General features: G+C 40.9%; 3 protein-coding genes across 4 annotated transcripts in view; 2 read left to right on the top strand and 1 right to left on the bottom strand.

Moving 5' to 3' along the window:
* Sntb1 (syntrophin beta 1) overlaps positions 1-45,108 on the top strand; it is a 262,065-nt gene extending 216,957 nt beyond the window's left edge. Inside the window, exons 4-7 of the mRNA XM_032915591.1 lie at positions 12,224-12,363; positions 36,177-36,373; positions 40,787-40,977; positions 43,994-45,108. Of these exons, the coding sequence (XP_032771482.1) occupies positions 12,224-12,363; positions 36,177-36,373; positions 40,787-40,977; positions 43,994-44,086 (621 nt within the window). The 3' untranslated portion in view covers positions 44,087-45,108. The remainder of the gene's footprint in view (positions 1-12,223; positions 12,364-36,176; positions 36,374-40,786; positions 40,978-43,993) is intronic.
* Positions 45,109-54,862: 9,754 nt separating this feature from the next.
* Mtbp (MDM2 binding protein) lies at positions 54,863-121,845 on the bottom strand. Its single transcript, XM_032915586.1, has 22 exons — positions 121,531-121,845; positions 120,688-120,768; positions 116,315-116,388; positions 116,004-116,155; positions 114,436-114,494; positions 112,664-112,808; positions 111,664-111,781; positions 110,074-110,208; positions 108,608-108,702; positions 107,121-107,193; positions 101,329-101,446; positions 91,821-91,994; positions 89,435-89,542; positions 80,352-80,513; positions 74,611-74,728; positions 70,751-70,906; positions 66,584-66,679; positions 62,775-63,041; positions 60,850-61,087; positions 60,517-60,630; positions 55,879-55,944; positions 54,863-55,151 (listed from the first exon to the last, which is right to left on the bottom strand). Exons 1-22 carry the CDS (start codon positions 121,646-121,648, stop codon positions 55,113-55,115), a joined length of 2,706 nt encoding a protein of 901 aa, XP_032771477.1. The 5' UTR covers positions 121,649-121,845; the 3' UTR covers positions 54,863-55,112.
* Positions 121,846-121,899: 54 nt separating this feature from the next.
* Mrpl13 (mitochondrial ribosomal protein L13) lies at positions 121,900-143,600 on the top strand. Of its 2 annotated transcripts, none has more exons than XM_032915573.1 (7): positions 121,900-122,008; positions 123,725-123,848; positions 128,480-128,573; positions 133,909-133,969; positions 137,215-137,301; positions 138,302-138,423; positions 143,355-143,600. In XM_032915573.1, the coding sequence occupies exons 1-7, from the start codon at positions 121,982-121,984 to the stop codon at positions 143,374-143,376; spliced, it is 537 nt and encodes a 178-aa protein (XP_032771464.1). In that variant the 5' UTR covers positions 121,900-121,981; the 3' UTR covers positions 143,377-143,600. The 2 variants fall into 2 exon arrangements, with proteins under 2 accessions (XP_032771464.1, XP_032771469.1); XM_032915578.1 differs by having other exon boundaries at positions 121,939-122,162.
* Positions 143,601-144,179: the final 579 nt, after the last annotated feature.

The following is a 144,179-nucleotide window of genomic DNA, read 5'->3' as shown; positions in this document are numbered from 1 at the left end:
TGAGGAGATTGGTGCTAATCATTTAATAGCTAGCTGTCAGTCTGAGCACAAATCTGTCTCACAGATATATTTTCCTTTGCCTCCATGTTACTTAAATTTTCTTACTACAGGGATTTTTTAATTTTATATAAAAGAAAAAACAATAAGCCTTCAAGCACAGATACCCTAGTTGTTGATATTTTGTCTGTCTTATTTACCATGTTCCTTTTTATAGTTGGAGGTAGCACAGAGGAAAAATCTAAAATAAGACTTGATCACCTTTCATTCCATTCCATTCATTGTTCATCTAACTTGAATGAGTTGCTGACCAAGCTAGTCTGCATGAAGCTTTCTTCCAAAGCTGCTACCCCAATTCCTTCAACCTACAATAACAATAACATTACTTTATACTTAGGTGGGAAAGGGCACTGTGTAAATGTGATTAAGTTTAGGATCCAAAGATATGGAAGGCCACACTGAACTACCTAAGTATCCTTTGGTGGGGCATGAGTGTGTCCGAGTTGAGAGAAAATATGGTGGCAAAGAACACAGGAGGAAATATGGCAGCATGCTGGCTGAGGAGCTGAGCAAGGGGAGAGGCTCTGAAAGCTGTGAAAGTTAGGGAAATTCCCTGAAAAACTTCAAAAGGAGGCCAACATGCCAACACCTTGGCTCTAGGGCTTTAGACTTCCAGAAGCAGAGAACAAGAAAAATAACACAACAATTTCTAAAAATAGTCAAAGTTCATATACAAGCATCCATTTTCCTGCATGCTCTTGAAATATTGGAAAGTTGTAGTGACTTGTGCTTGTGATCCCAGCAGTTGGTAGGCCAAAGCAGTAGAAGCCAGAGTCCAGTAGTCTTCTTACAGCTAGTTGCTGATATCATACCTTGTGATTCCTTGACTAAGAGACTTCATGGCTAACACAGTCTCTGACATGCTGCAGAAGCCAGTGTTTGTATCCAGTACTTCTCTGCCGTGAGCCAAAACTTAACTTCCTGTAGGTACTTAGCTACATAGAAAAGCTTTGCAGTAACAAACTCCCCACTGTGGTTCCTTAGGCTACTCTATCCACAAGTCCTGTGTTGCTCAACTTGTGAGGCGTGCCTTTTGTAAGGCTGCACAGCCCATTCAGCCACACTCAGCTCTCAAAGGGTGTGCGAACATTGGAGCTGGGGTAAACGCCCCAGTAAAGAGCCTGGTGTGCTAAAGTAGCAATACAGCAAACACAAATCAAATTCAGAAGGTTTCTCCTCCCTCAGATAACAAGCCACGATCTGAATATTATTCCGTCTATTTTTTTCAATGAGGAGTAAACATGAGTGACTAATTTTGTCACTCTTCATGTTATAAATAGAGGCAACACTTGAAACTTGTGAGTCATCTACACCTTGGTCTTGAATTACTTTAATCAGATATGAGGCTTAGAAAATAAAGAGCTTTGATTACCAAGAAAGGAATTTAGGAATTTGGACCAAACTGCTGTCTGCTCAGAGTGTAATCCCATGTGCCAAGAAATAAGAAAGAAAGACAGACTGACAGGAAGGTCCCAGGGGAGCATGGTGTGCTGCCTGGTTGCTGTGAGCTGGGTCCTGGGTACTCCAGCCTGCAGGAGGCTGTCCTTCTGTGTTCCCCAGCTGTCTTCTGCCCACAGATTTCTTGATGTTCCCACGGAATTCCTCGTTTACTTCTTGTGGAAGGCAATTTATGATCTGGAAATAGGACAAGTTTTAACTACAAGAGTGCACACCAGTGGCTTTATAGCGCCAAGCTTTTAACCTTGGCTGTGAAATGAGTTTTCAGAGGCATGATTTCTTCTGCTGCTACATGGGGATAATAATAAATGCCTCAAAGCATTGGTAACATCGCATGGTGCTTGCATTTTCACGCTAAGATTGCCGAACATAGAACCACAAACTGGATGGCTTAATGATAGAAACTTGTCTCTCAATTTTAGAAGCAAGAAATCCAAGGTCGAGGTACTAGGGTAATTTTCTTTTAGCACCATGACAAAGATTATGGCGTGTGTTTCTTCGCTAGCTGCTAAGTCACCCTGAGATTGACATCCTTTGGCCTGAAGATGTAGCATCTTGTCAACTTGATGGGTCTAGAATCATACTGGAAACAAATCTCTGGGAATGTCTGTTGGGGAATTTCTAGATTAAGTTAATTGAGATGGGGAAGCCCACACAGAGTGTGAATGGCACAAATCTACGGGCTTAGGTCTAGGACTGAATATAAAGAGGAAAGATAGCTGAGTACCAATGTGCATTGCTGTCTGATTCCTGTCTGAGGACTCAACATGACTGACCAGTCATGGTCCTCTGGCCATGACTTCCTTGCTGTGGTAACTGTATCTCCTCTAACTGTTTGAGATAGATCACTCCTCACCTAAGTCCACTCTTGCCAGGTGTTCTGTCACAGAATTGTAACTAATATGGAGTCCAACCTTGTCCTATAGAAATTCATCCTAACATAATAAATTGCATCCACAAAGGCCCTGTCTCCACAAAGATAACAGTGTGAGCGATACCATTTCAGTTTATGGATTGGGGGAACTGGGCTGATCTTGGCACAGGCTGTCTTATGCAACATCCCCCCCAACCTCCCCACACACACTTCTTACTCTCCCCTGATTAATAGAATTATTTTCCTGCTGTAAACCTTTAAGCCCCCAGCTTTACGTGTCTCAACCCAATAAATGTGCCCAAGTTCTCTCCCAAGCTTCTTCTCTCGATTGCCCTTCTAACTTACTACTGTTTATAGAAGATCCAAAGATTTAACAAATTGCAAACAATCTCACTCTTAGTCCAGTAAGGTCATATAATTCAGGCAGCGCATGGTTTTGAAATTTACTTTTGGAATTTCCTGGGAAAAGAAGGAGCTAAGCAAATGAGTAAACAAGATTAAAAGGAGGTGCTCACAGGTTGAGAAGAATGAGGCATTATTAAGTGATAGAAAGAAAGTATCTTCATGCAAACCATAGGCCTTCATTCTAAACAGCTCACGTTTAAAACTATCCCAAAAAAAAAAAGGTGGTCAGGTGGTCACACCCTGCAGGAGGGCCCAGGATGTTTCCTGGTGGTCCAGGGCTCTGATAGTGGGTAACAAACATGCATTTGACTCTAAACCGGATAGATGCCTCAAGGGTTTTTCAGGGCCGAAACTGAGTGATCTGGGAGAAGTTTTCCAGGGCAGACAAGTGGAGACGCAGAAAACTGAGTCTGCGGGATGAAGAGGATTTTAGGACTATGGAGGTTTCTCTGGAAAAACCAAACTTCTAGTTGCAATCAGGTTGAGTGCACACAAATTGCTCAAAGTGTGGATGACAAAATGGATACACAATAGAACCCGTTTCAGAGCCCTAGCTCATAGCCACGATTTCTCTGAGCGTCAACATGGTGGTTCGGAATAGGATTTAGGATAAAAATAGCAATCCATCCTTTTTCTTTACTCTTGTTTCCAACCTAGATCCATATGAAGTGCTTACTAACAGTAACCCTGTATTAAGACTTCTGACCAGATCCAACATTTTAACTGGCATTTTCTGTATGAAATTTGTGCTCGAGAACAAGATAATTGATTTGAAAGAATTCTCATGATGTCTTAGGAAAGTTTACAAACCATGTGCTAGGTCTCATACATAGCTCTCCTAGGGTGCACACATACCATGGGCCACAGGTTCATCATGAGTCCTTTTAGAACTTGACACCTAAGTGGTATGTCATGTTCCCCTGCTGTGCCTGCCAGAATACTGGGTCTGCAAAGGGAAGTGATGGGCAGGCTAGGATCGGCTCAGTGCATGTTCTCTAGCTGTGCAGTTGCGGAGACTTGAGGGTGCCTACAGACAAGGGCTCCAGACGAGAGTAACTATGCCTATCACTAAAACACATTTGAATATAGTTCATCCATCGGAATAATCAGGCTACTGACACCTCTGTAGCTGAAGGAAATTAATTAGAAGAAGGTGGACAAAGGAACAGAAGGGAGGGAAATAATCTTCCTCCCCATACATAGTAAGTGGCAGCAAGGCTGCCATTCAGTTTCCATTCGGTTTCATGGCTGAGAAAAGCTGGCGGATAACCCTCCTAAACGTAGGATAAGTCACAGTCTCACCAGGAAAATGGGTCTGGGGTATTACTCCGACTTAACCACATATCCTGAACTCACAGGTAGACATGGAAAAAGTCACGGGATCCAATACCATTTCTTTTTGCATGAGAGAACAAGCTAGAATCCCACAGAGTGTGCTGCAGCATTAGTGGCAAACAGATGAGGCAAGCTGTGGAGAGACCAAGTTCTTAGGATTGGCATGGCCCTGGGTAGGGAGTGGCTCGGTAAAAGAGAGCAGACTCTGCTGAGCCCCACAACTCATCTCTCTCTAATGTGACTCAGTGAAAGGAGATTTAAAACCAAGCTGCATGCCTATCTCAATGGACATGTGCTATGCCCTGAGGTTGGTTCCATTACGAAGTCCCACTGAACACAACGTTACCTCTAATAGAGTCACCAAAGGTCCCTGTTAGAGAGTATTAGCATCTGACCTTCACACACTCGGTAAATACAACAGTTCATAAGAAATCAACTCTGCTTGCAAATGTGGAGAGGGAATAAGGAACTCTGAAATGCTTTGGGTTTCGGCCCCTTGATGATGATGGATTCCCTGTCTCTCTTCCACCCTAGGAAGTCTGGGAACAGGGTGCCATGACTCCCAGGGAGTCCAGTGATTTTGTGATTTTGTTTAAACAGTAAACTCGAGTCTTACATCAGTACCCTTCTCTCGGCAATCTTGGGAGAAGCTGCATTTCTCTAAAATATTTTACTACAATATTTAATCATTTAATTTGCAAGGCTTGTTCATGGTTTATGGTAAACTAATGAAACAAAACTACCTAGAATTCCATCCTCGATGGATAATTCTTCGTGTGTATATCTTAGGAAAATGCAAAGTTTATTGTAATGTATTAGTATTTTGAAACTGTTTTTTCCAAACAACAATATCTAATTTTTTTCTTCCTCAAGAGATGACTATACAATGAATTAGTTTATATTTTTAGACTCTGTGTAAATTGAACGATACACCACATATAGTTTATATGTGGCTGGCTTTTACATTGCAAAATTATTTGAATGTATCTATGTTATAGAATTCATGAATAGTTCATTCTTTGATTTTTGTTTGCCCTCTTTCCCCATTATATAGATATATAGCATTATATAGATATATAGCATCTGTTTATGTATTCACCTATTGATAGACATTTGTTTCTGGGAACACAGATATTTAAAATAATGTTAAGGCTGTCCCTATGTATTTCTATGGCATGTTAGTTACTTTTCTCATTTTTGGAACAAAAGATCTGGTGAAAGCCACTGAAGGAAGGGAGTATGTGTTGGCTCACAGCCCATTGTGGTAGAGAAGGCATGGTAACAGGAACTTGAAGCAGCTGCTCAACGTTGTCCATGGGCAGGGTGCAAGGAGTGATGTGTATTGGTAGTACACTTGTTATCTCTTTTTTATTGAGATTTGGATGGTAGCCTATGGGACGGTGGTGTCTTGAGTCCAAATGAGTCTTCTCTCCTCAGTTCTTCTTCTGAAGTTCTTCTTCTCTGAAAATGCTATCGTGCCCAAAGGTATGTCTCCTGGATGATTCTAAATCCATGGTCAAGTTACAGTGAAAATTAAGCATCATGTACAGCCACATATTTTAATTTCTCTTGGCTTCATACAAATGCAAGAAGTAGCTGAGTCAAAATGATATGTGCATGTTGACCTTCAAAGAAATCCCTACACTGTGCATTCCAAACAAATATGAGAATTTCAGTGGCACCACATCTTCATCCACATTTGGTCTGGATAATACTTTCTTATACCTTCTTTTTCTAGTTGCTATGCCTGTCTCCTCTGCCTAGTTTCCTGCATAGACATTTGTATGTGTGTGTGTGTGTGTGTGTGTGTGTGTGTGTGTGTGTGTCATGCATGTACATATGGAGGCCAGAGATCAATGTTGTTATTTTTAGCACTCTCAACCTGAATGTTTTTAGACATCTTTCACTGAACCTGGAGCTCACCAATTAGCTATACTAGATGGCCAGTGAGCTGCAGGACTCCCACTCTGCCTCCCTTGGATGAGGATCACAGATGTAAGCCATCACATCTGTTTGTTACAGTGTGGGGAATCTGAACTCAGCTCCTCAGGTTTGCACAGCAAGTGTTTTAAGTCATCTCCCCATGTCCCTTTCTTTAAAATTTAAGTTGTCCTTTCTGCCTTCCTGTTTTCCTTTCTTTAACTGTGCATGGCTCCTGATTGCTGGATCCTCCATATTGTTTAGCCAGAGCTAGAAGTTGGAGATGTGAGCAGCCTTGCTGAGCACTTTGCCTGTGTCCCATCTGTAACAGTGTCCCTGAAGATGGGACAGGGGTTAATTACCTGGTGTCTGTGAAGCATTCTGAATCTGATAAATGCTGATTATTATTACACTTGTATCTCTTCCTTTGTTCCAAAGAGTTGGCAACCCAAGGGGAAGCAGACGAATCAAGAGTTAGCGAAGATAACCAGCATCTCCAATTTAAAAATTGTCATCAACTTTTCCAGAACTTTCTCCCTTGCTATCAGTCACTGTCCCTACATTTGGATCTTTGTTTCTAAGCTGCCCACGTAGGAAAGAAAGTGCAGCAAGGAGAGATATGGGAGTGCAAGAAATAAGAAGTGCTCGGAAAGTGTATGTTGTCTGACTTGGGCAAGGCCATGTCAAGGACCCCAATGCCTCAGACCTCTAAGAGTGGCTAAACCTTCCCTGGATGACACTCAGAAGATAGTAAAACCTTTGGGTCCAATTGTGATTATTGACAGTGGACATAGGAAATATCCACACAGCTTTCCATCCTCGAACGTTTAAAGCCTGAAGAGTGCTCCCCTACAGAGACGGTGCCTACTGAGGCGAGCTAAACCTGCCTCTTTGCTCAGCTATGCACAGTAACCCTCCCACCTTGTTTATATTTATGTAGTAATCCTGCCTCCCTGTCCAAATGTACATAATAAACACTCTGAGCTCCCTGGGTGCTGTGGCTCCTCACCCGATATCCCAGACCACCCCCTCGCAGCTTTTCTATATTCCCATATGTTTGTCTTTTCCTCATTCACTCACCAGCCTAGTTAGGTCAGTCCCCAGAGCCAAAGCATGGCACGGGGACAACGCAGCACACTCAGCACCCACCCTACCTTTCTCACTTCGTCTTCACAAAGTGTGCGTATAGGGAGGCCATTTCAGCGTCTGAGGGACAAGTTACCTGGCAGTTCAGGACTCTGTTCATACCCCTCAGCTGGGAAGTGGCAGAACAAGATTCTGAAGCAAGTTTTTTGGTTTTTTTTTTTAACTTCAAAGATCATGACCCTGTTCTACTACCGCTGCTTAAAAAGGAAGTAGGAAATGAGTGTTGGGAAGACCGAGTCACATGAGGGATTAAAGAGATCTAAAACAAAGAGGAATCACAAACCAAGAATCCTTGTGGCTTTATAGCAGAGACTTTTAAAGCAAAAGGAACAAATTGAGTTTGGGGCTGGTGAAATGGCTCAGTGGCTAAAGGTGCTTGCTGCCAAGATGGATGAAAGATCTGAGTTCAACCCCTGCATCCTACATTGTGGCAGGAGTGAACCAATTCCCTTAAGTATTGTATGACCTCCAGATCACCACAGGTGTACACACACACACACACACACACACATACACATACACACACACACACACACACATACACACACACACACACACACACACACGAAGGAAAGAGAGAGGGAGGAGGAAGGAGGGAGAAAGGGAGAGAGACAGAGAGACAGAGAGAGATGGGGGGGAGTTTTAAAATGATTGAACTTTGAAGACCATTAACACTAACTCAAACCCACTTTTTCATTGGCCAACGAGGACATCAAGTCAGAAGAGGCATGCAGTCCTTGTTCTAGTCCATCCATATCTTGAATCTGCCACCACTATACTTCTTAATAGCGAATAGTCACTCTAGCTAATACTAAGATTTACTTGCTCGCTGTGCAAGGTACTCTGTGATACCCTCCATGGGTATTATTAGTAATTTCTTTAATCTTAAAGACTGACTTTGTATTAACAGTAGCCACCCTTCTAAGGAAGTAGCCTCAAAAGGTGTTGATAAAAGTGTCATTTTGGAAGAATATTCTGTATATTTCATAGGTGACAAGGTCAGTGTCTTTCAAATGCTATTCCGGGATCAATAGGAACCACTCTCAGGGGTAACAGATAAAGACTTAAAGTTAATGAGGTGTCAGCACCCCACCAGCACACAACTCCACACCAACTGCCTGTGGTTTTTCACAAAGCTCTATTTTATAGTTTAATCTAAACAGGGGACCCAAGTTCACAAAGTTTGCAAACCCTGAACTTGATTTTGGGGACCCATTGGGAATGCGGTCCCAAGAGCTTCATTTGCCACAATTCTCTCTGTTTCCATTTTTTGTTTTCCACCACCCGTCAGTTCTCACCACTCCTCCCATCCTTTGTACCGGTGTGCAAATCTGTCCTCAGATGCTGTGTGGAAGTGAGAATGGCTCTGTTCACCAGGACACCACTTCGGAGGTCCTGCAGGATGGACTGTCTTCCCTTCCCGTGGCCTGTGCTTCTCTGTCTTTATTATAAATGCCACGAGTGCGTCAGAAACTGACAATTACAGCTTCCAAAGCTGGATGCAGGGTGGAGGTGGACAATGCTACAGCTACTACAGACGTGACATCACGCTTTATCCCAGAACTGTTGCATTGACATTGGCCTATGTCTGAGTGCCAGAGAGAATAGATTTCTAGTAGAAGCTGTCACCAGAACAATAGCACAAATACTTGAGTCTAACCAACAAGAACAAAAATAAATAAATAAAATGTGCTTCCAGGGCTTCAGTGTGGGTTTCATAGGGAGATTTTTTTTTTTTTGTCAAAATCCTGCTTTGTTTTGTTTTTCCCTTTCATGGGTATGGTATGTCATACCTATGAGAGAAGCATATTCACTGAAGTATACACACGAGCCCAAGAACATTTCTTCTCCAGTTGCTTTCTACTCTAATAGGCAGAGTGTCTTGATGAACTTGAAGCATGCCAAGAGCCAGCTTGCTCCAGAGATTCCTTGGCTGTGACCTCTGAATTACTGGTAGCATCTATGCCTACCCTACTCCTGTGTTGGCCTAGGGATTAGAACTTAAATTCAGATGCTTGCATAGCAAATGCTTTAGCCACTCTATCCACTATGCCATCTCCCCGACATCCAAAATCCTGTTCTTCCCTATGGTTTTTTCCCTTGCAAAGTCAGTTGTTCTCGTGGGCAGCCTACTGCTCTGAAGAATTTATACAGTATGAAAACAACAGATCTACACACGATGGTGGTGGAAAATAGCCCTTCAGAGTTTTCTTACAGTGTATTTTAAGAGATCACATAGGTAACCTGAATAAACCATCAAGTATGTAGGGCTTTGGAATGGTTCAAACCTATGCATATCACTGGACACATTGCCTGCCGCCATTAATAAATACTTACCGCCCAGGTTCATTCTGAAAACTTCAAATTGTTTCTGAAGAATCATGATTTTTTTTTCATGTTCATATCTAAATGACTGATTTCAGTCAACATTAATGGATCAGAGCTGACTAGGTAGGTAAAATAGCCACACTGGGGGAATCATTTTGTAGTTTCTCCAGTCCTAGTTAATGACCTGGAAAGGTAATTTACTAAGTTTAATGTAGAGGCTGGAAAATTTTATTTCCATCTATTTCCCCAAACCACAACTGAATTGCCTTGAGATGCATAGCTCATTCACCTTGTAGAGTCTGGGACTTCTCCTTCTCGATCTACTTTGATCTTTTGCAGATGTTCTTGCTCTGTTGTAGAAAAGTGGTGCGAAATCAATAAGCTAAAGGTAGATACTTTTGGTGTGCATAAAATACTAAAGGGGGAGGAGATAAACCACCAGGCAGTCATTCACATTCTAGTATAAATAGCTTTACACACAGTAAGGTGGGGCTGCTCTTTAGGAAGCAAGTCTTGGTTTGGAATTGCTGGAAAGCAGCAGTGTATTAAATGCTAAAGAAGAGTTCTTCCAGGGCAGGGAGCTTGGGAAAAGTAGGGGGAAAACATTACATTGATGGTATAAAAGGTATCATTGATTTGTCTTACAATTTCCCCCCAGGAAAGACATTGTCTTCATTTTATTCATTCTATGTCTAAAGCACACATTTTCAACATTGCTTTTAAAAATTAATAGATGCACTACATACAATGTCTCTGTCACCTGTCAGCTGCTAAGCACATCATACTCACTGCCCCCATTTAATCACCTGAGTAGCATCAGGCTACTCATCCAGTACCTCGCTGGTGCTTGCTCTGTGCTGCATTAAGTCTTCTACAGATGTTAACTAGCGAATCTTCACACCGTCCTCTGCTCGGAGGCTGAGCATTTTACACATGCAGAAATTAAAATACAAAAGGAATCAGATGATTGACAGCTAGCAAACTGTGGAGCAGGATTGGTGCTCTGGCTTCCTGGCTGCAGGGTCCACATTGCTCACCTTTGGGAGTATGTGTGTTTCTCAGCATCGGCAGGGAAGCAACAGAAGACCACTCATGAGCACCAGAACTGTCCTCAGGTTACACAGAGAACTTAGAAAAGTCAACCTGAGCTCCACGCTCCACGTTTTCTCTACTTTGGACACTTGATACTACTGTACTGGCCATGGTGCTGGTGGGAAAAGAGGCCACATGCATGTGTCTCCCTCTCTGTGCAGATTTCTCTGTGGTACTTAATGTGACACTGCAGCCAGGCATCATAGTGTAAGTCTGTCATCTTAGCCCGTAAGAGGCTGGAGCAGGAGGAGGCAGCCTAGGTGAAACTCTGTCTCTAGAGAAAAATATAGCAGTATATAGAAATGAAAATGCATTTCAATCAATATGTAAAAATTTATTTTAATATATAGTAATGGTTATATTATATACATATATAGTAATGATTATATATATACATACGATATAGAGTATATATAAATGATAAATTATTAGAATGAAAGGAATGGGCAGACAAGGTGGTTTAGCAGGTTAAGATGGTGACCTCTAAGCCTAACAACATAAATTTGATCTCTAGAACCCACATGGTAGAAGGAAAGAACTGACTCCTGCAAATTGTCCTCCAACCTCCACATGCATGCTAAAGAATGCATGGGGAAAATAAATAAATAAATAAATATGTAATTCATACATACATACTTTTAAAATGCAGAAGAGGAGAAATGAGCGATAATATGAATTGGGCTTATGGTTAGCTTTACTTGTATTCTTAATAGACCTGGAGTGATGGCTTAGGCAAAAATTGTCTGCACTGAGGAACTAACTCTGTCAAAGAGAACCTTTGGCCTAACTTAGAGCAGTGCTTCTTAATCCTTAAGGAGCAAACATATAACCTGTACACCCCAATAAATACACATCTGGATGGGCCTGAGATTCTGCATTCCCAACAAGTTTAATCTGGGTCCCCATGTTTCATGGACAGAAGAGTTTGAGGGACTCAACATTGGGCCAAAAGAATGGCTCACCGTGATCACTGCAGGGCTCAGCCTTGGAAGGGATGCAAAAATGTATCTGGTACCATTACGCAATTGGTGCTCTCTGTCCTGTTCCTGCTTGGTCATCCCGGCCCTTGAGTTAAGTATGTATTCTTCATTGAGTAAGACTGAACAGTCAAGGAAGAAGAGAAATTTTAAAGTCATGCCTAAGTCCCTGGAGGAATTCCAGAGCAAGGCTTAAGCATTGCCTCACACCCCAGTGAGGATACACATGGCTCCCCAGGATATTCTTCAGTGCCTTTGGAAATTTGTTCAAATTTTTCACAATAAATGTGCTCTACTAGAGCAGGAGATGAGAACACTGACTCCCCAAAGCATTTGCCTCCCACTGTGAAATAACAATTCAGCGCTGACTGACAGGTGAGCTGTGCAGCGGCTATGCTACTTCTCAGAGGGACAGACAGCGCATCTAGGGCCCTTGAAACATTAGATATTTTCAATGTTCGGCAATGGCTAGGATCATGCAGGAGTACTTTCTTTCCATTTCAACTACAGAAGCCTGAACTGAATGAAGGGCACTCATTTTGCTCGGCCCTCTGATTGAAGGGGTGCTGATGTCTCTCTTCTGTTCACCCTCTCCTCCAGCTGTATCACAGTTCTCTGCTTTCTGTTTCAGGTACCCGGAGAGAGTGAGAAACAGTGGAAACCAGCCCTGGTTGTTCTGACCGAGAAGGATCTTCTAATCTATGACAGCATGCCTCGGAGGAAAGAGGCCTGGCTCAGCCCGGTACATTCGTACCCACTTCTTGCCACCAGGTAGCTTTGACTGCGGGTTTGGGTGCTGGGTTGTGAGTTTGATGTTGTTTTAATCCACTGTGATTATTTCAACACACTCTAGTGCTGTTTAATGGTATGGCAGGGGCTGAGAGCTCCACAAGCATATAGGTGTACGTATGTAGCCAGGGATGTTACTATCTGTGGTTAAATGCAAGGCTACATTGAGACAAGCAACAAAGTACTCATCTGTTAGCATGGAGGCAGGACATGTGTGTGATGTTCCAGACTGGAACTTTTTCTGGATCTTGGAAATGAGCTAGATTCATATTTCCAGTCTTAGTATCCAAATGAAGTCATCATTCATGGGTCTTCGCTTGCCAGCACAGCAAAGAGGCCGTGAGACTTTTTGGTTTGTGAAGAATTTCCCTAAAGTAAGTTCCTCCTGCTCTGTGTGGTGTTCCTGTGGAAGTGGGAACACCTCCTCTGTCTGTTTCCTGGAGTGTCCACTGTGTACTAGCTGCTTGTATGAATTGCAACTTTTCTTAGACCACCTCACTGGTCTGTGATTTACACACATACACACACACACACACACACACACACACACACACACACACACAAAACAGTACATACAAAGCATATAATTGGGCACAGAGGAACGTTTGCCTCTACAAAACCATCCCACAATCGATGTCATATTGTGTATTCACCACTTTCAGGAAGTTCCTCTTTATTTTGCATGATGGAAACATTGGCCAACACCTACCAGTTTCTTCCTCAGCTCAGCTCCTGGTAGCAGATACTGGACTCTCTATCACCATGAACTTGACAATTTAAACTCTCCATTTAAGTTGAGTCACTCAGCATTCGTCCTTCTGTTTCTGACTTATTTTAGTTAGCTGAACTTTCCTTTTTTTTAACTTTTAAATTTTTTAGTGGTTACTTTATTTATTTACATTTCAAATGTTATCTCCCTTCCCAGTTTCTCCTCTACAAGCACCCTTTCCCCTCCCCCTCCCCCTGCCTCTGTGAGGGTGCTTCCCCACCTACTTACCCACTCCTGCCTCAGTGGCCTAGCGTTCCCCTATCCTGGGTCATCCAAGGGGCTCTCCTCCCAGTGATGCCAGATAAGGCCATCCTCTGCTACATATTCAGATGGATATGGGTCCCTCCATCTTTGGTTGGTAGTTTAGTCCCTGGGAGCTTTGGGTGGTCTGGTTGGTTGATATTGTTGTCTTCCTATGGGGTTGCAAACCCCCTTCAGCTCCTACAGTCCTTGCCCTAACTTCCCCATTCGGGTCTCCACACTCAGTCTAATGGTTGGCTACAAGCATCCACATCTGTATTGGTCCAGCTATGGCAGAGCTTCTCAGAGGACAGCTATCCAGGCTCCTGTCAGTAAGCACTTCTAGAACACACATGGTATGTATTCACTGATAAGTCAAAAAGAAGTTCAGAATACCCACGATACAACTCACAGACTGCATGAAACTCAAGAAGAAAGAAGATCACACCAAAGTGTGAATGCTACAGTACTACTCAGTAGGGGAAAGAGAAGGATAATCTCTGGAAGTAGAGGGAGAGGGGGATCTGGGAGGGAAAGAGGAGGGGGAGGGGAAAAGAGGGTCCAGTTAAGATAGGGAAGGAGATGGGGGAGAAGTACAGAGGGTCAGGAATTTGAAAGGAGGTATGTAGCAGTGGGGAAGGAGGAACTGAGAGTAGCCACTAGAAAGTTCCAGATGCCAGGGACCCAAGAGGTTCCCAGGACCCAACAGGGAAGACTTTAGCCAAAACACCCAACAAAGGGGAGATAGAACCTGTAGTGACCATATTCACTAGATAGGCCCAGCCCCAGCTGAGGAATGAGGCCACCCACCCACTGCAAAAATATTAATCCAGAATTTCTCCTGTCAAAAGGAAATGCAGGGACAAAGAGTAGAGTAGAAGCTGAAGGAAAGGCCATCTAGACACTGCCCCACCAAACCAACTTTCCTTTTTGTAAAACAGAATAACACATATTCATGCACACGCATGAATGCATGTGTGAACACACGTTCTGAGGCTGAGATTACAAGTCTGCGTCTGTATAAGTTCTGGGCTCCTGTATTCTAGCCTACTGACCCTACTGGGTGATGATAGCTTATTAACTTCAGCCCTCTCTCTCACATTTCACTGCCATCTCATCTCCAGTTCTACCTCTCTCCATAGTGCATGCACCACTCCGTTTTTCTATCTATCCTACCTCCTCATCAGACATTTGTTCCTTATAGTGGTGGCTACAGCCCTGGAGGAGGCCATGGCAGAGCACTGAGTGTCTTCTCCAGGCCACAGAAAATGAAATTTTTTAAAATGCTGGTTGAAGGAGTCCTTTCCACTGTTGTTGGGATTATAAAGTGAGGGAGGTAGCCACTATTAAAAACAGTGTAGAGTCTTCCAACGTTTAAAATAAAATTACTGTTTGCCCTAGCAATCTCACTTCTGGCGATGTATTGAAAAGGATTAAACCTGGTATCTCAAAGTGATAGCTATCTTCCATGTTCACTACAGCATAATTGCAATCAGCCATGGCATAAAATACAGTCGGAGTTCATCATAGTTGTGCCCTCTTCCTTAAAGGCCTGCATCCTTAGGAAACAGTGAATTAAAGTTAAACATTGTCTTAAAGTAGCTGAAAATTCCCAGGCCTGGCCTCTGCTTCCTGCCCTTTCTGTGTGTGGTTTATAACAGTGGTCTGTCCTAATCTAATTCTTTCTATGCCACTGTGATTTTTCTTAGAAGTTGGTCATGTAAACGTAATTTTCACCTTCCTGACTTCATCTCTGTCAGTAAGAACCCTCACTTTTCTGTTGGGTGAACTGTTGGACAATGTGGGGAAGGCCCCTTTGGACTTTGGTCTAGCAGACTCATCAGAGTGCACCTAAGCTTTAGGCATCGGTCTTGAGGTAGACACAAGTCCCTAGTCCTAATAACAATTATAATCAAAACTTAGTCACAGGAAAGAGAACCAGAGTCAGTTGAAAAGGCTGTAACAGTAGACAACAATGACAACACTTAACAGAGTTGAAATTCTTCTGAATTCTTGCCCTAGTTCATGGCAGACACCAGCAAAGTTGACTTAAAATAGAAATTTTGCGGCCCCCAGTGAATTTCAAGGAGATTTTCAAGAAAGAAGTGCCATCTCTACATCAATATAAACATAAAAAAAAATGGATTGGATGTTCCATGCTTCAAAATCCTGTTTCCTAAGGATGCAGGCCTTTAAGGAAGAGGACACAACTATGATGAACTCTGACTGTATTTTATGACATGGCAGAATTTAATTCTTAAGGCACAGACCAGCGTTATAAAAGGCTGGAGTAACCATCTTCACATGCTTACACAGTGGTGGGGATATGCCACACTAACTCAAGCTGTCAACCTTCACTATGTGATTTACATCCACAGCACTCAGGTTCACATAACAATGAATTCCTGTAGCTAAAACCAAAGGAAGATTAGTGCATAGACATGGTTCCAATTACTCAGAGAAGAGAATGAGCAGGTGCCTCCCGTAGCAATTGTCAGGAACGAAAGTAGAAATAGAATAGTTTCCAGGTAACTCTTTGGGAGATAAAACTAACTTCAGCTCATTCTCAGGTTCTTCTTCACAGCTTCTGGAAATGATGACCAATGCATTTTCATTCATTCATTCATACATTCATTCAGTCAGTCAGTTGGTCAGTCAGTCATTCCTCAACATACCCATACTTGCCAGAAGTTATAATTAGGGTAAAAGCTAAAGAGGTGAAATAAAGTTCAAGCTCCCAGAAAAAAATATATTGATGGGCACCAACAGCTAAAAAACTATCTATACCAAATATAACAAGAATAAAATGCTGACCACTGCCTGGAGGAGGGGCTGAAGAATAATGGTTGAATTGAAGCTGGAGTGGGAACTCTCCAGAAAATGCTGGTGGGAACCAGAGTAAGGGACAAGGCTTCCCAGGAAGAAGATAAATGCACCCACAGAGCCCTTTGTTTCCTATATAGTATAGTGTAGTGGTGTCAGAGCCCCAGACATGACCTTGCAGATCAAGGAAATGAGAATCAGTAGCTATCCTGGTCAGGTGCCCAACACTTGGCATAAGTCCTTCTCAGAGCTCTTACATCTGTTCCACATGGCTGTGGTACAGTGCCTCCTCCAGATTCAGAACCTAGGGCTCAGAAGGGAAAGGAAAGAGAGCCATATCCTGGAACCAGTAGAGGCCAACTCAGGTTAGCCTGTTCACTATGCTTGTATGCTATCATCAGTCTGAGCACTGGGGACCACTGAGGGTCTTGGGAGGTAGTAACAATCACAGACGTGATCAGAGTAGATATTCTTACCATTGGTATAAAAGTCATAAAGGTCAGGGGTGTGTCTGCTTAGTTAAGACATGACTCTAATTCCATGATGAAGAAAAGAAAAACAAATAGATAAAAATAAAGCCACATTTCTATGAGGGCACAAAGTCTTGAGTTTCTGGTAGGCATAGTTGTTTCTATGAGGTTGCTTTTAACTCTAACATAATGTGACCAATCACAGCAATAATTTGACTTGGTGAATGTCTTAGTTAGGGTCTTATTGCTGTGGACACCAAGACCAATGTAAGTTTTATAAGGGACAACATTTAATTGGGGCTGCCTTACAGGTTCAGAGGTTCAGTCCATTATAATCAAGGCAAGAGCATAGCAGCATCCAGGCAGGCATGGTGCAGAAGGAGCTGAGTTCTACATCTTCACCTGAAGGAAGCCAGAAACAGACTGAGCATCGCCAGGCAGCTAGGAGGAGGGTCTCCAAGCCCACCCCAACAGTGACCCACTTCCTCCAACAAGGCCATACCTTCTAATAGTGCCACTCCCTGGGTCAAGCATATGCAAACCATCACAGTGAACTTGGAAGATCTAGAGAGGCTCACCAGAGGTGGAAGAGAGGACAATGGTTGATGGAAAAGGAAATATTAAATGGGCAATTCTAAGAGGACCAGGAAGGAGGGAGGAGATGAACCAGGAGCCACCAAGGTGAATAGGATATAGATTTGGAGCCTCCACCTGACCCTGCAGAGAACTATTTATTCACCAATATGGCACCCCCTAGCCATTTACTCTTACTTCAGCAAACTGAGAGTAAATAAAACTAAAAGTGTAATTTCTGTCTTACTAAATATATTCAAGCACTCAGTAGCCATATGTAGCTAGTTGTCAAAAGTCAGATTTGACATCAGCGGGTTAACCAAGGCAGGTAGCAAAAAGGAGTATGGCACTCCCAATTGGGGTCATTCTGACAGTGTATGAGCCCAGTGGCAGTGACAACTGGTTAATAGGGTCAATACTACAAGCAGAAGAAAACTTAATTATCTGGTACTAGCAAGACTACCCACCGACAAACTCTGAACTCCTTTAACTCTTAACTGTACATATGTATACACAGACAGACAGATATACATTTAGTAATTAATTCCTGCTGGCAGCCACAGGGAGTTAAGTAAAGTACTAATTATTAGAGTTCCTTTCTCCTTTGTCCTGACTGGCCAGGTAAGAGGCTTTCAGTTTATTAATTCATTGTGTAATAGAGAGAAAAGAAAAGGAAGAAAGAGACACACATAGACATATGCAGACACACATGTTCTGGATGTAGCAGAAATGGCTACAAGTTTTATTGTTGCTTTTAGCTTTTGGTAGCTTTTAGACAAAAAGTTCTCTACATAAGAAAGAATTACCTCATAGATAAAATGTTACACAAAAGGGGAGTTACAGAAAGATGTTAATATTAAGTTCAAAGCAGTGTTTCACTTTATAAGCTCATTATAAGTTCAAAGCATCAGTTTCACATGCCCTCACTTTTTCATAGTGCACACCTGTGGTTTCATCCTTGGATCTGACTTAGAATGAATGTTTTTCCTTGATCATAAATTTGTCCCAAGACTATTTCTTTTTTTAGTATAATTATGAAAGCTCATGTATTCCTTATTATGCAGCCTTTACTTACTATTTTATGAGGAGTGGGCACATTCTACTCTTGATTATAACTTTATTATATCTTTCAAGCAAAGCAACTAAAACCATCTCTTAAAACTTTCTTCCTAAAATTATTTGAATCAAACCAGGAATTGTATAAAATCATTAATTCATCTAGATAGCATTAATTCATAAAAATTATCCTTTGTTGATCAGCAGGAATTCTGTCCAATAAGATGGGCTAAGGCCCAGAAATCATTAGACTATGTAATAGTAACAGGAAAAGACATATCAGCTGCAAGAAGCAATCCTGAGATGGAATCTCTAAGGCCCTTGCCTCTCAGAGCTTACCCATCATAAGCCATGCAAAAATGGTGAGCCACTTCCAGGAAAGTTACCCACTAACCTTGACCTCTCCTAGATGGCTCCTGACAGCTAGTGGCTAATACAATAGACAGCACATGTCCAGAACATTCCCCCAACTACCAAAAATCTCTATTCGTCGGTGTTTCCTGCAACACGAGCACTGTTATGCATACAGTGCCTGACTTGTAATATATCAGCCTCTGACTTTTTGACATTATGATAATGCAAATATTGTACCTTAGTAGAAATAACTCGTGTTCTTTGGTGTCCTATGTTGCTAAGTTATGGTATTAAGTAGGGTAAGTATATTTAGTGGGTTGTGAACTTGATATTTTGGGTGTGTGCTAGGTTTATCAGTATTCAATCCCATCATGAGTTGAGGAGCACCAGTACATTCCTTCAGAATTTGTCTCAACCCTACTCAGTTAGCAAGCTGGCCCTCTTTCAGCAGCTAAAGATGCTGGATAGCTATCATCTTTGAGGTTGTAATGCTGACTGTATAAGCAGGCTCAGTAGCTCCAGGCTCAGGGTCATTGCTAAAGAAACTGACAGCTGACAGATGACCCTTAAAAGCAAGTCTCCAGAAGGAAAAATGGTGGCGCACAGAAAATGGGACATGAAAAACTTCCAGGACAGAATGCCAAAAATGTGTGATTATAGGTTTACAAGTAACAGCCATGCCAAGGAGAGTTTGTGGGCAAATCACATAAAGAAATCTAAAGCCACAAACCTTTATCTGATGTGAGGATGTGTCCCACCCACCTCGGCCAGCAAGGAAGACGCAACACGGTCGGATTCTTCTCAACAGCCTTTATTGCAGGACCACCTTCATTGCTGATACGGGGACCTCGAACGGCAAAAGTGCTCGCCTTATATACACAGCAGGCTGGGGTGATGCTACTTGTCCTCCAGGGATTGGTGGAGCATGAATCGCCTCATTAGCATAGTACCGCCCCGGCCAGATTGACGCCAGGTGCAAACCCGCGCATGCGCAGTACCGTTGTTCACCACAGGTGGGCGCCGGATCACCTCATTATCCTACAGCCGCCCTGGCAAAGGGACAAGCCTGCGCATGCGTGATAAGTCATTTACTACCAGACGGAACTGGATGTCGGCGCCATCTTTGTTTTACCGCGCCGCTCCCTACAAGGATGAAAAAGGAAGACCATTTCAAGTACATATGTGTAGCTGGTTAGAACAGAACACGATATAAAAATATTAGTGTTTACCATTAATCTTAAAGAATAGCCAATGGTATGGCATGCTTCCTCATAATTCATCATCCTCCCAAATAGCATGGGCTAACCAATTGAGCTGAAAAATGAAATTCATTCTGTATATATACAAGACCTACCTACATGTAAGGATAAAGTCCAGGCCATGGGTATTACTCTGAACTCCATCTGGCAGTTGGAAAGATCAGAATATTTGAATGGCTCAGCCATTCAATTGCACCTCATTCCCTCCAGCTAAAAGGCAACTCACTATGTGCTCCTGAGTGGTGGTCTAGAAATGTAAGAGCAAAGGATCTTCAGCTTGGTCTCTCTCCTTCCAGAGCAGTGCCCACCTCCAGGCTAACTAACTTCCCTGTCTCCTGGAAACTTCCCTCATTTGTTAAATGCACTCAGTGGGATGTCTTTGCTCTAAAGCCCATGGGACAATGTGCTTTAGAGAAATGGGTTTTTAATAGATTTTTACCTTGGATACCAGTCACTGCAGGTCATTTATCCTGTTCAGCTTCTCTCCAGAAACTCTATGTGAAGACTTTCATAGACTAGACAATGAAAACAAAGCCCTTTCCCCACCCTATTGAGTCGGAAGATGGTGCCTCCATGCTAATCTATTCAGGGTTTCCAAATTAGCCATGGAAGGAAGGGTTCCCTCCAGCTGTAACTACAGCTGTTCTCTGTTTGCACACAAAGCTGGCCTATGAGGTGGGAGGCTGAGCTGACGCTCTCAGTTTCTTCACAGAATCATTTCTGGAAGTTCTGGGGGTGGGAACTAGAGATAAATTGGATCCCTACTTGTCTATTAGAGGCTCCCCTAGGATGGAAATGTAGACTGCTTCCCTAACCTCTTATTCATCAAGTACATCTTTTGTTACCTCCTGTATCAGATACTTCTTTCTTACTGTGACCAAGTATCAGATAAAAATGGGTTCTTTGGCTCATGGTTTGAGATCATACAGTCTATCACGAGGGTCAAGCATGATGAGAAGAGCATGAGGACTCCCATCACAATACGTCCTTAATTAGGAGCTCTCATGGCAACTTAACTCCTGCACTTTCTATCACTAAATCCCATCTAGTAATGAAAGAAAGTGGGGCCTCTGGTCCCCCTGAGAAGTAAGCACATAGTGTGGATAATATCGGGAAGGTTTCTATTAGTAATGGCAGTCTTCCTTGGCTCTCTATGAACTGATGTGTATCATCTCATCACAGATATAGTTCACCAAGTAGCAAATTCTACAAGCTTACAATTTAGCTCCAAATGCCAGCTTTGTAATCTTAGGCAAGTTTCCTATCTTTTTCCCTCATATTGCTCATCTATAATTAGTGAGGTGCTGTCTACCCCTACCTGATTGGGTTGTGACAATAATTATTGCATCAATGTACACTTCTTAGAGTAAGATTGGCACATGATAAGTGCTCAGATATTATGCTTTAACCCTTTGTCTACATGGTGTTCACAAATACATTGTTACCTTTTTAAAACACTGCAAAGGTGGGACCAACTTAATTTTACAAGTGGGCACCATAGTGTAATCCAAGACATCTTCTAAAGGCTAATTACCAAAATAGTCAAAAGTAAAACTAAGCAAACAAAACATCTCAAAAATAATTTCTTAACCCCTCATATGCAGGTAAAGAAAATGGAGGTGGAGAGGTGGACAGTCAGAGAGGGGAAGGGAATGAGAGAGAGAAACAGGGTTGGGGGTGTGTGATTATGAGCACTTCCCAGGGACACACATGTGATGGCTTAAAGGAAGCCCATTATTTTGCATGCTAACTGGAAATAAATGAATAATGAAATTTTTCTTTAAAAATACTTTCAAAAACCAATTATATTTGCTGGAAGATAGAGGTAAATGGTTTGGCAGACCTGAGTTCAGACTCATAGTAAAGCTTCATTTAAAGTCCACATGACCATGAGGTGGTTACTTCTTTCTGATCTCACTTGTGTGTGAAGAAAAGAAAAGCACGGGTTAATAATGTCTGCCACGGTATGAAAGTGACAATATAATTAAAGTATTAGTCAGTCAAAACAAGATACACATTCAGGGTTTGTTATGTTGAATACATCTTGAATTTTTCTTAGAATTTTGAAATGTGTGTGTGTGTGTGTGTGTGTGTGTGTGTGTGTGTGTGTGTGTGTGTGTGTGTCTGTAATGAGATATTTGAGAGAGGGAGTCCTAACACAGAGAGAAAATTTATTTATGATAAATGTGCATCTTATCCACATAGCCTAAATGGAACTCCATACAACAGTTTTGATGCATGAAACAACTTCATGATCACAATTTGGGATTTCCTACTTTGGTATCATGTCAGTGCTCATGATGTTGAATTTAGAATTTGGGAAACAGAGTGTTCAACTTGCAGTTAGTCTAAGGAAAATTATTAGGAACTCATTCTCCTAGAACTCTAGAGGCTAGAAGTCCAGGGTGAAGGTTCCAGGATCATCATTTCTGATGATGGTCCTCTTGATGATTTAAAACAGATACCTTCCTTCAGGGTCCTTGCATGACCTCCCTTTTTCTACATGTCTGGAGAGAGTGCCAGTTCTTCAGTGTTTCTCCATAGGAGGACACTAATCATGTGGGATTTGGGCCCTATTCTTTATGACTACTGTTACCTGAATCAGTTCCATAGAGGTCCTAATTTAAAATGTGATCAAACTATGGTGGTGAAGATGTTAGCATATGAGCTAAGGATAGTACTCATTCATTCATTCATTTACCACTTTGCTTAGAGCAATGCATTGAAGAGCCTTATTTAATATAATGTCTGGCCCAAGCCACCTGTGAAGCTCCTCCTTTCCCCTTAGCAGTGAGGAGCTTTGTTTTGACTGTCACAGGTGTTGTATTCCCTTACACACAGAGGGTTGACATTGGCTGCACCACAGCCAATATGAAAGGGTTCTCTCTAAATTGAGGTCCTTCTTCACCCACTTTAGAGCTGACTTATTTGGTTAGGTTTTCTTGTTTTGTTGTTTGTGTAAAGTCCAGACATATGTGATTAAATAGATAGATAGATGATAGATAGATAAATAGATAGATAGACATATATATATATATATATCAAATATAAAAGTTTGATTGTTTTTCACAGTAGTGGTACCAGAATTGTGCATACCATATTTTTGGTGTTCATCACCACAGAGAAGTTTACAAGCATCTCTCCTACTTCTCCTACTGACAAGCTTCTGTGGCCTCTCTGGGCTCTGGGAATTCCAGTTTACAAGGAACTTCCTATTTACAAAAGCACACTCAGGACATCTGCAAGCATGGTATAACTTTAGCTATTTTCGCCCCTCTACTTTTTATGAGTCCCTGGGAAAACATATTTTGCTTAGCTAAAGTTTGTTTGAGATTGCTAAATATTTTTCAAAAGGTCCACTTACCCACATGAAGTTGAGTATTGGGATATTATTATTATTATTGTCCTAGTTGCTAAGTCACGTGAGTCTACAGAGAGTGAGGATTAAGGTCACAATTTTTCTAGAATTCTATAGAAGTTTTAATGAAGAAATTTTGCTTGGCCAGTCCCGGTGGTTGATGACTGTTCAGAAACACAAAGCTTGCAAAGAGAACGAGGTTGCTAACATGCATCTCACACTGACTCGTAGGCCTGACAGACAGTGGAGGGCAGGCAGCAGAGGAAATGATGAGTGTGCACTTCTCTACTTTCATGCCACCTGACAGCCAGGAGCATGGGACTTTTGATACCAAGCATGCCGGTGCCTTTGGAATGAACCTGGTTTCTAACCGCTAAAAGTAGTCAAAGCCTCAGGCCAACCTTCACAAATTTAGATTCTATTGCCCCTGGAGAATATGACCCATTGCACTTGTTAAATGTTAAATTAGAAATAGACTATGGTGTTCATACTCAGCCCAGAGGGTATTCTCGCTCTTTGGGAATTTGGGCCTATTCCACAGGCCTGCCCTAGGGTGGCATGATAGCTTTCAAGGCTCTAGTACATAGGTTGTACTCAGACAAATCATCGTGTGAGGTGTACCTCCTCCCCACTGCTATTCCTTCTGGGCCTAGCACTCTCTCTTTGCTTGCTGGCCCCTGCCGTACTGCCTACTAAACTATGAGTTCCTTGGGGCAGTGAGGGGATTTGCCATTTAGCTCAGGTTAGCTTCCAACTCATGATCCCGGCTTTGAAAGTGTTAGTCATCTTTGCCATTAGACAATCCAGGAGTTGAATGAATCTGGAGACTCACTTATAATAAGAACTTGGAGAAATTATCAACATCCAACTTTCTTCATCTGTGTAATGGGACAGTAGCATCTTCCAGTTCCTACACTTATTGCTAAGACTAGTTGAGATTATAAATGTAATTGTGAAGCATAAGAGTAAGACATGCTGGATCAGCAGTTGTGGTGCTCACCTTTAATTCCAGCACTAGGGATGCAGAGGCAGGCTGATCTCTGATTTAGTGGCCAGCCTAGTCTATAGAACAAGTTCTAGAACATCCATAGCTACATGGAGAAATCCTGTCTCAGAAAAACAAAAACAAAACAAAACAAAACAAAGGAGAAAAAAGGAAAGAAAGGAAAAGAAAAGGAATGAGAAACTGTTGGGAACTGAAAATATATCTCAGATGAAAGTGTAAATGGCTAAAAAGTAGGTTGGCCCACAGAAAGAAAACACAATGTTGCATCAAAGATACCTGGTGTCTTAGAATCATTGAGATACAAAGACCAGGGCTAAAAAGTCATTGGCTGCTCTGTAGAGGGCAGAGCATGTGGGAAGGATCACTCATAACACAGTGCCAGCTCTGAATGTGACTGACAAGTCATAATACTGCAGGTAACGTGGCCAATGGGTGGCTTTTTTTTTCTGAGGCCATGCATGTTCAGAAACCAACACTGTAGAAAGAGATGACAGTAGCAGGATTTTTGAAAAACGAAAGTGTGGGAGAGAGAAAACGAGGCACTGTAAGAGCTGTTCGCTCAGGTGGCCATGACCATACATAGTTCATTTCCCCAAGGAGAACAGATCTGATTTTGATTGGCATCACCTTACATTGAGATGTTCTCAAAGATCTCTTTGGAACGTGTCTTCTGTGCAGGCTGTGGCACAAGTTGAACTCATTAAAACAGAGATGGGATAGGAGAATATTAAGAGATGACTGAGAGTTGCATAGGATGTCGTGAAACCTGTAGTTCTAACAGTGCTAGAAAATAAAAGGACAATTAGCTTCAGAGGACAGTTTCCTAAGGCTTTGTTTGAACAATTATAAATGAGACTATCCATCAGGTTTCAAGCCTTGCTTAGCTATGGTGAGGAACACAAAATGAATGAAAGCAACCCACGGATGACCTGAAGTCACTTTACTTTTCCCTTTTTTATTTCCTTCTCTGTATCTGATGTTCTGGAGTTTGCGACCCACCCCCCTTTTTCTGGTATAATAGAAAAAGAATATTCCCTGTGGGTTTATAGAACAAGGTTCAAATTCTAGACTGTAATTATGGGTTTCTGAACATCTAGTTGATTGCACATAGACTTTTTATTTAAGTAAACCTCAAAATACAATGTCCAGAAAGGTATTGTAGAAACAGGTCCATTGATGAAAGCTTCCGTGTGTGGAATATCAGCATCTCACTCTCTGCACTGCCTCTGAAAGCACAGGTCATGGGCTAGTGAGAGAGGAACAGAGGGCACTCAACCATGTCCACTTGGTTAATACCATGAAATAGGCAAGAGTGGGCTCCAAGCTGCCACCCTGGTCATTCCCCTCCATTATTCTCATCTCTGTGGCTAGCCAGAATCGCTCGGTACAGCAAAGTTACTATAAGTTGGGATCCTGAGTGAACTTCCCCACCATATTCAGATAAAAGGAATTTATAAAGTAAAAACCTAGCAACTAATTAGCTATTCCTGGCTGGGGAGGAAGGAAGATGCTAGACCACCATTCGCACCCAACTGTCCTACACTTGTTAATGATTGTATGTTTTTGAGATGTTGGTGGACTGTTGTACCCCACTGGTGTGAACAATGAGTGAAAGTATTTAGGGGTCAATGGAAACTTTAGAGGATCCAAGTGGCTCTTCCTTTCCTTTCCTTCCCTCCTCCTTCTCTCCTGCTCCTTCCTCTATTTTCCCTCCACCTCCTCCCTCCAACCTTTCCTTCCTCTGTCCCCCTCCCCCTCTCTTCTTGGTTTGCATTGTGGCATCTGTTGGGAGATGCTAATTACAGCAATTAAGTAAAATGAGTATGTAATATTGCTTAGCAACACAGTTACCTAATATGTAATTTTCCTAATTTGGCTGAATCCATGTGCTGCAACTGTTGTTGCGTTAATTAAGGATATTAATAATAATATTTGTACATGGAACATTTTATGCAACGTTCTCTAACACCTATCTGGAATTAAATTAGTATAGAAGTATCCCATGTGAGACAGCTTTTTGCTTGCTTGTTTGTTTTCCTCAAAAAGCAGTCAGGCTAGGAGCCATATCTGAGGACTCAGAAATGAATTTGTAGCCTAGTTTATCTCTCATTGACTGAGGGAGAAGCACTTGCCATGGTCTCCTGCAAGAACAAGTATCCTAAAGCAAGTTCCCCTAAATATTAAACAAAAGATTGGACCTGAAAATGTTTTTTATCCTGCAGCTGGTCTAAGTGTCATGTAAACTACACTTGGCCATGTGAAGTAGCCTCTGTGTGTGTGTGTGTGTGTGTGTGTGTGTGTGTGTGTGTGTGTGTGTGTGTGTGTGTGTAGTTGTTTGTGAAGGACAAAGGTGACCATCCAGTGTCTCCTTCATTGTGCTACCCTTAATTTTTCTTTTCTTTTTTTTTGAGACAGTGTCGCTTACTGAGCCCGGATCTCAGGGGTACAACTACAGTGGCTGGCCAGCAAGCCACAGGGATTCTCCTGCCTGCACCTTTCCAGTGGTGGGACTATAAACATGAAACACATTTGACTTTTACATGGGCCCTGGGGCTCCAGCTCAGAAAACCCTGCTTACACAGCAACTGTTTTAATTACCAATAACTGATGACCTGCCCGAGTTTCGGGTTATATGACAATTTTAAAATATCATTTTAAATCTCTCATGGGGACCCATTTTCTCTATATCCCTGTGTAGGGAAACCATATCAATGAATGGAAAATCTTAATGACTTCTAGGTTTTTGGAGAAAAAAAGTTAACTTCTACTTTCCCCCATGCCAAACAAAAAGATAATTTTAATTCCCTCAGTTACCAGCAAGTTCCTACTAAAATCACTAGTTGCTAAAGACAGACTTAAAGGGAAAACACAGGAGTGGCTGTCTGACATCCTTGGAAACTAATTCATTGTCATTACCTTTAGGTCCACACTCCTTTTCAGTGAGGACAAAGCCTAGTACTTTAGAGTGAGGTTTGCTAGTTCTGCTTTGAGTGGTTGAGGGGCTGAGGGCAGGGGAGATGCAGTACAGCTGCTGCCCTTAGCCACAACTTCTTATGCAGGTGGCTGCTTGATCATCTGGTTCTTTCTTTAGCCGTAGACTTGGTAAATATTTACTGAGGTCTACTCTTGCCTAGAACTGTTCTGGATGCTAAGGATACATCAAGGAGTGACCACAGGAACAGTCCAACCTTCTTCTAACTTAACGTTTTAATGATAATGTTGGTGCCCTAGTTAGGGCTACTGTTTCTGTGATGAAACACCATGACCAAAGACACTTGGGAAGAAAAGGATTTACTTCCTTTATACTTCCACAGCACTGTTCATCACTGAAGAAACAGGAACTCAAAGAGGGCAGGATCCTGGAGGCGGGAGCTGCTAAACAGACTATGGAGGGATGCTGCCTACTGCCTTGATCCTCATGGCTTGCTCAGCTTGCATTTTTATAGAACCCAGGACCACCTGCCCAGGAATGGCCCAGACCATTACAGCTATCGGTCACTAATTAAGAAAATGCCCCACAGCTGGATCTTATGGAGACATTTTCTTAATTAATGTTTCCTCCTTTCAGAGTCCTCTAGCTTGGGTCAAGTTGTCATAAAACTAGCCATTACAGTTGGCCACTAGTTTATATTCTGTGCTAACCAAGGCTACATCCAGCATTCACACATCATGTTACTTAATCCTCACATTAGTTAAGATCACTATCCTTAACTCAGGAGGTGAGGAACTGAGCTAAGCAGAGTTTATGAAACTAGCCAGCCAGCAAGTAGTGAATGTAGATGTTCAATCCACGTGGCCAGCTCTCCACTAAGTTTCTTCCTGCCTAAGGCTTCAGTCCCTGTCCCCTTCCCTCACAGTGTTATATTGTCCTATTCAGTTTGCATTGTTCTTGGTGGGTTGCTTACTTATTCCTATTCTAACTAATAAAAATGTAAAGTACTGCAAAGGTTGAGGATTGACTTCCAACCGTGGGAATACACATCTGCATTTTACAAACAAGGAACAAAGTCATCCTTGGGCTGCTCAGTTTCAGAGGAATCGTGGAAATGGTGTCTGAATGGCAGCTGAAAGCCTGTCTCTGGATGCCAGTGTGTTTTCTTGCTGGGTAGAAGAGTTACCTTTTTAGGATGAAGCATTTCCTTGGTTGCTATAGTTTAGTTCCTGTTACAGATAAGAAACAGATGGTCATATTTTTTAAGGATACACAAATAACCTAAAATGTAAAATAATTGAAAGATAAATAGTAGCTATTTCTGGATCCCCCTGAGACTGCAGAACAGGAAAAAGTATCGTTGGGAAGAATCTTGGGAGGAGTATAAAGCGCTGCTCCTGGCAGAATAAGAAAAAACTCAAGCAGAGAGATGTCAGCCCTGCCTTTTCAGTCTCCAAATGATGACTTAATGTCCACTGTCACTTACTGGGCACATGGTTCCCCAAATCTAGCTGTGACAATGTGCTCCCAAGGGTGGTCTACAAATAAGGAGTCCATTGAGACACTTTTTTATTGAATGTTTTATGTATTTACATTCCAAATGTTATCCCCTTTCCTGGTTGCCCCCTCCTGTTCCTCCTCCCCCTGCTTCTTCTATGAAATGCTCCCCCTCACACCCACCTGCTCCCACCTCACCACCCTGGCATTCCCCTATGCTGGGGAAACAAGCCTTCACAGGATCAAGGGCGTCTTCTCCTATTGATGCCAGACAATGCCATCCTCTGCTACATATGCAGCTGGAGCCATGGGTACCCTCCATGTGTACTCTTTGCTTGGTGGTTTAGTCTGGGGATCTGGATGGTTGATGTTGTTCTTCTTATGTTCTTCTTATTGCAAACTTCAGCTCCTTCAGTCCTTTAACTCTTCCACTGGGGTCCCCATGCTCAGTCTGATGGTTAGCTGCAAGTATCCTCATCCGTATCAGTAAGGCTCTGGCAGATCCTCTCAAGAACCATTCTCAAGATTTTAACCCAGAATTGCTCCTGTCTAAAGGAAATACAGGGATAAAGTATGGAGCAGAGACTGAAGGAAAGGCCGTCCAGAGACTGCCCCACCTGGGAGTCCATCCCATATGCAGTCACTATTGCTGATGCCAAGAAGTGCTTGCTGACAGGAGCCTGATATGGACGTCTCCTGAGAAACTCTAATGGGCCCAAATTTTGAAAACATTTCAAAATAGATCAATTGGGTACATGCATGGTTTCCACTGCAAAATTAAACTTGAATTTTAAGAACATTTAGAAAAGCATTCATCTATGCTGGTAATCAATCTCTATCTACCATGTATCAGGAAGAGTATGGAGATCATTGGATCAATGAGGCATTGAAGCTCCTGCTCTGGTGAGCGAGTCTAAGACATGGTGATCATGAAAGAATAGAACTATGACTTGGTAATAATGCCCGGAGAACCAGAGGAGGGGCCTTACCTCAAGAGAGGTATTATATTCACTAGCTGTGAGTCCATTATCAAGACCACTTTGTGGGTTGCGGAGATGGCTCAGTGGGCTGAGTTCAGGTCCTCAGCACCTATGGGAACAGCCAAGCATTGCCTTTCACACACCTATGGTCTCAGCACTGTGATGGACAGAGACAAGACACTCTTGGGAGCTTGCTAGGCAGCTTGTCTAGTTGAAAACACAAGCTCTAGATACCAAGAGACCCTGAATCAATAGAATACCAATGGGGGAAGAAACTCTGCGTCATTCTCTGGCTTTTGGATGTGTACCCACCAAGTACACACAAACACACACAGACACACAAACACACACAGAGAACAATTTTTTTCCCTGAAACATGTTGGCCCAGCAGTTGTCAGTTTTGACACATTAGCAACTGTACTTACCAAATGAATACCTTTTAAGCAACTTCAACCTTGTTGGAAGTATTACATCATCTGAGTTACCAGGGGAAACCATGTATCCTCAGAATGCCTCTCCCTAAATGAGTCAAAATCCAGAGAGTACATTAATGAAATCATAGACTCAGTTGTGTTGGGCTGTTACAGTTCTGGCATGATCCGATCAGTGTAAGGAGCACAGGACTGTCACCTTCATAATTCTGATCACATGGTGGTTTCAGGTCATACAGTGCCATTGGCAGCTCTGCCTGAGTACTGAGTACTGAGAGCCTAAGTACTTAGTACTGAGAGCCTAAGTACTGAGTACTGAGAGCCTTCTGGGGACTTGCTCCTTCTAGGCAAGAATTTGAATCACTTTAAAGCGGGGTGTGACATTTTGAGAAGTGTCACTTCCCGGCTTGCTCTGCAAGCTTTCTTATGTGCAAGTCACTGGTAGCTAGAGATGCAAAGTTGTTACTTCCTTTATCTGTCCATCCCACAAATATCTAAAGATGTCTTTAAAGTGTCATTGTCTTTAGCATTGCTAAAAAGCCTTCCCTCATTTGGAAATTCTTTGAACATCATTTAATTCCACATAAACTTTTCTCTTTTGGGTGAATACAGCCCTCTTTGGAGATCCTGGTGCTCCTAGACTTGGAACTGAATCATGAAATTGTTAAGAGCCCATAGCCCTTCTCTATGTAAGTTCTGAAGTTCTGCTTCAGGATGTGTTTAGTTTGGATGAGTCATGAGACACTAAACAGGATGGTCCAAGGAGACAGAGTGATTCTTCCCCGCTCACCCAACCCTAGCTCACAATCTCCACTATTCATCTATTGGAGAAACATGTTTCCTGAGATGTTACAGAGGCTGGAGCTGAAAAAAGAGAGTGTGAATCAGGATGAGTCAAAGCTCTCTTCTCAAACTTCTTCATCAGGGCTGGATCCATGTTTGTCCTCTTTGCTTCGAGACTTAAGTGGACTGTGTGTAAAGCAGGAATTATGACAAAATAGTGTAGACTGGGTGGGTTAGGAATTCATTTCTTTCTCCGTTGAAAACTAAGATGTTCAAGATCAATCTGTTGTGTGCTTTGTGCAAGCTGTCTCAGCCATCTGCTTGCAGAAGGCTGCCTACATCTGTTCCTTCATGGAACTCACATCATCTGTGCACACAGAGATGTCTAAAGACACTGTGATGCCATTGGATTAAACTCCCACCCCATTACCACAGTGAATTCCTTATAGGAATTACGTCTAAGTATAGTCATATTGGAGGTTAGGCGTTAGTATATGAGTTTGAGGAGGGTGTTCTGTCCATAACTTTTTCAGGATGTATAAATAAATATTGATTACCTGGTGATTAATGAAATCTTCATTGATTGATGGAATGGATAAATTAGCAATTTTTGTTTGGTGTTCAGTTGGAAAGATGGGAGGAGGGACGTGAACTGAGCAGGAAGTTCCTTTGTGGTCCCTCAGAAAATGCCTGCATCCAAGACTGATACTCGTTCAATCTGAGAGCTCAGCTACTTGGCTGTGTCTTTTACCAGGGCCCAGCTGATGGAAAGTAAGGTACTAATGGAAATATAGGTATAGTTTTACATTGTGTGGATAGTTAACCATAGCCTGTATGTTGTTCACCCACATAGACAGTGTAGAGTAAACCCATGCATAAGTAAATGCAGGGGACACAGATAAGAAATTCCATATTCCATCTCTGAATCACCACTAATATTAAATAAGAAACACCGAAAACCCACACATTTGCTCAATTCTACTGGATTCTTTTGTGATGTTAGTCACCTGAAAAATATTGATGATGTGGGGATTTGTTCTGGCATGTGAGTGAACATGATGAGAGAGCACAGTGCTCCTCTTGGAGTTGAGGACTCCATATTTGAGGTGGAGAAACCTGAATTGGTGTTACTACAGGAGGAGCAGCAAAGGTAAGAAGGAGGAACCTGAGAGAGGTGTGTGGGAAGCAAAGAAAGATAAAGGAGCAGGGGTTCTCATCTGTTGGTTTTCCTGACTACTTTATACAATATCAGCATCAGTTGCTGCAGAATTTGAGCTGGGCTGATCTGGTTCACTTGTGAAATTGTGCTGGTTATTTTTTTATTTTTTTTTTCTTTTTTTTTGGAGCTGGGGACCGAACCCAGGGCCTTTGCGCTTGCTAGGCAAGCGCTCTACCACTGAGCTAAATCCCCAACCCCTGTGCTGGTTATCTTGAAGTTCATTAGTTGTTTGTCCCATCAGACACTTAACCAGTATTTAGTCCAGGCTGTGCAGACCATGTATTGGATTGTTCTCACTGTTCATCTACAGATAAAAACATAATCATTTTAAAGTACCTTGGAAGTGTGTAGAGTGTAACTATAATAGATTTATTATACTGGTGATTTTTTTAAATATAAAAGCTGGATCTTCCATGTTACAATTACAAAATTAAAGCCAGTATTTAAACGTTTTTTGAAAGAAAGAAAGAATGAATGAATGAATGAATGAATGAAACACTGAAAACACGCTGTCTGAATTTCTACGTTTTCAGTGCAAAGTTCTAATTCTAAGAATTGGAGAGTTGGGTTCGTTTTGGTCTCAAGTCTTTCAAAATTGTTCAGTGTATGCTTCTTGGGGGGGAATCTAATTTTAAAATGATAAATTTTTTTCAGAGATAAATAAATCACCTATAAAATTGCCTGACATTTCAACAGACCAGTTTCTTCACTTTCTTTGCATGTATTTGAGTGTTATATTAAGAACTTTACAAAAAAAGAAATGGCTTTCCCCATATTGGCACAGAATGTTTATAAAAACAATCTCAAGGGTATATGCAATACTCCACCCACAAGATTTGCACACACGTACACAGTAGGTACTTGTCTTCTGAGTGGATCCAATTCGGGAAAGAATCCTTTTGTAACTAGTATATACATTGAGTACCAAAAATAGCCTTTTGTTTCTAGCTCAATGTTTCAAGGCATTACTGTATCAATATTGGCATATTTTTTAAATCCACATCATCTACATGCATGCTGTCCCTTGGATGAAAGACCCTTTAATATAAATATTACATAATTCACACTTGATGTGATGAAAATCACATTTTCCTTTTTCTTTTTCGCTCAGTGAGAACTCCATGATGAGATAAATGCTAAAGCCAGGAGCCCCGTCTCCAAGGCTTTCTTTCATAATTACTTCTCTGACACAGGGACAGGGCAGGGACTCACCTGGTCCATGGCTTTCTCATACCTGTGACATTCTATCAGCAGTTGCTTCCCTTCATCCTCAGAGCTACTAAATGGGTATTTCCTAACAAAGTCCATGTTCTTGTTATAATTAATTCCAATATTATAGATTCTCTTGGGAAAATGTTAGAGATTCATTTTATGGTTGTGAGGAAAATCTGCCCCATGCTCTGCTCTTAACAACCTTAGCACCTTGTGTTCTGAAGAAAATCTTCAAAAGCATTATACAACTCTATTTTCTCTCTCTCTCTCTCTCTCTCTCTCTCTCTCTCTCTCTCTCTCTCTCTCTCTCTCTCTCTCTCCTGCACCCTCTTTCTCCATGACAACTGTATATTTTTTTCTCAGTTTGCTTCCGCCTCTATGATACGGTACCAACATCCCTTAATTACTACCAATTTGAGGACACTGATGAAAATTATTTAGAGATTGGAAAGTACAATCAACTTCAAACAGGCAAGGCCTAAAGGAACCAGCTGTTATTGGGTGCTGACCATACAAGATACTGAACTAAATTCTTTTAAAATTTTGTATTATACATAACCCTAGTCCTATGGGCCAGGAATGAAACTTGTCACTGTAAAGAATAAAAATACTTATTGAGTGTGAGTTACACGCTGGTTTCTGAGCAAGTAACAGTGTATCAGTTGTGTTACTTAATCTTCACAGCCCTCCCTTATGAGGTAATGATCCTCTAAAACTTTTTCAATATGTGACATATGAAATCAGTGACTTTCTGGCGCAATATGTTATGTCTCTCAAATCTAAGTTCCCTGTTCAATTCAAACTTGCAGTCTGGCATTTGGGCTCAACTAATCTTGATATTAAGATTTTAAAAGATAATAGATGATAGATTTCATAAATCAACTGAAGCTTGAACAATTTTTGATATGAAAATGCCTAAAAAGACGGTGTGGTAGCATGAGCTTCTAATCCCAGCCCTCGGGCAGGGTGGACATAGAGAGGATTCCTAGCCTCCTTAGTGAGTTTCAGGAGAGTGAGAGACCCTGCCTCAAAAATAACAAGGTGGACAGTACCTAAGGAACAACACCTGAGGTTGTCCCCTGACCTTCACACACTTCGGAACACACATGTACACTTATATACATGTGTGTGCGCACCGAGAGAGAGAGAGAGAGAGAGAGAGAGAGAGAGAGAGATTTCTTGAGCAAGTTAAACCACCATGTATTTTGTTTCTCTCAGTTATACCTATGTATTAAAAAGATACCTTTCTGATGAGTTTTTACCTTAGTTCCTTTAAGTCCCACACCAGAATGTAGAACAATACATTCTCTTTTCTTCTTATCACTACATTTTGAATCCGCAAGCAGCATCACAGTCACTTCCACTCACTTCTTACTCCAAAATGGCCCTCGCCAGAACAAACAGGACTCAGCCTGTACATGTTAAATCCCTTCATGTACCCACATGCACGGCCATTTTCCTTCATGCATGTTAGAGGCTACCTACCTTCCTTCAGTGCTGGAAAGGTTGTGGAGTGAACCTCACAGTAAACAGACTTTCCAATAACTTTTTCTTCCCTCAAAGCAGCTTGGCAAACTCTTCCTCCCACAAAGTTCCAGCTTTGTAAATGAGAGAAAGCACCTCAGAGTTACACAGGCCTCTTACTAGGAATCCCACACGCTATAATATGCTTTCTTCCACTGATTTCATTATCTACTTTTTTAGCATTCCAGGGGGTAAATGTCCTTACATGTATCTTAACCCCCAAAGTAACAAACTCTTTGGCTAAGAAAACAGCTGACCCAACAGGTGTCACCTGGCATTTTTCTAGCGAATAGTAGTGTTGCTTTCCATATTAAAAGATAAGGATGGAAATGTAAATCCCCTGGAGAGAAATAACATTTATAAAATTACACTGGTGCTGCCCTGCGAATGATTGATATGAGAGCCACTCTGAAGACAAAGTTAAAATGTCAAGCAGGAGAGAATGCGCGCGTCCAGGGGACATGTGAGAAGCAGGAGCTCATGGTGTTACTCAGAATACTTTGATTTTTCACGTTTTAAGTCTGGCCTTCCAGGGAATTATTTACTATAAAAGTCACATTCTATGCCAAGGGGAAGCTTAAAGTCAGTGTGAAATCTTGTGGAGTCGAAAAACAAAGCTTCAGAAGTTCCCATAAATACCCACCAAAGGGCAATCCTCTACCCTTCCCTCAGAAGTCTTACATTTCTAGTCCTTTCTCTGGCTTGAACAGATAAACAGATTGCGGCTTCTTCAGTGGGGTCCCCAGTTGTTTGCATGTCTTTGGGGCCTGTGCGCATAACTCTATGCTTGCCCAGAGGTATGCTCAGCACGGCTAGATCCTTCCAGCTATGAGATGTGACAAATCGAGTCTCACGCCCGTTTAGTACAATAGATTCATTTTCCTCTCTTCTGCCCAGGCAGAAATGTACACATGTGTGGGGAGGGAACTGGACTGGAGATCATTTTACACAGAATTCCAGTCTTTTTTTTTTTATTTCTCCCTGATTTGCTTATTTATTATTTCTAAATACATATAGTTGGGTTTGCACAAGTTATATTATGTTATTTGAGTCTTCTGCATATTTAACAAAATGCACAATTCTCAGATTATCTGTAATCTCACTCCCTGATTTGGAGAGAAGATGGTAAAAACCACTGAAGAGCAGTGGACATCTTATTTGAGGTCATAATGACTATTGCATTGGTTTGGGGCTTTTACTATGTGATGTGCCAAATGGATTCTTTTAAAAAAGACTGCTTTGATGCTAATCTCTCTTCCTCTCTCCCTATTCCCCTCTTTCCCTCTTTCCCCCATACCCTCCTGTCTAGGTTGGTCCATTCGGGCCCAGGGAAAGGATCACCTCAGGCTGCTATGGACCTGTCCTTTGCAACTCGAACTGGTACCAAGCAAGGAATTGAAACACATCTGTTCAGGGCAGAGATCAGCAGGGACCTCTCCCACTGGACAAGGAGCATAGTACAGGGGTGCCACAATTCAGCAGAGCTCACTGCTGAAATCACCACCGGTGAGTGCTGCCACCTATGAGCTAACCCATTATTACATGATTACTAACTGCTCTGGCCCCAAAACTATTTCTATTCCCTGTGTTATAGGGTATGTAAAATTATAGCTTTGAACTTCAGTGCTTCTCAATTAGGTATGGTTTGTTCTCCTAACACGTAACTAGAGGCTTTTGTTCTGTCCCACCTCATCTCACCTTCATTGAAGAGAAACTGGAAACTAGGATGATCACTTCCAATCCTCCCAATTATAACCCCGTGGATGGCTTCGAAAGGAAGGGAATTTGGGGGGTGTAAACTAGTGGGGTTATTGGTTATAAACAGTGGGAATAGTATTGCTTATCAGAGAATAATATTGCTACTAGACTGAGCTCAAAACTGATGACTCAGTCTGTTAGAAATGACAGGAAAGAAAGGCATTTGAGTTGGGGGAAGCAGAATAGAAGGAAAGTTCTAGAACCTCAGCAGAGCTCTGTCTATCTCTGGTAGGAGTGAAGGGGCAGAGACAGGTTGGAAGAACTCTACTGTCAGAGAGAGCTCTCCAAAATGACTAAGAAGGGACACATGTGTGGAAGGAGGGACCCTTCCGTTCCATGTCATTTACTGCATCCCTTCTCTACACTAGGCAGTTTTTCTTACAGTTAAAAAAAAAGCAAAAAAAACCACTGTGTGTCCTAAGTCAATCAGTTGAAACAAAGAACAAAGCCAATATTGTTTTAATGAAATAAGGTGAAATTAGAGATATCAATGTCAGTATTGTCCTATTTGGTGGAACTTTTAATTCCAGTGTGTCTGTGTACATGTATGTGCATGTATGTGGTGTGTGTCTGTGTACATGTATGTGGTGTGTGTGTGTGCAGGTGTGTGTGTGTGTGTGTGTGTGTGTGTGTGTGTATTCATGGCTGTGTAAGTATGTGTAAAATTCACACCATAAAATCATGTACATTAGCTATGTGGACCTGTATTTAACACAATATATACAGAATATCCTATACAGAGCCAACAGTATCTGTGGTGCTACGGGTTCTGGTCCCAAGTCCTAATACAAACATTTTTTAGTCCTGAGATCTACAGCCAACCTCTGTCAAGCCTCCCGCTGACACTTATGAACAGGACATTCTGTGACAATTAAGCATCTCCTCATCGAACCTCCCAGGGAGTTCCTCACAGTCCCCACTTAAAATACTCTATGTCCCATCTCCTGTCACACCCCCTTGTATGCTCCTATGTGGCTTTGAGGATGCAGTAGAGGCTTGTAGTCACACTTGGTCTTTTTCAATAGCGACTGACCTGAACTCACATCCCAGCTCTGTCATCTTAGTCATTTACTTCATCTCTTTTTTTCTTCCACCCCACAGCTGTAATCAGAAAGACAGGACCCACTTCTGAGGGTTCTCAGAAGAACTATTAACAGCCATTACTCTTATAATTATTACCCGAGACTTGCACGGCCTAATGCAATAAGCTCATGGAGGCTCTCTAAATTTAATTAAAGCTTAGTAATTTCCTCAGTTATGTCATCTTTTCTGCTTCCTGGTAACATGTGCTAAAGAGCTACGCCCCAGGATGGTGTAAATCTCTATCGAGCGCCACTGTGCCAGTGTGCTCTAGAGGATGAGGACTCCCCACTAAACAGCTAGAAAGTTTGTATCAAGTTTTCCTGTACCAATAACAAAACAGTAATTTCATACTCTGAGGCATGAATAGCTGAGTCTCTTCTCAGCACAGAGTGGTGCATGAGAATTCTCACATAACAAATCTAGGAAGAGATAATGCTACCGGGGCATGGGCCACTCTGAGGAGCACTGCAGTAGGGTAGCACCTCTCAAATACCCAGGGGGACTCTAAAAGTTCTGACACACAGTAGCATGTGATGGTGTTTTCCAAAATGTCTCTAAATGTGTAGTAGAATTTTGGCTGCAGTATACTCAAGAGAGTCAGTGCTTTCTACTTTATTTTTAAAGATAGGATGTCAGTATGTAGCCTAGGCGTGCCTCAAACTGACAATCTTACCAAATGCTGTGATTAGATAGATACACATGCTTGGCTTGATGAATGTCTATGGTTATCTTAAAACTAATTTGTGTTCCTAAACATTTCTGGTTGCTGATGACCCATTCGGAGTGTTCCTGAAGGTTGTGCTCCTATGGTATCTGGCATGAAAGGCAGGATCTGAACACAAAAGTTGGGGGAGACTCAAGCCACTCAGCTGCTGAGTTTAATAAAGTTATAGGTGTTTGCCAGTGAGCTTCATACTTCATGCAATGATTTTAGGAAAGAATGAAGGTGTCCACGAGGATTTGGTCTGTTATGGACACACTGTCTCTCAATAGTAAAAGGCCAAGGCTGGTGACATAGTAGGCAAACGAAGATTACAACAAATTATGTAAGCCGAGCTAAGAGGAGGGTAGCAGTGGTGTAACGGAAGTGACTAAAGGCAAACCCAGCTCCAACTTCAACGATGCCTCCAGACACTTGGTGAGAAAACCTTTACCAGAGCTTCCTTTGACATGGTCACGTGTTTAGTTTATCCCCTGGAGACTGAGAACATCTTCGGAAAATTGATTCCCCCCGGTAAAGGCCACTGATACCATATGGTGTTGGCTAGAATCAAAGCACACCACAGCTAATTCAGAGTAACTAATCGCACAGCTTTGCAGTTCAAACTTGGGGAGAGCATGAATAAAACTATGCTTACAACTTATTATATGCTGCAGGTATGAGAAATGAAAATTCGCAGAAAGGGAGGGCTCTGGGTGGGAAGGCATTGCTACCTCTGTGACACTGTTCTTGGTTGTCCCTGGACTGGGGGTGGGGATATGGAGGGCAAACCACTCAGATCTACCAGAGAAAACCTTTGAAGAAGACGAGCTTACAGTAGAAGTTGAAAAAGACATTAAGTCAGGGCAGAGGCACATGTATTTATCAGAGCTCCGTTTGAAAGGTAACTCACTTTGCGGCCAGTGGAGATCTTTCCTCCGAAATCCGAAGTTCTTCCCTGCCCAATTGTCATCACCTGTCAGGAATCAGGAGAGAGTAAGGCTGAGAAACTCACTGTCAAACCTCTTGCCCCAAAGCCCTCTGCATCTGAGCCCCAGAGCACAGAGAAAGGAACATGAAACAGAAGAGAAAGGGCTTGAATTTTCAAAGCTAAATATCCCCAGGTGGTGATATTGTCTCCTCTCCAACTTTAGGTTCTTTAAGCCTTGTACTATTCGTGAGACGTTTCTGCTTCTGAAGTCAGTGGTGGGATTATAGTCCTTATATTTAGAAAGCAGAGCAGAGCAAAGGGTGACGCCGAGTGGTTTCTCAACCAATGACACCATCATGTGCTGCTCTCAGGACCCCCACCCCCACCAAAAAAAAAAAAAAAAAGTGCATGCTTCCCTAAAATTCAGTTAGACATAGATCAAGGCCTGAGCCAATTGACCTACAGGGGTCTGTTAAACGTAGCATTTTATGAGGCAAACTAACTCCAGTCTGATAATTGATAAGCTTTTCTGGAAATCTTTGCTAAAATTATAAAGGATATATTTGTAGCCCTTCTTTAACAGGAGCTAGGGGCTAGTGACTGGCTACTCCCTGTCCCTATAACAGGCTTAATGTATTGGATTTTTCTGAAACAGCAAGGTTTCCAGGTAAAACCCCGCACCAGGGCTGCGTTCATCCTTTTGCTCCTCTGGATTGGAGATGCCCTGTGCATGCCCCACAGCAAGCTTCTGGACACCTCACAGGCAGGGGGATGGAGTAGCATTGCTCATGAAAGAAAGGTGTCACCTCACAGACCTGACTGCAGCAGCACTTCCTGGACCTAAAGTCTTAGGGGACATTAGAGGAACCGCCCTTTCCATTTCTGAAATAAATTTTGTTGGGGCCTTTTTTAAAAACGAAGGTAGATTATTTTTTAAACTGCTCACTTCTGACCTCTTAAGCATATTGTATGTGTTAACTTTGGTAGCATAAGGGAGTGCTTGCCTCTTTCACCCAATAGCTGACATGAGTGTGTACAGATGCATGCATGTGTGTGTCTGTTTGTCTGTCTGTCATCTGTCTGTCTGTCTCTCTGTGTGTGTATCCATGTAGGCCATGATATGGTGATGGTGATGGTGATGATGGTGATGATGATGCAGAGGTGGCTTGCTTTATTTAAATAAAAGGTCTGTTGTTTCTGGCTAAAAGCCAGGCCCACCTGGCCAGAGGAAGTCGTGTATCCCTTTCCTGTTGACATGCACATTGTCAGAAGGCGAGATAAGGACCGTAGCCCAGAAAACATCCACTGAATCTCAGTTCCTGATGATGGCTAACATCAATGCCATTGAGTTGGGTTGAGGAAAGTAAAACAATGAAGTGATGGAGTGACTGGATAAAAGGACAGATGAATTGATTTCTGCCATGTCTCTCCCACCCCTCTCTCTCAGCCTGCACCTACAGAAACCAGGAATGCCGTTTGACCATACATTACGACAATGGATTTTCTATTTCCACTGAGCCTCAGGATGGTGCCTTTCCCAAGACAATCATACAGTCCCCTTATGAGAAGCTCAAAATGTCTTCGGATGATGGAATCAGGATGCTCTATTTAGACTTTGGAGGCAAAGAAGGAGAGATTGTAAGTGTGCTTCTCTTGTGACTACGTGGTTTCATTTGCTGTATTATGCAACACATCTGCCATGACTTGGAAGGGGTAGGCCGCCTTACTACTTACTATAACACCTCCTACTGATCGCACAGTGGTGGCAGCCTCCTGTGGCAGTTGGTCCTTGAGAAAGTGGGATTGAATTCCACTGCTTCAAACAGACCCCATTATCTCCAGCTCTTTCCTTTGGTTTCATTTTTCATTAGAAAACGACATAAATATTTGAGTCTCGAGAAAGAATCTTTTATAAGGTTAGCATTAAATTCTCATCAAACAGGATTTCTTGGGTGTTTTTAACATATTCCCCATTCATTTTAAATATGTGCTAAGCAGCTAGTATGACCTTGGCATTGTGCCAGGTGATGGGGATGAGGGCAGGTATGTAAAACAAGTGTTACTGGGGCAGAGAACTAAGGGCACTGGGGGAACAGACAGTGGGCAGCATCTGAGCTGAGGGGAGGACAGACAAGACTATGGGAACTACACGTCAGGCCAAATTCACCCAAGTTAGCCAGTTAGTGGTTATGGTAACAGCCATACAGCACACCAGTGCACATAGTTCTTATGTTTAAATTAATGGTTTTCTGTGGTCATTGCTCCCCAACCATACTGAAGACATGTATGAAATCCAGTTTCCCAGCAAGTGACAATGGTAGGCAATAGTGGTCCATGGCATTTCTTAGAAAATGGAACATCTCACCTTAAGGTGTCAAGTAAGGAACTGGAACCACACCCTCGACTTTGTAGTAGTTAGTCTACCCAGCCGTTATGTCCATCACAATAGATTGGCTTCCTGTCACAACAGGAACAGAGAACATTTAAAACACAGAAACTAGTCACTAACTGGAAAAAAAAATCTAGTTGTTTTCAGTCAGCTACTAGACCTCTACTCTCCTTCCCTCTTTCCTATGCCCACTTGTACATATGTTTCTTTGGTGGGTTTTGGTATGAAGTATCTGGAAAGCATTTTTTTTGGAGCTCCCAGAAGCTGACTAGGGGGATGGTCCATGTTCACAGTGAAGAGTTAAGAGGCCTTTCACCTCAAACTGAGACATGTCACGTGACCCTGCTGACCTCAGTGCAAAACCAGGCTGTTGCTGTGGGTACTATTGGCAGAGGTGACCAACTCCATTCCTCCCGGGTTGACAGTGGACCCTTACTTACTGTCGGAGAATTCTACTTTTCAATGGATTCTCCAAATTCCTCTGGATTTTGCTTTTATATGTCTGCATTCCAGTTCTTTATATATAGTCTGAGACCATGACTGAAATGAGGTAGTAACGTGGATGTCCCTGTCACTAAAACACATCTCGTTTGTTACTAGTTTATCAGTCAGACATTTGTGTACTTGTTCTTCTTTTTTATTTTTAAATATTTCTCTCTTTTTAAGATTTATTTATTATATATAAGTACACTGTAGCTGTCTTTAGACACACCAGAAGAGGACACCAGATCTCATTACAGATGGTTGTGAGCCACCCTGTGGTGCTGGGATTTGAACTCGGGACCTCTGAAGAGGCTGAGTCTCTTAACCACTAAGCATCTCTCCATCCCTACGTACTTGTTCTTAAATGCAACTACTTTTTAGCAATGTGGAAACACACAAGGACTAGTCTTCTATTTTATCCTGACTTCTTGTATCCCAGGCTATTTTGCCCCATTCATTTCTTTGGGATCAAGTCACCCTAGCTATAAAATACAGAGATTGAGGCAGACAGTTTTTAATGCCACTATTCAAACTTGTGTCTCCTTTTTAGTGGCATGGGCTATGGGTAATCTCCAGCTCTGACATCACATAGACTTTAGTCCACATTTATTACTGACTGTAAAAGCTGTGGTTTTGCGAAGTTGAAAAACAACTCTAGATCTTAGTTCTTCCATATGGAAAATGGGGACAATGGCAATTGCTACCTCTTAGGGTTTCAACAGTGGAATGTTATCTTGACTGCATTAAAGGAGATGGAAGGCCCCCTCCATAGCTGGCCATGATCCTAGAATAGAAACATCCATCCATCCCTGTTTCCTGACTGGGGATGCAGTGTGATCAGCCCATCTGCTTCAAGTTCCTGCTACCTTGAGTTTCCCACCACAATGGACTCAACTCTGAGCTAAAATACAGCCTTAAGTTGCCTTTGTAAGAATGCTTCCATCATGCAACAAAAAACAAAAAAAAAAAAAAAAAGGAACCAAGGCACTGCTCTATAAAAGGAGATCTTCAGCTTGGTAGATATTATTGTATGTCACAGTGTTCTTGTTGTACAGAAGTGCCATCATCAGAACAAAAGTTTCGACAACAGAAGAAAATCAGGACGTTTCCCAAATTTTTCTAAATTGGGTCAAGTGATAATTCTACTTCTGAAGGTCTCTATGCCCTAGCCAGGCATACCCTGGGTTGTGAAGGAGGCACACTGAGAAGGGTAGGACTGTAGACATCACCATCAGAGAGATGTCTGTCCACAGGGGTTGAAGAGCAGAGGGTGGCAAAGGATGGTATGCTTAGCACAAGCTCTGTAACTCCAATTCACAAGGCAGTCTCACATGCAGGACCTTATTGAATACTCTAATTACCTTGCATATTAGTAAGGCTGAGAAGAATTTTAAGTGAGCTGGCCAAGACTAGACATCTAAAACACTGTCAGATCCATGAAACAAGCAACTCGAGCTGTGAAATTTGAACTGTTGCTTGCTGTATCAAACTTGGCATAAACATCACTAACGGGGAGCTGGAAATAAATGGTTCAGACGACAAAGGGTCCCTTCAGTATTTATGGAATTATTATAGGTAAATACATTAGAACCATTTTTAGAAAAAAAGAAGGTATGGGCAATGTAAGGAATAAATTGGAAGAGTTATTCCCTTATGTTCATTGGGGGACAGGGCTGTTCTAGTTAACGCGACAGAAACACAAGTGCATACAGAGTGGCCGTCACTATGCCCCACCAAGTGTTCACTCAAGATCTCTGATGCTCTCTTCTTTCTCAATTTCAGCAACTGGACCTTCACTCCTGCCCCAAGCCCATCGTTTTCATCATCCATTCCTTTCTGTCTGCTAAGATCACACGGCTGGGCTTGGTGGCCTGAACAGAGGGGCGACTTGCCTTAGGAAAGGAAGCCTGCCATGCCTCAGGACTGTGACATCGGGCAGTGCACCAGATATAGCATGCACAGCCAGCTTCAGGTTTCAGGAGTCACATGTACCATCATCCCAGGCTCCTCCATCCGTTTCAGAAAATCCAAGGGACAACCTAAAGAAAACACCACAGGGGTTTTATCAGAATAAAATTTCATAGAACAGAACAAAGAGGTGGGGGTGGGTGAATACGCAGAGCATATCTCTAAAATTATGACAACCAAGGACACAGCCATTACAGCAGCACAGGAAGATCTTAATCAGTCCAGTCTCTAGGCAACTGGTTTGCCCAGGTAAGCCAGAGCCAAGCCGATGAGAAACAACTAGCTACACCTTTCCTCTGCCCCTAGTAACAGCCCCTTGCTTTCCTGTGATTATTTCCCGATTCAAGTTGAGCTAACTATCATTGGTAGGAACAACAACAACAATGCACACCTATTTTTTTTTCTTTTAAAGAATGAAGCAGCTGCTCCTTAATTTCCTTAATGAGGTATTTTTCTGTTGGTCTAAAGTGATTCCAAAGTGTTCTCATTAGCATATGTTGAACAGGAGTGAGATAAAGCGCTGGATATTGACCTGAGCTCTAAGCTGGCAGAATCTGAACCAAAGTGGATTGTTTCAACTGCAAAGTTATCCTGAAGACTCGTACACACAAATGATGATTAATTCTGGAACTCCACTCCACACCCGTGGATGCTGTCTCATAGCCAAAACTGGTACCCATTTTTACAGACATCAAATTCCGGGCAATTTTCCAAAAGATTGTCATTACACACTCAGACACACACACACACACACACACACACACACACACACACACACACACACACACACGTCATACAGTTGGGAGTTAACTGCATTTCACAGTTTTCAGTGGAAGCACCGTTCAGTGACTCCTGTTTTTGCCTGTTTTCATGCACATGCCTTTTAAGTAATAGAAAGCATCTCTCGGTTCTTGACGATGCTATTTTACCCATACAGAACCAGAGACAGGATCAAATCTACAGATAGCATCTATATTAATTTTGGAATTCTGGGGGACTGATATAGTGGCCTGATATTTTTCTACAAGAGTATTTTGAGGCAGCATCTATTCTACAAATACTTGATGCTTTCTTTTTTTTTTTTTTTTTTTTTTGCCTTTCAAGATCCAGTCACTAAACTACACCCATTATTTGATTTTGGAGCGACTTTTCACAAGCCCTGAAAACTAAGCCTAAGATTTATGAATTTTCAGAACTCGTTTTCCATGTAGTCTTACACTAGCACATGCTCTGTATTCTGCGTGTGCTGAAGAGTCATAGTTTAGCAGACACCTATGCAAAGCAAAACTGCCTAAAGGTCCCTGATTGAGCTTCCTCAGACCTGTGTGTTTATAGTGTTACAGTTGTTCTTTAAACCATCATTTCCCCAAAGCACTTCCCACACAACACCATTTCCAAGGGACGCTGTATTCTCATATGGGGGGTGGGTAACTTAGGAGCTGGTTGATGGAAAATATTTGCAAAATAGCAACTTAAGATATGTTAGGCCCTTGTTGGAGTCACTAGTCTCCTCAAAAATTCTGGTCTTCATGGGTCATAGTCTTGAAGGTGGGGGTGAGGGCTCTATGCCTTGCACTTCTTCGTAATGGGGCATCTGTGAAACTAGTGGATTTTATAGGTGATGCTTGAGGAAATACCACCATAGGACATTGACTTTTGGTTGGTTTCCTATTTTAAAATGTTGAAGAGTGGAGGCCAGCTTCAAACCTGTAGGAAAGTGCTGATGCATTTGTAAATTGTATTGTATTCTTTCACATTATATATTTTCAGAAATCACTGGAATGTTGTTATACAAGAGAATTATACTTATGTATTATAAATAACATGATACATATATTAATTCCAATAGTTTAATTCAACAATGTGTAATCTAAGGTGCTCGGTACTACATGAAGTTTGAGTTAATTACTCAAGTTGCAAAAGATTCTATTATATATTTATAGACAAATTAAATTGACCATAGTTACGGATATTGTTTCTTTATTGCTTACGTTTTAGACTGATCTGGGTAAGAGTCAACATAAACTGTCCTTTCCATTTTTAAAATTTTAATTTAAATATTTATATTTTAGGAAAAGTGTATTTGAATAAAATCAATGCATTTTCTGAAGTAAATTGAAATGTGTTATTAGCAAGAAATGGGAAATTTTACTAAGAGAGTTGTGTACATGAATAATTTTTTTCCTCCTAATTAAAGTATATCATATCAGAGTGGCTATGATGAATCAGTTTCAAAACCACTATTGTTTTTCAGCTTGGATTTGAAATGTCATCTTTAAATAATGACTTTAGAGTATGTTTTTTTTTATCTTGTCTTAGGCGTTAGTGGATAACACAAAATAAGTCTGATTCATATCTTGGTCAGTGTATCAGCTTAGGCATTTGGGAGAATTTTTTTTCTGATTTGCTTTGTTCTTAGTTCTGTGAAATATGGAACCCATAATGCTTGTTCCTAAATGAACAATCTTTACTTGGTAGAGTCTTCATCTTATGGCCATTTCAAGAAGACCAGAGTAAAGAGATGATGCCATCTTTTTTAAATATGAGCTAAATAATAAAACAAATCAAACTATACGATTATTATGAGCTACCCAGACAGAGGTATTTAATGAATGGCATCAATGAGGTGTGGAAATGATTTTTGGGTGTATCTTGAGTTTTGCTTTTTTTTTTTCTAAATCTGCCTGTGTTTATAGCACCCATGAACATCATGTACAATTTATATATGAACTAAATAAATATTTGCCTCAGATCTCCAGTGCATAAGCTTATATCTTAAGTATGTCATGGTATGAACTGGCCGGACGGTGGCTTCATGACAGTCTCAGAGGACTGTGTGAGTGTGACGACAGCCATGTTACTTTCCCACCAAGATGGCTCTTAGAAGTATTGACGGGGCTGGGGATTTAGCTCAATGAGTAGAGCGCTTACCTAGGAAGCGCAAGGCCCCTGGGGTTCGGTCCCCAGCTCCAAAAAAAAAAAAAAAAAAAGTATTGACGGGGTAAGTGAATACGATTAGCAATTGAGAATCTACTTAAAACACTTATGCAAGGCAGCAAGTGTTGACAGACGTCTCAAAATATTAGTATTGACTCCCAAATTCTCAATTTGAGTATAGTTTCAGATGGGTTTTCATCTACAATTTAGGGCTCTCATTTTTAACTAAAACATGACCCCTGCACCAAATTCAAAACCCTTCAACTCTCTATGGTATTGCAGTTGGGTTTTGTTGCAATTTCTTGCAATAAATGTAATGGGCTTGTATTCAAGGACGATATTGCGCTAACTGAAACTTAAGCAGTACTAAGATTAGATTTAGAGCCATAGAGTCTGGGGTTTCAAAAGACCTAGAAGCTGGAAAGCATATTTCTGCACAGTGGCACCCCATTTATGCATTAGTAAGGTGTATGATCTGGCTGGGAACACGGCAATATGATGCTGACATTGAAAGCTGCATAGACACCAATTAAAAGTTTTTTAAAGTTCACATCACCTAAGCTCGTCTCAGACATTTACTGTGTCCCAGGTGCTGCATCACGGGCCACACTGACCTTGTAGCATATGTCACTGCACTCTGGAACTCTTCTTGAACACTTTGGCATTGTGCATCCAGCCTGAAATTGAAATTTCTCAGTATGAGGAGGACGCTTCTTATCTCGCCAGGCAGACCAGCTCATTTGCTGGCTGGCTAGAGTTGTCTGAAAGGCCTTGCGTTCCTGGCACCAAAACTTCCCTTTGTCTACCCTTCCATCAAGACCCCTGTTTTACTCGAGAAAACACCAGAAGTCCGATGTCTCTTCCACAGCAATATCCTATACACAGAGACAAGTCGAGGCTGACAGCAACTAACAAATGTAACACAGGTCAAAAAAGCTTTTAATTGGACTTTTTCTTTTTTCTGGGGGGGGCGGTGAGACCAAGATAAAAATCTTCTCAGATGTCTAATGATAAAGGTCACAACCAGCATGAGTAAAGCCACCAATAAATGTATTTGACAATAATCTGGAGAACAATTTGACAAACATAAAAGTGTTAAAACATGTACCTTTTGACCATGAGCTAGGACTGCATGAGTGTACAAGACCTAATGTAGATCATCTTTGTAGTGTTTGGAACCAGCTGAAAGAGAAGGTATATCAATATAGTATTCTTGTACACTACTACTGGGCACATTGATATGTGTGAATGTTCTCCAACTATCTGTGTTGGCATAGACAAAATCAGGAAAATCACAACACGATTCAAATCCTCCCGGAGGTTCTCATGAAGAGTCCCACGCACCATCCTAGATACAACAGCTAGTTCTGCTTTACCTAAGGGTTTCTGCTTAGTGCAAACCAGTTACTTGCTTGAAAACACTGCCCCCCCTAGCTCTGTCCCTCCACTGCTAGGCAATCAGAAGAGGCACACCTGGCTTTCTGAGTTCTTTCATTGGTCAGTTCCAGACTTGGATCAAAAACCAATCGGTAGTGCATAGGACCTGGCTTCCTAAGGAGTTGCTAAAGAAATAGCCTGAATGTTGTGAGAATCCCTTCCCTGGGGAAGCATAAACAAAATACACCCTTCTTTCAAAGGTCCTAATGACAAGCCAAAGTCTGATTCCACAGAGGTTCAGGAAGGATGAGGTTCTTGGATTTACTCACAGAAGATTATTTAAGGAACTTCTTACAGGAATGGCCCAGGGGAAATCATCCCTCAGCACAGATAATGGCTGCCCCATAGCGACATCAATGGTGTTTCTTCCCAAGGCTACTTGAAATCAGAGCAAAATTGCATACAAGTAGCAGGAAGGTGCAAGGGAATCAGATGGAGGCTCAAGGCCAGTGATGCTCCCAGATCCTTCCCTTCTTAGGACAGACTCGTGCAAGTAGGAGTGGCTGATCTGATGAGAATGGGGGCTGTTTTGCTCAGAGGATAGCACTTGAAAACACTGAAACAAAAACTATAGGGAACTTAAACCTGAGAGGGCATATGAAAGTTCACAGTATGGAGGAACTGAGCATATGATGCTTGCTATTGTCCTCTCTGTGTTCTTGGCTGAGATGGGGCTAAAACATTGATTCTCCATCCTGGGGCAGCCCATCAGACAAAGGATACCTGCCACCATTGAATGACTAGCTGTCCCTTTGGTCCTTGCCTCAAGTTTTGTTTCCTAGTGAACTTGATTCAAGAATGTGTTAATTTCACCCGTGACTTCAAACACAACAGAAAACTGCTGAAAGTTACTGAGCTATATATAGTAAGACACTGTCTTACACACACACACACACACACACACACACACACACACGAGATAAGTAAAATAATTGGTACAGAAGGGTTGCTTGGGTCTGAGCATGGAGAAAAAGTGAAAACATGGAGAAGATATTCCTGCTTGAAAAGGGATATCTGAAAGGAACATTATAAAAATGCAATAGGCCCTACTGTAAATTATTGCTGGGAAATGGTCCCAGAGATCATAGGTATGACCTAAAGCCCTTCAGTGTTACATGAACTTCTTAAATGTGCACTTGAAAATTGTTTTTTTAAGGGTTCTTCCTGTGGATAAAATTCTGAGAATGGTAAATATTATTTTTAGCCTGTTTATATAAAAATTTGAATAATAGAACTATTTGAAAATGTAGCCAGAAATCAATTATTATTTTACCTACAGTTCTCTAAATGACATTAAATTTGATTTCACTCAGGGAAGCAAGTTTAATAGCTCATTGAAATGATTACACCATGTCCACAGAGGGTACAGCATCACATCTAAATGATAACAGAAAAAGCAGTGGAAACATCTCTTTTGGTTTTTTTTTTTTCTTCTCCTTTTTCTTCTCCTTTTTCTCCTCCTTCTTCTCCTCTTCTTCTCCTTCACCTTTTCTCCTCCTCCTCCTCCTCTTCCTCCTCCTCCTCCTCCTCCTCCTTCTCCTCTTTCTTCTTCCTTTCTTTTGCCCCTTTTCTTGCATCAAAGGCTACACAGAGAGGACCTTGATCAATGTTAACAGCAACAGCAAGGAGAGCAGAAGGGGGTGGGGATATGGGAAGACAGCAAGCTTGGTGAAGACGAAGGAAGACGAGAGGAAGTAATGTGAAATCAGACCATCTATAGCTTTTTGGCAGGTGGGTGAGGGAAAAGCATGGCAAACACAAACCTTTTCAGGATGGCTCCAGTCTCAGGCAGGAACTGCCTTACTCTCACGCTTGGCCTGAAGGTTGCAATTCTTTCTTGGCTTGGACTGGGGCCTAGGAATGTTGAAAGAAAAGAAAGCCAGTTATATTTTTAGCAACTTTTACTTACAATTCTTGTATGAATAAAGCTTATTTTTCTCACAAGAACCCAAAGGCAATGACCAAGAAAGACCTTCAATAATGCCTCATTAATTGTAGCTGTTCTGCTCTATGATTCTCATCTGTACAGCAGTGGGGGATGGGGATGCAAGTTTCTTCCTCTACAAGCTTTTTGGGTCTCTCAGGAAAGCAAAAAATCCAAAAGAGAAAGCAATTCCCTCTTTCTTCAGTTATAATCTTGATAACTGGCCTTTGCCACCTTCTTTCTTGCTGTTCATTTGTAGATGTGAGACCTAAGGTTTATCTACAATGAGTCGCCTTACAACCCAGGGGCTTGGCACAACAAGCACAAAACTGTTCACTGTTGTGTGGTCTGGTGAGGCTGGTCCACTCCTCCTACTGTTGTTTAGATGCCTGGGCTCACTCATGTAGCTATATTTGGATGGGGCATTACCCTGAGTTGGGTGGTCCTTAATGCTGCGTGCACAGATCTGCAGCTGATGCTGGCTATGAGACACGTACCTTGTGGTTCTCCATATGACCTCCCCCAGGTGGCTCAGGACTATGTTCCAGTCATTGATATTTACGGCCAGCTTAGATGCAGGGATTAGGGACATAAAAACCATCTATCTAGATGGGAAGACCCAAGGCTTTGTGGAACTTTTTCATGCTCTGCATTCTTCCCTCTAGACATCGTTATCTTCGTTCTTTCTGTAAACAAAATGTATACAGGAAAAAGGCCAATGCAACCTCTTTCCTCCTGACTCTTCAGGCAACAGCTTTGCTCAACATACCATCAACACATAGCATAGCTCACCAATATTTAGGCCCTGTGGCTCTATGCTTTCCCAAGGAAAAGAGGCATCAATGTCTACTTCCCGTTCGAAACAATGGGAACTTCCCTCAAGTGAGTCCCTAGTGGCTGAAGTCTAAAGTCTGTTCATACCTTCCTCCTCTCTCACGTACCTGTCAAGGTCATTCAGTTGCAAAACTTCCTAAGCATGGATAACTGGCCAGCTGGGCTCCTGTCCTGGAGCACAGCCCGAGTAGGTACAGCTCCACTCCAGCCCCTCTTTGCCCCTTGTCTCGTGAGGTTTTGTTCCTATTAACAGTGTTTGCTGGAGCTCCCTACACATTGCCTGATAGTCACAAGTCTTCCCGTGTGCCCGCTTTCTGGTTTATTTGAGATATTGTTGACCACGCTTTATTTTTAGATATTTTTCTGGGTCATTGGAAAAGAAAAAAAAAAAAAGCTATGAGAATAATACAGTAGCTAAGTAGAATTTGAGTTGTGGAGGGGTAATGTGATGGTTTACACAAGAAATGTCTCCCATACTCACGGGCATTTGAATATTTGGTCTCCAGTTGGTGGTTCTGTTTAGGAAGGTTTATATGGGTCAACCTCACTGGAGGACATGTATTAGAGGGACAGGCTTTGTAAAGCGTGCGTTGCTTCCAATTCATGATATTCTTGCTGAAGATGTGAGCTCGCTGCTTTGTGCTCCGGCAGCTAAGCCCGCCACTTGCTGCCAGTACTTACTAAGCACAATGAACTCTAACCCTCTGTATCTGTAAACCCACAGCAGCTCTTCTATAATTTGTCTTGGTCATGTTCTATCACACAGCTACAGAAGAGCATCTGAGGCTGATGAGAATTGTCCGTAACTCCCCTTCTGATGCAGCCCCGATGAAAAGGACCCAGTCAGAACCTCTTTGCTGTAAGAGTAGGCCAATCCCTGAGATACACAGTGCAGACATGAGGTTGGCAATCAAAACCAGACATCTCACAGCTCCACCCCTGACGTTCACGCAGCCTGCATCTACAGACATCTTCAGAAGCTTTTCTTGTTGGTGATGGGTAGAGACTACAGGCACACTGTTAAGAATATGAAAGCTATTGACAGATTTCTGAGAAATGGTTATTTTTGAGGGTGCTGTGGTCTGTATGTGTTTGCGCTTCATCCCTTGAGAGTTCCTGTGTTGAAAACTTGGCCCTTGCTATGGTGCTGATGTGGTGTGAGCTTTAGAAGGTGACGTTCGGTTAGAAGTCCTCAGGTCAGGAGGGTAGTGTTCACAGAGGTGTTAATGGAGTTCTCCTGGGACCCCTGAGTTACTTCTCTCTCTCTCAAGAGCTGCTGTGATAAAGGGCAAGCCTGGTGCTATTGCTCAAGCTCTTGTCTATCGATGTAACCTTTTCACACATGCCGTTGCCTCTGATATGCCAGTCTGCATGATGCCCTTACCAGATCCTGATGTGGATGCCATGCCCTTGAAGGTCCAGAACTGGGAGCCAGATAGAGCATTTCTTAGTAAAGCTACTAAGCCTCACATCTTTCATTACAGGGATGAAAGAGGCAACTAAGAGAGCAAGAACTGGCTGGACACTAACTGCTCGCTCTGGCCCAACCCAATGCAGTAGAAAAACACAACGTAATAAAGGACGCTGAATCAAGGGTTTCTGGGCATACAAGAAACTTTCTAAAGGCATGGGCATTAAGAAAGGAAATCAAGGCACAGTGATTTTCCTGTGAAGCCTTAGAGAATACTTAACACCCAAATTGTGCCACATGCTGCATCTGTAAGAGCAGCCCTCAGCAGTGGGAGAAATGTTCTGCTAGGTAATTTAAGTATTATGCACATGCTGTATATTTACACAATGAGTTTCAATGCTACCCAGGACAGAGTCTTACTGCACATGTCTATCATTATACAGCACATGAATAACAGCTTGCTGAGATCTTATTGATCAATGTACAGACCAGTGCACCACCACATATTCAGGGCCTAGAACACTTACATCACTGGTTCAAGTCGATTACTCCAACATCTGAGTATTGCACCTCCCTACGAAGGTTGTAGTCTACCATGTCCAGATACCTCCTCTGAGCTGAATGCAAAATGCAGGACTCCCTTTTCATAGAGGAGCGTCTCCTTCTCTGCCTTATCTGGGGGAGCATGCCCCCATCCCCAGTCTTCTACCTGAGGAATGTCATATAGTCCTTGGCAAATCCACAAGCTCAATGACACCCCCAACCCTCCCATTCCCCCCTCCCCGAACCTGCCCAGCAAGTACCTGGGATTCCTGGAATGCCTCTCCATACAAATAAGCATTCACTGTACTTTAAAAATCCAGCCAATGAAACTTCATCCTAAGAGCAACCCCTCCCCATTCTCTAAGGTCCATATTAACCTTGGTTCACCCTGATCAAGTGTGTGCATACAAGCGAACTCCAAGTATGTGCACAAGTTAAGACCTTGTTTTTTATCCTGAACATTTTTATTAATCATTTTATTTATTTACACTTCAAATGATATCCCCCTTCCTGGTTACCCCTCTACCAACCCTCATCCCATCCTCCCTCTTCCCCATCCTTTTTTGCCTCTATGAGGGTGCTCCTCCACCCATTAGTCCCTGGGAGCTCTGGGTGGTCCAGCTAATTGATATTGTTGTTCTTCTTATGGGGTTGCAATCTGCTTCAGCTCCTTTAGTCCTTCCCCCAGCTCTTCCATTGGGGTCCCTGGGCTTAATCTGATGGGTGGCTGTGAGTATCTACATCCATACTCGTCAGACACTGTAGAACCTCTAAGGGAACAGCCATATCAGGCTCCTGTCAGCATCAGCATCAGCAATAGTGTGGGGGTTTGGTGTCTGCAGATGGGATGGATCCCTAGATGGGGTGGGCTCTGGATGGCCTTTCCTTCAGTCTCTGTTCCATTTGTTGTCCCTGTTTTTCCTTTGGATAGGAATATTTCTGGGTTAAAATTTTTGAGATGTGTGAATGGGCCCATCTCTCTACTGGGGCCCTGCCTATCTACTGGAGGTGGACTCTACAAATTCTATCTCCACTTTGTTGGGTATTTAGGCTAAAGTCATCATCATGGACCCCTGGGAGCCTCTCAATACCCTGGAGTCTGTGACTTTCTAGTGGCTACCCCAGTTCCCCACCTCCCTCTGCTACATATTTCTATTCAATTTCCTGCTCCTTTCCTATCCCTTCCAATACCTGGTCCTGCCCCCCTTTTCCCCTCCTCCCTTGGCCCCAGATCTTTCCCTCCCTCTAGCTCCTGTGATTATTTTGTTTCCTGTTCTATGTAACATTGAAGTTTGACTTTGATCTTCTTTCTCCTTAAGCTGTATATATAAACTGTGGGTTGTATCATGGGTATTCTGAGCTTTTGGACTAAAATCCACTTATCAGTGAGTACCTACAACGAGGCAGAGAGAGCACACTCAAAGTCATGTACAGTGACACACTTCCTCCAAAAAGGCGCCTTCTGAGCTTCCCCAAACAGGACCAGCATCTGAGGACCAAGTTCCAAATGCCAGAGCTTGTGGGGAACGTTCTAATTCAAACCACCACAGGCAGCAACTCAAGTAGGCACCCTAACAAGGACACGCAACCCATGAAGTAATGAAATATTACTGTTTATTGAACAATTAAATAGTCAAGAGTTAAAACATTTAAAATATATAAAAAATAACATAGGTTAAAAATATTGGGAAACTGTAAAAATAAGTGCATTAGTTAAAAATACTTTAACTGAGCATCACAAAACTATATAAATACAGGCCAGCACGGATCCCCTTTACAAGTACAGCATCTACTGAGTAAAGGTGCCGGTTGTGTGCGGTTTTCTAAGTAAAGGAGGACGGAGAAGCTTATCTCTTGCTCATCTTTTCTACCACCCATTCGATCACCTGAGGGGGAAGAGACAGACACAGGATTATAGAGTCACTCAGTGCAAAACACTCACGGTAAAACAACTTCCCACAGCTTCGCAACTAAGCTCTGAGTGTGCCCTCCCTTGGGGGCACCTCACTTCCCTAATCTCCCCCTGTTTACTCCAATATTAAAATATCCCTATGAAGCCTCAAGTGTTGGGTTTTTTTTGTTGTTGTTTTGTTCTTTGTTTTTTGTTTTTTTTTTTCAAAGAAACCTTCAAAGACGGCATAGAAAATGTAAAGTAAAAAGACAACATTTGGTCCTTACACTTAGTTTCCAAATTAAGGGCATATTGAGCCCCACGTGCAAAGCTGAGTCCTGGGACTGTCCTCAGTGACCAGATGATGACTCAAGCCACTTTCTTATCTTTATTTGAAGTACCTTTGCAAATGGTCACTCAAAAGAGTTAAACCACGCCTGGAAAACAGCTAATCAAAATAGAGTATTTTTTCCCAGTTCTTTGAAATATTTTTTTTCATTTTTCTCTTTTAACATCATTTGAGAAACTCTTTTTTGATAAAACTACCTCTTAAAGCGTTTTTATACTTTGCATGAACAAATCTATTGTCAAATATCAAGGACATTTCAGGAGGGTGGTGTTGAAAAGACCATCTCTGCTTTTACCCTAAGTGTGACAGCAGAGCAGCGGCCCTGGAACAAAATCCCAATGTAATTGAACAGGGCTTTTTGAGAACTACTTACCTGCACCACATTGTTGTTGGCTGTTTTCTTCATTTCTTCAAAGAGACCCCTTGATGTTTTTAGATCCTAGACATTAATGAAAAATGCATTTGGAGCCTTGTTTGTTACATTACCAACAACAGCTCATTATCAATGAACTTGAGATTATCCTAAGGAAGTCTACAGGTGCCACTGCAATTAGGAAAGTGTTGCCCAGATTCAATGTAGTAATAGAGATTCAAGCTGAAATACAGAAATTTCCTCACCAAACACAGACAGAGACACAGACACAGACACACAGACACAGACTCACACACAGACACACACACACACACACAGCCCCACATCTCATGTCTCCAGCAGTGCTGGCCCATGCCCACCCTCACTGTACCACTGATGCTTCAGTACTTGGGAAAGAAATACGTGGTCTCTATTAATTGTTCAGATATGTATTTTTCCCCTTCTTTTTAGCTATTTCATTCTACCACAAAGAGGAATAAAATATAGTCTTACTTCCTAAAATATGGTAAGACTGGAGATTTGGCTCAGTGGTAGAGCACCTGTGTACCATGTACAAAATCTTGGGTTCAATTCACAGAAAGGGGGGCAGAGTAGGCAGTGAACATATCAAATTAAAACACAAAATTAAAATAAAACCTTAATTGTACAATAGAGGGAAATGCAGCCCTCTAGCAAGCAGGAAATACCTCACAGAGGTAGCTACTCTGAATTCTTCTAGCAATTCCTCCTGTGTGCACCTTCATGGTTCCATCTGCCATGCTTGGCTGGTCCCGGATGATTTAGCAATTTCAGAATGACTGTGAACAGCACAGATCACTCACAGATCGAGGTCTATGCCCAACACCTACCTTCTCCTTCTCTTTCTCTACAGTGTGATTACATCAGAGCTTGGCACCCATAATTAACTTGTGTTTGCTTTATTCTATCTAGGCAAAGGTGGTGTAACCACGAGATGATCAGACTGACCACGTATGTTTCTTACACTCAGCTTCTACACTTCCTCTGGTGAAACAACCTGGTTACTGGTTGTTTTCTTTCCTCCACTCACATAACTGACACTTCCCCTCTGACAGTGGGTTGACTACAAGCCTGACAAAGCATGTGAAACACTGCGTGTCCTGGATGATCTCTCACCTCCGTTTTCTCTGGGCTTTTACATCCAACTTCATTATCTTTTCTTCACACAGATCTTCCTTCCACCTGCCCAGATGCCTGGAGTCTCCCAAGACCAGGCCCACTAGCTTTTGTTTGTCTCATTGTAGGCCAATTTTTGTTTTAGTTCTTGGTTTCGCCTTTTATGTGCGCAACTTGATTTTCTAACAGATTCCCCGTAAAAGAGAAGGATATATTTTAAAACCTTTTCTGGGTTTGAAAGTGCTGTTTTTGAGCCTTCTCATCTGATTGGGTTGTAGACCAGATAGGTCACTCTGGATTAATACCAGATAGGTCTCTTTCCCTCAGAATTAGAAGGTGCTTTCTATTGCCTTCTAGTATGCCATGATACCCTGAAGAAGTATCATACCATTTAATTCTTAGTCCTTTCAAGAAGTAAACACCCTTTCTTTTGGTAAATCTGAGAAAATATTCTGGATACTTGGAGATACCTGCTGTAATTTTTACTCACTGACTTGGGTAAGCAGCATCTTTTCCAGCAAGAGGCCTGGGTTCCTCATTTCTGGGAACTTTTAAAAAATATAATTTTTTTATTTGTTGAATTTATAGTATAATTACATCATTTTCCCCATTCCTTTCCTCCCTCTAGATCCTTCCATGTGAGCCCTTAAATCTATGGCTTTCTTTTCCTTTAATTATTGGTGTGTGTGTGTGTGTGTGTGTGTGTGTGTGTGTGTGTGTGTGTGTGTGTGTGTATGTGTTGTTTAGGGAACCATACTGGTAAGACTTCACCACCAAAATTAAACCAGGAAGACACCTATATCCTAAACAGATCTGTAACAAATGAGCAGACTGAAATAGTAACAAAAAGTCTTCCAACAAAAAAGTCCTGGGCCTGATAGATTGACAGCAAAATTCTACCAGACTTTGAAAGATCTACAGCCAAACTTTCTTAAACTATTAAAAATAAAAAACAAACAAATAACAACCAAAACCAAACAAAAAAACATTAACAGATCACTCTCAAACTCCTTCAATAAAGCTGTCTCTCTCTCTGACACCCAACCAGGTAATGATACAAGGAGAACTACAGGTCAATCTCCCTGAGGAATGTAGATTCAAAAACACTCAATAAAATGTCTGCAACCCAAATACAGACATACATGAAGAATATTACCCACCAGGGATAAAGATGGCTTCATCCCCGAGATGCAAGGAAGGTTCAACATAAATGGACTGAATGGCAAAAGATGCAGAACAAGCATCTGACAAAATCTAGCATGCCTTCATGATAAAAATCCTAGAGAAAGTCAGGTAGAAGGAACATACTTCAATACAATAGTAGCTACAGAAGAGAAACTCACACCAACATCATTCTAAATGAAGGAAAACTTGAAGCAACCCTACAGAATTCAGGAAGGAGACAGAGCTGTCCATCATCCACACTCCTTTTCCAGACTGTGTTGGAAGACACAGCAAGAGCAATAAGGAAAGAGAAGGGAACTAGAGGGTACAAGGGGGCATGATTAGTCTAAGGGTCCCTGTTTGCAGATGGCATATCATATAGAAGAGATTCCAAAAGTTCTACCGGAAAACTTCTAGGAACAACAAATTCAACAATGTGACAGGATATAGAATCTACTTGCCCAAATCAGTAGCGTTTCTACACCTCTACAGTAAACACACAGAGGAGATCATGGACACATGCCCATTTGCAACAGCCTCAAAGAAAATAGAGTTATCAGGAGGTGAGTGAGTCCCTAACAAAAGCTTTGCTGTATTTTTGATGATTTTTCTCTTTTTTTTTTTTTTTTTTTTTTTTTTTCCCGGAGCTGGGGACCGAACCCAGGGCCTTGCGCTCGCTAGGCAAGCGCTCTACCGCTGAGCTAAATCCCCAACCCCGATGATTTTTCTCTACCATAGTTTCTGTCTTTGAAGCTCCCTCCTATTATCAGTAGAGGGTCTTCTGAATCTAGCCTCCATTTTCTCTTTCTAGAGTTCTTCTTGTTTCTTACTATTTGAAAAAAAAAATATCTAGCTCAGCTGTTCAGCGTTTCTATTAAATTAGTTTCCTCACACCTTTAATTAAAAGGAGCCTTTGTATTCTGTGTGTGGTTTTGGTGACAGCATGTAATTCTAGTTTTATGGGCACAGTTTTATTTCTGGAAGAATTCTAGTGTTTCTAACTTTTCTCCCACTTTCTACCCTTTCAGAGTTCTCTTTACATTTTGGCTTCACTTGAGTCAGAAGTTACCCACACCGTCTGCTAGTCCTTGGCTGGCCTCTTCTATGTAGAAGAGAGACACTGAAAATATGGAAGCCTTGAGTGCTGAGTTTGGTGGCTTTACAAGGAAGGGGACCAGATGACCAGCTAGCTTCTCACTGCCGCCCCCAGCATTTCCTCCGTATTGGAGACTGTAGTGTCAGAAGTGTGGGCACAGAACTGTTCAGAGGCCCTGCGGTCACCACTGTGGAAGGAGGCCATTCACTCTGTGGTTTGTTTAGTTTCTCTACTTCCTCTGGCTTCTGCTGGCTGAAGCAGCAGCAGCCTTGTTGCTATTTCATGCAGAAACAAGGTAGGCTTCTTAGAACTTCCTTTACTCTGCACCTGCTTTCATGTGCTTTTAAAAATGCTCAACGAAATATATGTTTAGTTTTTTCTTACCTTTCTCCACTTGCTTTTCACAGTGATGCTGCCCACCTGAGCAGACTTAAAAGAGGGTAGTGAATGCAGTCCCACTCCTGTAATTTTACCCCAAGACCTACTTCTGCATGCTGGTTAGGCTTCAGGCAGAGAGGACCAAACAGCACCCAAGTTTCAGAAAGCTGACACTCAACTGTCATCCCGTGGCTGGAAGAAGCTCAGTTGGAAAGAATGTCTATTGTGTAAGCACAAGGGCCTGAGTTCAAATCCTCAGCACAGATGTAAAAGACCAAGCATGGATGTGTATTCCTCTAACCTCAGAGTGAGGAGGTGGCAACAGGAGGACCCTGGGAGCTAGCTCAGTGTATAGCCATGATAGCCAAAATGACAGGGTTAGTGAGAGACTCTGTCTTGCTATTCATCTTTGGCCTATGAATGCTTGCACGATATACCACACATTCACAACACAAAAAACCCCACATGATTTAAATGATTTAAAGAAAATTGTCACCTGAGCAGTCCCTCACTCCACCCAACTCCTTATATCTGGCCAACAGTAACAGCTGCCTCCTCATTATTTTTTGTAATAAAATACTATACTCACCATTTAGCTTCATATAGTTTAATTATAAAGTAATTACCAATTAATGCTAAAGCTCCCACTTAGGAAAATCACTAAGGCCTCTCTGACTGAAGCAGCTTGCTATACACAAGGCTAACATCAAACAAAGCAAATGTAAAGTAGTTTCACTGCAGTATTTCTGTCTCATTTAAAGCAGCCTGGTAGCAGGGTACACAGATAATATAAAGCCTATGCGCACACATCTCACAGATATCAGAACACGAAATAAACCCAACTGGGAGCAGAGACGGCACCACACCTTCAGGTAGAACTTGGAGATGTCAAAGAGTCTCTGGCTGCAGGCATCGAAGCTCTCATGGGCCTCGGTGATGTGGTGTCTCTTCAAGGTTTCTGTCACCACCTCCTTCAGCATCTTCAACAGAAAGGAACATCTGGCTGGTATTTCTCAGAAATGGCACAACTATTTCAATTTTGATTGTAAATTGTAAGTAAGTTGTGACTTATACAGTTCCGATGTTATTTTATTCTTCATAAAACCATTAGGCACATATATAAATATACACATTTTTTTTAAAGATTCACACAATGAAGTTTTATTTCATGTAGAACTGAGAAAGCAAGAAGTCTTTACCCGTGTATGTTTCTGGGATCGAGATTCCTTAATTTGCTTTGATGATTTTGATTCGTGTGCTCGTTTTTGTCCTGAACTGGTCTTTACGGTAACTTTGGAAGCTTCCCGACCAGGAAGTGGAAGCACTGACACACAGCGCTCTGCCTGAGGCTTCCTGGATGTCCCTACGTGATGGTAATGATTGCTATTGCAACTTGCTTGAGAAAGCAAACAATCAGAACTTTCTGATTTCGTAATTCTGTAAAGAGAAAAAAAGTTCAAATGAAATGTGTCAACAATGGAGCCAACTTTTTGGTTTAAATGTTACAACTATTTTCATTTAAACACAAATCTAAGAAAATTAAAATCTCTTGCTAATCTGCATAAAATAACCGACACCAAACAATGAAGCTGTTCCTCTAGATTTGTGGCTTATGCACTGTGACAGTGCAGTCAACCTGACAGGATCTTGACTCTCCTGAGAGATGGCCTCTGAGTGTGACTGTGGTCATCACTGCACTGATGGCTGTGGAAAGACTCATCCTACAGTGGGTGGCGCCTCCCTCTCTCCCTCTCCAGGGGATACTGGACTGTGTGTGGGAGCCGAGCGTCAATCCGCATGGATTGTCCTCTGCTTCTGACAGTGGATATCTAAGCGCACTGCTTCAGGATCTCACTGCAGTGACTCACTTCCCCTGCCATGAGGGACTGGAGGCCTCAACTGTGAGGTGGACATTTCTCTTTGACATTGCTTTTGTCAGGGTAATTTATCACGACAACAGAAAGTAGCTAGGGCAGTGCTTAAAAGAGAAGGCAAGTGATAACTAGACTTCAAGCTAAGAGGGAAAGTAATAAGCAGTATTAGGACACCTCTGTGTAAACACTTAATACCCTATTAAGCACTCATGCCTTTCATTACGGAATTTTAGGAAGAAACCACAAACCTTTGCGTCACACCTCTGCAACTATCTGTGCAAAACAAGTCACTCGAAACAAATACATACACAACAAAAATTAGTTCTTATTTTGGCTTTTCTAAATCATTTATATTTGTTTCCACAAGGACTGGGAAATGTCCTTTTTCAAAAGAGCCATTAGAACCACCCATCTGCTCCCCTCAGGCTACAGTATACTACAGTATTCACTATACTTTCCCTGAATAGAAATAAATCTTTTTAATGGCTTGGCTTTGCAACTTGATCAGACATAAAAAAACGCCATGAACTAACAAAGTTGTCATAAAAATCATTTAGCTATTTCATAGCAGGAACAGTATTTTCATATTTTCACCTATTCAAAAAGTCCTCAAAGTTTTATTTCTACACATTTTATACTTTAAAGACTTAAGTATAGCCAGAACTTGCAGTATATTTTATATGCCCAGGGCCTAAATCCAACCACATGGTCTAAAGATCTATAAATCCAGTATTTATTGTATCAACATCTAAATTCGAATATATTTGGACTATTTAGCTAGCAAAATAAAGTGTCTTCAAAAGTTCCATAAAATGCACTGCCATTGCACACTTTAAAGCTTTATTTACATGTAACAAGCGGTTTTAGGTGGGGCCTCCTGAAACCTCTTGGTGGAAGGCCAACACGAATAGGAGAGGAGCAGAGAGAGTTAACAAGACAATCCACCCTCACCTGTCATCCTCACAGGGCCACTGAGCCTTCACCTACAGGGCCAGCTCTAGAGCTCTTGACATAAGTAACAGCTCTACACACCCACTGTGCTAATGACCTGTGCATTAGCACAGAAAGCAAGAGCTCCTTGTTTTCCCAAGTCATTTCTTTTTCTACCTTATAAGCAAGCCAGTTAAGTACATGAATCTAAAACCCTGTGCAGAAAGTAGCATAAGAACACGAGGCAGACATGAAAAGCAGTTCTCCAGAGAACAAAGTACTTCTCTGGAGAGACTGTTTCTGTGGACTCCACAGGTCACCTTTTCTGGGGGTAAAGGCAACTGGCGTCTTTAGATCTCCGTTTCAATCCAGAAACTTCAGTTCGGAGTTCGCCTTGCAATGCGTCTCCTTCAGGGACACTCTGTGGCTCTGACAGAACTGCAGGGGACGGAAGAGGGCTCCAGACGGTGGGGACTGGAAAACTGTCTCTGGTGCAGGTGGTCTGGGTCTCATAACGAATAAGGCGAGATTGAAGCTCAGAAAATCCCCCATCTCTTTCTAAAGCTTTCTGGTCATCCAGGCAATATCTAAAGTGAGGAAAGAGCATTAAAACCAAACATCGAGGAGAACAATGGGATCTTCTTTCCTTCCTAAAAGAAAAGAGCCGGGCACTGTCTGAACACCCGGTTTCCTAACAGTTGTTGGAGTTGGCTGAATGGCCTACTTCTCAGCAGCTCACTTTTTTTTCTAGCCTGCTATTAGATGGGAAGATTTACAAATGTGAAGTACAATCTAATTCCTCTTCAACTGCACGTCTGTGGCCACAGATTCAGTTGATCCTTCGGATTATGTCCAAACTAGTATGGCTGCTTTAATCCTTTTTCAAACTCTAGCCATCCCTGACTCCTCAGTATGACGGGGATGCAACTATGGGAAATGCTGACTCTGCTGAAAGGGTGACTTTACTGTCAATGCAAAGATTAAGATTTATAGTATAACGGCACTCAGAACTGGAATCCACTCCTCACCTGAGTTACAGATTTTCTTTTAAACGTGTTGGTTGGCTGTATATCTGGGTTCTGCTTCAACCTAACCCACTGAATCAATGACGTATTAGCCGTGCAATGCTTCTGGGCTCAAAATCCCACACTAAGCACAGCAAATAAGCACTCAGGGAAAGCATCAACGACCTGGCAAAGCTCTCCACCTCCTCCCCTTTTTGAAACTGCATTATGGACCACAAATGACGTCACTATGAATGATGGTCCAAGGAGAACTGACACAAACCTTTCTGCTGTCTGTAGAAGTGTTCTAACATGGTCCCTAATACCAGAATTCTTCTCCCAAGGAACTCACTATTTCTTAGATCCCCGACAGCCTGATGAGGCTTTGAGAACTTTATTTTTCCCTCAGGTGACATCTATGATTTCAAAGATTATAGATCACAGATTTATATGGATTCAAGTCCTAGTTTCTTTAGCTATTAGCTATGTGAATTTGGGCAGATTGTCTTATGTTTCTGCTGCCTAATGTACAATTTGTACTACTTACGGAAGGAGGCCCTATTGGGATTACTACCAGGTGTACTAGGGTCAGACTTCAAAACGTGAAACAGCCACCAAATGGACAAGGTTGCCTTCATCATCCCTAGATCTGCCTTCTACCAGTGCGTCTTATGACTGACCCGCCACAGGTAGCATAATCAGAACGTAAACTGTCATTGGTGACTGCAGAGCCCGAGTTAATTACCAGTGTAACTTCCTTAGGTGAAAGAAGGGTCATCTTGCTCTAGTCAACACAACCTGCATATACACCATGCACACGAACTCAGTCACTGACACTTCCAGAAAGGGTTTAAAGACAACTCTAAGACTAAAAACGAATACACAGAACCATTGGTAGAATAAAGATCATGGTTAGGAGAGGGACAGTGGTGTCAGTCCAAGGGTCCAAAACGACTGAGTCCTGTAGGATGAATTAATCAAGAGCTCTAATGTACAGCACAAGGAAACCATGTAGGTTCTGTTCTGCAAATTTCCTAGCATTAGACTTTCAATGCTTATTACACATGGCAAAGTGCAGTAACTGTGTGAGGTGGTGGCTATGATAACCTGACTGCAGCAATCATTTCACTCTGCACATATACAATAACACGGTATTGCATACCTTATATATACAGCTGAAATTCAAAGCTGCTTCGGTGATCCTAAGGCGTAGTACTGTAGACTGGAGGAACCCTGGTCTAAACTTGAACTATGAGAAATCAGTGCTTCAGTCAGAACTGACAGGCAAAAGACTGGGTCTAGATCACAGATCCCAGTGTTTGATTCTTTCTCTAGCCTTTGGTTTAGCTTATTTTGTGAAAAAAAAAAAAAAACTGGCAATAACCCTGAGGTTATTCATACTCTGTCCGGGGATATAAATAAAATATACAGTAAAATTAAGAACCATGCATTTCTGCAGACTCTGGGCAAGAAGCAGCGCAGTGTCTGTGAGCTGCACACAGAACTGTTTGGGAGGAAATATCCTATCATTATAAGGCTATTGTACTATAATGTTTTGTTTCTAATATGTGGATTTTTGACTCCTAATGTCCTTCAAATGAATTATGTACAGTGCACATGCTCCCTTCACTGCCATTAAAATGCCCTTTAAGACAAAGTGACATGGTAAAAGGAGAGACACAGAACACAAGGTATATATCTGATGTCATGGAAATATTTATTGTTGGGCAAATGATTAACAGTTTCATATTTTCTATATAAGAAAAGCTAAATGTTTTATGGGAGCTGTGCAGGCCAGTTTTATGTCAACTTGACACAAGCTAAAGTCATCTAAGAGGAGAAAACTCCAATTAAGAAAATGCCTCCCTCAGATGGAGCTATAGGCAAGAGTGGGTGATGTAGAAGGGCCCAGACCATTATGGGTGGGGCTACTCCTGGGTTCTATAAGAAATCAGGGTGAGCAAGCCATGAGGAACAAGCCAGTAATCAGAAACCTTAGATTCTCACCCCATGTGAGTTCCTGTCTTAATTCCCTGTGGTGATGGACTTTGGATGTAGAGGCATAATCCAAACAAGGCCTTTCCTCTCCTCCCTAACTTGGTTTTAGTCATGGTGTTTCATAGCAATAGTAGCCCAAACTAAGCTAGTAAGACTATGATAAATGTATCTCATGATACTGTAAATAAAACACCATAAGGGTTTAGGTCAGTAATACACAAACAAGTATTCATTAATATTTTAATAAATGAACATGAAGAACATGTTGTTTATTAATTCAGGTGTGCCATTAATATTTTTCTATATTAAGTTAAAACAAGAGAAAATAGGGAGATGAAGCACAAGATAAACAAAACTAAATTACATGTGGAAACACAATCTACCATGTGGTCAGATGACAGGCACTCTAGCCAGCAATCAGGATGCAAGTGTTAATGCCATTCAAAGCAGTGCGTCTGTGAGCTTCTAGGGCCAAAGTAAAAAGCACCTGTGCCCTGTGTGTCTATCGGTGCAGCATGGCAGACAGAGCTAGCACTGCTTTTGCTCAGGACAGACTCTCAGGCCCTGGGAAAGAAAGAAGGAAGGAAGGAAGGAAGGAAGGAAGGAAGGAAGGAAGGAAGGAAGGAAGGAAGGAGAGAGAGAGAGAAAAGAGCAACAAAGCGAACATCAGATAGGGGGTGATTGCTGGGTAACAGTGCTGGATAGACATTCACAAGTACCTGAGTCCAGCACACAGGGCAAAAGGCTGAGGATGGCAATGTATTTCTACAAACCCAGCCCTAGAAGGGAAATGGGGAACTAGCATTGCTAGAGCATTGCTGGCATCCAACATGATAAAAATCAGAGCTCTGGGTTCAGTGAGAGACCCTGAAAGGAATAAAGCAGAGAGCAATACAGGAAGAAATCCTATGTCCAATTCTGGCCTTTACATATGCATGCAGAGTCTCACACACACATGCACACATACTGGCCTTTACATATGCGCGCGCACACACACACACACACACACACACACACACACACACACACTTTGTTTGGGGTCTGTATCAATTTATGCCATTTTATGTCACATGCAGTCCACAAAGCAGCTGTAGCAACAAGTCCCAGAAGTGTAAGTAAAAACTTACTCGATCCCGTGGTAATGGCATTCCGAGGCTTTTTCAAAAGGTAAGACCTGAAGTTTTCCAGGACTAAGCTCTGGTGTCAAAACAAAAGGCTTTTCCCTGAAATGAAAAGGGTTTCATTTGTATTTAAGGTTTACTACATGACAGAGAAAATAAAAGTTTCTAAGGAGACAAATCTGACTGACTTCTTCCCTACATGAGGTGTTTCTGTTTTTTTGTCAACTTGACATGAGCTAGAACCACTGGAGGGAAGGAGACCTCAGTTGAGAAAATATCCCTGGCACACAGGGCTGTAAGCGAGTATGCGAGGCATTTTCTTGAGGGACTCTGGGCAGTGCCATCTCTGGCGGGTCCTATAAGAATCAGGCTGAGCAATCCATGGGGAGCAAGGCAGGAAGCAGCACGGTTTCTGTTTCAGCTCCTGCCTCAGGTTCCTGCCCTGAGTTCCTTCATGGTGGACTTTGCAGAAGTGTAACCAAGTGGCTTTCAGGCAGTAATCTATCACGGCAATAGAAACCTTAAGCGGGACATAAAGCCTACAAGGGAAGGCGCCTGGCTGCAGTGCCGCAGGCCTGCAGTCTCCTAACACCTCGGAGGTGGAGGCAGGAGGAACACCTTGAGTTCCAGGCCAGCGTGGGCTGGGTAGTGAGTTCAAGGCAGGATAGAGAGTGAGATCCGCTCGGTGAAAGGAGTTAACATCTCCTGAAGCCTAAAAGGCAACGAGACAGGCTAAGTCTGTGCCCTTTCTCCCTTTGTTTTCTGTGCCTCCATTTAAAAATCACGATGGGATGGCACTCACTGGACAAGACTAGGAGACTGAGTAAGTCAGGAAAGAAAAATGATTTGGAATGTAAATTCAGGAGGCAACACTATTCCTACATGTATCACTCTGATCCTTGGTGAAATGAGTTTGTGTCCAGTTGTTCCCTTAAAACATTTGACAGAGGAAAAGAGTTAACTTGAATCTTTGAATCGTTGGTAAAACAAACAAACAAACAAACCAAAAAACCCAAAACCTATTTACTTCTTACTATAACAGAGTGCTGTCAGCTTGCCACTTAAGCTCAGAGCGAGCACATTCCCAAGGATCAGAAGGTCTCCAGACTAAGCGCTGAGTCAGGTTCTTCTGGGGAGCATTTCAATCGCAAGCCCTTAGAACTAATCTGAGGTGGGGCTTTCACACACGAGTCCTTCTTCACCTAACGCTGCAGGGCTACTGTGACCCCAGCGAAGGAAGAGGCTGCTGCAGTCAGAGTAGGATCACTGGGCTATCCCGACGAGGGCCTCCCTTTCCTGGTGAGTTACCACCACTGGTCTGATGGCCAGTCATAGCCTGGAACTCAGAATTAGTTCCATGGAAATAGGCGAGGTCTGCCGCAGAGTTGTCTTTCCCTGGTGAAGTGCAGAGTCAACAGAGGCTTGGATGAGGAGTGGAAACAAGATGCAGTATGGAAAGGAGGTAAACCCAGAAAAGTAGATCGTGCATCTGCTTTCACACCCCCCCACCCTGCTCCGCATGGGAGTAAGAAAGGCTGCCCTTCTGCGATTAAAGATTACGTACAGAACTTAAGCGTTTGAAATTATTCCTTAAAATGTCAGATATGTACGAATTAATGAATCCTAAAACAAAACAAAACAACAACAATAAACCCTCATATGCTAGTGCCGCTATTTAAGGTGTTCTACAAAAAGGATCCTTAGTGAATTGCAATGACCTCATTGTTTTGATGAGGGACCCTTCAAATGAATAATTTGTAAAACAGGACTCTTAAGTATTCCACATTTTACCCTTTTCTTCATCATTTCTTCTTTCAATCCTTCCTAGTGCATTTTTTTTATTTAATTTCACTCATGTTTCAGTTTTTTCTAAAAGAAATGTAACAGATAATGTTTCTTATTCCTTTGGTGCACTCTAACGCACAAGGCTGTGTGTCCCTTTGTTTAATGTAACCTGGCAACTGGGTGGTGCCTTGCACAGGTGAGAGCAGCCAGGTCAGCTCAGCTTTCAACAGTCATGCTAGGTCAGTGGTTCTCAACCTTCTAATACAGTCCTTCATTGTCACGGTGAGCCCAACAACACTATTACTTCTGTTTCTACTTCACAACTGTAATTTTGCTGTTTTAAGTCATGGTGTTAAATATCTATGTTTTCTGATGGCCTTAGGTGACCCCCTGTGAAAGGGACTTTAGACCCCGAGGGGTCACACGTCACAGGCACTGTGTTAAGTGAAGATGCAGTCATAATGCCCTTCTTCCCTAATGTCAAAGAACCATCACATTCTTTCTAAGAGCTGGGCAAAGTGGCATGTGCCTGTCACCTCCACATTTGGGAGGCACAGGCAGAGAGACTGCAAATTCAAGGTTAACTTGGAGCATATAGTGAGCTTGAGGTCAGCCTAAGGTATATAATAAGACAATGTCACAGCAAAAACAAAAAGACATCTTTTCTGAGTACATCACATGTAACAACTTCTCTCCACAGCAACTGGAAAGGCCCTGCAGTAAAAACACACGGAAGATAAGTGTACAGTGCTGTTAGCACATTAATCTGCAGCCAGGGCTTTGAAAGGACTGTTAATACCACCAAACAGAAGGAAAGACCACTACCCAAATTCCTTGGCCAAATTATGTCAGCTTTATTTTCTGTCAGACAGTACTCTCTCCCTAAAGCGAGGTTTGAGAAAAGAGCACTGAGTACGCAAGACACTGGGGGTTTCTACAGCCCGGAAAACTGCAAGATTAGGGGTTTATCAAGGGTTTTTGGTTACAGAGAAACTTGGGAGAACATTTCAAAATTATTTGGCAAACCATCTTATCAGAGTGGAGGTCAGGGTATAGGGTGTGGAACATGTCAAATTCTAGCAAACGGATCAAGACCTGCTCAAATCCAAGTATCACAGAAAACAGGAATGAACTTATTTTGACCTTGTACTAAGATGGCCTCTAATCTTAGATGGAGTCAGGCTGGTCCATCAAGGACCACGGTGTGATAACTAGAGAATAGCATCTGTGCAAGGCTTGGCTTCCCCAATTCCTACTAAAAGGGGTTTTCAACCTCTCAAAGCCATGGGGAAGTAGGCGACTCCAAAGTTCCCTCCCTTTTATTTCATTAGGAGCATCACGTGATTAAGATGCCGACCCTTTCTCTCCAGTAACTGTATAAAAGGCAATGATGCTCTGGCTATTTCTGAGATAATGCAAACCCCTTCCAAAACTTACCTGTAAGATAAATATTTATCATAGCACAATTCAAAATTAGTGAATCACAGTGTCAAAGTGAGATTCAAGCTTTTACAAGGTTTTTAAAATGATGAATTAAAAATAAAGAAGAATTTTGGGAAGTAAGTAAATTATGTAATCTTCACAAGAAATTGATGCTACAGTTTTATTTATACTGTAGGCAATGGCAGGAGCAGCCAGCATTTGTTAAGTAGCAACTTTAGTAGGTGGTCTCCAGAGTAAACTTAGGATAAGGTATTTATGCAGATGCTGAGTTTGTATATGGGAAGGTCACAGTTTCAAAAGAACCTTCACTGTTTTCTCACCTCCTTCAGCTGGAAGGCCATGGTTTTTGCCATTAGCAGTGAGGAACGACAACCATCATGCCACGTACTGGCAAGGAAAATTAAAAAATTCATATTTGCAAATCAAAATCTAACTTCTTAAAAAGAACTTTCCAGGCCTGCAGGACAGTTCAGCAGGTAAAAGCTTTAGCAAAGCAACTCTACCTGACCTGAGTTTAGCACTTGGGCCTCGTAGAAAGGTGGCAGGAGGGAATGGACTCCACAAAGCTGGCTTCTGACATGCGCATGTGCACTGTGGCTCACCTGAGCCACACACACAAACACTCCAAAGAATGAATGAAACACAGGTAAGAACAACTTCCAACATAAGTTCATTGTACACAAAAGACGCGTTTGCCCTGACTTCTGTGGGAGATGAACTGAGGTGTCCTTATCATCTTTATTTTCTTCAAATTCAGGGCCACAAAACAGAAGGGCATTTGGTGAATGCAAACACGAGGCGATCGAAGCTAGTGATGTACAGTGGAGATTTCTGCCTGTGATTTCTGCCTCAGTACAGAGCAGCAATTACCTCCAGGGGGGAAATACAATGCTATTTTAAAATGACTTCTAGAAATTAATTGCAAATTGTAAGTTTATAACTCACCCCCTTTGAATCTGTAACGGCTGAAGATCTCCGACTGGTAATCCATCCGAGGTGAAATATTTCAGCAATTCCTTAGCATCCAGTAATGTGATTGAGTCCCGGGGACCCTCTTTATGGCCCAGCAACTGTTCAGACGAATGCGGTAATGAGCCAGTTCTGGGGAAATAATTTGTATAGTTTTATTAAAGGTGCATTCAAACCCACCACAGCCAGAAAGTGAGGAGGAGAACAAAATCCACTACAGATACAAAAGGGAAGGGACGGACGACACAGCCACTGAAGAACTAACTACAGACTCTGCAGACGTGGCCTGGACTGTAAATAATCCACAGGTCACACCGCAACCTGAGGCTTGCTTTAGTCATTTTATTACACCAATTATCATGACTATGTTAGTTATCAAATATAACATGTTAACAATTCAGTAATGCAAAGTTACTAGTTCTATAAAGGGTAAATTTAAAGTGAAAGCCCACAATATAAATTTCAGAAGCAAAGAACTGAATATTCCAATTTTCTCTAAATGTAAAAGATTACTTAAGGCGCAGCCATGAAATGAGACAGTAATAGAAATTCTCTGGAAGGTCTCCTCCAGCCATGCTTACAGCATCATGAATGCACACTGAGTTATTATTACGTCCGAGGTGCATGCCGGGCTTCGCATTTCCAAATGATTTTACCTAAAATACATTCTTAATCATCACGAATTTCCTTGAAAAACACAGAATAGGTCTTATATCAAAACAAAGTAACACCTAGTAAGGACTTTATAAAACAACCACACATCAGTCACATTACAGACGGGGGACAGCAGAGCTGTTTACAATAGCTCAGAACTACACAGACTCCAGCTAGGAGCTACCTCTGCCTTTATCACTCCATAAACCAGCCAGTCACACAGCCAGTGGAGGAAGGAAGGAAGGACGGAAGGGAGGGAGGGAGGGAGGGAGGGAGGGAGGAAAACACTTTCACCTCAGGAAATAGTAACCATTTCATTAGGCCCTAAACAACTCAGTGCTCTATCACCATAGGATAAGTAAAAATTGTTCAATATGTCAACATGAATTTAATTACTTGACTTCATATTCATTTAAAAATTTAACTTTCAAAAATTTATTTAGTGTGTGTAAATAAGCATGTGTATACATGTGTGCAAATGCATGTGCACGTGTGTATAAATCCAAGGACAACTTGCAGAAGTCAGTTCTTTCCTTCTACCATGGGGGCCATGAAGATTGAATTCAGGTCCTCGGGCTTAGCAACAAACACCTTTCTTTTCCTGATGAGCCACCATGCCAGCCCCAGCTTAATTATTTTTTACTTATTACTGAGATGCAACATTTTTACAAATAATTCCATGGTTAAAACACTGGCATTGAGTTTGAGACCCATGTTTCTACACACTATGGATCAGCACATGCCAGCAGGGCCATTTCCCCTCTCTACCCCATCTTGTTAAACAGAATAGAAACCTAATAAGAATAATCAAGCAAAAAACCCCACACAAACATTTTCTCTGAATTTCATACTCTGGGTGGGCAAGAACTGCACAGTTATTTTAATTTAATTTTTATGTAGCTTCTTTAATAGTATCTTACAATGTTTCTTAATCAGTACTAATCACAATCATGTTTCAGGCTTGATGCAATGGGAAAAGTGTAATTTGCATTTATATAGACTCCAAACACAAAGATATCAAAGCAGTTTTTAAAAGCCTAATTTGTGATAAACTGCACCACCAAGATATGTCTTGGGTTAAAAAATGAAGCCTGACAAGTGAGCTTTAAATGTTCACGTACATTCTGTCTTAATGCTTTCACAACTTAAAGGTAAAACTAGGATCTTTTGTTCCACTCACACGTAGTGGCAAAAGTCATGACACGGGTTGGTAAGTACGTCTAAAACTGAATTCTTATGCCTTCCAACTTTCACCACAGAACGATTCTCTAGTTAAAGCCGTCTCAACACTAACAAAATTCTGAAAACATGCAACATAATGCTTGTTCTCGCACAGAAACTTGACGTGCTTTAAGCGCCTTCAGTCCTTAATGACCACTTGAATTATACATGTCACTGTAACACAGCAAACAAGGCTCACTCTGATTTGTGAACCCGCAATCACAGCTCACAGTTTCCTGCACAGGTCTGACTCCTGCAGAAGCAAAGGAGTGGGGATGGACAGAGATAAATCCAGCAATAAAGGAGATCTAGAAAATGCATTTCACAGAACTCATAACATGGTCCTTAGTGTTTAGAGAAGGAATGTGACACCAAGCTGTAGTGCTGTGTCAAGGACACAAGAAAGAAAGGTAACATCTGGCCCAGATGCTGAGTGTTTAACAAGCTTCTGGTTCAAGAGAGATTATGCATAGACATTAAACTCTCTGTTCAAATGGAAATCAGTGTCAACTAGGGAGAAACTTCAGAAAGAGACTTTCCCTTTCCAGAAAGACACAGGGAGAGTAGACTTGAGGTCAGAGTGAGAATGAGCACAAATCAGGATTGATAAAGACCACCAACGCAAATACCACCTGCTCCTAGCCCCTCCCTGGGCTATCCACCTGCTCCTAGCCCCTCTCTGGGCTATCCACCTGCTCCTACCCCCTCTCTGGGCTATCCACCTGCTCCTAGCCCCTCCCTGGGCTATCTACCTGCTCCTAGCCCCTCTCTGGGCTATCCACCTGCTCCTAGCCCCTTCTTGGGCTATCCATCTGCTCCTAGCCCCTCCCTGGGCTATCCACCTGCTCCTGGCCCCTCTCTGGGCTATCCACCTGCTCCTATCCACCTGCTCCTAGCCTCCTGGGCTATCCACCTGCTCCTAGCCCCTCCCTGGGCTATCCACCTGCTCTGACTATATGGGAGCTGTGGAACTGTTTACATGTGCAGGTTCTTCTTTTGATTATCACTCCATTAAAAGGAGCTCACAAATAAGACACTGGTCTTCTTCCTCATATGCCACCAGTGCCAAACATGGTATTTAATTAATACCATGGACAACTATGAAAAAAGGTTATAGCAGGTCATAAAATAATATCAACGGAAGAAGCTACATGCTGAGAAAGAAATACAAGAGAGTTTCTACTCCACTATCCAGCAACCACAGAGTGCCTACTGTGCACCAAAGCCAAAGGTCAAAGGTAATTCTGTCTCTGAGACTACCTATTCACTATGTGGACAAATATGGATAAAACCAGAACAGTTTGAAGTAACTTCGCCCCATTTTACAGACTTCTGTACATAGTCACATGTGTGTGAGCTGGCCTAATTTTCTGTTAACTTCACAAGCTAGCGCCACGTCGGAAGATGAAAACCCCTCCATCAGACTGGCCTGTGGGGCATTTTCATTCTGGGAAGGCAGTCCTGAATTATATAAAAAGCAAGCTGGGCAAGCACAGGGAAACAAGCCATGGGAAAAACCACTCCTGCACAGCCTCTGTTTTCATCTCCACTCCAGGTTCCTGTCCTGCTTGACTGCCTGCCTTGACTTCCCTAAGCAATGGACTGTGTTTGGGATATATGTAAGCCAAATAAACACCTCTTCCCCAAACTGTTTTTGGTCACTGCTGCATCACAGCAATAAAAGAGTAAACTGAGTGTATGTGTTGGTGGAAGATGCTGCATGAAGCTAGAATTACAGTCTTCACTGGTTATGCACACGTGCAAAGTAACAGGATAGAAAAGGAAGAGAGATGATCTTCCCCTTTTAATGGACATGTTGCTCTAAGATTAACTAGTTAATAAAGAAGACATATATTTTTATTTTATAATGAAATTATAAGCTACTGCTATATTAAATAATTAAATGTTAAGAGAACTCTTTTGAAATACTGAACATGCATTTCTACAAACTCAAATATTACCTCATTTTTTGTTTAGCTTTTTCAGAAGTTTCTAAATTCTGAAGAACGTGTCTTTCTGGCCATTCCAGAGGATTGGTTTCCATTGAACTTGAAGAATACGGTTCAACTGTACTGGCATCTAAAGAGAGCAAAATTCACATCAGCATTAATAAACAGTGACATAATGAATACTCTATGTACAAACATATCTCTCTCTGGGAGTGATGATACCCACCCGTAACACTAGAGTTTGGGAGGTTAAGACGAGAAAATCACAATTTGAGGTTAGCTTGGGCTTTACAGTGAGTTTAAGGCCTACCTGGAGTAAGCAGTGAAACTGACTCAGAATAAAGCAATAAATAATTAGTGATGGGTGTATATACACACACACACACACACACAGAGAGAGAGAGAGAGAGAAAGAGAGAGACAGAGACGGGGGGGTGAGGGGAGACTAAGATTGGCCATTGAGGCATTTGTAAAAAACTTGTCAAATGACTTGAACGTATAAAATGTTATGAAAAGATAGCTAGAAATAAAAATACCTTCAAATAAAGTTTATGAACTATTACTGATAAAATGCAATGAACCTATTAAAGCTCATATGAAACAAGTTAGCTATTCTTAGCGAAAGAGTGCAAGTGAAAAGGAACCCACTCTATAGTGAACACTATAATCAACACTGTGGCTTTCATACTAGAAACAGTCAGAGCAGAATGCGGTTGCGTGTCTTTAAAAAAGATTACCTCATTCTCCAAGGTGTAACAAAGGGCCAATATATGCTTATCTTGTTCTCAGGGTTACTCTGAAATGATTCCCACTTATCTATTAATTGGAGATGCCCTCAAAACTCCGTATGATTTGACTCCAAGAGAAGTGCAGGTGGGCTCCCTCTTGCTGGTTGCTATGCTGCAGTGCGTTGCACCGAGTCTGCTCTTTCCCGTGGAACTCAACTAAACCTGAGAGGGCAGCCTCCATTCCCATCAGAGTGCATTAGCTCAAACACTGCAAAATTAACAGCTGCACTACGGCTTGGGATGTTGAGCTTACCCAGCTTTAAGAATTGCTTTAACCTATTATGCAGCATTCTAATAAATGCCTCAAAATTGCTGGAGGTTCACTGCCCAAGTCACTGCTGACAGAAGACCTGTTTTGTTTGTAAAGTATTATAAAAATGGAAGCACATATCTCTTATTCTTTCTACTTATTAAATTATTTAACCTTCATCATTTCAAAGTATCTTCAAATGCCTACATTTGGATGTCCTCAACAAACATCATCAAAACACACCATTTCCCATTTCTTATTAACAGTAGTGAAATCCATTTTATAGGGTAATGAGCTTTATAGCAAAGCAATGTGCTTCTTAATGGAGACATGACTTTGTAATAAAAACATACAGAAAATAATCAATACCAGTTCTGCACCATTGCACACCCTGTGTTCATAAGAGGATTCAAGTTATCATTAAAAAATAAACAATGTATCCCACATATTACAATAAAATAATTATTAACTGAGCATGTAACTTATATGAATGGCACAGTCTAATATTAAAGAGCAGTGAACAAACGTTAATGAATGTCAGGTCTTTGGGGGTAATAACTAAACATAATTCTGACAGTAAAATAAAATACAGTATTTTATTTATTTGTTTCTCAGGACACTATATATCATGTACCCCTAAAAAATGTAGGAAAAGGCTCCCTAAGAAATAAGAAAAAATTACCTTATTTTATAAGATCTAGAAATAGAACCAATACAATTAAGAAACCAGGGAAAGTGACCTTCACATCACAAATCCCAGCAAACAAAAGGTTGTAATATCACTGTGTGTGGCTAATGAGGATAATTCTTACGGTCAAAGCAAGAATAACCACAATGAAAAGGTAAAATTATCACTAGTATAAACTATTTCACAGAGCAATTATAAACATACCATTAAATGTTTGAAATAATAAAAGGGATTACATTCTACCTAAGAAACTCATTTACATGAGCCTTGCTATGTGCTGAGAAATGCCAAGACATTATCAGGCACCATATATACTGGAAAGTCCTCCCCAACATCAACAGTGAGACAACAGGCTGGCTCCATCGTGGCCAAGTGGAGACCGGTCACTTGTGAGACTTGGTAGGGTTTCCAGAAAAATAGAGGCAGTGCAAGTCATTCTGTACTGCTAATAACTACAACTGTGCATGGATGCAGTGTGCCAGGATATGAAATTGACTGGCCTTACTCGTTTTCCATGCAGTTTAATTTACTTGTAGCTGTATTTATTCAAATCAAAGAATATTAGCAGTCACACTGTATTTGTAGGAGTCACGCTCAAATGAGTAGCCTATCAGTTTTCAGTTCAGGTTTGACGAGTCTTCATCCATTTGCTTAGTGAGTCAGTTGGGGAGATCCTTCTCCTATATGCCAGGCTCTGGGCCAGGCCCTACAATTCTGGAGTCAACAAGCAAGTGTGCTTGTACCCTCAAGATACCATGGTGTGCAGAGAAGACAAATATCAGTAACAATCAGATAACTCTATGTCACATAAAATGATGGAAATGGTTTAAACGGGTCAAGTCCTGGGAAGGCCTTAGAGAGGGACACTTGAACATCCACAGAGTAGATATGTAGGTAAAAGCTGAAAGAATTCTAGGCTGAAGACAGGCGTATGGAAAGCCACGGAGGAAAAGAATAGGGCATGTCCAGTGATCAAGCTCACAGCTGTACTAAGGAAACAGAGATGTGACCTGGGAACCAGATGGAGCACAAGGCTAGGGTCTGCTGAGGTTTGCATAAGCCAGAGAGGATAGCATGGTCCATGCAAATGAGAGCAATCAACGTGGTCTGAGCTAAGGAATGGCACATGGCCTAGGAGATGCTGCAAACACACCTACAGCCCAGCTAACAGCATCCTAGGGGTGCCTGCTCAGGTCGCATCAAGATGCCTCTCTTATCACTCAGTTCCCTCTCAGCTCCCCCACAAATCCTCTGACAATCCAAACCTCGCTCCTGACCTCAGTCACTCCAGGGCTTGTCTATACCAGTTGCCTCTTCCTTACAAAGTCCTATCTTCTCTTTTCTCCACATCTTGTAAGTATCACTGGAAACCCTCTAAGTCCCTGGGCTTCTAGTAAGGTTCTGTAATTGTTCTATACTAGTTCAAGTTATATCTTCTAAATGTATCCCAATTTACATAGCCAAAAATATGTAGCACTTACTTCACAACCTATAATCTAACAAATAATTAATCTTCACAGCAATCTATCCCACTGTAGTGGTTTGAATAAGAATGATCCCCAAGGCTCACGAGTTTGGATACTTGGTCCTCAGTTGATGGAACTATTTGGGAAGGAACGGACAATACAGACTTGTTGGAGGAGGTCTGTGCTTAATGGGGGGCAGACTTTGAGATTTCAAAATACTTGGCCCACTCCAGTGTAACTTTCCCTGTCTCCTACTTGTGGATCAAGATGTGAGCTCTCAGTTGTTCCTGAGGCTGTGCCTCTGCTGCCCCCACATGGACTCTAACCCTCTGAACCATCAGCTCAATTACTTCTTTTCTAAGTTGTCTTGATCATGGTATTTTGTCACACAAATAAAAAAGCAATTAACATAGTCACTATTAATTTAAAGGGAAGGACAGGGAAGGTGGAGAGGTTAGAAGATGTGCCCACACTTACATAGCAGGTAAACAGCAGAGCCAGCATTTAGCCTTGGTACTCTTGTTCCAGAGCACAGGCTGTAACCAGGAAGCATGTTCTCCTGCTCACTGCACATAACCTCATTCACAAGTGACACAATGTCTCCGATGCTCTTCGTATTACTCTGAACTGCTATTTAATGTCGGTTGTACCACGGGAATAGCACAAATGGCAGATGACATGTTTGTGGTATTTATTGTTTTCTAAGTGTTTTACATGCATTAACTCACTTAATCCTCACAAAATTCCTGGATAGTAGGCTGAATTATTACTGTCATTTTAAACATAAGAAAACCCAAATGTGGAGATTAAGTAATTTTTCCAAAGACAATGTGATGGTTTGTGGGGCAGTGGACCGTGAGAGGAAGCCTAGTCCTCAGTTGAGCTAAAGGCTTGAAGCCACAGAGACCCTGAGGGGACAGTAGGAGTTTCACCTGCTCCCCAGCACCAGACCCCTGTCAAATAGACATATCCTCCCCACCCCCACCCCAAAGATTTGTGGCCATCAGTCACATAAGGGCAACACCCCAAGCCCTTCAACAGGTAGATGAGGCATCTTTAACATCTCAGACGGAGACAATAGGGAAAGAGATTTGACCTGTGGTAGCATAGGCTCAAGACAGAGATCTCCATGCTAATGAGGTACCTAGAGGCCCGCCTGATGGCAGAGCAGATGCAGGCCCACAACCCCAAAATGGTTGGTTTTCACCGTCCACTTTACTGGTTTTGAAATCATCTAAGAAATGACAAGTCTGGGCTGGAGAGATGGCTCAGTGGTTAAGAGCACCAACTGCTCTTCCAGGGATCCTGAGTTCAATTCCCAGCAACCACATGGTGGCTCACAACCATCTGTAATGGGATCCGATGCCCTCTTCTGGTGTGTCTGAAGACAGCAGCAGTGTACTCCTATTCAAAGTAAATAAATAAATCTTTAAAAAAAAAAAAAAAAAAAATGACAAGTCTGTTTGTGCTGTGATGTAAGTCTGAGGAAGGATTCACCTTGAATGTGTAAGAGCACTAGGCCATGGGCTTTGGTCCTGGACTGAGCAGAGAGGATAAAGCGAGTGAGGTAAACACCAGCATGCATTCCTTTCTGATTCCTGAGAGGACACTAGCAAGCTCGGGTCTCAACCATCCTTCTGTCTTCCTACTACAGCGGAATGCTCCCCCACCAGAGTAGAGAGAAACTCTTCCTTAAATACATTTTTGCTAAGAATTTCCCCAAAGAGATGAGAAAAATAACTAATCCAGTCCACAGTTTTCAGGGGCCCAAGTAAAGACTAGAAGGAGTTTGTATTCAAGCAAGGCACAGGCCCACTGTTTTCATACAGTTTTACAATGTAATTTGGTTGAAAGTAAAGGACCGTGATGCTCATTTCTTTGTGAATATCCACAGTATCATGGAAAGGGCACTTAGCCACCACTGCAAACCTGATTCTGTGATTTTCTTTCATTCAACTATACAGTAAAATGGTTCCTATAAAATAAAAACAAAATTTGTCCTGTTTGTGTCAAGAGGGTCTCAGATGCTTTCTTGCTAGACACCAGAAGGCTTCCCTTTATTCAAATTCATCGTAACATTAGACTCCAGAAAAGAGGAAAGGCTCACTTGATAAATGATTCCAAACTGCCCCGCCCCATGACATGGGGTCAGCTGACCTCCTGACCCCAAGGAGTTGCAGCTATGAAGTGTCTCCATGTGGTTCTGCCTGTATCCAGTTCGCTGCATTCATGCTACTTTCTTAACTTTCAACCCTATCCTTTCCAGCAACTTAGGAAGATGAAGACTATAGACTGCTTCCTCCTCTGCTTAAAAACAGTTAAACTAAAGATGCTCAATTAAAGGTGTTAGCAAAAGTCTGCCATATTTAAAAAAGTCACGTTTAGATATACACATGTATAAACAAATAGAGCATTCTTTACATGTATAAAATATATTTTGGCTTGCCCAATATAGCTCATAAAATTTTGATTAATAGAGTTAATAGAGTCTAAATTAACAGAAGTGCTACACACATACACTACCACCACCACCAAAACTTTTAAAGTAATAAAGCACTTACCATTTACCATGCCAGCAGCTTTCATGGTGTGTGTCTGTGTTAAAACTGCTTTAGGGGTGAGAACATCAAAGCGATCTAGGAAGCGCTCCCTTGTGAGTGCCAACAGACTTTTGAGTTCATCGGCAGAAACAGCTTCAGGCTGGTTTGCAGCCTTTCTTCTTTCTGTAGGACAAATAGACACAGCTAACCATGTGACATTTTCAGAGCCCTTGCAGCAGTAGCTCCCGTGTCTAGTTTTGTTCAATATAATTTTGAAGTAAGACCAATGTCTACATTCCTACGAAGCCACATTCTCATTTATTCATAATTATCAGCAAAAATTTGAGTTATAAATGAGGGGTAAGAGAGTAACTGGTTAACACTGGGAGCTGATGGACGGTAAAGGCAAGCTTACAAGTCTTCCGAAATACATTACAGAGCATTAAAAGTGATCTTACATTAATGTGTTTAGAGGATGGCTGTTCTTGGTTGACAACTTGAGTTCACCTGGAATTAACTAAAATCCAAAAATGGAGGGGACACTGTGAGGGATTTTTAGTTACTGTGACGTGGGAAGAGCCATCTCCACTCTGGATCTTGAGGCCGGAAGACACCTTCAATGGGACCACACCTTCTCCCGGAAGCCTATACAAGGGCATGACAGGAGGAAGCTTTGCTCTTTGCCCACTGCTGCCCCGCTGGCACATCCACACCTTCACTGGCATTAGAACCATTTCTTCAGGATTCCAGCACATAGTGAAAACCAGTTGAAACCTCATGAACTGAGCGACTACTGGATTCTTTATAGCCAGCCATTGTTGGATTATCTAGGCCACAGTCTGTAAGTCATCCCAATAAATCTTCTTTCTCCATATTTAGAGTCATCCTGTAAGTTGTTACTCTAGAGAACCCTCACTAATACGATATATAACATTAATACCCACAAATATTTCTATTAAATACAATAACATACATCCCTGATCCTTCTTTCTCTAATCCTAAAGGCAGGGTAAAAAATTAAAACAAAACAGTAGCCTTATTAACAAACTATGGAAGACAGAAATAAGCGGTAAATGAGTCAGAAGAACAGAGGAGCAATCACTTAAGGTGCCTGCAGAGACTACTGCCAGGAAGGATGGGCAAATGCAGTGAGGTAGCAGCCTCAAGCCAGACTGGACATAAAGGGTTAACCAGAGCTCCAACCTGCTCACCACTCCATCGTGGAGCCTCAGGGACAGGCTTCACTGCTTCCATTTTGTTTTTGTTCTAACAGTTCCAAACTGTGAGACTTCAAGTAAGTAGAAAGGTCTTATCAAAGATGAGGTTAAATATAAGCTAAATAAAAGTCCTATGGTTCTAAACATCAGATCTCAAACCCTGTCACCAAAATACCAGTGGCTACAATGTTCCACTAGAAGGATTAGAGTCAGAGACAGATGTGATCAACTTGTGACATTGTGACAAAGATTGTCACCTATGAAATTTATGAGTCTATCCAGGCCATGTTCACAGCTCTCCCTGGCCACATACAGTTAGTGGGCCACAAGAGGATCCTACGAACAGAACATGAAGCTGAACACCCACAGAGAGAAGAGCCCCGGATGCTTATGCTAGGGTGTGAGTAGAAGCCCAGTTCAAATCAGAGTAGTGAATCCTCCCCTCCCACTCCCCAGTGATGTTTGCCAAGTGTTGTATTAGAAGCTAGAGATAAAAGCTGCAGTTGAAAACAGGATGGACAGAAAACAATAGGAACCTTGGAAAGGAGCTGAGGGGATAGGGCTCTGCACTTCCTATGCTACCATTACCTATGCAAGAACTTCAACACAGGAGGACTTCCAGCTCCAGTCACTCAGTGAGTTAGATGTGACCAAGCAGACTTTGACTAACCCTTCCTCTTTTACATTCAACAGAGCCAGACCGTCTCCAGGATATCCTATCTGCAGTGTAGTCAGGGCCCTTCCCTTGTATGGTTAGTCTATAGCTACCCGGTACCCAGTTATAGCTAACTTATAGTCAAGCTCCAAGACTTGGCATATGTATGAGAAAGCCAGCTGGGCCACTATCTAAAGCATCAGACCATTTTCACCTATAATTTATCCTTACATCTCTTCAGCTTGTTCTAAATTGACTTCAATTTGGAAAAAGAAATTATTGGGTTCTTTCAATCTAGGAATCAAGACAAAACAAAGTCAAGCCAGGGCAACAAAAATAGGCGAAACAAAGGAAAAAGGATTCAAAAGAAACCAAAACATTGTAGAGAACAAGAGAAAATGTGATGGAATAAATATATTTCTAAAATAAAGACGATCTCAGGATAAGCACAGGCTGCTTTGATGAGGAAACCGTCAGGAAACAAAGAAGGACTCCTTGCCAGGTGTGACAGTGTCCGCCCGCACACTGAGTGGTACTAACAAGGCAAAACAGGAGAGTTCAAGGGCATCCTCAACTACACATCTACTTCAAGACAAGGCCACATAAAACCTTCTCAAAAATCAACCAATAAAGATCCCCAAATAAGTAGATAAGAACTCAAATGTTTAAAACACTGTAAAATAAAATAGAAATGTATTATAAAGCTAGAAAAGACAACATGGTAAAAGAAAAGAAAAAGAAGCATTCTGGCCTGCAACATCAATACATAACTCTATATGAGGTCTAGGAAAAAGAGAACTAGGGAAAGAATTAATAAATATCTAAGAAAAATCGATGATGTTCTAAGAAAATGGCTTATTATGTGTATAGCTCGGTAAATCAGGAATGGGGTTGGGGGTGAGGGATACATACTATGATTCACAGTAAACCTTCTGGAGACAATACCTTCAGGGAGAGGGTCAAACCAATAAAACAAAACAGCATCACTGCAGCAGGCAGGAGTGGGTTAGATTTCTAAGAGCAGAGCAAAAGACAGCACTGTATCATAATATAGTCCACAGCTCAGCAGAAAACTTATCTATGCTGTTACAACGTTAACCAAGCCATGCAGGCCTTCACTGTTCTGGGTCACTGGGAAGGGAAAGAGGAACAGAAGGTGACTTAATTCTTTATCTGCCACAGTTAGAAGTTAGAGCATTCTGAAACCAGATTCCTATAATCTCACAGTATCTAAAAACAAGAAGCAAGGCCTGAACTGGCTGGAGGGCTGACCACAGTCCTTGAGGACAGAGACAGAAGGATGAGGGCTCTGGGAGGCACACTGCTTTTCACTTGAAGTTTTCTAGTATCACCTGAATTGTCATGTCATTGCATTACCTTGATATAAAACATTTCTCTTAAAAACAATTCTAAACCAATCACATTTTCTTCTACCATAACTCTGCTACCCTATAAACATAGGAATTCAACAGACATTTACTGAGAACTTACTACCTTGTGAGGCACTCTCCTGGGCCCCAGGCTCAGAGGACTCAAACAGATTACATTACAGCAAGTGCAGCTTGTACGTTAACAGGGCAAGGCCCTTGGCGAGAAGACAGCGACCACCTTCTCCTTTAGAACACCAGCTTTATTATGACTTGGGCCCGGAACACCTACCTCACTGAAGCGGATATTCTCAGGGCCTTGCAGATGTACCCCAAGGTAAGTAACAGAAGGTGTCTAAGGCCAAAAAATATTAACAATAAATTCAGAGTTGTTGGTATTTTGTTTGTTTCTAAAAGATCTTCTCAGTGATGAACTCAGTAGCCTCAGTGTATTTCCTTTCTATACAATCAACTGGCAGTACTTCTAAAACAAAATGCTCTCAATGGCTTGCATTCCCATAGAAGATACACAGGGAGCAATGTGCTTCACGACTCAGTCCCTCAGTTTAACTAAAACTACACTGAGATCTCAGGACCAGCCTCAACTTATGAAGACATCCAATTGCACACAGTTTGGAAAGCAGGGTGAGAGAGCACATTGACCATAATAACCAAGATAAAGGAAGCAATGTAGGTGAGGTTTAATCAATGATGAACTACACATTCAACGTATGTTAAAAAAAAGAAAACATACAAATAAGCTTACATAACCTGAGAGATAAGCACTCAAGAGGAAACATAATACTCTGAAATGGATCAGCAGAGGAATGCTATATTCTTTATTAAATAGCTAACACTAATGAAAATCAACTTTCTCTTCTGAATATCGACACAAAAATACTCAATAAAATTCTCACAAACCGAATCCAAGAACATATCAAAACGATCATCCATCATCCCAGGGATGCAGGGAAGGTTCAATATACAGAAATCCATCAAAGTAATCCATTATATAAACAAATTCAAGGAAAAAAACCCACATGATTTCATTAGATGCTGAGAAAGCATTTGACAAAATTCAATGTTAAAAGTCTTGGAAAAATCAGGAATTCAAGGCCCATACCTAAACATAGTAAAAGCAATATACACCAAACCAGTAGCCAACATCAAACTAAATGGAGAGATATTTGAAGCAATCAAATTTCAGGGACTAGTCAAGGCTGCCCTCTCTCTCCCTACCTATTCAATATAGCTATCAAAAACAATGACTTCATGAAATTCATAAGCAAATGGATGGAACTAGAAAATATTGTCCTGAGTGAGGTAACCCAATCACACACACAAAAAAACCAAAAAACAAACAAACAAACAAACACATGGTATGTACTCATTGATAAGTGGATATTAGTCCAAAAGCTTGAATTACCCAAGATACAATCCACAGACCACATGGAGGCTCAAGAAGAAGGACGACCAAAGTGCGGCTGCTTCATTCTTTCTTAAAAGGGGGAATAAAAATATTCATAGGAGGGGAGATGGTGACAAAATTTGGAGCAGAGACTGAAGGAATGGCCATTCAGAGCCTGCCCCACCTGGGGATATAGCATATATATATATATATATCCACCAAAACTAGATAATATTGATGAAACCAAGCTGACAGGAGCCTGATAAAGCTGTCTCTTGAGAGGCTCAGCCAGAGCATGGCAAATACAGAGGCAAATGCTAGCACCAAACCACTGAACTGAGAACGGGGCCCCTGTTGGAAGAGTTAGAAAAAAGACTGAAGGAGCTGAAGGAGCTTGCAACCCCATAAGAACAACACCAACCAACCAGAGCTCCCAGGGACTAAACCACTACCCAAAGCATACACATGGACAGACCCATGGCTCCAGCTGCATATGTAGCAGAGGATGGCTTTGTTGGGCATGAATTGGAAAAGACCTTGGTCCTGCCGAGGCTGGAACCCCCCGCCCAAGTGTAGGGGAATGTCGGGGGAGAGGCGGAAATGGGGGGTGGGTGGGGAGGGGGAACACCCTTATAGAAGAAGGGGTAGGAGGATAGGATAGGGGTCTTATGGCTGGGAATCCAAGAAAGAGAATAACATTAGAAATGTAAGTAAAAAATATCCAAAAAAAGAAAAGAAAAAATTAACAAGAAATAAACATCTAAAAGCGATCAGGTGAAATGAGTCAGGATCTTAGTGGGGTGAAAGAAGTTTTAAAGGCACTACTGAACAGCTCTGCTTCTTTTATATATTTTACATGACACCGAACTCTCCAGTTTCAAATTCTGAATTTTCTTATCAGCATTCTAAAACATTTTCTTGAAAAATTACTGAGGTGTGGTATTGTTAGCTCTTTCCAAGTATAAGCTATAAATTACAAAAATTAGCAATATTAAATTACAAAGTTATGTTTTATATATCATTAATACAACAGATCAGATACTTTTAAAAGTAAACTGAATGTAAACTCATTTATAAATTCTAACAAGTTTTATTTGATATTCATGCTATTTTTAAGATAGTAGGTCTCTATAACAGAAACTCTCCAGTTCCTTATCATTTGAAAGTGGTCAGGGAAATATCATAAGAACAGGACCGTTTATCCTCCATTTTATTGGTATTTTAAGGATATCTTTTTGAAGGTTTATTTTATACGAAGGGACTTTTAGCAGTCAGGGGCTAATTTTAAAAGATCTTTTTATCTACGTTCTTTAGTTTTCACAACAAACACATGTGCTTAAAAACATCTCTTCACACCTCATACATAGGAAAATCACCGACCGACAGGCACACTCAGACATTCCTCACACATGGGAATCACTGCTGGGCACACTCAGATGTGCATACACTGGGAACTCGTTGCCAACTCTTACTCCGCCTCTTAAAATGTACAAATGCACTTTGGCTACCAAAGCTCTCAACAAGTACTGTCTGGGAAGGGATGAGATTTGTCAGTAAGAAGGCACCTTTGACCACTGAACCATCTCACTCCCATGCCCCTCCATTTACTGAAAATGATGGTTGTTTTTAACCATACTTTCCTTGAATGAACATTACAAACTGATACACAATTACCTTGGTACAACTAAGAAAACTTTGTGGTATTTACATGAATAACTAATTAGTGATTATTTTTTCTAAATATTCTAAATTAATTCTAAAATTATTTCCTACTGAATAAATAGGCTATTGACTCCAATTTAAGGACTTTCCTAGAAATTGTGAATCTGAGATTTAAAGTATATTATATTAGGAAACAATGCATGCTTAATATTTATAAAAATTTAGACTGATAACCAATTTAATATGAATGATGAAAAGTCTATAAGTAGAAAAATTAAAATAGATCCATATTTATCATTTTGTACAAAGTTCAAGTCCAAGTGGATCAAGGACCTCAACATAAAACCAGATACATTAAAACTAATAGAAGAGAAAGTGGGAAAGAGCCTTGAACTCATTGGTACAGGGGAAAATTTCCTAAACAGAACTCCAACGGCTTATACTCTAAGATCAAGAATTGATAAATGGGACCTCATGAAACTGGAAAGCTTCTGTAAGGCACAGAACACTGTCAACAGGACAAACCAGCAACCTACAGACTGGGAAAAAAAATCTTCATTAACCCCACATGATAGAAGGCTAATATCCAAAATATATAAAGAATCCAAGAAGCTTACCACCAAAAAACCGAACAACCCAATCAAAAAATGGGGTATAGAACTAAACAGAGGATTCACAACAGAGGAATCTCAAATGGCTGAGAAGCACTTAAAGAAATGTTCCAAGTCCTTAGTGATTAGAAAAATGCAAATCAAAATGACCGTGAGATTCCACCTTACGCCAATCAGAACGACTAAGGTCGAATACTCAGGTGATAGCACATGTTGGTGAGGATGTGGAGAAAGAGGAACACTCCTCCATTGTTGGTGAGATTGCAAACTGGCACAACCACTCTGGATATCAATCTGGAGATTCCTCAGAAAATTGGAAATAGATCTACATGGAGATCCAGCTTGGCATATACCCAAAAGATACCCCACTATGTTCATAGTGGCCTTGTTTGTGGTAGACAAAGCTGAAAACAACCCAGATGTCCCACAACAGAAAGAAAATGTGGCTCATTTACACAATAGAATACCACCGAGCTATTAAGAATGAGGACATCCTGAGTTTGGCAGGCAAATGGATGGAACTAGAAAATATCATCCTGAGTGAGGTAACTCAGACCCAAAAGGAAATGTATGGTATGCACTCACTAATAAGTGGATATTAACCAAAAGAAAGTACAAAATACCCAGGATATAATCCACAGATCTCAAAGAGGTTAAAAAGCCAAAGGCCCAAGTGAGAACACTTCAATCCCACTTGGGAGGGAGAAGAAAGCAATCACATGAAAAGTGAGGGAAGGAGGCACCTGGGTGGGAGAAGGGAAAGGGGGGGGAAGAAGGGAACGTGATGAGGTATTGAGTGGTGCGGAATAGGACTGAAGCCCTGAGGGCCAGCAGAAAGAATGGAAACAGGCAACCATTGGAGATAGGAAGTGGGGGGGGGGGACCCTCTAGTATGTACCAGAGACCTGGGAGCTGAGAGATTCTCTGGACTCAAGGGAGGGGGCATAGATGAAATGCCCTACAGTGGGGAGAGGGAACTTGTTGAGCCCACCTCCAACAGAAAGACAGGGCATCAAGTGAGGGAAGGGGCTGCCATCCCACAGTCAAAAACTCTGACCCATAATTGGTCTACATGGACGAAACTGTAGAAGAGCCTGAGGAAACAGAGGTCCAGTGACAGGCCCAAAGTGCGATCTAGCTCAAGGGGAGGCCCCAAGACCTAACACTATTACTGAGGCTATGGTGTGCTCACAAAAAGAGGCCTATCATGACTGCCCTACGAAAGACTCAACGAGCAGCTAAAAGAGTAAGATGCAGATATTTCCACCCAACCAATGGACAGAAGCTGCTGGTCCCTGTGGTTAAATTAGAGAAAATCTGGACGTTGAGGAGGAAGGCAATCCTGTAGGAGAAACAGCAGTCTCCACTAACCTGGATGCCGAAATCTCTCAGACACTGGGTCACCAACCAGGCAGCATACACCAGCTGAGATGAGGCCCCCAGAACATACACAGCAGAGGACGGCCAGGACTGGACTTAGTCAGAGAAGATGCTCCTAACCCTCAAGAGACTGGAGGCCCCAGGGAGTGGGGAGGTCTGGTGGGGTGGGGACATCCTTGTGATGTGGGGAGGGGGTGGGGGGAAAGGAGGTATGGGATGTGGAACAGTCAGAGCGTGGATAGGGAAGGGGATAAAATCTGGACTGTGAAAAAAGATTAAGTAACATTTAAAAAGGAAAGAAAGAAAATCTGATTTTTAAAGTGTTAAGTCTCCCAGCTAAGGAAAACTCACAATGACAACTCACTGGGTGAATTGTGCTTAGTTATTAGTGATGGTTCAACTAAAGAATCAATGTGTGAGTTAACAGACTAATCTCACTTTCTACTACTTACGGTTCCTGCCTTCCTGCTACCAAACCTACAAAAAGATAATACCCATTAAGTAGAATAAGGAACTTCTGTGTCTTTTCTAAGATATAGTTCAAAGTATACATATTTTAAATATGAAATTTCCTTGGCCATATAGACTTTTAAAATATGCACGATGATGTACTGACAATCAAGATATTCTGACTCCAGCAAAAATTAGGCAGACCTAATCTATGCTAAATCCCTATTTACACAGGGCTCTACGCATCACACCTAAAAGACAGCATGCATAGGAACAAGTATGTAAACCCAGGCGGCTCCCATTAAACAGACCAACATTCTTACAGTAGAGTCAAATGCCCAACCTGTCACTTACTCAGGCATTCTTTCAAAGCCAAAACTTGAACGCTGGCTAATTGTTTCTCTCTCTGTAAAACCTGCTCCTCAGAAAACCTTGGGAGTGATGAGAAGTCAAAAGGGAAACCTGAGAAATAGGAAAAGGTCAACATTAGTAATACTCTGTAATAATTAAAATTCAGCTTCTAGAGAATGCGTCAGAACACGACTGGAAAAGTAAAAGGCACGATCACCTCTCTTGATCTCGCAGATTTCAAAGAAACAATTAAACATGGAAAAATGAGCACACTAAATTGTTCCGGGTTTTAATCTTTGATCTGACTCTTAATTCCTTGAAAGTAGACTGCATTACTTGGTATTCTCTTCTACCTACTTAGAAAATAAGGACAGAATAGTTTCTTGGTTCTAAGTATAGGTTTCCCAGAGTACCCACAATGCACCAGGCATCCCCCTGTCATCCTCCATTCAGTTCTCTACATAGTGAGTGTAGGATAAAACTATGTGACACGGTCCTAGGACTGACTCGGCTGAACCCGTCTCACCCTCTTTTCTACCTGTCTGTACTCCTCAGATGACTAGAACATGCATGGCATCTACTATCTGGGCATACAAAAAGAAGCTTGGGGTCTGATCTCTCTCACCTTCAGTGGTGGGGTACTAAAAACTTTGTCTAGGGAGTCATGTGAACCCAGAAGCATGTAACCCAGAGAAGAATGCCTTCCGGTGAATGCTCTCTGGTGTTCTCCACTGTGCTATAGGTAGACACAAGCAGTCAAGACTTTATGTGTACCATACAGCTTAGTAATCTTGGAAGGCTGGCCTGTGATGGATCCAGGGCTGTTTTTGTCCCTCTGCTCCCTGTCTATGAGTAATAAGCCTACTGATATAGCATATACATACATATACATACATACATACATACACACACATACATACATATACATTTATGTATGTATATATTTATTAAGTCCCATGAGCAGAACTCATTCATATATATACACATATATTTATATAAAAATACATGTATGTGTGTATATGTATATACATATATATGTATGTGTATACACACACAGACACACACACACATGTATATGTATATATGTGAATGAGTGAGTCCTGCTCATGGGTCTTAAATAACTGGTTAGCCAGGACATGATGGATTGAAACTAGAGCTCAAGTACAGTGGCCATTAGTACCTGCATTCCCTGCTTGTTGGCATGGTAATAATCTTTACTGCTCTCCGGACTGTATGAGTCTTTGTTTAGTGCTGTTAATTACTGACAACATTTCACAGTACAGGCAATAAGGTAAGGTGGAACAACTTCTAGGCTGGGTCACAGGAAGACATGGAACCTTTTAGGAACAACAGTTCTATGAGAAGTCAGCAACTGTGGAAGAAGCCAGAAGGGCCTCAGAACTGACCGTTATGAGAAAGTCTAGGGTGGACCTAGGAAAGACAACATGGAAAAGAAAATCAGATCCACGTGTCCTGGCCATTTGAGCCCAGAAACCATGCATGGGATAGAGAAGCCATCATGGACAGCAGGCCCTGTGTTTCCAAATGATGGGAGCCCTGGTTATGTGCCTATAGCCACATGTAAGAATTCAAAGTCCAGGGAACTGCCTGACACAACAGACCATGACAGATAATAATATGCTGGCCTTTGCTAAATCTGAGGTAGTTTATCGGGCAGCAATAGACAGCCAAAACACAGAATTTGGTGGGAAAAAAAGACAGACAAAGCCAGTGGAACAAAAGGCTTGAGAGAAACATAAATAATTTTTTTAAAAATAATTGCTTTGAGTTCTGAAAACAGTAAACATTAACAACTTGGCATTGAAATTGAAAGCTAATAGCTCATTTTTATTCTACATAATATAAAGAAATTAATTCTCCTCATTTTAAATTATAGCAATGTTATATTTAAAATCCCAGCATGGAGACAGAGAAGTGGATGTAAAGTCCCACCCCTAACCAAGAAGCCATTTCCAGTTAATACCTGGTGGGAGAGGAAACACCGGTGTTCGGTGGTGAATGTCACTGGGGATATCAGCCTTATTGGGTTAGTGGGGTTTTGGGGGGTTTTTGTTGTTGTTGTTGTTAGTTTTGACTTTCTGTTTTTGGCTATTTTGAGGCAGGGAGAGCATGAACATGAAGTTGGGCAGGAAGGGAGGTATAGAGGATCAGGGAGGGGGTAGAGGAGGGACAGGATAAGAACAAAATATTATATATATTTAAAAAATGTTATGCTTAAAATAAAAGGTAAACTAATGGCAGAAAAGGAGTTCAATTATCTTTCCTGCCACTTAAAGCCACGTGCATTAATTAAACACACCAGCAATGTAGATTAATTAAACACACCAGCAGTGTAGAAATGGCCTCTGCTAGCTAAGCGAATACTCACTGGGCTGGGCTCCTTCTGTCCTTGCTTTCATCTTTCCATGAATGAGAGTGAGTGCGACCGAGCCATTGATCTGGCTGGCCGAGTGAAGCAGCGTGGCTCTGCACTTCCTCCTGCCACTGCCCTGCAGCAGGAGATGATAGCCAGAAAACTCTCCTTTCACGTCCACGTCGGGGACTGGAAAACAAAGAACGGGACATGGTGCTCATCCCAGGGTAACTGTTAGACCCCTCAGAGAGGACGCCCGCACACTTCCCTGGTACGGTACGAGAAAACAAGCTGTCACTTCAACACATTTGGGACCGTTTAGCTGAGAAGGTGTTGAAGCAGAAAGTCATGAAAGCAATAGAAGGTTTGAACTTTTCCGTCGTCTAATACCGTGTACTCATTCTTCTGCCCCAAATACAGTTCCATATTTTCCTTCTTAGACCTACATGTCTATAATTTCCAGCTCTCCTGTGTGAGTCACATGCAGCACGTCTGTGGGGTATATGTATGTAAGTAGTATGTGGATGAGCGTATGCACACGCGTACACGTGGTGGTGAAGGTTCACATGTGCTATCTTCCTTAGCCACTCTCCACACTATTTCTGAGACAGTTTCTCACTGAACCTGGAGCTCACCAACCAGCTAAGCTGTCTGGACAGTTAACTCCAAAGAGCTGCCTATCTCTGTAGCCCTTCCACATTTTCAAAGTAGAATAAACAGCACTTAAAAGTATACACAACTCAACCCGATGAGAGGAAAATAGAACAGAAAAACAACTCTCTACAGGCTGTTTCTCTGAATTCAATCAACTATAGAGAAAAAGACTGGGAGAAAAGTGCATGTACATTTAAACATGTACAGACTTCCTTTTCACGTGCTTAGCAACTGCATTATGCAACATTATGCAAGAATTAGAGGTAATCTAGCAATGCCTTAAAGTACACAACGCAAAAAGTTATCGTTTACTAGGGGTAAAACAAGGTACCTGGGTCTGCAGCCAGCAGAGCCAGAGTTCTGAAATGAAGACCACTGGCTGTCACAGAAGGCTTAGATGCTGAACACCGAGCACCCTGAACAGTTCCCTCCCTGCATAATTCCCAGAATTTGGAAGTGAAATACCATAGCTGAACTTTTCTCTTTTAAATGTACATGGATGTTTTGCCCGAATGCATGTCTGTGTACTCAATGAGCGCCGGGTGTCTGTGGACGTCAGGAGAGAATGTCAGATTCCTGGACCTGGAGTACAGATGTTTACGTTGTGCTGGGACTAGAACCATGTCCTCTGGAAGAACAGTCAGTGATCCTAACTGCTGAGCCATCTCTCATTAATATATATACAAGGATAATATAATAATCTGATATACATGCACATGTGAAAAAATGCTAAAACAAAATCACTAATTTTATCACAGCAACCGTCTACTTCATAGAAATGATTTTAAATAAAGGCTTATTCCTAAACAAGATGAGTATCAGATAATTTTGGCAATTAAATTACAACAAAAACATCATTCCTGTTCATAAACAGTTCTTCTAGAACTGAATATACATTCAGGTAATTAGAAAAGAAACACAAGGTTCTATGACACCAGAGTGATCGTAATTCATGGGTCATCTTAGAACCAACAGTTCAAGCTGCACGTGTCTCTCCACTACTTTCTGTTTGTCTTAGCTTCTAACTTAGCTAGCCCTGTAAACACTGAATTCTGCATTGACAACAACTTAGCTTTTCTCCAAAGAAAAACATTTACTTTACAGAACGCCCAACCATGACAGCTGTAGCCACTTAAAACATGTTGCCTCAGAATTTTGGCAAGTGTTAATTGAAGACTTACTTAATAACTTTCACGTAAACTCCACAGGAAATACCAGACTTATAATTGGCAGCTATTCAGGTCTGATCAATGGATTATAAAAGACAACCTCTATTTCTGAATGCCGTATTTGGCACAATCAATCAATGAAGCAATGTTTGGCTTACATGCTCCTTCGCCAAGGCAGGAAAGCATCTTAGTTACACGATACAGATAAAATGGGAAAGGGAGAAACTACCAATTGTCAATTAGTTACTTCAACTTTTACAAATTAACATAAACCACAGTGAAGGTATACACTATGATTAAAAATTCATTAGCAAAAATGTACTGTTTTTATAGAGTTAAGAGTTCAAACCTAAGCCTAGTACATGCTAGGTAGTGCTGTACCACTGTGCTCCACTCTCACGCAAAGTTCTATTGCAATGAAAAAGAGCCACTATCTTAAATAAGTAAGTTCCTTAGTGGGTTTAAAAACTTCTAACACTCACTTTATTCACAGATCAACACAAACATAAAATTACAATGATGTAAAGGAAATAATATTACCTATAAATATAAGGGGAAACAAAAATATCTCAGACAACTGGGGAAGGAGTATCTTGACATACTGACAATTATTTTATGTAAAATACTTAAGAAATGAAAAAAATTAATAATTATGCCAAAAATAAATATTAACATATAGTCTAGAATTCGATGTAGGTATCCCAGGAAGCTATAATCTTTATAACAATGATACCATTAATTTTAAACTCAACTTTGAAATAATTCAGAGACAAACAGGGGGCCACAAATGAGTGCACAGAATCACTTGTGGGCGTGCGTGCACACACACACACACACACACACACACACACACACACACATACACACACACACACAGTCTAACTTCACATTCCTAAAACATCTTCCAAACATATACAGCCAATGCTGATTCCTCACCTTATCCCCTGACTAAGCTTTGAACAAGTTAGCGTACAATTTAGCTGTTAATAAGGCTATGCAATAAAATATCTGTAGCTCAGTTCTAGAGAGACTCTTAACTGACAGCTGTAGTTACACCTCTAAGAAGCCTCCTACTAAGAACAACAGTGCCAACCATACAGAGCTTCCAGGGACTAAGCCACTACCCAAAGGCTATACATGCACTGACCCTGGGCTCCAACCTCATAGGTAGCAATGAATAGCCTAGTAAGAGCACCAGTGGAAGGGGAAGCCCTTGGTCCTGCCAAGGTTGGACTCCCAGTGTAGGGGATTGTTGGGGAACGGGGGGAGGGGGGTTAATGGGGGGTGGGAGGGGAGGGGAACACCCATATAGAAGGGGAGGGAGAGGGGTTAAGGGGCTGATAGACAGGAAACCGGGAAAGGGAATAACATTCGAAATGTAAGTAAGAAATTCCCAATTTAATAAAAATGAAAAAAAAAAAGAAAAAGAAAAAAAAGAAAAAGGAAAAGGAAAAAAAGAAGTCCCCTACTGTGGAGATTACAAAACAGGGATTTACAATTTCTCCCACAGCCATTTCAAATAAGTAACATCATGTTCATCAGCTAAATACATCTTCTTTCCACTGCAACACCAAAAATATAAAATTTGAAAGCCACAGTGTATAGAAAATCTATTCGGAGGCTATCCCAGGGCCTCCAATTATGAACAATGACTTCCTTATTGTTGAACAGGCACAAGAAGCATGTTAGCCTGTAGGTTGATGTCCTTATGCAGGTGAAGGCAGGCAAGATAAAATGAGGCCTGTCATTGGACGAGAAGGAAGGGAGGCGGGAACAGAGGTTTTAGAAGGGAGGGAGAGGCAGAGAGGAGTGAGAAGGAAGGAGCTGAGAGGACATGGCAGCAGATGTTAAGATTCTTCTCTGTGCAGTTACAGGTTGTTATGACTATTTTTAAGGATGGGTGTGTATAGAATTTTGTGTTGCCTACATAGGCAAATTATATCAATTGGATCAGAGGATATTGTGCGGTATGTTCTTTCATGTGACAACTTAATTGAGTTCAAGAAGAGTGATGGTAGCAGGACACACGGGGCTGCCACAGAATTGGGATGTGTATGCCTGGCATGGTAACAACCTGCCCTGGGAACCAGTTGGGTAGAGAGATTGCTGCCTGGGTCCGAAAATTCTTGGAGGCAGCGTGGAGCCGCTGAGATAAATTAGCGCTAGTTCCAATGGCCCCCTGGAGCCAGAACTAGAGAGCAGGACCGCCAGGAGATGGGAACCGTTCCACCCTTTTTCTTTTTACCCCAACATTAGCCTCTGCAGAATAGCCAAAGGTTAGTGCAGAGCTTCCAAAGTGCTTTAATCCTCATTACCAGTGAGCCTCAAGCTTGAGACTTATCCTTCTCCAGCTAAGTGAAGGTTCCAAAACTCAACTTCCCATTCTTACTGTCTCTGAGCACTTGAGTGGTTCTCTTCAGTGACTGAGACTCTCCAGCTTGGGCTGAAGGAGCTACATGGGGGAAACACATGTCAATCTCCCGGGTACAAGCCCGATGGCCTGTCCACTGACGCTGTTCTCGGGTGCGGCCCAGCTCCCCTCTTCTACCGTTCAGCTGACGCAGGGAGTCACTGGACTCCGCATTACTTCTGAGGTGACTTCAGATTGCCCTACACACAGTCAAATGCCTGAGCGTGGAGACTCAGCACGTGCCCGTGATCCCAGCACTGCGCCTCATCTGCCTCCCGCCCACCCACCATCCTTCCCTCCTAATCTCTTCACACCAGCAATGTCATTTTGTTTTATGGCCCTCTGAGTTTGGCACGACCTCAGGGTTACAATAATTCACTGGAACCTGATGATGGCTGCCACCTCCCAGTGGCCAAAGTTCATCAGGAAGGGGTAGGGTTTGATGACCTCGCACCCCAATTCGTGACTGTATGGTCAGGCTTGTCCGTGCAAGCCGAGGACAATGACTGCCACTGCTGTTCACGTGACACGACACAGGTCCTCTGCATCTGTCTTCCAGCTCTCACGTGCTTTCTGTCTCTTGTTCCATGATTGTCCCTGAGCCACAGAGAAGGTAGTGAATGACCTACGAGTTTTATCTCATCTCTATGATTTGAGATGATAATCACTCAATTTTTTAACAAATTCAGGATAAGCCCTTATCCGTCCCTCTCTTGAGCAGCCATGAGAGCAGCCATGAGGTCTGCATTAAGCACTAATGATTGAAAACTGGTGCCTCTCTGACTAGAGTTGAGTTGCCTTTATCGTTGCCTATATTTAAAAGAAAAAAATTGCTCACAAATGTTTTCTCCTCGATAGAAAGCTAGGACCAGAATTCTTGAGTTGTATGATTAAGTCTAAGTTTAACCTCAAAATGTTTTCCATAATAAACAGCTGTTCTAGTAAGCTTCTTCCTCTCCACAAAAAAACTGTAATATTTGCTATATCCTTAACATGTGATAGTCCTGGTTTCAATTATAATTACTCTAGTGAGTGTCCCATACGATCACATTCTGGTTGTCATTTGCATTTCTCAAAAGACTGGTGACGCTGAACAGGCTTCATGAGGTTCTTAGCCATTCACACATCCTCAGTGGTGACATGTTATTCGAGACTTAACCACTTGCTAACGGGGCTGTCTTACTGAGTTGTAAGGATCTCTCCAGGCTCAAAACACGATGGAGCGATTTCCTCCTCATACATTGCTTACTTTTAAATTGTCTTAAATGGTTTCTCAAAAAAGTATAGATTCTAAATTTTGATAGATTCTAACTTACAAATTTATTTTTCATTTTAGGCAACATGCCCTTTTTGGTATCTGTTAGTTGTACAATTTTAGTTCTTAGATTTGTCCATTTTAAGAGAGTTTTTACATAAAGTAATTATCTTTGAACTCAGGTTCTATAAGCTCTATTTACTTGTTTATTTGGGAAGAGGTGTGCACTCGCCCAGGTGAGTAGAAGCCCAAGGTTGACATCAGGTGACTTCCTGAGTGAGCCCCACCTTACACATTGAGACAGGGTCTCTTGTTGAGTCTGTGGTTTGCCGCGCACATAATCAGACACTATTACTTTGGTGCCTAAGAACGAATGACTTCCATAAATGTCAAGTAAGAAGTTCTAAAGACTAAGCTGTAAAAACCCTTTTCAGCAGAATCTCCAGAGTGTAACAACAGTAACTGTGGATGGCCTTTAAGTCATTCAGATTAGGGGCTCCGCCCTGTGATGATACACAAGTTTCATGATTTCTAGATATCCGAATTCTGTCATTTGCAACAAAAATGTTCTTAAAGATTACTTTCCAATATTGTTCTAAAAATCAATAAATGCAACATGCCCAGCACACAGTAGGTCTCCAACACTGACAGATAACAAGTTTTATCTCATCTCTATGATTTGAGATGATAACCATTCAATTTTTTAACAAATATTTTATGAGTGCTCTATGAGAAGCTGGGTGCTTTTCATGATACATCTGGCCTTTCGAGAAAACTGTATATAAAGAATTCTCTCTCCAGATACACAGAGTTGATTCTCACATTAGTGTGTACAATGCTTTTGCAGCTTCCTCCATGGCATGATTTTGAGTGCTTTGCTTACTATCTTTTAAAAGCATTGTTTGCTACTAGACTTTAAAGCCCGCTTCAAACAGAGCACATTCTAGTTCAAACCGCAGGGACCTGCTGCTACTTAGGAACTTTTCATCTGTGAAGGCAGCTGTGGCTATAATTGCAATAAAAACATACATGTACTTTACAAGGAAACAAACCCGAGGAGTGAGAACAACTGAGACGCATAACGGCTCATGGCTCATGAATGAGTCCACGTTTACTTAGCTGTTGCTGCCGAGAGTAACATCTCTCTGGAAATATATACCTCGCTTATAATCTAATACATATTTCTAAAAGTACCTGTGGGTATCATCCAGGGACACATTTGCAATATTAAACATCAGTAGGTAGCAAGGAGAAACAACACAGCTGCAAAGATGGGGACACCAGAAGAGCCTGCTGGCAACCGTGGGTACACTGGCAAAACTGATCGTGAATGAGAAAACAGCTCAGGAGTAAAGACCTGAAAACCAGGAGCCTGAGCTGTATGACACTTCGTGCTTATGAACTAAGGGTTTTATCTCTCTATAATTCGAGCTTCAAGATTTTGTTTAATGTGGGTCAAGCATGATAAACAGTCCTAGAAAACCAAAGGTGCTCAATGTCTTGCAAAACCATGAATAATGCATATGCAAATATGTATGAATGTTGAACTCACATATTAAGGAGTTCTTTTTACAGATTACTTAATGCACACCTTACTTTTTTCATGCAGTGTCTTCAGGGTTGTTCCTAGTCAACTGTTACTAAATACAAAGTTCAACTTCTCAACATTTATTTTCTATGCAACAGCATGGAAACAATGAGTGGGATATAAGTGGATTTCCAGTAGTAATCCTCAAATCACTGTATCACACGCATCTAGTGGACAGTATCCATTCACATTCACATAAATGAACCAAAGAATGCTTGACTGACTGGCTGAATGAATGAATGAATGAATGAGTGGAAATGATGGACAAAGTCAAAAAGAAATACGATTAGGAAACTCCTCAGGATAAGCCATAATTCGGAGACTTCAAGAACAATAATGAAGGACCAAGAAACACAGTTATGGTTTGAGGATGGCCTGAGAGCTAATGGGAGCTAATGAGAGAAGCTACTGTTGGTGGTACACGTGAATGGGTACGAAGTTTTCTGGATCTGAGAGTTACTGAAACTAATCAGTAGTTACCTTCTCTGTTTCCTACAACCCTTGGCTTCTCAATTTTGTCAACGGAGTAAGCAACAAATGTCCCCTTCAGAAGGGTCATAGGTAGGAAAGACCTTAATCAACCATCCTGTTTGATTTTGTTCTGCTTCTTAGATTAAAAGAAAAACTCCTGCAAGGAGCAAGTTTAATCAGTGCTAATGACCTGACTAATCAGTAATCAACCATCTTCAAACCATATCATGTGATCTGTGTCATATTATTATTCAGAAGCTTCCGCTATCCATCCCTGAGCTTTGAGAGACAGTGAGTCTAAAACTTGGACTCAAAGTACAAGGTATTTTCTTAGGTACAATAAAAATCATGGGAGGAAAAACTGTAAATTCTCAATCAATAAACTTTCTTAGAATTAACAACTGTCGACTTAGCAGCTACTTGAAGTTGTTCAAAGATACAAGAAAAACAAGCAATGATGAGCTACCCCGATATACTGAGTATATTTAAGAGATACAAATATATACATATATATATATGTGTGTATGTGTGTGTGTGTAGTCATAAACACGATGATAACATAGTTTCCCATAACTTCATGCAGTATGAGGGAAACCTACTACACTCCTGCTCTGTAAATCTACTTCTGATTTTGTTGAATCACCTTAGAAAACACCAGCTGCATCCATTCCCCATGAGCAGCCAAGGCAGGTTAAACCTGTACTTACATGTGTTCTAGCACTGCCCAATCAGCTGATATCTGAAGTGTGGAGGGTCTCTGTAACCACAGACAGCAGTGTGGATCTTTTCAACACGGCTCAGTAGCGAGTGTTGGTTTGTAATCTAGAGACCGACTCTCAGCAGTTTGCCTTAGATACATACAGATGCAGCCCAATTTGGAAAAAAAATTCTTGGTGATAATTAATTCCTTGTGAACAATAAAGCTTAAGACATGATTACATAAAACACTTTGTGAAGTACATGTGACCTCTTCCACAAAGATGGGTTCCACAGATTGACTATATGTGACATCTTAAGATCTGGGGAAAGATCTGGTGCAAAGGTCACCAGGCTATTAACGACCACTGTTCCCAGCCTTCTGGGCAGGAAACATATCTCTTCCTTTAAAGAGACAACACCTAAGGGCTGAAGAAATAGATGGCTCAGTGGTTAAGAGAACTGATTGCTCTTCCAGAGGTCCTGAGTTCAATTCACAGCAACCACATGGTGGCTCACAACCATCTGTAAAGAGATCTGATGCCCTCTTCTGGTGTGTCTGAAAACAGTGACAGTGTACTCATATGCATAAAATAAATAAATAAATCTTTTTAAAAGGGCTTCTTAAAATTAAAAAGAGCCTGAAAAGAGCCTGAAAAGAGCCTTTAAGAACAAAACAAAACAAGCAAACAACCCCATGTGTTGTGTGTTTAACATTCCTGGTTTCCCTAGTGCTCATGGGTGAGCACAAGGACCTCAGCGCCCCTTACACTGAGCCTTCCTAGATTATCAGAGGTTTAAGTAGAGGTTAGTGTTCTCAAAAACCCAGCACAAGAAGCTGGCAGTGCCAGAACTCGACCAAGCTTCTGCCAATTATCTGCTAAGTCCTCTGAGCACCAATGTCCTTATCTGTGACATGAAGACAAAGCAATATACAGTTATTATAAGTTATATTGCAACATATCTATGACACTGTGGGGCACGACTAATCCATAAAATAATTAAGTTCCAGTGTCTTCAGAAAATTGTAGACATGGGCTCATGTAACACATGAACCATCTCATTTTCACCTATTTTGTTCTAAGATGCATCAAATTGATACATCTTAGAATCCAATATTAATTTAAGTAGCTACCTAATTAACCCAAGTCCTGCCTTTAGACTACTACCCTTTTTTGTAGACATGGTTTGAGGTATTAAACAATAAATTCTAATAAAGGCTTCTTCCACTTAAGTTATCTCCGATATACCAACAAAACATCTGAAAGACTCAGACTTACCACTGATGGTCTTGGGCTTCTTAGCTATGTATTCCTTCCACTTTCTTGAGGCCAGTTGGTTGGGAGGTGGGAGAAGTACATTGCTAACAGTACATGGCAATACAAAGAGAGCACCAACCTGAAGAAGAACACAGCACACTGTGATTGCTTGCAGACTGAAATCCACAGCTGACAAATGTCATGGGAAATTCATATTCCACACATTTAGCAGATACTGAGTAATGCTCTCTCAAGCATTCTCTGCAGACACAAAAGAAAAAGGTCCCACACCCTTCCCCCACAAAACCAAAGAGAAGAGAAACAAGCAAAACAGAAAGATGGATCTCAAACTATAGTCTCCCCTTTCCACTAGGATAATTATTTCTGAAAACTGTGTCTAATGGTCCGTGTTGATTGACAACTTGATAAGATCTAGGTATGGAGAGCCAGACCTCCAGGCACAACTGTGAGAAGCTATGTAGATTGGGTAGTTCACAGGCACGCCTGTGAGGGGTTATCTTAATTACGCTAACTGAAGTGGAAAGGCCTTCCCAAACAGTGGGCGTCACAGTGCCTGGGCTTGGATCCAGGCCTGAACAATGGAGGTAGGGGTAAGAGCAGTCTGAATATGAGCAATCTATGTTCTGCCTTCTTGCTCTAGGTGCAATATGACCTGGTGCTTTAAGATCCAGATGCCACACCCTCCCCACCATGATTGACTGTAATGTACCCTTGCGCTGTGAGCTAGACTAAACCCTTCCTCTCTTAAGGTGTCTCTATCAGAAAATCTACCATGACAACAGGAAAAGTAACTAGGACATTTCGTTACATATATTTTCTGTATCTGTGTGTAGTGTAAGAGGTTGTTGGTATGATACCTTTACATATCTAAAAAACACTGAGGAACTGAGTACCCAAAATGTGTGGCACCATAACCTTAAACACTTTAGCTATGTTGATTATTTTTGTGGCTTCATAATCATATCTGAGGGCAAAAAAGAAACTTTCATTCCTGGAAATAATAGATTTAGTGCTAGTAGGTAAAATGCAAAAGATAACAAATTAGACACACACACACACACACACACACACACACACACACAAACACGCAGCAGCTTCTGACTGATTTATGAGCAAATTCAACTTCATATTTGTATTCTCAAGACTAAGCATACAGATGTTTCCTAAATATTTGCTCAAAAGAATCACTATGATGTATTTATCTAAATTCTCATTTTGATTAAGGACTAAATAAAATAAATTACAACTTTAGGAGTTATATCGTCTACTTTAGAAATGCAGTTACATCCATCACACATTCTAATAAAGAACATTAATTTTATAAAAACTCTGGAGAAATTTAGGCAAAGCATTAGTCAAATATCTTAAACCTAATGAAAATCTGTTTTAATTGCCCTGTGTAAATGGATTAGTACTGTGAGTATGTGACACTGAATTAGGATTTTACAATGTTAGCTCTGTTGTTATTTATTATTTTTACTTATGCATTCTTAATTATAGGTATAAAATTAGGGAAAATGGAAGTGTTTGTCTTCATTATTACAGGGAAAACTTTTGAAAAGTTAAGTGTATTTTAAACAGCCAAATATTAGCAATTAGAAGTAAAGTATTTAGCAATAAAAAATAATCAATCAATATAAAAGACACATCTAGTTCTCTAAATACTAAAACTCGGTCCTTTCACTTAAAAAAAAAAAAAAAAAGACATCACTGTCCAAAAACAGAGGCCATGAAAGAAGAGTCTGCTTCAGCTGAAAGGTGAGGAAAAGGCTGACCCCACGGTGAGGGGAAAGTGCCAGGAAGTTCCCACTTACAGCTGTCTATGGGTGCTAAAGGAAGTTGTACATATGGCTTATATACTGATTCATGACTCACTACCGTGGTCCCATTTTTTTAAATAGCCTAATTATGATTAAATATTTGCTATGAATATTTAAAATAAAGATAAACACAAATATTTCTGAACCTCCCAAGTTTTAATGTCCTATAAAATATGTCATTGCTTACCCTGAATCATAACAGACTTGGATTCTAGTCAGCATTCTCACCCCCTCACTGGCTCTCCGATGACTTGAGACCATGACTATAATGATGCTCTGGGGCTGCCTTTGTGAGTCCACAACTCAAAGGCCAGCAGCACATTTCAACCCTCACTGTCAAACCCCATCCAGTCATCACATCAGCTCCTCTCTAATGAGCAATCACTAATGGCATCAGACTTAAAACTGCAAATTCCCCTTAAAAACGGCATTTTCTAACCACGGAGTAGTGCTATAAGACTCTCTAATATCCTCATGAAGTCAAGAAAAGCCTTACAGTAAGAATTCCTCGTGCAGACTTTAGAGTTAATCAAAGACAAAGAGAGAGATGAAGGATACTGTAAAACTGAGACATTCCTGATGCTCGTGTACATTAATACTTCAGCAAGAAGGGGTTCTTGTCTTCCTGCTGTCTTCAATAGCTGAGTAAGTGTCTAACACATAGTAGGACATTTTTTGATAAACAACAACTAAACAAACAAAGGTCCAAAACCAACAAAGTGTAATGACACACAGTATGAAAATGTCACAATGAAACCCATTTCTTATATACTAAATAAAAACTTTTTTAGCAAAATTAGTACAAAAAAAAAAAAGAAAGAAAGAAAGAAAGGAAGAAAGAAAGAAAGAAAGAAAGAAAAAAAGAAAGAAAGAAAGAAAGAAAGAAAGAAAGAAAGAAAAGAAAAAGCCAACCCAAGGCTACATATACAGCACTGAACTTCAAGAAAGAAATCAGAGCATTCCGGTCTGAACCAGATAATGCCCTGAGCAGATACTGGGCGCTGGCTCCAGACCCAGTCCCACAACACCCAGAGGAAGCGCGACTCCCAGGTGCTCTAACAATCTCAGGATCAGAGGTGAGGAGCCACAGCATCTGCCCCAACACCCGGAGTAACGGGGTTCCCCAGGATCAAGGGAAGAAGGAACCCCCGCCCAGCCAAGGGAACAGATCCCTTCTGGTCTAAACCAGTGCGCTGAGGAAATATTGGGTGCTGACTCCCCACCAAGTACCATAACACCCAGAGGAAGCCAGACTCCCAGGTGCTCTAATTCACCCAGGATCAGAGTTGCTCTGAAACGCCCAGGATCACAGGATCACAGAGGAAGCTTGACTCCCAAGAGATAGGACACAACCAGGATCTCAGGATTAGAGGATCCCAGAATCATATGATCACAGAGAGTGACAGGCTCTGAGGAGTTCTAACACAACCAGGATCACAGGAGAGACAGGCTGCAGCCAGACAGGACGGACAGGTAACACTAGAGATAAGCAGACAGCCAGAGGCAAGTGCAAGAACATAAGGAAAAGAAACTAACACTACTTGGCATCATCAGAACCCAGTTCTCCCACTACAGCAAGCCTTGGATACCTCATCACACTGAAAAAGCAAGATTTGGATTTAAAATCAAATCTCATGATGATAGAGGACTTTAGGAAGAACATAAGTAACTTCCTTAAAGAAAGACAGGATAACACAGGTAAACAGGTAGAAGCCCTTAAAAAGGAAACACAAAAATCCCTTAAAGAATTACACAACCAAACAGGTGAAGGAATTGAACAAATCCATCCAGAATCTAAAATTGGAAACAGAAACAGTAAAGAAATCACAAAGGGAGACAAGCCTGGAGATAGAAAGAGATCAGGAGTCGTAGATGCAAGCATCACCAACAGAATACAAGAGATAGAAGAGAGAATCTCAGGGGCAGAAGATACCATAGAAAACATTGACACAACAGTCAAAGAAATGCTAAAAACTCCTAACCCAAAACATCCAGGAAATCCAGGATACAATGAGAAAACCAAACCTAAGGATAACAGGTAAAGAAGAAAGTGAAGACTCCCAATTTAAAGGGCCAATAAATATCTTCAACAAAATTATAGAAGAAAACTTCCTGAACCTAAAGAAAGAGATGCCTATAAACATACAAGAAGCCTACAGAACTCCAAATAGAATGAACCGAAAAAGAAACTCCGTTGATTATATAATAATCAAAACATCAAATACAAACAAAGAATATTAAAAAGCAGTAAGGGAAAAAGGTCAAGTGACATATAAAGGCAGACCTTTCAGAATTAAAGCAGACTTCTTACCAGAGACTGAAAGCCAGAAAATCCTGGGCAGATGTCATATAGACCCTAAGAGAGAACAAATGCTAGCCCAGGCTACTATACCCAGCAAAACTCTCAATTAACATAGATGGAGAAACCAAGATATCCCATGACAAAAACAAATTTACACAATTTCTTCTCACAAAGATAGCCCTACAAAGGATAATAAATGATAAAAACTCAAACAGAAGGAGGAAAATTACACCTTAGAAAAAGCAAGAAAATAATCAATCAGGAAGGATGCAGCCCATTGTGGGTGGTGCCATCCCTAGGCTAGGAATCTTGGGCTGAAGCAAGCTATGAAAAGTAAGCAGTAAGCAGCGCCGGTCCATGGCCTCTGCATCAGCTTCTACCTCCAGGTTCCTGCCCTGTTTGAATTATGGTCAGGAAGTGTAAGCCAAATAACCCCTTTCCTCCCCAACTTGCTTTTGGTCATGGCGTTTGATCCCAGTAAGAGTAAACCTGACTAGGCAGCACCAGCTCTATGTACCTCCCTCTGCTGCACTGCCAAAAGGAATGTATAAGGCCTCACTTATACACACATGACCTGTGCATTCTACACTGATGCTATACACTCAGAGTTCCAGGAGCAAATTTAAAACAAAACAGCTGCACGTGAGGTATTAAATAACTTTGCTAATTTCTGGGACAAGCATTACCTTCAATAACTAGATAGACTAAGGGTCATTTCATATCTTCATTAAACAAATCATAGGCATATGTGTGACTTTAACTTGATACCATCAAAGGCCAGTTCATCCAAAATATATTGAAACATTATTCCAAATGCTACTATGTGTATAGGAAAATGGGACTGGAATCCAAAATCTTAAGGGATCATATAAGCATATAAGAGATCGCCTTAAAATCACATTCTCTTTAGAGCACCAGTCTTCTAAGGGAATAACAACCCCAGCCTAATATACCACCCTGGGGAGACTGTTGAAATTATAGTAATCACTATCTGCTCCCAGGAGCCCTTGTTAGTAGACTGGTAAGACAAGGGTAAGAAAGTGTTACATAAATACAGCCAGTAAGTGCTTGCACATTAAAATCATTTCTACAGAAATGCAATGGTTGACAAAATTTCCAGAAAGAAATCAAGACGTGTTTTCCTTCTTAAAAATGATATAAAATGACTTTAGACACAAGATTCTGCGTAGAATCCTATATGTCTCAGTTTTTTTTAGTGTTAAAAAGACATCAAATGTATCATAAGATATACACATTAAAATAGCTACAGGTCTCTCCTGTAGCACTGGGATATAGAAGAAAATTGTAATATACAGAATAACCATCCAATGGTGTTATAAGTCTCTTACTCCCATCTCCTGTCCTACATGAAAAGATAACACAGTCATACAATGGCTTCCCAGAGCTGGAATGAGATATCACAGAAGAGATTAACACCACATCCTAAAATTTAAAATAACTTTTAAAATTGCTATAAGGTTTATTTCTGAAAGTTCTTTATAAAATCAAGTGTCACTTTGTCTACAGAACATTTGAGCAATATCTTAACATGAACTACTGGCAAAGCTGTATTATGGTACCATATTCAAAAGCAAGAGCTGTATTTACTTTTTTAAAACATGTACTGAAACGTTAAGTATTAGCGATACAATGAACAAAGTCTTCTGTACCTTGCCACACAGGGAAGAGATCTGTTCCAACAGCAGCATGGAATTCTGCCTCGTGCAGTGCCCAGTTACCTCTCTGTACTAAGGAGTTAAAGAATGAGAGACTAGTAACCAGGAAATAGCTTGACTTGGGAAAAACAGCTTGACTATTACTCTCCCATCATTCCCTGAAAAATCACTAAGCTTAAGTATAACAATTAACAATTATTCTTTCCATTATACATTATTTCCTTAATTATTAGTTCTGAGTATCTACTACAAAGAATAAAAAGAAGGAGTGAGTAAAAAAAGAACCTCTGCTTTAAAAAATTCAAGGGTGCTAGCTTAGTGGTCCATTCAAACCAGCAATTATGCAATGTAACATGTCCGTTCTGGGCCAGTGAGTGGCTCGGGGGAAAGGTGTCTGCCCTTTGACAACCGTCCTGGTGGAAGGACACAAGCGATTCCTGCTAGCTGTCCCCGATCTACACACAAGTGACCCACCCCCTGAGAAGACTCTGAATATTTCAGATATATATGGTGGTGTTTATAGTTACTTAAAAGCACAGAAAGATGTATCATCCAACTAATGTTCATAAATCTATCATACTGATGGCAAAAGAAATATCTGAGCAAGTCAGAATTGTGTTTTCTGCTTTCCCCACATATTTCTAACATTCTCCTCTGATGCTCCTAAGCACAAAGGGGCCAAACAGGAAGAAGCCTTCTGCCCATTCTAGACACATATGTTAGTACATGAAGCGTGGGGTAGGAGTTGGGGATAGACTTTAAAACTTTTCTTAAAACCATGATGAGGAAAAAATATACTGAATTATCTCAGGGCAGGATCCAACGTCTAAATGTAAAGTGAAATCATAGAAACAGCTTCATGTGTGCTTTTCTGCCCTTTCTTGATACAAGTGGGTTTGTGCAAGTGAGACCTTTTAGAAACCCAACTCTGGAACTGGGAGAAAAGTGTGGCTAAGAGTCACACCCACACACCCCACAATCCGTCTTTAGCAGAACAGTATCAAGAGAAAAACAGAGTCATAGAGAGGCACCTTGGCTTCCAGAAAAGGGAAAGTGATTCTTAAATGACATTTGGAACTAAATAAAGCAGTAAGAAAACACCAATGTGGGTGTATCCAGACAGAGTGCTGGGCAGGACAGTTCCAATTAATGCCACTCTGTGTGTAGATGTGGCCCGTGCTCAAGCACTCAACATTACAGCCGCATCAAGGAAGCCAGGTTCAGTCAGCTCCATATTCCTTCCATAATCCTGCCCACAGCAAGCAGTCTACAATGAAAGAAAGGCTGACTGGCTTGGGGGAAAGATTTCTGACAGCAGAACGTGGAGAAAACCCTTCCCCTGAGACCCCATGAGCATTGAACAATGAACACAAGGAAGTAAAAAGCAACGTAAATCTAACACACATTTACCTGCTGGTACTAAACCACTCTACCCGACCCACAGAATGTAAAATAAAATGAACATATCAACAAAAGGATACAACTCAAATTCGATATCCGACACGTAACAGGAGGGGAGATCTGATAATTTTATCATCTGCACAAATTCTAAAGCAGAACCATAATAATGGAAAACCTAGAAAAGAAAGTCAAATTGTTTACTACTTTAAACCCTGCAAATGAAATGAAAGCAAACAAATTACTGATTATTAGTTTAAAATTTTAAAAGCCTCACAGGAAGCATGAACACATCCGAAGAGAAATCAGTTTTAGTTTTCAGAAAACAAGAGCAGAGCCTCCTTCCCCACCCTACTTCTTTTCCCCCACCCTCCCATGAATGCACATATGAGGGCATGTAGTAGTCTGAATAGCATGGCCCCCACCGTCTGGGCATTTGAAGGTGTGGTCCTAGCTGCTGGCTCTCTTCTTCGGGGAGCCTTAAGGGGCTAGGGCTTGGGGCTGGCTTGTGAGATGAAGGCGGGCTTTTGCGTTCTTTGCTTCATGCTTGCAATTCAGTTTGTGTGCCATCAGCCCCTGCCCCTGCCACCATGCCACCAATTTCACTTTAATTCATTGAAAGAATATTCTCAATAGAAGCAAAAAAAATATTTTAAGAATAGATTATTTTACTTTACAATGCCAAAAAAGAGAAGCTGTCACTAGATCTTCTGAGTATAAGGTTTAGAAAGAACTGGAGATCCCAGTGGAAGACACGCATGGCAAGCTGCTTATAGAAAACAGCACTGGGAAATGGAATCACAGCAGAGTGGCATCCTTTTCTCCATTGCCCTTTCACCAGAATGCACTAACCATCATTTTTACAACCTCTGTATTTGACATGCTCTTAAACTAGGTATTTTAAGATGGATTTCAAAAGCACATATAAAGGACCTCTTCTCCTGGCTTTCAATACTTAAAAACAAAAACGACAACAGTAAAAAAAAATCCTAGATAAATTCTTTTAATTATTATATCTTATAATTTACATTTGAAGAACAAATCTATAGGAGATATGAAAAGAGAATTAAAATGCCTAATACCACAAGTTAAGCCTAATCCAGGCTCTGGATCAGGTCTCATCTCTAACCTCATTTAATTTTCCTAGTAACTTTGTAACATGTTATTGCTCTCGTTTCATAAATGAGCTGCCAATCTACCCAGGACTGTACAGTATACAGCAGGTGAAGAGTCAAGTTTCAAGCCGGGCCTATGTAGCCATCTAGCTTTTCACTGCTCTTAAAAGGGTCACATAGTAACCTCTAACTCCAGATCAATTCAGGCTTACACTGACTTTAAAACAATACTCTACAGCTATCAGTCTCCCCAATGTGTAATGTTCATCACACAATGTAGCTCAAACACTCAATTATAGAAGTTCTATGAGGTACGCCGGTGAGCACAAATCATATGTGTTAGTAACAGCAAGTAAGATTCAAGAGTATTTCACAGAACAAAATGGAACAAATGGATGATAGCAAAAGAAAAAAAATTAAATGTTGTACATTACCTTAGGCAAAATATTCTTATCCTTAGATGATGCTATCTTTTTGGCAAGAAAGCAGGTATTTAAATTATATGCACTAACATTTGTAGGTGTAACTCCTTTTAAACAAAATTCAGGAAAATTAACTTCAAATCCAAACTGAAAAGAAACCAAGAGAACTCAATTATAGGGGTTATGAGTAAAGATTAATATACTTTATTAGAATGAAAATATTGAGAAGAAACTGATCTATTTGTATAAATAGATATACAAATGTGAACTTTTGATACTGCAGCTCAGTGAGTAGTTCTTCCTATTAGGTACATACTGTACTATTTACTTAAATACCAATCTTTCATCAAAAGCTCTGAGTGATCCTTGGTTAGTCAGCAACAGTACACTAACTCATTCCAAGTAACCTCGCTGGTACACATTTAGTGCCTGCTCCTACCAGTGTGTGAGTTACAGTGAGACAGAGCTGCCTGTGTTCTTCACTACCAGACATGTAACACAGGGCCTCGCACAGCTGATCTTCAAGGTGGGTGATGAGAAAGGCAGTTACCACAGAAGTAGCAGTAGTACGACTGTTAACAGTAAAGATGTGACAGTTCTGACCAACAGGACTTCCTGTGCCATTACTGTGCACTCATAAGTCAAATAGGTCCTATGAGTTATTATTATCATCCCTGGCTTAGACAACAAAACAACTATGGTACCAAGAAGTCACGCAAAACCGAAACAGAGTCAGGATTGGAATTTAGGCATTGTAACTCTAGAATCTATATCTTTAATCACCAGAATGACTGCTGACTGAAAGCTATGAAATGACTCCAAGTTTTAAATATATACTGTGGACTGATGGGTGTGTAATTTCATACTAAAGGAGTAAAAGAATCCTGTAAGAACTCAGGCATGATCTGATCACAGGTAAGCACATGACTTCAGAAAATGAAAAGGCAATTCTCAAAATCACATTATCAACAGTTCCACTATGGCTCAATGCTAGTTAATCAATCAATTAATTAATCAGCACTGAGCCATAGTAAAAGATTAATTGATTAATTAGTTCTATTAACACAATCTGCAGAGACTGTTTACCTGAAGACTGAATCTTTGTAAAACCTGGATAAGCTAGTATGTAAGTCTAGACAGACTTGGTTCCAGTGAGCTGGTGTGTAAATGACCAAGATCACCTAAGGATCCATAGGTAACTGCTCCCAGTACTGTGTCTGGTAGATAATACAGCAGTCAAACAAAGCGACTTGAGTAAACAACATGGCTAACGTCCAGCACTGTTCTCAAAATACCACACTCTACAACAGCCACACCTAAAACATAACCACAGTGACTACTGAAATCACAACTAAAACAAATCTAATAAAAATGTAAAAATTGGACCAACTGAACTTGTACGTCTCAGGTAGTTTTCTGTAGTACTATGCAGCTCAGGGGCCACTACTATGAGCAGATGCACTGTTTATATCTTTGCAGAAAACTCCACTTGGTGTCAGTACAGAACATCCTCCCCAGGGACCCTGGCATTGACTTCAGTTGTACCTAAGCAAAGTCCAAATGTCTTTCTTTTGTACAAGGCAAAGCTATGAAACCAGTTACCTTTCGTTCCCGCATCTGAATCTCTCCCCTCCACAGTTCCCTTGAGTCAATGGCATTTCTGAACTCCTCTAAAGGTACAACATTAGCTGAAAGGTATTCTGCAATTTTCTGACAATTTCTGTTAAAAAAAAAAGATTTTGATAATTAAATGATGGTAATTTTTTTAATGGCTACATTTTAACTACAGCCTAGGAGAGGAAACTGCAATTTTCTATTAATATTAATTACCCATTAAGGTAGTCTCTGGGGAAGGGCTGTTACATTCACTTATATTCAGAGTTATCACCCCTAACTATATAAAGAGAACTTCCAGTTACTGCTGGCTTAACCATGTCAGATGTACACACAGACTCAATGTCAGTCCCTCAGCCTCAAAAAAACTAAACTGCCACCCTGAATGACCTGCATGGCTTTTATGACTCTCATGGCAACACTTGGTCACAGGCCATCTTGACTGTAGGCATTCCTGCTTTGCCTGTACTTCCATGCAGGGAGCTCACCTGCATCTACTGCTATGCCTGGCTTAGTAAGCGTTCTTTAAGTGCTTCATTTGTTACATCGAAAATGAAATCATAAGGTTAATAAGACCTGTTTGAGCACTAAGTTCGGAATCAAAAGTAGAGTGCACAACTGACCTCTACTAATGCGTCATAAATGTAGCTGTGTGTGCCTTGGCCTGTGCCCACAGAAAGCAGATGGATTATGACGAGTACAGTGGAGCTGCCACCCTAGTGCACACAGGTCCTGAAAGCCTAAGAGTGCACAGTGCATTTGGAGAAACGGTGCTCAATAGTGACTATGCATCAGCACTGACAGGATCTACCAAGACCTTGAACATCTTAGAACTAGGAAAGGAGGACAATCTAGCTCCTGATAAAGATACAAGTCTCTAATCACAGTACCACAGAAACCTTCACCTCCTCACATTAAAGTACTTTCCAAAGGCTCAGTCTATTGAAAACCTGGTAACGAACAACGACATATGACCGAAGGAGCTTACGTCTCGCAGGGATTTCCTGCTATGATAACTTTTGCTGAATGCCATTCCTTCAGATGTTTCAAGGCCCCCACAATGGGCAAGCACTCTTTTAATTTAGGAGGATCTTTGTCAGAAGGCAATAGTATTACATCTATCATTGCTCTACCTAGAAAAGAAAAATCGTAATTTTAATAATATTTTATTTATAAAATAATTTTGTTATTCATTATATTATATATAATTATATATTATATATTCTAAATTATCTATAATTTATAATATATTCTTTATTAAAAAATAATTTTAATAAAAATATATGAGTTCTAAACAGTGCTTTAAACAACTGAATCTTAAGCTTACTTAGAAAATAAAGGACTATTTTAAAACTGTGCACACCTTCAGGAGTTAAAAAATATAATACTTCATCATTTGAGTTCATGCCATACTATATGGAAACAGCTAGCACGTGCTGGAAAACAATGAACTATATCATAATTGCTTACCATATAGTCTAGCAGTAGCTAACTATATGGATTGCTCTGGAGGTCATCAATGCCAATATATGCAACAGGGGGAAAAACTATGCAATTTCATTATATCCTCCTACATTTAATTTTGTTATCCAAAAAAGAATGAATGAGTATAAAATTCCAATGCTCAAATAAATCATTTCTCTTAAAGAACAATAAAGCATTCAATATAACCAATTATACTAGCATCATTAAGAGAAAGACTTACTTCATACCATTTTAAATGATATGAAATTAAAAATTTATTGAAATACCAGAAAATAAAATGAAATGAAAACCAAATAAAAATTTGAAAACCAAAGACATTTAATTAGATAAAAATAGCAACTGTATAAAATTTTAGTACATATTTTTAAACTGACACATTTGACTGAAAGAAATCTGATGGGCTGAAGAGTAGCTTAACATGTACAAGGCTTTGGGTCCAATCCTTGGGTGAAAAAGTTACAAAAATGTTTGTAAATGCATTCAGTTATTTTCTTTTCAATTTTATATGTCTGAGTGTTTGCATACATGAACATGCATTTCTGATGCACCGTGGAAGCCAAAAGAGGGCACTGGAGTTCTTGGAACTGCAGATATAGATGGTCATGAGCTGCCAAGTAAGTGACAGGATAACCCAGGTCCTCTGCAAGAGCAACCAGGGCCCTTCACCACTGAGCCATCTTGACAAACCCTGCATTTTCTATACAGGATTCTGTAGTAAAGTTGGGCTGTAAATACCAGCTCCTTGAATGTAAGAATTTTATGTGTGTGATTCTTTAGAACTACCTAGCTTTATACACCACTGTATATTCAGTTCCCAGAACAGTGCATGACATACAGTACAGATATCACACAAACATTCAGTCAACAAATGGTATTCAATAATGAAAGCATTCATTAAAAAAAAACTGCAAAAGTATTTAATACCAAATTTTGCGAATAACTATTCAGTAATATAAAGAAAAGCTACTGGACCAAAAGAACAATATTTATGGATAATATCATATAGTATTTTATAAAATATGCTTCCCATTTTAGGAGCAAAAGTGGTTTCTATTTTAAAACTGCTGAGCAAAGAGCTTCATCCTACTGCACGACATTCCATTTGGTGATGTGTATGCTATCTGCACCATAAAAGAGTGTTATCCTGACCATCTAAGTTAAAGAAGCAATTTGTCCTGGAATTTACAGGATTGGTATCCTACAGAATATGCTGAACTCGTCACTCATTCATAAAATGTAAGAAATACAAATGATCTAAAACAGTTATCATATTACCAGGAGCAGGAAGCTTGTCTGATAACTGATGCAGATTTTCTGCTGATTCTTCATATAGGCTACGATAGAAGGATACAGTTAGAGAAAAATGCCCTATATAAGTACACATATATATCATATAATCCTAATAGTCAATAATGGTCTGTATGCTACAGTCACACATGCTAGACACATTATTTTATTTGACTCAGCTGACAAACCCATGCACCAGTAAGATTAGTATTTCTCCTTTCAATAAATGTCCTAAAACCAAGGAGCTATGTGTGAAAGCCATATTTCAACCTGCAAGTACAAGCCCACATCCAAAAAACAAACAGAACCAATGATAATAATAATGAGAAAGCCCCCAGGTTATATTTTTTATATTCAATATAAATAATAGACCAAAAACTTTTCTAATCTTCCAAGCAAGCCAGCAGTAGGCTTTAATAATAAAGTACACCGCTTTTTCTCTGAGATAGTTAAGTCTTCACTGAGAATATGATATTTTGCTCAGATTCCTAAAAACCTATAAGTTTTATTCAGATACTGAAATTCTGTTCCCACAATAAGTTTTTATATAGGATAAAGGTATTTAAATCCTTCCTCATAAGGTAATATTGTCTAAAACAAAAGCCTAAAGCATGTTATGCTAACTATAGTTTCCAGGCTCCCTCTTGTGGAAATAAGGTGACTCCTACTTCATTTTTTCACAGTGATAAAATATGGATCGCTAAGATCTTTGTAAGGCTTGGTGAAGGCATCTTAGAAAGTACCTAAGAGTGCTTCCATACTTGGTGAGTGAGGAAGCAAAGACTAGATGAGCTAACTCCCTAGCTTTACCTCACAGAACCAAACAGTACATTCCTAACCCCTAGTCCACAGTTCTTCCCTCATGTTCACTGTTTCCTGCACACCAACACCACGTGACACCAAGAAGAAGGAATCCTTAAAGCCTATACAATTTATAGGTAAATCACATGAATACTAAGACAAAACAAAAGCACTGCCTGTCACACAACAGACACTAAAAGGAAAGGAACTTAACATTGAGCCGGCAATGGAATGTCTTAGGAAGAAAAAAGTTATCACAACTTAGTGTCTGGATCGTTCTCACATTCTAACAAGATTCAAGAGGCTTGCAAGAGAAGTCAATTGGCATTCCTCAGAAACCCTACGGATTACAAAAAGTATCAGAAATGCTGAAGAGGCATATAATTGGGGAAAACAAATCCCACGCTTTAGTCTCAGAGACCAAAAACACAATGTGCTTTGTTTGATTTGAGTGTTATCTGCTAGCATTAAATAATTCCCCAAGTCAAGCTAACACAGGATTAGACAGAATATAGCTTCAATGATAAGCCAGTGCAAACGGCATTCTAGCAGTTGTGTAAGCCTAAACAATGTTTTCAGGTAGCGATCAGATGAGAGGAGTAATCTGCCCAGGGTCTTCCAAAACTGAAGTAGTAAATAGTGCAGTTGATTAAAATTCCCCTACTATAGTTGCTAAAATATCCAGTCTTTTCCCTCCTGTCTCAAACAACAGGGCAGTTACATATCTGCAAGGCAGTACAGGCACAGAAGCATACTCAGCCAAGGACAAGGATTCCCTGCTATTACTGTCATCTTCTTCAAAGCACTCAACAGCGCTCTGACATTCTTCCATATTTGCTTGAAGGACATCTTCGATTTTATCTTTTTCAGCATCGAAATGTATCTCTTGCCAATCAGAACTACAGAACTAACAGAAGACGGTGGTAAGTGATGGAGTTCTGTCATCATTCATTGCATAGACATTTCCTATAGCTATTACAAAGCCAGCAAATCAAAAGGCAGCATTAAACAGAGTTGATTCATGAAGTGCTGTATAGTAGGTAAGGCGTTCACTAACAGCTATTACCTGGTAAAATCCGCATATTGCTTGCACTGCAAAGAACCACTTCCTGGAATGAGGGGTGCCGCCCACTGAACAAGCTTGAAAACAAATCACACTTATTAGAAGAAAGGCAGACAATAAAAAAAGCAGTCACTGTAACAAATTACTGCTTAGAGAATTGTATAATACTGAAACATAGTTTTGTAAGTTATAAATCTGTTGCAAAAAATCCAACCTGCTTAAAGGAAAAATTACAAGTTTGTATTAATTCAAACTCAGTATTTCTTAATCATTATTTAAAATCTACTATAAAGATGTTTTAAGAAAATACAGCTAATACTCAATTTTGTATAGGTAACACAAAACCAGTAGGCTACTAATTAAAACCAATTCCCTCTCCAAAGACTATGTAGACATGGTTCTACCTGGTCACAGGCAAATGTTCTACTTGGAAAATGCAATACCATAAAATAAACTAGAGAGAAACAGACAGAGAGACACAGAGAGAATATGAACTCAAAGGTCACCCTGAAGCATATCTCAGAGGAGTCAAAAGAAATTGAGAGCAATGGAGAGAAACCAGATTCAAGGCTAGGAAGGGAAAGGGAACCATGAGTTTAACTTGTAGGACCAAGGTAAGGTGCTGAAGTGTCAACTGAAGCTTTTCTTCCAGAGAGCTCAGCAAAATACTGTGTCCTTACTGGGAACCCCTGAGTATTAGTCCTTACAGGAAATGGACCACTCCACTTGCCTTCCTGTTACGTCTTTATTTACTCCTTCCTGCCAACATGCAAGAGGTCCTGACCTTCCAAGAAAAGGCAATTCCTCAGAACGGTCCCCACCCAGGTACTGCAAACCATTCCCCTCACTAATGAAAACCACAAACCTATTTCTCAAAGCGGTAGTTCCCAATGGAGTCCTAGCTTCTCCTGTTCAAGATTTCGAATCCCTTTCTTCACTCTTCAAAACCCCCGAAAATGCTGCCAACTTGTGATGGCCTCTTCCTCATCAGCTTTGCCATGCCCTACTGGACTTTTCCTTCCTAACATGCCATTGAAATTATACTCGAAGTTGCTAATAACTTTTTACAAAATGGTTAATTTTCAGCTTTGTTGATATTTACTCTCTCAGCATAAGTCAGAGAAGAATCAAAGGTGACAGTTGTGACTGACTGTGTGACTCCTTTCCCCTCACATCAGTTGGATCTGTGGCGCTAATTCTGGCTCCTGTACAGTCTCTTAAAAATGGTGTTCTTTGACATTGAGATATTGAGGTTTTGTTTTGTTTTGTGTCTTCCCACCATCTATAAACAATCTCCTCTTTTTCACGGCTTCCATCTATACCCAGACGATTTTATAACTACATCTCCAGCACTACCCTCCTGTAGTTTGAGATATAGGCATATTCAATTTTTATATCTTCAATATCTCATTAGGCAACCATCCATGTGTCCTGAACAAGTCATACTCCTTCTTAGTAATGCCAGTCAGACTTCTAAAGCCATGTATGATTCCTTTCTCCTAAACTAAGCCACCTCAGCATTAAGACAGGCATTCTCCCTCTAACTCCCCCTCTGAGCTGGCCACTGCCTGAGCCCTCCTCACCCCCATTCTTCAGCTGATCTTCTGTAATAATCCCATCTCTAATGTGCCTAACAAGTCTGGTACAACTAGAGTACCTCAGAGCAGATCTGCAGGTGGTGAGGACAGATAAAGCAGGTGCCATGCAACTGCGAGGACCCCAGTGCCTATATAAAAGCCAGGCAGGTGGGGCAGACACTTACAATCTCAGCATTTGGGAGGCAGAGAAGGGAGGTTCCCTAGGACATGCACACATGATAACAAGCATAGACACATGAACACCCCACACCCACTTAAAAGAAAAACAAAGAAGAAGAAGAAGAAGAAGAAGAAGAAGAAGAGGAGGAGGAGGAGGGAGGAGGAGGAGGAGGAGGAGGAGGAGGAGGAGGAGGAGGAAGAGGAAGAGGAGGAGGGGGAGGAGGAGGGAGAGGGGGAGGAGGGGGAGGAGGAGGAGGAGGAGGAGGAGGAGGAGGAGGAGGAGGAGGGGGAGGGGGGGGAGGAGGAGGAGGAAGAGGAGGAGGAGGAGGAGGAGGAGGAAGAGGAGGAGGAGGAGGAGGAGGAGGAAGAGGAGGAGGAGGAGGAAGAGGAGGAGGAGGAGGAGGAAAAGGAGGAGGAAGAGGAGGAGGAAGAGGAGAAGGAGGAGGTGGTGGTAGTGGAGGAGGAGGAGGGAGGAGGAAGATAAACAGGAAGAACAACATCTGATCATCTTCCCTGCATTAAAAACTTTAATGGCTGTTGACTACAATTAGGAAGAAGTTCAAATACTCTGACACAATTTGCAAAGATGTCTATATAACTATACCAACCTAGCTTTTTAGTACCCAAACCATTATCAAAAAAAAAAAAAAAAAAGTGCACCATGCAGTGACTGACCATGATGCTACTTTTAGTTTGCTAACCAATTACTGAGCATCTTACTATTCAGTGTTATACAGAGAAAGAAAAATATCTCAATTTTGTTTCCTCCTGGTCTTCTGATATAAGCTCATTTTCCCCCCAATGGATAACTAGAAAAAGTACCTGCTGAGAAAGATGAAGACTAGCCAGAAAACCAATGATTGGTGCTGAGAGTGCTATTCAAATGTCTATCAAGAGTTGTAGGTTGGTTACTGTAACAAACATGCTAAAACGGGTAAGGATATCCCAGGGAAAATACTAGCAGAAAACACTTATATGAAAGGAATGTGTGCACACTTCCCAATACTGACGGCCCAAAGAAAACACACTAGAAGCTGGTGTAGCTAGAGGTAAGTTGCCAAAGCACAGAAAAGATGCTAAGCCTGAACAAGTTCTGTGATGGCAAAGAACAACGTGATGCCCAGCTATTTTCAGTAGTTTTAACAAAGAAACAAAATACTTCAATTGCAGTGTATCTCACGTTTTAATTTGCAGAATACACAGTAAATATTACCTTTGCTACTTCTTTCACTGTCTTAAATATTTAAAACCAATCAGTGTCGAATTTTTTTAAATTATACTCTGTGTGTGTGTGTGTGTGTGTGTGTGTGTGTGTGTGTGTGTGTGTGTGTAGGCACCTGTGTGTCACAGCTCTGTGTGGAAATCAGAAGACAATTTCTAGGCTCCGCTTGGAATGAACTCAGGTTATCAGCCATGGCAGCAAGCAACCCTATCCACTGAGCCATTAAAAATCAACAAGAGTTTTTAATTAGCTTTGATAAGAATGTTACAGGTCATGGAACAACTCTAATGCCTAATTGATTATTGTATTGGAATGATCTCTCATGCCTTCAGTACACTGTCACTTGCAGAGTTCTGCATTACTGGGGTAAAGGTGTGTCTTATAAGAAACATGCCCATATAAGCAGAAAGAATACTTTCATGAGAACCCAGTCTAGAATATTCTCAAGAGCTCTTTTACATACACATTTAATGCATGAATGAGGGAAAATCTTTGCTGCAATAATAGTAGCACTGTCTAAACTTCACCAACTTCAGAAATTAATACGAGTACCATTAGAACTTGGACAATAGGCTAGTGCAGCACCTACATACTGGAAATCAATCCTTAGGGGCGAAAGCTGCCCAAGAAACTGAAGGTCCTCTAATAAGGAAGGGAACAGATTATAACAGAATCATGAGAGCTGCAGCTCTCAAAATGACATTTTTCCTGCTATCTATTTCCAACAGCTTTTAGGATTTGATCTGTCTCCATATTCCTATTGTCTGGGCCTTTAAAGGATATTATCAGATAAAGAAGGAAATTATCAAAGCAAATAGAGCTATTTGTAAAATACCAATAGAGCTAAAAGTAGGAAAGATTTCTTGCCCAAAAGAGTCAGATAACTTCAAAAGGTCAAAGCAGTTGAGAACTGAGAGGAAAAACACTATCTTTAGCAAGCACAAAGTTGCTTTTGTTTTAAGATAATCAGTAAAAATGGACAAGAAATAAAACACCCACGTGTGGTAATGAAGTCAGAGTAAGAACTTCAACAATGTGTCCACAAGCAGGGCAGTGGTGGTGGCCCATGCCTCTAATACCAGCACTAAGGAGACAGAAGCAGGTGAATCTCTGAGAGTTCAAGGCCAGCCTGGTCTGTAGATAAGAGTTCTAGGAGAGCAAGAATTACACAGAAGCAGAACTCAAGTTGGAAGTCCAAAATAACTTTTATAACAACTTACAATATTTGAATATCAGGAATAATAATGTAGTTGAAAATTTAAGATACCCCCATATCCCTTTGCCTCATTCAAAGTCAACAAGTATTTCTTATACTCCTAGGCTATCAAACTAACTGATTTCCAATAAAATGCTGTGTCAGACTTTAGGGGGGAATTTCATTACACTGTTGTACTTACCGGGGAATGTACTATCATCTGGATGGATTGAATCATTAATGCTTCTCTTCAAGAGGTGATAAATATTGGTTGCTGTCAAATCTATAAAAATAAAGACCTAATTCAGTGGGCTCAAGAGTTAACATAATCTAGGTCTGTTTCAATTTCACTATCAGAGTATCTGAAGGCCAGTAAGTGGTATATACCATATACATGTTGATCAAGTCTATTCTAGTGCTGACACAGCAGAGAAAACAATCAACTCTCCTGATTTATATATATGCTAATCAGTAAAAGAAATCAAAACTTCCTTCCAAAAGATGTATATATGAACTATATACTTTTCTTCCTCAAAATGTCTGCTTAATCGAAACAAAATGTAATAAAGACTAATCAGGTACATCAAAAAACAATGCAAACAAAAAACTAAAAGCAGCTAAAAATCTTTTAAAACTGGTCATTTCTTTTTTTTTTTTTACTGTGGCATGTTTCCTTAATAGAATGTAAACTCAGATCTGCAAAACCTATCGTTTCTGTATTTTCTTCAAGGTGGTACACCAAGGGTTACTACTTTCTAAATGCATACCTTCCCCAGAAAGCAAAAATTCGATTACTATGCCACCAGGAGATTTAACCGGGTAAATATTCAGTTCGCCAAGCACTTGGGACACTGGCATCCAATACCCACAATTTTATATCTTTTCCATTGACATGATACTACTGTTCAGTTCTTATAAAAACTACTTCAGAGAGTTGTATGTTCCCGGGACCATTCGACCTAGGCTCCTCCCTCCGGGACTTCAGAAACTCAAATCCTTCGCCTCCCCACCGGTCTTTCCCGCCTCTTCTCAGCCCAGAGCTTACGAGGCTGTTTCTCGGTGCTCTCCAGGGATGACGCCTCAGTCCCGGGCTCGATCTCCCCACCGGCCACGGATCGAAACTTTCCTTCCCTCCAGGTGACCAGCAGCAGGTACCGATCCATCTTCTTCGCACTCAGGCTCAGTTTTAGGTCTCAAAAGAGCCGCGCGCAACGCGCACTTCCGGTTTCCTGCCGCTTAGGTTAGCTGGAAAATAATGTCCTACGTTGGTTTTCCTGCCAATTATTTTGGGAAATTATTCTTTCAGTAGCCACACTGTTTGCTCCTTTCATAACGAAACGGCTACCGGCAGGGACCCGAGAGTGGCGGGGAAGCAGATGAATGCACGACGGTGGTAGGAACCTTCGTGCTCGGGTTTCTCTGTTTCCAGCCGGACCGATTGTGCTTGTGCCCCGGCTGGGCCAGAGCAAAGGAAAGGACGCTGCAGGTTGGGGAGCATGTCTAGCTTCTCAAAGGCGCCCCAGGTGAGCTTGCATGCTTCGGGCAGGACAGTGTGCTCTGTACGCTGGCGAAAATGAAGAGCAGTGGTTCACAAGGATTTGATACAGAGGCTGAGCATTCAAGGAAGCTGACTCCTGTAGCCAAGAGCTGCTTTAGGAAGTCACATACCAGAGAGTTGTGAGTCTGGCCACCACTTGATATCCTTGTTTTGTTGTTCCTTTCTCTCTTCAGCCTACCCCTTTCGTGTCTTTAGTTCCTTGAGGAGAGAACTAAAGTAAGATAATAGTTTGAGTGACGTGGGGCAGTGAAAACCACTGAAATATGTTTATTTTTGTTTAGTACAGTGGAGACGGGGGTGGGGTGGGGGTGGAGCTGTAACTGATGCAGTGTAGTGCTTGCCTAGCATACCGGAAGCCCTGGGTTCTATCCCAAGCACCGCATAAATCTGTAATTGTGGTGCACGCATGGAAGGTGGAGGGACAAAGATCAGAAGTTCAAGGCCAACCTTCTCCTATACATAATGAGCTTGAAGTCGATCTGCGCATTAAAAAGAATTTAAAAAAAGAATGGAGACCTGTTGTAGGGTTTTGACCTTGAAGTCTTATCAAAAGGATTAAGCACCCTTGATCACAAGACTGTTCACAGATGGGGGATCTTTGAAAGACAAAACGGAGAATTCAGTTAGAATGCTATTTCTAGTATGCCACACAAAATACTCTGTATTAAGTAGAAGAGAAAGAATTAGTTTCTGGTATGTTAATCCAAGATGATTCCTAGCCTGATCCTACTTGAAGTACATCTCCATTAAATGTAGTTGTTACTTGTCTGTAATGAGGTAAATACCGGATGTGAAAGTCAACACTTTAAAACTTTGACGTTGAGTTGATGTATGGCAGCATTTGCATTGTTTATCAAGTTTTTTTAAAGCATTAGTCCTCATGGGATGGGGTAAACTTGCCTTCTGCATATGTGTAGGATAGTTTAAAGTTGAGGATAACCAATACGAAACCACAAGCTTAAGTGTATTTTTCTAGCATATAACTTCTGTGTGTATGAATATGAACGGACCTGGACAAGGTCTGGAACAGAGACAATTTCCTTAGTTTGGAGACATTGAAGCCAGTGATTTTTATCAGATGACCTAAAGATGTCTTGGAAGACAGGCCTGTAGTACCAGCTATTCTAGAGAATGAAGTGGGGAAAGTTCTAAGTTCAAGCCTTTGGGGGCTACAGAGTGAACTCAGGCCAAGCTGAGTAACTTAGCGAGACTCTGTCTCAAAAGCATGGAATAGGGGCTAGTGAGGTGTCTCAGGGGTAGAGTGCTTGGCTGTTGTCAAGTATATCCCAGTTGTCACGCGCACAGACATGTTGAACCTCAGCTATACTTCTCTGATTGCATAGTTGCCATTAGCTCTCCTGGAACTGAGTTCTTGAGATATCTTCAGTTGCCAATTAGCCTCCCAGCTTTCTATATAACATGCCTGACTATCCTAATGCAACAATGGGAAAAGACTTCAGAACTGGTAATGAAAACAAAATATACATGTGCTACACAAGCACACACACACACACACACACACACACACACACACACACAAAAAAAAAAAAATTAGTGATAGTCTGTTTTTCAAAGTGATTGCTGGCATTGATTATAGAATATGCATGATAGCATGTTGTAATGTTTTTAATTATTTCCATTTTTAAGTAGAATTTTCTTCATCCTTTTCTTTGTTTTCTAGCAATGGGCCACTTTTGCTCGAATGTGGTATCTCTTGGATGGCAAAATGCAGCCCCCTGGCAAACTTGCGGCCATAGCATCCAATAAACTTCAGGGATTACATAAACCAGTGTACCATCAGCTGAGTAAGTATTATCTTAGTCCCAGCAGCAGCAGCCATGGTTTACACTCCAAAATAGGACTGTGTAAGGGGTCCTTTCTGTGCGTATATGAGGATTCCATATTCCATACTCTGTTCCTTCTGGAAGACCTCATTGGGTGCTAAACTGAGTTTGATTAAAAAATACAAATACACACACACACACACACACACACACACACACACCCCAGTTCTTTTAGGACAACCCCATTTGATGCTATCACCAAGCGGAAATTCACCAGTGGCCTCCTTTCCACTCCAGTGCTGTATGATTTGCACTGTAAATTGAGTTTCCCTTCTTACATTTACCTCTTCTCATGATGACGCCTTTGAGTGGAGAGGCTTTAATAGATATTGCCTGTTTCCTAAAAATCCTTCCCAGGAAGGATAAAGCTAGCTAGATGTGATAAGTTGCTGTCCACTCTTGAATTAAAGATTTGTTTTTTTATGCTGTTTATAAAATAAACTTTTTATTCTAGAAGAGTTTTATTGAGGTATCTTCTGTCATATCCAAATTTTCGTCATACTAAGAAGTGGGTACATCCTAGTGTCCTGCCTTTCCTGTCACTCATGAAGTTACTGATTTCTGCCTCGGATCTCTAAAACCTACATGAGTGTTAATACTTCATATGACTGTCTCTAATTTTGACCTGTATGCTGAGCTCCAAGTCTGTTGTCTCATCAGCCTGCTCTCTTGGGTGTCAGGTAGTCCTCTTGAGTAATCAGCCCAGTTAGAGACATCCTACTCCTGCTTTTGTCCTACCCAAACCAACCAGCCTTCTCAATTTTCCCTATCTTAATTAATAGTGTCTGCGTCCTTTCGGATGTTGAGGTTTGAAGCCTTCTCTATCTCTGTGCTCTGTGACTCTTCTTCTGTGTCCCCATACCCTGCCTAATAACCATGATGAAATTATAAGTTAGAAAGCAGCATTTTTGCAATCGGAAATCTTTTCCCCATCTCTCCCCCTGTACTTTTTTGAACTGCTGTATACTCTCTTGCTCATAGTTCCCGCACAAGACTGCACCTAGTTATCTTTTTCCAAATGACAGAATAAAACACACAGTTGTGCACGTCCCCTGCAGGACTTGTTCCTGTGGCTTCTGAGCAACCTCTAACATTGTTCCTGCCTTCCAGCTAGGGCCTTGGCATTTGAACTGCTAGATTTTGAGATTCATGGAGTTGAAGCAAGAAAGAAGTATTTCAGATTATTGGATTTAGTTATGAACAAGGCTGAATCATTTTTCTTATTTGTTGCTCTTTCTTCTGTAATAAACTTTCAGTGGAGTATGGGAATAGCCCATACTCTGAAGTCTCTGTGTAGAATATGCATCTAAGGATTCTGCCATGCTCAAGCACCTCATGCAGCATGTGACCCGTACCAAACCTCACTAGAGTCAGAAGTAGTTTTTACATGACATTTTCGAACAGATACTTCATAAACACAGACACCTCTTGTTCTTCCTGGAGGTTTGGGTCTGTGGTTGCTGTGACAGCTGAATTACTGAGTACTGCACAGCACTTTTGCCTCACTGTGTTGAACGTGTTAACTCTACATCTGCAAAGCTGCTTATGACCACAAGATGTCACTACAGTCAAATTTCTAAATCACCAGCATTTGATAATGCATTGTCTTTTAAGAATTTATTTCCAGCATTTAGTAGTCTAACAAGCAGTTATAAACTAGGTATCAGGGACTCACAATCACTGCACATATTTTGTTTTTAGAAATGAACAGTAATAAATAATGACTATAAAGTTGACCTTTAGGTATCAGACTGTAGTGTAAGTAATATTTGAACTGCTTGATTTGTCAAATGAACCTTGGCCAGACATTATGGGATACCAACTTGTCACTTACACATGATTTTGTTTTATTTTTCCTCTCCCCCCTACCCCCTCTCTGTCTGTCTGTCTGTCTGTCTGTCTCTCTCTCTCTCTCTCTCTCTCTCGTGTGTGTGTGTGTGTGTGTGTGTGTGTGTTTTACTAGGGACCTGGGTCTCAGATATGCTAAACTAGCACTGTACCTCTGAGATTTGACGTTTGTGGGCAATTTAGGTCAAGGAGGAGATGACAGGGACTCATCAGCATATATCACAGTCCTCAGAGTTAGGGTTTATGGTAACACAATGACCTGTGGCTATACACAGGCTCAGATGCCAGAAGTCATGCTCGCATGAGGCCTTTTATATTTGACTTCACAAAATTGAAAGTAAACATAAAGGCCAGTACCAATTGTTATTGTTTTACTGCTTTTGAATAGCAATCTTAAAATATTTCTCATACAAAATCTTTAAAATCTATAAAAGCAGTGCTACACAGAGAGTCAGACCTTGGCCTCTTGGCCATAAGTCACCCGAGAAGGATCCTAAGGTTTTACTTACAAAAACAGTATCTTGAAGTAGGGCTTGAGAGGAGAGGGGTAAAAAAGCTACAGACTAGAAGGAAATTTTTGCAGTTAACAAAGGACTTGGACCTAGACTATATAAAGAACTTCTCAAACAACACTAAAAAGCCACTGCCTAATTAATTAGAAAGTGAACAGGTACATGACCAGGTGGCAGGTACACAAAAGTCTAATACAAGCCATTAGGGGAAATGCAAGTTAAAACCCCAATATGATCATAAAGTAGTGGTAATGAGTAAAGAATGGAGAAACTATTATTTGTCTCATATTGGTGGAAACAAAATGATGCAATCTAAAAAAAAAAAGGATGTAGGAATTCTGATTTATTTACATTCTGTACATGGACAGAATCTATACAATTTTATCCAAATGTTAAACTTGACAGTGAAAGCTCAGTGAGGGACAAAGCTTGCTGTGTGTCTGCCAACCTCAGTTCAATCCCTGGGAGGCTGAGAAAGGCGGAAGGAGAGGATCACATCAAGAGGGTTGGCCTCGGACCTCTGTGTGGGCTTCATGGCACGTGTTCCTGCATTCATATACACAAAGTAACAACCTTTAAAAAAATTTTAATCGAAGATTATATCTTTTTCATTAACAGAAATTAGACAAAATCGACCATGCTGATCAGGACCCTAGCCTCCTGTACCATAGTTACTTTTGTGTTAGTCCATAGTTCACTTAGACACACATATTTAGTTCCAGATCCATTTTGTTTTGAAGTAGTAGGAAAGAGCTTTGATGATAAAGAATTTTGACATAACTTACTAAAAAAGAAATCTACATCTTACATATAAAAGAACTTGCTTTCATGTTAATTACGGTGTTTTAACTACTGCCTGTCCGAAGAGCCTTTGACTTCTGTAAATTTTTTAAGTCACTCTAGATGTTTTCTACATATTTACAGCCTTTTTAGAAATTCCATTTTAGTGAAAAGTTAAAAGATTGAATTTATTCTTCAGGTAGGCATCACAGCAGAGCTGGACTCAGTAGTTTTGTATGAGCGCAGGCAAATTGCCTACCCTCGAAGGCCTCAGCGGCCCAGCTGTGAACTGTCTGAAGCTGGGGTCATCATCTCAGCATGCAGAGCCATTCTTGGGCTCCTACCTGGTTCTCTATCCAACTGCTTTACTGGCTACCATGTGTCACTTTTGGGGGCTCTCAGACTTAACCTTTCAGGTCAGCAGCAGCAGGCTTTCCAGTTCCTTCTCTGACTCCTTTCACACTGGTAATGAAAACTGACTTACCCTTCCTACACTGTTCCTTCACCCTTGATCTAAACTATGAACCTGCCTGAAAATGTTGTGTTTAGATTTAGTCTTTGCATGGAATCTTTTCTTGCAATTTGGAGATTATAGTAGTATACTAATTTATACTTTCTATTTTTAGTGACATTTTAAAGTATAGTTCTAGAATCTTTTGTTGAAGTCTTTTCCCTAGTAGAATAGTGGTTTAATGTTTCAGATTTGCCAATGATATCACACACAGTGGTTCATGTTGAAACTTGCATGTTGACAATTCAGTTTGTTTTTAGATGGACACAAGAAGGTGTTTTTCAAGAGGAAACAGTTACAGTCCATGTATTTTGGTTTACAGGTCATCTGTCCTGTCAAGTATGTTTACAGTCCTTGCTGAGAGTGCCATTTTAGATTTAATTAGTTAAACATGGTTGGAAAATGCCTCATGGCCATAGTTAAGCATAAAGCCATAGCGTTCCATTGTTCTCTAAAATTGAAAAGAATAATAATCGATTGTAATGTCTCACATTTGTTTCTAATTCGCCTATTGGCAAAACATACTTGGTGCTTTTATGTACAGATTGTTCTCATATTCTTTGCTATTTGTAAAGGGAAACTTGTATCATCCACTAAAAGGTAAATGTAATAGAAATGTTGAAATGTAAACATTTTAGCACAGAGGTTTAATTGTCAATGAGAGGAATAAAGGGAATAACAGTGGGGTGACCTAAAGAATGTGTTGTTATCTTTTACATTTGTCATCTACTATTTTTCCAGTGTTGAGATTTTGCAGCCAGCCAGCCAGCTCTGTCTGTGCTTGCATCAAATGAGACAAATGTGTTCAAGGCTGTTGTGCTGGGATTTTCATTTTTGAATGTGTTGTTAGCACTTTAGTAACTAAATAATCAAGCCATTTTTTTCCTTAAGGCTTTGATGTTTTCATATACAGTCTCTGCCTTGTTTCTTTTTAAACCTAGGTGATTGTGGAGACCATGTTGTCATAATAAACACAAGACATATTGCATTTTCTGGAAACAAATGGGAACAAAAAGTGTACTCCTCACATACTGGGTAAGAGAGCATCATTGCTAAGGAACACAGTTCAGATGTGTGGCTTTAATGATACGGCTGCCCTTGGTTTAAAGGAAAAGGAGAGTTTTTAAAAATGGCATCTAAGGAAATACTGATTTACTGATGTTGTGTGTATAGCTTAGTGAACGAAACCAGACCACACCCGTCAGTACAGTCAGTCAGTCTTTCTCCTGCTGTGATTCATCTTACTGCCTGCAGTGCTGCCGAACGCTGAAGTCTCTCTCACATGAGGGCTAGAGAACCATTGCTCTTCTTTAGCTCCCGCGTTGTCTGTCACCGTCTCTCCTCAGTAAATGCACATACTCAGGTGTCCTGAGAGTTCCCAGGAACAGTGAGACTCTCTCCTCCATCTTTCCAGTTAGACTGTTTTATTGTAAAATAGATTTGCCATGTCAATTATGGTTGATATTGTTTACTGCTAGCCAGAACTCCTTAGGTTTTTTCCACACATGTTCCTGTTAAACTAAGACTCTTCCTTTTTATGTGTTTTAATTGTGTTAGTTCAGTGGCAAGAGATTAACTGCTTCATTTCAGATTTTATCTCCATCATTTGATTTTGAGGTGAGGCTTTGCCGTCCATGTCCACTTAACCCGTAATTTCAGGTGAAGGGCAGAATTTACTTAGACCTTCTTCTGTGCTATCATCCAAGTTATGATTATAAATGTTGACCTTCCACTCATTTTTTAAAAAATTTGTATGCGTGTAAGTATCTTGTATCCATGTATCTATCTGCCCACCTGAGTAGGCCAGAAGTGGGCATCGGAATCTCTGACACTGCAGTCACACACAGTCGTGAGCTGCCATGTGGGTGAGTGAGCCAAACTGGGTCCCCTGTAAGAGGACTCATGGACTCTTAACCAGTGAACCATGTCTCCAGCCCTGATCGTCCACTCCTGATTGAGATCATTCTTCATTTCTAACCACATCTTCACCCTTGATATCATAGTTTTTCTTTTACCCAAGTGCTTCAGATACTTTTATTTTTTAAAGCCAGAATTTGTCCATTTGCCCCCTTAAAATACGTTCTGGAAAGTTTGATATAGTTTCACAAAAATAAACTCACATGCATCTCTAGTAACTTCTGCTTCTGGCAAATCTCTGTAAGCTGAGGTCTATAAAACAGAAGTAACTGGGAAAGAAACGTGAAAAGTCCTGAGAACGTATGTTGCATTTAACAGAGACCCGTGTCAGTCCCTGAAGCATTGCCTATGTCTTGTGCAGATGCAGGGCAGAAGCAAGACAGCAGGCAGCGCAGTGCACTATGGGCAGCCTGTGTGGTGAGGAGGTCAGGGGGCACCACCTCCTTGCTGGCAGGTGGAAAGTCACAGTGCTTTGTGTGCTGTCAGCACAGCAGCGGCTGCAGCTTGTCGTGATGGTTTTCAGTGCCCACACTGACTGCTCACCTTGATGCCTCTGCATGGGTTGTTCCTCTGACAGAGTCATTCACCCTCTTTCTCAAGGACTCCAGTTCATCCATTAACCCTCGCCTCTTGTCAACTTCTGGATGCCTTCCCTATGTCCTGCTGACCAGGAAATGCTCATGTTTCTGTGCGCTGTTCCCCATACCTTGTGTGCAGTGCTTACACGCTCCTATGTACTCTTCAAAATGACTTTCCAGTCAAACACTCTTTATACATGCGATTTTAGAAAACGAGTCTTCTAAAAGGAATGAAACTCAAGTCTTACCCATGACCTGACAGTTTAGGAAATATATGTATAAGTTTATGATTTTTTCAGTTTCATAAAAATTATTTTAGTCATTATATAGCAATATACTGTATGCTTTACCATGCTTAATTATTCTTCTGTGCTTAAAATGAAACAAAATTTAAATATTTGTAGAGTAGGGTAATACTTTATAAATGCGTAAGTTCATTTAAAATAATCTCTGGAAAAGAAATGAATTTCAAGATGAAAGGAATAAATAGGTCTTTTGACGGGCATTTCCAGAGGCATTCTATTACTTTAGAAACACACACACACACATATACATATATACACACACATAAAATAGTTTTTAATGACTATGGCCATAATATTAAAAACAATATCAATAAGGCTTTGAAATGTTTATAAATATGTAATTATTTTCATTTGCTTAATAGTGACATTTCTGCCTGTTTGTGTTACCCCCTGGTTTTTTAAGGGGGGAACATTATTTATTTGTTTGGGGTTCTTTGAGACAGACTTTGTAGCCCAGGCCTGGTTTGAGCTCATTATGTGGCTGAATCTGGCTTTGAACTTGAGATCTTCCTGCCTCTGCCTGCAAGTGCTGGGCATATAGGACTGTGCTTCACACCCAGCTTCCTAATCACTGTTTATGAGCTTTTAATCATTAGCCTATTGCCATATTTTTTGTTTCTTATTAACTTTATGATATTTTTACTGTTACTTAATTTTTATATAATTTAATCTGGCCTTTCCATTGGCATTCTGCTGATTTCCTGTCGCAGAAAGTCCTTTCTGACCATTTATGAACAGCACATTTTTCAGTGTTGAATACCTTGTCTAAACTCACTGAAATGTCTTGGCATGGCTGACCAAAATCGCATCACCACTTTTCAGGTCAGGGCCCTGTCTTATTTACCTGTGCATCCCCAGTACACAGCAAAACAGAGTCTTAGAAAGTTTACGTGGAGTTAATTCATATGGGAAACTTGTGCTGTCGTCTCCTCCGTCCGTCTTCACTTGAGAATCAGCTGCACATTGCATTACTCGAGCTACTCCCTGCTTGGGATCTGCTTTCCAGTCCTTCAGGAGAAAGCCCAGAGCCCTGCAATATAGCATAGGTGCTGTTAGGCCGTAGCATTTGCCAGCCCACTGTTAAAAATAGAAAGATGATCTTTAGCATAGACATTACAAAGTAGTTTTCCATGAAGGGAAGGACTATAGGAATAGATGTCTAGACAGGTGTTTTTCTCCAAAATTGAAATTCCATGAAACAAATAAGTTGGTCAGTTTGAAATAACCCATCTTTCTCAGTAGATGTTTAATCTGTCTTTTTTTTTTTTAAGTAAATTCCTAATAAGTAGCTTCCTCAGTCTTCTTAAAATGTTTCAGAATTTCTTGAAGGTTACTTAAAAGAAACTTACTTGAAAAAAACAAATTTATGTAATCCTAAATTTTTCTCTTAGAATCCACTGGATGTCTCTTTATGCTTCTTTGTTTGCTTTCTCTTTTTACAAACATTTAAATTTTTCTTTTATTTATTGTTGTAAGCTTTTACAGCCATGTATTGTCAGTTTCTTATACTTTTACAAATATAATTTTCACTTTTGGCACATAGACTTTTAAAAAATTAGTTGGGGCAAATAACAGTTTTATTAGACTAACCCATACACAAATATAAAGCCAGACTCTCAATGTTACACTGAGAGCCACTGACAGAATCTGATTTCTCGGTCTGGATCTGGTTACTACGCTGGCTCTAGTCGGCCATTTAAGTCTGATATTTGATCTGAGCACTAGGAAGTATAACTTACTACCTAGACCCAACCCATAGTTCCTAGGGATCTTTCCCTGACTTCTAAAACAGGGTTGTTGCTGTGTAGTGAACTGGTACCCACCTGCAGTGCCAGGTGTTGGAAAGTAGAGGGTAGAAGATAGGAGTCAAGCGTCATCCTCAGCTATGTGAGGAGGGAGACCAGTTGGAGCCAGGAAGCCACATCTCAATATAGAAGGGCGAATGAACGTGACTTCAGGACCACGGTTCTGCCACCAGCTTTCCCCAGTCTTCACATCTAGATTGCAGTTAGTCTCATTTGGTAGGGAATGTAAATTATCTATCTGGCTCACTGCTATTTCTTTTTTTTTTTTTTTTAAGTAAATAAATGGTAATCTAGGCAGAATGAATGGGTAAGAGAATGAATGAATGACAAAATTAATACGAAACTATTATGCCGAGAATGTTTTCTGAGATAACTACCTATGAAATATTAATAGTCACTCAGGAGAATAATATTTCAATTCTAATTATTATTACTTATAATTAGCTTACTAATTATTTTTATTTTGTGTGTAAAAGTGGGTGTGTGCATATGCCACATCACACGCAGAGGTCAGGGAGCAGCCTCAGGTGGTGACCTCATTTCTTACCTTGGTGTAAGGCAGGGTTTCTAACTGCTGGGTTTTGTGCTGTGTGTGCTTTTCTGCTTCCAGACATTCTCTGTGCACCTCCCATCTCAAAGGGGCAATAGGGCTATAGATGGCTGTTCTGCATCCGGCTTTTACAGCTCCCAGGGGTCCAAACTCACATCCTCATTCTTGTACAAGCACTTCACTCACCAAGTCACTTCTTCAGCCTCCTTACTATTTCTTTATTGCTCCTTGATTGATGTTTAAGGAAAGACATCCTGGAGCTGGAGAGATGGCTCAGCAGTTAAAAACCCTGGCTGCTCTTCCAGAGGCCCTGGGTTTGATTTCAGCACCCGTGTGACCATCTATAATTCCATTTCCAGGGCATCTGATACCCTCTCTTGCCTCTGTGAGCCACAGGCACATGTATGGTGCATACAGATGCGTGCAGGCTGCATACCCATACAACCAAAAATAATTAATGATAAACGTTAAAGAAGAAGGAAATCCTAAGGCTAGAGAAATATTTCAGCAGTTAATAGCACTTACTACTCTTGGGGTAAGATCCCAGTACCCACCTGGCCCCTGACAACCACCTATGACACCAGGGAATGCTTTCTTCCAGCTTATGCAGACTCCACACACACATGGTGCATATAAATCCATGTAAAAATAATAGATCTGTAAAGAAAGAGATCCTTTTACTATTTTATTCATTGTGTGTCTGTGAGTGTGTGTGTGTCTGTGACTGTGAGTGAGTGTGTGAGTGTGTGTGTATGACTGAGTATGTGTGAGTGTATGAGTGTGTGTGACTGAGTGTGTGTATGTAAGTGTGTGTCTGTGTGTGACTGTGAGTGAGTGTGCGTGTGTATGAGTGTGTGTGTGAGTATGACTGAGTGCGTGTGAGTGTGAGTGTGTGTGAGTGTGAGCGTGTGTGTGTGTGTGTGTGTGTGTGTGTGTGTGTGTGTGTGTGTGTGTGTGAACATGTACAGGTGCCCACACATATGGGTATGAAGGTCAGAGAAGAACTTGAATGAGTCAGTTCTATTTTATGGGTCCCTGGGAACAAACTCAGGTTGTCAAGCACTGTTAGCCACTGAGCCATTTCACTGGTCCCACTACTATTTAATTTTTAAGAACTAATAAACACAATATCCAGAAGCAAAATAGAATTTATTAGAATCATTGTGTTGTTATAAAAGCATGACCGCCTTAAGAACATGTTTCTTCTTTTAACAGCTACCCGGGTGGCTTCAGACAGGTAACAGCTGCGCAGCTCCACCTGAAAGACCCAGTGGCGGTAAGCTTGCTGTGTGTAGTGCTCTCTGGGGAAGACTGGTTCAGACCGCTTTTACCATGTCCCTTCTACTTTAGACACCATTCCAGGTAATACCTGCTTCATTGCATTATACAAAGTTTCCGGAGGTTGTCATTTGTTTGGTAGGTTGCTTTTTTGAGACAGTATTTCTCTGTGTAGCTCTGGCTGTCCAAGAACTCACTCTGTAAGTGAGGCCGGCCTCAAACTCAGAGATGTAAATGCTGAGATTAAAGGTGTGCCCCACCCCCACCTAGCTACACAAAGCTTTATTGATATCATGCTCATTACCATTCAATTGTATTTCCTAATTACAGTTATGACAACTCAAAATTTTAGATACTTTTTTGGGGGGGGCAAGTCGGTCATCGCCTAGAATATGATGAGCTTGCTTAATGTATTTTAATTTTACCAACTTATTTGGTGATTTATTATCTGATTAAAGGATTATATGATACTAAAATCTAAGTTATGGACTTGTTCATTTCTATATGGCTCTGTCAGTTGGGGGATTGTATATTTTGAAGGCTTGGTGTTAGGTGAATTTAAGTTTAGAGTGATAATCTTACAGAACAAATAAATGAAGGTCATTATGTTTGGCCTTCCTGATCGTTAGCAGTGCTTCCTATCTTGAGGATACACTGCTAGAGTGTAGTGTATCAGTCTCCTTTTGATTTGCATTTATCTGGGATATAACTTGCTATAGTTTAAATTAAACCCCTTCTAACATCTACTATCCCTACCAACACTTCACGGAGGAGAAAACAAATCCTAGAATGAAGATAGGGGAATAATGGGTTGTAAGCAAATAAAAAACACACATTCCAACAAAAACCCAAACCAACCAAAGTCAAATGATAAGAAGATAAATAATAAGAATATTGAATTGGAAGGGGTAAGACAATCTTTTTTTTTTTTTTAAGATTTATTTATTTCATATGTGAGTACACTGTAGCTATCTTCAGACACACTACAAAAGGGCATTGGATCCCATTACAGATGGTTGTGAGCCACCATGTGGTTGCTGGGAATTGAACTCAGGACCTTGAGAACAACAGTTAGTGCTCTTAATCACTGAGCCATCACTCCAGCCCCCAGGGTAAGACAATCTTGAAAGGGAGTATTTGTTAAGAATTTTAGCTCAGGCTAGGCAACCACTCTACCACTGAACTGCATTTCTAGCCCTAAAAGATTTTAATAAACAATAGCTCAATTATTAATTTAATAAATACATATTTATTATTATTGAAGTATATCAAATAATAAACACTATTATTAATATTTTAGGAGTGTAGCTCTCTTCACAGTTGATGGCTTCTGGCAGGGACATGGGGAAGAATTCAACTGTCTTTAAGGGTCTGTTGACTGGGGGTTTGTTTGACTATGCTCTAATGAGTGTATGGGCACCACAAATTGAACATGATGTATGTTTTTCTTTTTCTTTGGGTCAGGGCATGCATGGGGAGTGGGGGGGACACGTGTGAGGAATCAGAAGCAAGTGTGATAGGGGTGCACTGTATCAAATTCCCAATAAAAGTATGTTGGGAAAATAAGTATTATTAATGTTTATTATCATTTGATGATATACTCAGCAAATTTATAACTCATGTTTGTCCCCTACTATTAGTGTCCTTTCTAGTATTTTACAACTTATTTTTTCCTTCTTGGCTGTCAATAAACCTAATCCTTGAACTATATACTCAGAGAAGAATAGCCCTTTCCCTTTTGGTAACTGTTAGCTATTTCCTTTAAGGCATTTATAAGTGAATACAGTATTCCTCCAAAAACACTCCTTAGTGTCATAAAAAAAGTTGGAGGAACGATAAATACATTGACTGTCATGATACAACCGTTCGTTTAGTACTACCTCATGTTTTCCTGTTGGATGTAGGAGAGGGGTATTCTGTTATACTTAGACCTGGTAACTATTGAGAAGTCCCACATGTTGACGTCTGAATCATTCATGCAGACATTACTTCTTAGGAAATAGTACTCTGTTTCATAGGTAGTGTGTTTTTACACTATTACAGGTCCCTAAATTGTGTTTGACTTATTTGCTGTGGCTTGTACAGAAAAACTGTACGGCTGGAGGGATAATGCTTTCTAATATAACTGTTACAACAAATTAGAGATTTATTTATAAGTATTTTAAAAGTTTGAAAAGTTAGTTTCTGTGTCATTCGGGTATGTGAACTGTACACTAAGAGGCAATATAATTCAACTTTAATATTAACACGATAAGGTTTGTAAAAATTTTTAATTTTTCTTACTTTTCAAGTTACCATGTAATAAATGGGTTTAATTATGACAATTTTATATATATGTGTGTGTGTGTCTTTATACTTTATTTTAATTTTGATGAACAAAAATTGAAAAATAATACAAAATGTTTGGTGAAGGCTTATAAAATATTTCATTTGAACCTATTTGCATTATTAACTCATTGAAAGATCTCAATTTGCTAACATTTTATTTATCAATTTTTGTTCTGTGACAAGTGTCTTACGTCCATGTTTATGTACCGTGTGTGTGCAGTGCCACAAGGCATGTGTCGTCCTAATGACTTATAGGGAGAAGTACATTGTGCATGTGATTGCACACTGTGTTTCTCTTCCTGGCAGTAATACTGTTTAATTTGAATTCCAGTACAGCATTTGATAGATAGATGAAATTAGGTCACACTGTCTGCACTTAGTTTTCTTTGCTGCTAGTGAGGCTGGTTATAGTACTTGGTTCACAGAATCATAAATACATTGTTAAAACGTGACACACTGACTATTATACAAGTAGTAAATTGTTGGTGGATGTTCACTGTGACCATTGGTGCTAACTTGTGACTTACTGTCAGTATCACTCTACTCAGATTAGTCTGTGAATTTAAAGCTCATTGTCTCCCTCCTGGTGGAGATAGGATTCAGATCCCTTGGGTTCTTGTACAAGCTTAGAGAATGACTTAGGTTAAAACTGAACAGATACAGATGGTGCTCTCTAGTCCCATCCATTTTCTTTTACTCAATAAATAACAGGCAAGTGGCCCTCTAGGAAAACAGCAGTGTAGAAAGCAACCGAAGTCCCTTTCGAGTGCTCCTGTGCAGTTTACTTAGTCTGTCTCCGTCCTGGTTCACACAGACTCTTAGCCACGCCTTTGCACAGCCACCTCTAATTGTCTCTGCCCTCAGTCTCTCCTGAGTCTCGCCTTGTATTAAGCCCTCCGTGTATCTCTTTTTCAGATTGTGAAGTTAGCTATTTATGGCATGCTGCCCAAAAACCTGCACAGAAGGACGATGATGCAAAGGCTGCATCTTTTTCCTGATGAGGTAAGTCGGCAGCACTGGGGCAGTGCCGCTTCTTGGTGCGCAGAAAAGCACTGCTTCCTGCGTCAAACAGTGGCCATAGGCTTGTTGTCAATAATTGTATCTCAGCTTCCAACATATTTATTGTATTTCAAAGTGAACATAATGCACACATGCATGAGCACATGCATACATACACAGTGATAATGATTCCTTCATTAAACCATTAAGTGACATGTCATTGAGCTAAAGAAAGATCTACAAGTTCTGTTTGCTTGTCAGTCATTGCTTTCTTTTTAATGGGAACTATTAGGAGTGCCCTGTGAAACAGGGGTCCTCAGTGATGGTTTTATCACCTGTGAAAAAATAATAGTAATTTTGTTTCATTTTATGTGATAAGAAGTAAGCTCTCTGTGGATCGTGGATTAATAACCCTGGTTGCTAATTCTTGCTCATGACTCAACAAGGAGTTTTTTAACTGATGACTTATGCAAGCTCAGTCACTATCTGCACGGCCAAGCTAAATTCTGAGAAGGAAAAGTAACTTTTAGAAGGCAGTAGTCCTGGATACAGCTACTGGTGTGCACACTCGGCCAGATGGAAAAGTGGAAGGGTGAACCAAAACAGCTCCTTTTTATAGCACACAAGAAAGGGATAAATTGATTACTACTTTTTAAAAAAATAAATTATCAAGGTGTCACATATCTGTAACCCAGCTCTTGGAAGGCAGAGGTAGGATGATCACGAGCTCAAAGCCAGCCTGGGCTGTCTAGAGTATTTTTATGGGCAACCTGAATCCAACCTTGTCTCCAGAAATCAAGGAGCAATAATCGAAAAGGAGGAAAAGCAGAAGGAAAGACAATTCAGAGAGCATCGCCACTTCATTGAACTTCTCAGGATTTATACAACGTGCTCTAAGGATTATGGTGTTTTCTCATTCCTTTTGCTTGTTCTTAATACTAAGTTTATTGTTTACTAATAAATATATTTGAAGATTTCTAAGTTGTAGATATGTTTAATATAGGATATTCCAGAAGATATTCTTAAGAATTTAGTGGAAGAGCTTCCTCAGCCACGGAGAGTGCCTAAGCGGCTGGACGAGTACACCCAAGAAGAAACAGATGCTTTCCCGAGAGTGTGGGCCCCGTAAGTGTGCCTTCCTATGTGTGCCTCCCCAGTGCCTTTCCACTCTTCTCTTTTCAAGCTGAACTCTGAGAAATGTCAGACCCTTAAAGGTGGCAGGTCCCTTTAGAAACTCAGCAGCTCTTAACCTCAAACTCCAGTGGGGATGTTGGACCCAAAGGTCTGTGAGCCTTGTGACCATGCGAAGTAAGTGCAAAGGTGTTGTTGGATACTACACCTGAGGCCACTTTATGTGGGGTGACTGTTTTAATGGTAACTCCACTGTCATCATCCTAAAGAGGGGAGTCTGCATTTTCATATTACGTCGTAAGACAAGAATGTCACTTAATGAAAGTCCATTGAATTAGAAATTTTAGGTTTGATCCAAGAAAAAAAATAATAGAACATTTTCTCTCTTCCACACAAATTCCCTGTACCTTATGTCCATTATGACAAGCCGTCTCTGGCCTAATTGTCTCCAGGCTCCTGTGACTTGGAAATACAGAAGATGTAGCATATAGCTTCATTTTCCTGGGCAGTGCCTCTTGTCCTTACCTGGTTGGGCTCCTCATTGTAGGCTATCTATCCCGTGGTGGAAAGTTCCTTCACACTGCTGTGTTTCTCGTAGTGTGGGTTGGGTGTGTGTGTTTGTCTCTTTAGTGTCTTGTGTTGCTCAATAGATTTGACAGCTCACAATAAAACTATATCCTTGTCCTGCTCAGTGCTAAGCACCGTGCCCAGCACACTGCATGAGCACTCAACACGTCCTCACCAAGTGAATTCACAATAATACATGATTTTCTTCAATAGCTTTTATAAGTGAAGTTCATAAGGTCTAGGAAAAAAGTAAAAGAAAGCCTATTTCAGTTTTTATAGCCATTTATCACTACTCAGAATAATTTAATTTATATCTTATTACTATCTTCCTATATTAACAACTAAAGATAGCAAGAGGTAAGAAAGCATTTACAGTACTGTTCTCATGAGGAACTATAGTTTGATCCCATTTTTTATAAATTAGAAAGTAGGCAGAGAAAGATGTGGAGTACACTAAGATTATGCACTAAGTGGTGACTAGGGATTGAGCAGAAGGTAACTAGCTCCTAGGTCATCCTCCCGACTGTGGCACTGGAGTGCCTTGTGCATCTATGGTGGGTAGAGCTACTTCTGCCTGCGATGTGCACAATGAACAGTCATTCATCTGAGTGACCCCACTCCTAGAAAGAGGACCTGCCACGTGTTCTCAGGGCTGGGTGGGAATTTCTGAAAAATGAAGAGATGAATCCTTCCCTCACCAACTTCAGTACTCAGGTTCGGAACTTCCCTTTATATGGCCTAGGTCTAAACCCTTCACTAAGTCTGTTTCCTCATCGGAACTCACATAGTATTAGCAGCCTAGACATGGAGAAGTTTTACATAGAAGTGTCTAAGTAGAAAGAACACTGTTCACAGATGTTCAGTTTTAATAAATTATATCCTATAACGATAAGTCATCTTTAAGTCCCATCAAGTTGTCTTCATTTATATATATATAAATATATATACATCCCATAAATATATTCCATGTCTACTATTCTCATAGACTCACCATCAGAAGTAAACTTATATTTGTGACCAGCAGAATTGTGATAGCTTTTTTAACCAGATCTAATTAAATCAAATATATCACCAAGTTATATGAAGTTATAATATAGTCTAAAGAGTTTAACCAAAGCAGTGTGGAAATACATTCACATTCAAAACTAGTCTATTTAATGTTATTAAATCAAACAATACTGGTCACAACTGCTTATTTTTGTAACTGTCTCTACCATATAAGTACAGAAAGGGCTTCTCTGCAATTATTTTTAAAGAGACTCTCAGTAGAGCTTGGAGCCGCTTGGCTTAGTTTTGTGTTCCTACTGTGGGGATGGATTTTCCTGTTCTTTCACTTTTATTCCCTGTAGCAGGAATACACATTAGACGGAGGGCTTTTCTTTATGGTTCATTAAAGTAGTGGTCTTTCCTCCTAAGTAGTTATGCAACATATGGTAACTTCTACTGCCCAAAGAGTAAATGGATATACATGTACTAAACTTTATTGTGGAATAGGGTTAGTAATCATTTAACATACATCATTCAAAATGTCATTTTCTCCGCATGATAGCGCTAGTAGCAGGCCCAGTTAGTTTTTAGTGCACGACACCCATGTGACCAGGAAAAGCTTTATAGACAGCTGGCTCTGGCCAGCTGTAGGACGGAATGCTGCTCTGCCATTGCTGTTATCGATTAATTTTAAGTTTCAGTGACCACAGTGATTGCCTTGCTGGCCTGTGCAATTAAAGTTTAGTGCTTCAAGTTCTAGTAAATTTCTGTATACTTTAAAAGTAGAAATAAAATATCTCAAATACCATTCAATTCAATACACTGAAAGTAGAATTTCTTACTATTGAATTCTCCTCTATGAGATGGAAATCTCTCCTTTTGGAAGAAATAGCTTTTATTCCAACAAAAATAGATGATTCAAGAATATAGTCTCCCTTTGGAATGTAATCATTAGAAATTATTCAGGATCGATCTGATGGTGAGTCTGCAGGGACATGATGGAACAGGTGTGTCTGGACTACACCAGGAGTGAAGATACTGGTAATACTAGAAACTTGCTCCATTGTCTGTGCGTGTGTGTGTGTGTGTGTGTGTGTGTGTGTGTGTGTGTGTGTGTGTGTGTGTAAGTGCATGTGTGTTAATAAAACTTATATGGGGATTTTTTGGCTTTTGGTAATAGGGAAATTTATAAACTTTTCTCTCAGAGACTTAAAGCTTTTGAACAGCAAGAATAATTGTCAACCTAAATATTAAGCCAGCTGGCGATTAATACATTTGATTTCACTTTATTCAAAACTGCTACTCTTGGGATCTCATTTAAATTCAGTGCTTCAGAGGTTTTCTGGTCTTTAAAGCATACTCTCAGCATATGCTAACTCCATTTTGCCTATTACTGATTAGTCATTTTCTAAAATAATGGATGGAAATAAGAGATGAACGCTATCGATAACAAAGTCATAACGTTTAAAGTCAAGCCATTTTCAATTGACTGTTCCTCTGACTTCTTCCATTAATGGACAAATTTATCATCTTAGTGTGCTTTATACTGCAGAACGTTTTGAAGAAAGTGCTGTAAAGTTATATTTTATGCTCTAGATAATATGAAGTAGGCATGTGCCTGATTGAGCACGTGGTTTTGTGGGGATTATACTTAGAATATCTTCTTATATATGAGAAGAAATTTTTAAAAAGAAGAAAGAAAGACAGAGAGAGATAGAGAGAGGCAGACAGAGAGAGAGAGAATAGGATTGTTCTTCCTTTACATATTGGTTGCCTGAAATCATAGCTTTCAAGTGGACAATCATTTTAATACTATCATATTAGTAATTATTTCTATAATTGCTGCAGTTTTGCCAGCATATTACAGAATTCCAATAATCATATTCTGTGTGGTATTCTGATTGAAATCAAAATTTTTTTACTGTGTGGGCTAAAAATTAAAATTGGATCATTTTAACTTCTTTAGTTTTGGGTTTTACATAGTTCTGTAGGAGAGCTTTTTGTCTGGAAAGACTGTATTGGTGAACATTTTGTGTCTTGAACTGCTTTGCATTTTATTCGCTCACTTGTTAACTCAGTGATGCTTTATAGTAAACAAAAGTCACCTTTGTAGAGAAACTGAGTGGAAAGACTTAGCATCAGTGGTGCTTGAAAACTTAGAGTGAAACCCCACATCCCCCGTGTTACACATGCTACAGTGTATGCATTTAGAAATGTCCTGCCAGGAGAGGGACGGAGAGGGTGGAGCTGAGAAGGTATGAGGATGATCATAAGTGGCTTCAGACTGTCTTCCCACAGACTGGGGTCAGGGTTACAGCGTTTAATGAGCAATACACATGACACTATGCAAGCAGAGTGGCCCTGGTGCTGGGTGTAGTGGCACCAGGGAACACCAAGGAAACACCCTGTGCAGGGTACAGCCAGTGAAGGGAGCAAGGCTCTAGTCTTAGTGTATGTCCTCTGGACTGAGCCATTAATCCTAATAATGTGTCAAGTTTATTGTAAATGATATTAAAACAAGAGTTTTTTTCATGGCCTTATAAAATGTGCATTAGCTCATAAACTTGAAGGTAGTGAAGAAAGACTTTACCTTGTGTAATCCTATAAGGATCAGGAACAGGTAGACAGAATCAGGGTTTTCTGTAATGGTGCTGGCTAGCCCGGTCGTGTGGCGTTCTCCCACAAGACTTAAGTTGCTGTTCCTCACAGTCAGGAGCTATGGTGAGTTCAGGGAAAGAGGGTGTGTTCCAACTTTCCCATCTTGTTTCAACCAGCACTGGCCTAAACCATCGACTGGGGATTTGCAGTGCTCAGTGTGGTTCACGTGAGGTCTTCTAAGCACTGTTCTTCTGGGTATGAGCAGATCACCACATGTTAACATAAAAAGAAATCTATTTTAAAGGAAAAAACTTAGGAATTTAGGGGGGGTTTTGTTGTTGTTGTTCTCTTGGTTTGTGTTGTTGTTGTTTGTTTTGTTTTGCTTTAAAGCACATAAACATGAATCTGGAGGTCTGACAGCAACATGTGGGAGTCAGTTATCTCTTGCCCGGGTATGAGATCCAGGAGTCGATCTTAGGTCATCGGCCTTCACGCTAGCACCTCTACTCATTGAGCTATTCCACCAGTCTAGAAACTGGAGGTTTTAAGTTACTAAATACATATATATTTAGGCACAGAGGAACTGGCTTACTTTGTAAAGTACTTTAAAACTGTCACTTCTGTTTTGTGATACTTTGGCTTGAATGTTCTTTAGAAGTGTTCCCCTTAAGTGAAAATTACTTCCATTTTAAAGTGTAAAATCTTCTTAATCCAGGAGAAAATGAAATAGTGGTTCATGAAGATATACACATATTTTTGTTTTTATCTTTCAGACCTGATGATTTTCGGATATAGGAGAATGGAAGTGGTGGAAAATTACAGCAAGAGAATGAATGCTTATGAAGTATTCCTGTGACCGAGGGCAGAGAGAGAACACGTGAGCTCACTGTGGAGAACACTCAAGAAAGCCAGGCCTCAGTGGGAAAGTGCAGTAGAACAATCCATTTTACAGAAGTGTCTTGTGTAGCCTGGCACTGGTTTAAATGCTATAAATGTTAATAAAATGCTTATTTGGTTATCTATTCAATGTCTCTTACTGAAAACATAGCCCCTCTATAACATTGACTTGTAAGAAGCCAAAAATCCCCATATTTATGTATTTTCTCCCAAAAGATATTACACTCTTATACCCATGAACAAGGCCCACCCTCCCTCTCCCTTATCTGTGGTGTCTTATCCCCATTCTGTAGAATTCATTGTGCTGGCTCGGTACAGATATGCTGCTGCCGTCTTTTTCTGTGTCCTGAGCAGCCATTTCCATTCTTTATGGTCTAAGGAGATGTTCGAGGATTAGGAGGTGGAGTTAGATGGGACTCTGCTGATGCACCTGTCAGGAAGTGTCAGCCATGCTGGAGTTGGACTTTTTAGTGAGTGGCTCTTTTGACTCACTCTTGCTCCCATGAGTAACTCAATGAGCCTTTTGGTTTGTTGATGCCCTGTTAGGTCAGTCAGTCTTAGAAAATCCTCAATATAGGTGTGGCTTTTCCTGCAGTTCACACCTGTTGGCCAGGCATCACATTCTGTACACACAGAAGTCAGTGCTGTGTCATGTCCCACGGTGTTAGGAGGCTGGTTGCTAGGATCTGATAAAGACAAAG

This window comes from Rattus rattus, chromosome 1 (genome assembly GCF_011064425.1).
Source record: "Rattus rattus isolate New Zealand chromosome 1, Rrattus_CSIRO_v1, whole genome shotgun sequence".
NCBI classification, from domain to species: domain Eukaryota; kingdom Metazoa; phylum Chordata; class Mammalia; order Rodentia; family Muridae; genus Rattus; species Rattus rattus.
This window is presented reverse-complemented; position numbering and strand designations above follow the sequence as displayed.

Bases quoted from the DNA above. Each gene is read 5' to 3' on its own strand.
- Mtbp (XM_032915586.1), bottom strand. From the start codon at position 121,648: ATGGATCGGTACCTGCTGCTGGTCACCTGGAGGGAAGGAAAGTTTCGA. The intron at 116,156-116,314 runs GTAATAGCTGTT...GTCTTCTGTTAG, and splicing joins CAATATGCGGATTTTACCAG to TTCTGTAGTTCTGATTGGCA. The intron at 89,543-91,820 runs GTGAGTATTCGC...CCTATTTCTCAG, and splicing joins GACAGAAGGAGCCCAGCCCA to GTTTCCCTTTTGACTTCTCA.
- Mrpl13 (XM_032915573.1), top strand. From the start codon at position 121,982: ATGTCTAGCTTCTCAAAGGCGCCCCAG. The intron at 122,009-123,724 runs GTGAGCTTGCAT...TTTGTTTTCTAG, and splicing joins GCTTCTCAAAGGCGCCCCAG to CAATGGGCCACTTTTGCTCG. The intron at 138,424-143,354 runs GTAAGTGTGCCT...TTTATCTTTCAG, and splicing joins TTCCCGAGAGTGTGGGCCCC to ACCTGATGATTTTCGGATAT.